We start from the raw sequence: 144179 nt of genomic DNA on the forward strand, positions 1-144179 counted from the left end.
GTGCCCTTGGGCAAGTCATAATCATTCTGAAACTCAGTTTTCACATCTTTTACACCGAATAATATTTGTACTAATTTTGTCACGAGTTGCTCTAAATAAAGTGCTTCATGAACCCTAAAGTACTATAGAAATGTGAGCTTAACGTATTATGAGTTTACCAAATATTTATTTAAGTCAGTCAACTAGCATTTATTAAGGGCTTATGTACCAAGGACACATGGCGATACCAAAAAGGCAAAACCGGATTCTGTAAGAAACTTACATTCTAATGGGAGAGCCAACATGCAAACAACTATGTACAGACAAGATACCTACAGATAAAATACAAGGTTATGGTCGTTCTTGGGATAATATTAGTTTTGAGTTGTAAGGAAAACACATCTACAAAAGTGGTCAGCAAATGCTGATATTTTCGCTTTTTAGACAAGGTTTTGCTGGCTCTGCATACAACTGAAGAAACAATTTGAATTGATTAAATTGGTGTGATTTATTTTTATGGTAAAACCCATCAAAACATATACACTTTAAAGTCGGGGAGCTTGTTTATACAGTAAGTTAGGATCTTCCGAAGAGGAGAGGAGTTTAATCAACTCCGTCCAGCCATTCCCCGCGCAGTTTGGGGAACTACCTCTCCTCCTCCTATTTTGTGATTTGTTGCAAAGAAAAGCAGCGTCCCAAGACCCGATTTCAGACAAGGAGGTCTAAACTAGGAGGGATTCCAGATTTCCCCCCTAAGAAGCGTCTCTGTCAAGCATTCCTCCACCGAGCTTCAGCGTTGCTCTTGGACAAACGTCTACTGCTGCTTTGGGGGCCACTGCGCGACCGTGCTTTCCTTCCAAGGTAGGCTGACTCTAAGACTCGGTCCTCTTCCACTCCACCCCCCAGGTCCAGCTTGGTATGCGTCCTTGAACAGGTCCACCGAGACCTGCTGTCGGGACGCATCTCCTAGGCTTCGCTGTTTACTTTCGGGCAGCAAATCCACTTTCACCTCTTCCCTCCTCCCCACCCTTCCCCTTCTCTCTGTTCAGCAGATGCTTTTGGAGTTTGGAGAAACTCCCGTCGCGTGCCTCCCGCCCCGGTGCTTTTTCCCGCCCTGCGCCCCGGAGTAGCGAGCCTAGAGCACAACTTCTAACGCGGGGTTGGGGAGAATCTGGAGAAGAGTAATCCGTTGTCATCCACGCAGCAGTGGAAGCCGGCTCCAGGGATGCTCCAGCCTACTGGAGCAGAGGGTTGCGCTGGGGTGGAAGGGGCGGGCTGGTTTCGGCCTCTCGCATTTCCTGTGACAGAGGCAGCTCCGGCCTCCCCACGGCTCTAAGCGGGCGGCCCGACCATTTCCTGAATCGCTGGCGCGTAGGGAGGGCAGTAGCAGGACTGTACCATTATGACAAGGTGTATGTGGGGGAGCGCTGGAGGAGGAGGAAGGCTCGGGCTATTCTCGAGGACGACGAGATCACGAAGCCTGCCCTTTCCCCACCTAGGGCTGTCTTGGGAGTGGGGGGACGGGGGTTCGTATGGAAAGAGGGTGAGAGAGGGCGCTTGGCAGGGCGGCACTTCCGTGCCGTGAGCACGCCCCCAACACGGTCCCCCTCTCGCTGTCTCCCGGTGGTTCCACCCAAGAGGCAGGCTTCTCTCCCCCAGTTTTCTGTTCACCCCGGAGCGCCCGGGACTTGCTGGATCTTGGGGACGGCTGCGAGAAGCCGATATGTCGGTGGCGTTCGCAGCCCCGAGGCAGCGGGGCAAGGGAGAGATCACTCCCGCGGCGATTCAGAAGGTAAAGCAGCACTTCGGGGAGACGGGTCGGGGGGGGCCTGACTGGGAAGTGGCTGTGTGTTTGTGCGCGCGCGCGGGGACAAGCGCAGCCACGGTCACAAGCGCAGCCACGGGCTCTGGCCTAGTGGGTGCTGGGGGACGGGAGGCAACACTGCTTCCTCCGACGGACTTTTCCCCGCGTTCTCGCTCACTTTCCCACACGCACAAAAGCCCGGTGAAGCGCCGCCTGATTTCTCTGGGGATGGGGCGGCGGCTGGTTTGTGAGGGAGCCGCTGGGAGGGGGGAGGCGGCGGGCACGCGCTCCCCTGGCTGCCAGAGGATAACTCGAGGAGGAGGGGTAGGATGTGTGGCGGTGGGTTGGACGCGGGCAAGTCTCTCGGGAGTTCGTGGCCCTCCCGCCCCCCACATGTCGCTTCTGGAGTTACTTTTGTGACGCCCCGCCCCCTTCCCGTCGCGCAGGCTCCGTGCGGCGCGGGCGCGCGGGTGGGGGCGGGGAGCGGCGGCGCGCAGTGCGCTTCCCCTTAGCGCTCCCCCTAGGCGCTTCCCCGCCCTGGGGTCCTGGAGCTCGGCAGGAATGAGGGGAGTGGAGGCATCTGTGGGAGCTGTGAGGAGGGGGATCCCCTGGGGTGCTCGAGGCGGCTTTCTTTTCTCGCCACCATCCTTCCTCCTCTCCACTGCCCTCTGACCTTTGCCTGAGGTGGGATTCCGTGCGGCCGGAGGCGCCGAGGCCCCCCCTCGTATTGTCCTTCACTGGCCTCTGACGGCGAGCAGCGGCGGCGTGAACTGCACTTCTGGAACTTTTAAAAACTTCATTCCTACGTGATTTTTGTTGCTTGTCAAACGGTTTTTTTCTTCTGTTTAAGTTGAAGAAAAGGGAACTGGAGACATCCCTAAGTCCCAGTGCCACGGCAGGATTGACCACCTATAAATATTGTTGACATGATACTAACTGCCTTTAAAAAAAACAACACGACAAACCCCCATCAAATTAGTGTTCCCCTATGGGTTTAAAGGTTTGCCTAGGTGTTTGTTTTTTGAACTTAATGCCTAGGCTGTGCTTCGATGATGTAATTTTTGTATTTTATAACACGTTAGGGAGATTTCCAGCCTTGAAGACTTAAGTATAAAGAATGTAAGCATTTGGAATGGGAGAACCCAGATGTGAATTCTGGCTGGGCGACTTATTTATGACTTTTGTCAGGTCACTTCATCTATTGAAACTTTAGGTTCCTCATCTGTTTAAAAAAAAACAAAACAAAAACTCAACTGGGTTTCTAAATTGCCTTCTAGAGCTAAATGTTATGAACCTAAAAATAATGATCAGTCACATTTTTATATAGGTTTAAAATTTTTCAGAGACCTTTATATGCATTATATTTTGGTTCTCACAAAAATCCTATTAGCGTAGATCCTGTTATTGTTATTTTTATCAATAGGTGAGTAAACTGAGGCTTAGAGAGGTTAAGATAAGGGTCACAGAACCAGTAAATGTTAGATGTAGTATGAATCCAGCTTTTTCTTTTTGTGGGTCCAGTACTCTTAATTCCTCCTCCAATCCCTCCTCTTGTTCCTCTGTCTTTTCCTCCTCCTTCTGCCCCTCAAGATTCTTAAGACTTTGAGTCAGTCAGAATATTTATTAAACACCTACTATGAGGTGAGCCAGACCCTGAGTTAAATATATAGATACAGAGAAAGGTAAAAAGATAGTCCTTGTTCTTAAGGAGCTCACATCTAATGGGGGAGGCAACATGCAAACAATTATGTACAAGCTACATACAGCATAAATTGGAAATAATCAACAGAGGGAAGGAGCTAGAATTAAGGAGGATCAGGGAAAGCTTTCTGTGAAAAGTGGGATTTTATCTGAAAACTGAAAATTTTAGAAAGCTGATCTAGTCCAACCATCCTCACCTCATTTTGAAAAACATGTTCATAAACTTAAAGCTGGAACTAACATTAGTACTCACTTAGTACAACCTTTTAAATAAATAAACTGGGACCCTGAAAGGTGAATTGCCTTAATTGTATTCTTTGTTGTTGTTCAGTAGTGTCTGACTCTATGACCCTATTTGAGGTTTTCTTGGCAAAGATTAAAGTGGTTTGCCATTTCCTTCTCTAGCTCATTTTACAGATGAGGAAACTGAGGCAGATAAGGTTAAGAGACTTGCTCCAGGTCACACAGCTAGTAAGTGAGGCCAGATTTAAACTCAGGAAGATGAGTCTTCCTGACTCCAGGCTGGGTACTCTATCCACTGTTTAACCCAACTGCCCAGTGGTTACACTGGTAGAAAATGGCAGAGCTGAGAGGGAACCAAGGCTGTGGGAGGTGAGTGGTTTGCCCAAGGTCATGCAGGTTTTGTATTATGTAAAATGGGGTCAGAATGTTGATAAAATCTAAAGAAAAGTAACCTGTTCCTTGAGAGGTGGTGGTAGACTGTTTCTACTGACTATAGAATTTAAGCAGGTGGGTTTAAACTCCTTGTGAAACATTTATGGTACAAATAATAAAGATAAGAAGTAGCTATACATTTATCTGGCTTTGGTGGCAGAAAAACTAAGTTGGATTCAAGGCCTGCCTCTTAAAAATAATAACTGTATGACTCTGAGAAAGTCACTTAACCTTTCAGTTTCCTTAGGCAACTAAGACTATAAATTATAGATCTATATCAGGTCAGACTTCCCTCCCATACTTAATTAAATATAAACAATCAAGATTGTTAGAATATGGAGTGGATCAGCAAGGTGTTCTCAGTCTCCATCTTTGGAGTCTTTAAAAATAGCAGAGAGTACCATCTTCCAGAGAATATATAGTATGGCTCTTTTTAAAGGCAAGTATTAGATTATTCCTTGTGGTTTTTAAAAATCTTAATACAAATTATTTAGCCTGCATTAAGCAGCCTTAATAGTTAAAACTTAGTAGAGCTAAATGTTAAACCATTGCCACCATCTTAACCACCTTCCCTCAGACCATGCCATGATGGAGTTAACCCAGGTAACCCAGGATCCTGAACCCAAGAGCTCCATTAATAGTAGTGTCCTCCAGAACATCAACCTAACTCCCACAGTCATCATTGAAGGGAACATTACATGTGGAAAAGAGGCCTGCTTTCCTCATCAATAACACCACCAACCACTGACCAACTACCATGGTTGGACAGGTTAACCCAGACTCCTAGGGGATGGCAGTGTCCCTCAGTCTAATCCAGTAAACATTTATTAAATGCATACTATGTGCCAGGCACTGTTAAGCACTGGGGATTAAAAAAAAAAAAGAGCAGTCCCTGCCCTCAAGAAGTTTAAAATCTAATGGGTCTGGGGGGAGACAGCATGCAAAAGGAGGTAGGAAAGTGGGGGTGGAGGAAGAGACTAGGGGGTACCTGGTGCTGGGACAGCTTATTCTGTGGAGTTGAAACTAGGCAGAGCCAAAGATGCAGGTCATGAATCAAGAAGTCTTGTTTCTGTATTCTATAAAGGAATGTATTGGGAGAAATTTGGTACTATACCCTCCTGTCAGAAGGGAGAGGAGGCTAAGGGGGAAGTGGTGTTTGTCATGGCAAGAAGTTAGCATGGTGATAAGTGATGAGCTTAACCTGGGTGGGACATCTTGTTCTGTGGAGTGGAGGCCAGGCAGAGTAGCAGATGCAGAGTGGAATGAGCTCAGTACCAGTCCTGCTTCCAGCCTTGCCCCCATAGCCATCATTGTGGGGAGTAATTCTGTGACGAAGTAGGACATCTTTGACATCACCACTGCCACCACCACCACTGATAACCAGCGGCCATCTTTGGGGGAAATTAGGCAGCTAGGTGGTAAAGTCAATAAAGCAGTGAACCGGGAATCAGGAAGACCTGAGTTTAAATTGAACTTTAGATCTTAGCTGTGTGACCCTGGGCAAGCCATTAACCTCTGCCTCAGTTTCTTCTTCTGTAAAGATTGGGATAATAATAACATCTACTTCTTAGGGTTGTTAGGAGGATCAGATGAAATAATATTTGTAAAGCCCTTTGTAAACCTTAAAAACATTATATAAATGATAGCTGTTATTAATGGTTTTGCTTCAGGCCCAGTTTCCTTCACCATCTTCCAGGGAAGTGGCTACTGTGTGGCAATTGGGCTAGCCATCCTTGTCACCTAGCACCTATCCTCTACAGGGACACCTAGTTGAAGCAGCAAGGCATACTGAAGGATGGACCATTGGCAGTATGTGCTGGGCAAATCCAACTACTTATACCACTGATCACCTATACTACCACTTCTCCTCAGACTTTGATGGAGATTGCCTAGGACCCTGAATTTAAGAGCCCTAGAATTAGCAGTGTTCCTAGATCACCAGCCTAATCCCCCAGCTCATGTTATTGTTCAGTTGTATCTGACTTTTTGGGACCTCATTTGAGGTTTTCTTAGCAAAGATATTAGAGTGATTTGCCATTTCCTTCTCCAGCTCATTTTACAGATGAAGAGATGAGGCAAACAGGGTTAAGTGACTTGCCCAAGGTTGGTCACACAGCTAGTGTCTGAGGCCAGATTTGAACTCATGAAGATGAGTCTTCCTGACTCCAGGCTCAGTGTTCTGTCCACAGAGCCAGGTATCATTGAGGGGAGGAATAATCCCTGAGGAGAAGGCACTGACCTTCATTGCCACTACCAACACCAATCACTCATCAGTGAATACTGTTGGACAGGTAAGCCTAAGAGTGCATGGTTCCATTCCAGGCCCAGGATCAGTCATCCTGGGAATTGACTCCTGTGGAGATGAGATCCGGCAATTGCTTCTATAGGTGCTGAAGCAAACTTCTCAACAATCACAGCTACTGAAGATCCAGAAAAGAGAGTTCTCAACCCCACTGGCCTTGGTTTCTGTCAAGCAGTTCAATATCAGGAAAAAAAATCAGTGGAAACAAGATTAAAGAAACAGTGCCATCTACTTTGCTACTGCACCTTTAATAGCCATTGGGCTTTTCCATTGGACTTGAAGCTGAAACTTCCTGTATGTCTTGTTTCCACCATTAGAATATGATCTCCGATTTTATATTTATATCCCCAGTTCATTGTACAAAGTAGTCACTTAGATGTTTATTCTTTCATTTCTTAAGACCTACCCAAATTTTAGAGTGTGATAAGTGTATGGAAAAGTCTTAAGAGAATTCAAAGAAGATAGATGATAAGATAAGATGATCAGGATAGGCTTACCTGGAAGATAGTTGGACGTTGATAAATAGGGTAGGATTCCACATTTAGAGTTTGTTGGAATATAAGTAGTAGTTTGTGTGCTGTGGAGAGGTGGGATGAGATTGTTGGGAAAATTTGTTAGGGATTTAGTGATTGAAGAAGAATAGTATGAGCTAAGGCTAGAAAGCCTTAAGTGACATCCATATTGTAGAGAACTTCAAATGCCAGGCTAGGGAATTTGGACTTTATTTAGTAAGCAGTGGGGAACTTGAATTTTTTTTTTATCAGTGTAGTGTTTGAATCTGAATTGTCCACCAAGATTAATATGTCCTTGATACGTAGGATGAAGAGCCCGGAAACAGGGAAATAGGCTTTTGGGGAAAATGCTAATGATTCTATTTCAAATACTCCCTGGCAATCCATCTGTGATTTAGTAGGTAAATCTTAGAAAGTTGCTGAGTGACTTGCTAAGGTCACGTTAGTAACCCAGGACTTCCAGGCTCCAAGTCCTCATTTATTCACCTTGCCTGACTTCATCTATATGTTTATTATACTTACTATCATTTACTATAATAGTGGAAATTTATATATTTTCTTTTAACAAGTAAGAACATAAATATGAATAAAATGTCACAGTTAAGGACTTTTTTTAGATAATGTTCCTCAAGTGCTTTAATGAATAGTATCTTTTGAGTCTCATAAGACCCCTGTGAGGTGGGTGCTGACTCTCGATGAAGAAAGTAAGGATAGGAGACAGGGCCATCTATGGTCACATAGCTAGTTAATGTCAGAAGTAGGGTTCCATTCCAAGTTTTCCTTATTCCCATGCCTAGCATTCTATTTACATTGGCAAGTTGCCTATCTAATATTAATGTTGATGCGCTTATTAAAAAATTGAAGAATGCTTTTTAATATCCTTGTCACTTCCCACTGATTGTCCCACAATAATATATCACCAGTAACTAAATCATTAAGTTTAATATGACTTCTTATATTTAAAAGTAAATTATGTTACTTTTTAAATTTTTTAAAACCAGGAATGCTTTGGATGGTAGTAACTTGTATGATATGAGGTAGTATTGATTTTTAATGTATTTTGTTTTCAGCTGTTTTTATTATGTTTATCGTTTTATTGTATCAAGTCTATAATTCATTCTGAGCAGTCCAGAATTAACTTTTACTGAAAGATGTGTTTAAATTTAAAAGAAAGGAACCTTCAATCTTTCCTTCTACACTTCAGACAATAACTTAGATCTAATAGAGGAGACAGTGATAACTTGAACTTACCTTAACCACTTCTTTCCCAAACAAAAAAAGACTGTACAAAGGAAAAAATCCCCAGTTCACTAAATAGAAGATGATAATATCATGTGTTTTTAGAAACCTTTGATAGCAAGGCAGTGAGGTGTAGTGGAAAAGGCTGTGGGGCTTTGAGTCAGGAAGGTTTTTCATTCATTTCCTGCCTTTGACACTTGCTGTCTTAGGGACTCCATGACCAAGTCTAATATTCAACTTCTCTGACTTTTCTCATCTGGAAAACAGGGATAATAATACCTGTAGTATCTACTTCACAGGATTGTTTTGTGGCTGTTTTTGGTCTGGACCTGTTATTGAAATGGTGCAGGGAACTCCCAGTGAGCAAACTCCCTCTGTCAATGGACATCTGCGACTGTTCCCTGCACCTTTACACACTTAGAGAGTTGAGTCAGTGAGAGGTTAAACTGACTGGCCCAGGTAGACACAAAGCTTGAATGTATGGTTTTGTGACTCCCATCATCTGTCCACTAGTGGTACTTCATTGCCTCTTATCAGGGTTGTTATCTTTACAGAATTTAAAAAAGTGCTCACCTAAAAAGTGTCAGCCATTATTATTGTTATTAAGTGATGTGGTGAGATACAGGAAATAGAGAGCGAGACTTGAGTTAGGAAGTCCTGGGTTTAAGTCTAGCTGCTTAGGTACTATGATTCTGGGCAAATCCACTTTCGCTTCTCAGTGTTCTGGGTAACTTATTAAAACTGTAAGGTACCTACCTATCTGTACGGGTACAGGAAGTTCCTCACCAGGAAGAGCTTTCTAAACCTATGAAATCAGAAGTCAATTATTGTTTGCATTAAAAAATCCATTTTCGTAGAGGTTTTGTATAAACATTTCCATTTCAAAACTCAAATAGTTGAGTACATAATTTTATGTAAAAAGAGACATAAGTAATTTAATTTTTTTGAAAAAGCTAAATAAACTAAAAAGTAGTGAAATGTCAGAGTAAGAGCAATTAAGAATTTTAAGTTGTTGCTGGTTATGCCTTTACATATCTATATGATGCTTTTATGATAATATGCAATAATTGCTTCAGAGTTTTTATTATGGGTTCTTCAAAGTCAGAGTCATTTTGAAAAATAGCACTTATTAATATTGTAGGCTTTTGAGCTTATGATACTTTTATCTGATGTTCAAGTTTATGACCAACTTTTTCAAATTTTATTTCAGATGTTGGATGAAAATAACCATCTTATTCAGTGTATAATGGATTATCAGAATAAAGGAAAGACTACAGAATGCTCTCAGTAAGATTGATCTGAAACTTTTTTTTTTGGTATTGATTTTTCATTTTTACAAAAAGTGAAATGTGTTGTTTAAGGAAGTTAAATATTTTTTTTAAGATTCTCACTCTTCTATACAGATAAATGATGTAAGCATATATCATTCAAAGAAAAATTAGATCTTTCTGTATTGGGAAATTGTTATACTCTGAACTATTGCTGAAGAAACATGAGTAATTTGTAATGAAATAACTATATACTTGATTACAGTATATTTATGTAGACCAGATGTCTAGATGTCTTTAAGGTGACTTAAATATCTTCTCCAAGTTCCTGTAATAACTTATAATTTCTGTAGTGGAAGAATAAGTAGAATTGAAATGTTTAAAGGGAATATAGAACACTTGTTCCCCCAATGTGTCAGCATAGATAAATGCTTCAGAAAGAACTTGCTGGTATGCCATAACAAGCAAGGCTTTCTCAACACATCTGGCCTCTGCCCTTCATTAACCTCTTCTCATTTTTCTAATTTTTCCTGTATTTTCTTTTGCCTTTTTATTATAATAAGTAAGATTTATTTTTTTTTACGAAGGCATTTGGCCTGTTCTGACAGCAATGTGGATCCAGTAGAAAAAGTATTGAATTTGAAGTCAGAGGAAATGGGTTTGAATCGTAGCTCTTCTTGCCTTTGTGACCTTGGGCAAAACACTCCTCCTTTTGAGGCCTCCTTCCTCACCTGTAAAAGGATAAGGTTAGAATAGGTGATCTCTTAAGGTCCTTTCCAGTTCTAAATTTATGATCCAGTAATTCCAGTGCTCACCAATTTGATTATTGGGTAGGATACCTTCAACCAATAAGCTATACAAGTATGTTTTAACCAGTTTAGGAATTTATATGTCATAGAGTGACTAAACTGGGAAAACATTGACCCAGAAAAGTTATGAAGTATGGTTGTTACTTCTAATCAGTCTTCAAAACAGGCTTTAGATAAAGGGATTTGTATTTCTGAAGGGACAGTATCGTAGAGTAGATAGATGGCTCAGAAAATAGGTAGGAAAGAATCATAGTTCTGAAACTAACTTTTCTTGTTTCACGTGATAAAGTGACCTTACTCTCTACCAAGACTAACCTTTTTACCTGTTCAGGTAATCCCATTCCAGTCCCTTCTCTTGCAACAGATTACCTCCTTTGACATCCCCTACTCTTTCACTTATTTTCAGTCTCTCCCTCCCTGCTGGCTCAAAAAATATGCCCTTTTTCCCCCATCCTGAAAAAACCCTCACTTGACCCTTCCATCTCTGCTAACTATCATGCTGTATCTCTTCTGCCCTTTGTAACTAAACTCAAAAAGACAGTCTACAATAGGTACCTCTACTTTCTCTTCTACTCTTTTTTTAACCCCTTATAATCTGGCTTCCAACTTTATCATTCTATCGAAATAGCTCTTTCCAAAGTTATCAGTGATCTTTTAGTTGCCAAATCCAGTGCTTTTCTTAGTCCTCATTCTCCTTGACCTCTCTGCAGCTTTTGATATTGTTGATCATTCTCTTCTCCTTGATAACTTTTTTCTCTAGGTTTTCAGCATAACCCCCTCTTTCCTGGTTTTCCTTCTACTTATTTGTCTGCTCTTTTTCACTTTCCCTTGCTGGATCCTCCTCCAGATCATGCCTTCTAACTGTAGGTGTCTCTCAGGGTTCTGTCCTGGACCCTCTTCACTACTTCACTTGATGATTTCTGTCAGCTCCTATGGATTTTATTACTGTCTTTATGTTGATGACACTCAAATATACCTTTCCTGCCCCAGTCTCTCTGCTGACCTCCAATTTCACATCTGTAGCTGCCTCTCAGACCTCTTTGAATTGGATGGATGTCCAGTAGACATTTTAAACTTGCTATGTCAAAACAGAATTGAATATTTTTCCTTCAAATCCTACCATGTGCTACCTTCCCTGTTACTGTAAAGGGCAACACCTTCCTTCTAATCCTTCAGGGTTGCAACCTAGGAATTATCTTGGACTCCTCGCTATCTCTAACTCCCCATATCCAAGTTGTTGCTAAGGCCCCTACAACATTTCTGCATCCCCTTTTCTCATCCTGATACCACTCCAACTCTAGCACAGGCTTCCATCACCATGCATCTTGATTATTTCAATAGCTTGCTGGTGGATCTTCCTGCTTCAAGTCTCTCTCCACTCCAGTCCATTCTCCATTCAGCCACTAAAGTGATTCCTAAGGCACAAGTCTGATCATGTCACTCACCCTACTCAGTAAACTCCAGTGACTTTGTGTTGCCTCTAGATCAAATACAAAATGCTCTACTTGGCATTCAAAGCCCTTCTTAACCTAGTACCCTCCTACCTTTCAAGTTTTCTTACACTGTACTCCCTGACATGTACTCTTCAGTCCAGTATCATTGGCATTTTGGCTATTCCATCAAGAAGACACTCCATCTCTTGACTCTGGGTATTTTCTCTAGCTGTCTCCCATGATTGGAATGCTCTTCTTCCTTTGCTCTGACTACTCACCTACTTGGTTTCCTTTAAGTCCCAACTAAAATCTCACCTACTACAGGAAGCCTTCCCAAGCCCTCTTAATTCTAGTGCTTTCTCTCTATTAATTATCTCGTATTTATCCCATATATAGCTTGCTTAATAGACATTTGTTTGCATGTTGTTTCTCCCATTATATTGTAAGTTCCTTGAGGGCAAGGACTGTCTTTTGCCTCTTTTTGTATCCCCAGTGCTTAGCACAGTGCCTGGAACACAGTAGGTGCTTAAAATTTGTTTATTGTTGACTGACTGATTGACATGTTGCCTTTCTAGTGTTAATGGGAGAGGAAAAAGGAATATGAAGAGAAGGAAAAAAAATCATGAAAATCATGAGCAAACTGTTAAGTCTGTATGAATTCCCCTAATGTACTGCACAGTCCAAATCTTTGCTGATGTATAAAATATAGATTATATATAGACTGTATATAAAATATGCAGTTTGAGGCTCTCCTATTTGAAAATAACATTGAACTAGGAGTTAGTTTCTTGTCCTAGTTCTGCCACATTACTTTTATGGTCTTGGCCAAGTCACTTTTCATTGGGCCTCAGATTTCTTAATCTTTAAAATGAATAGGTTGGGCTTGGTAATCTCTGAGGTCCCTTCCAGGTCAAATATAATGTGATTCTGTGAGCTTTGTGACTCAGGAAAAATCCTAATGGAAGACTTCTTCTGTATAAAAGGTTGTTATGACATATATGGCTTTCATAGTACAGAAACTGATACTGGAAATTGTTACCTCACACTTCTAATATCTTTTCCCCCAGTACTTAATGTATCTGATATTTGATTGCAGATAACATAAAGTCTTCACTTGTTTACCAGAACTCTGTTAATTACTGCAGAAACTTAAAGATAATGACTTTTAAGCAATTGGCCATGTGCTGACATGTGTTTACTACTTTGAAGAATTTCCTCTGCTCTGCTGCATCTCTGCCACATGTACCTGAGAAGGCAGTATTACTACCATGATAAATATATTTGGTTTTCCAAATCTGTTTACATGCTGCAGTTTCCAGACTTAGTTTTTGAAAACTATGGATTTTGGAAACCACAGTATATTTTTTCCATAGGGGTGTTGTGAAATTCAAAATATTCTCAATTCAAAATTTATTTTAATGTAGGAGATTTGAAAAAAAATAAATAGAAAAGTTGTCAAAAACACATCCACATTGCTTTATAAAATCAAAGGCATACTTTCCCACAGCTCGTAGATGTAGGTGTATTCTTAAAAAGAAAGCAGCACATTAATTCATTTTCAGGTTGATTTTGTAGCTACATGAGAAAACTGAGCGATAATTATTTATCCAAGACAGTCAAAGTTTTAGATTTTTATGAGAGCTATTTCTGGTACAATAGGTTAATAATTGTATTATTTAAACAAGAAGCTTATGTGTTCTCTTTTTTCCCTTCAATAGATGCATATAATAATTTTAACAGAGTAGGTATATGTATTTTAAATATACTTAAATTGATCTGTGATTTCATCATTCAGGAGTTCTCTCTAATTATGAAGGTTTTCTCCTGTCTCCCCACGCCATCTGTCTATTATGCTTGCTTTCCCAACAGTTCTTGGTAGGGAGTGGGGAGTACCCAATGTGTTGAAAGTATTTCTTGACTTAACTTGACATTGCAAGGATACTCATGGATTACTCTGGCATTTCTTCTTTCCATATCCTCAACCAGTCTTCCTGCCACATAATTCCTTGATGATGTCTTTTGCTTCTGTTGTTCTTCCTGGTTGTATGTTGCAGCCTGCTCCATGCACTCACCATGCAACTTTTCATTGGCCCTCTGTATAATACTTTTCTTTAGTTATATAGCAGAAGTGTCAAACTTGTTGTCTGGGTGCCTAGAGAACCAGATTAAAATGTAATTGGGAAATGTTTAACAAAATAAATAAAAATACAGTAAAACATAGATGATATTAATTTGTGGTTTTCTAAGTCATTATGCTCCCAGCAGGGATCCATTTTTACTTGAGTTTGACATCAGAGCCTCTGAAGAACTACAAATGAGTATCATACACAGGGCAGTGAAAGGCCCACTTTTGGAAGTTAACTGTAACTGTAAAATTTTTTAAAAACAAAAAATTAAATAGATTATCAGTTAGTGCAACATGAGAAACTTAAAATATTGGTTAATGGACTTTTAACTCATTCTTCACCTTCCTATTAGATCATAGACTGGGAAAGAATCATGAGTCTTCCTGATTTTTCAATTCTCAGATGATTCTTTGATTTAGAATTAATTCCTTCACATTCATATAGTATTCTAATACAATTAGAAGTGGTATTGTTACTTAATTAGTGACTTAATATTCCAGAAAAATCTCAATAGCACATATTTTGGTTTAAAAATTTTTAGTAATTATTTTTTATACCACCTTCATTTCTCAATATGTACATATATGTTTGTATGTATATACATATATACATACCTACAGACACATACACATGTATACCCCAATGTGCAATCCATCTCTCATAACAAAGAATAAAAAAAGGGAAAAACAGCCAGCAAAAGTGAGTAGCACATTATCTGAATCAGATGATATGGGCACTGTTCCACACCCATATTCCTCTACTTCTGTAAAGGAATTTTCTCATTTCTTCTCCTGAGTCAAACTGTCATTTTAATTTCAGTATTAAGTTTTGTTTTTTTGTTCTTTTTCTTTTATTATTGTTGTAATCATTCCATATTTTGTTTTGTTTTTCTAGTTCTGCTTCAGTCTTTATTAGTTAATGCATCTTAGAAGTCTTCATATTCATAATTTCTTTTAATGCAGTAATATTGTATTACATTCATGTGTCACTTAAAACAATTTTTTTTCCTCTAGTACATATGTAGTTACTTTTTTTTTAAAAGCAGGGGAATGTCATGGCTAGACCTGTGCCTTGGGAAAATTAATTTTGGCATTTGTATAAAGGATAGATTAAAGAGGAGGAAGAATAGGAAGGAACTTGAGGCCAGTAGGAAGCTATTAACAATAGTCCAGGGGAGAGGTAATAAGGGCCTATGCTGCTTCACAAAGGTTGAGAATTATTCCTCTATGTTGGCCAAGCAAATTTATCACTGTTTATGACCACTTTTGAAGTACTGTTCTGACTTCACTGTTGTAGTAATGGCAAACATTGTGTTTACCTAGTGTATAGGATATGCAAAGCTAAATTAGAAAAGTAAATTAATAAAAAATTGATGGATTAGACACCAGGAGTTACTGATATCTGTATATAATTCTACAAATACTGAGAGGTAGGAAAATGAAAACCTGGAGGACTTTAATATCAGCATTAAAAATGGTATGGCAAATTTTGAGAAAAGAAAGACAAAACAGGAAATTCCATGCCATTTCCATTCCTGTCACAAAAAATTGCTAAAATAAAAATGTTTACTGTGGTATAATGAAAAATTTCTTATATATATGGGCAGTGGCACTTAGTAATGACGCTTGACTATTTTAAAAACGAAATTAATTGCTCTCATTATATTAAGAGAGTCGTGATGTAATGGAAAGAGCACTGGCCCTGGCCTCAGACAACCTGAGTTCATATCCTGCTTCAGATGATTACTTGCTGTGTGACCATCAGCAACATCAGTAGGCATCATCCACAAAATGAGTGAATTAGACTAGCTTGTCTCTGGTTTCTTCAAGCTCTGGACCTATGCACCTATAAATATATATTTTTTCTCATCTTTGTCCCTATAACAATATTTAAAAATCCAGTAACAATTGTATTACATAGTGTATATGCAGAGAGGAATACAAGGTTACAAACTAGTTGTGTTATAACTTTTTATCTAATAACTAGTACTGAAGAGAAGAAAATATACCCTTTTTCCTTAGGAGGGAGGAAGAGACATGAATGTCATGCAAGTCACAACTGAAGGGAACAAGATGTGACAGAATTTAGCATAACTCCTCCACTCCTGTTTTTGGAAAGCTTTTTTTTTTTTAGCACAGCCTTTATATTGGGAAGCATAGTTAATTCGAATAAAAATATTTTTTTGAATTACTATTAGATTATTTAAACTTTTTTTTCAATAGTTCTTACATTTGCTTAGTAACTTATTTCTTGACTTAACTTGAAGTATACTAAATGTAAGATGGGCTATTCCTGGATTCACTTTTATACTTTTGTGAGGAATGAATCAAATGTATCAAGTTAATGACATAAGTGAAATTGTAGGGGGAGTGCTTAATCAGTAAACTAAATTAGTGAGCTTTAAAATTTTTTTTAACACCTTGTAGCATGCATAAGCTCTATCTTTCTGTGTTGTTACTATATAATAGTGCATTTATTGATATGAGACTAAACTAACAGATGGTGATTCCAATTTATTTTGTCTGCTAAGTCCCAATGAATTTGCTGATTACAAAGGGCCTAGATCATTGGCAATTTCTTCATTTGTGAGAAGAATTATGCAGTTTTATTCTGCTTTCTTGCATTCTAGTAAAATCTTGGGTTTATATTTGGGTTTCAGATTTCTTTGCGATCTGAAAATGATTCAGTGAAGTAAAACTTTCACTCCAATTCTCTTTTATTGATTTCTGTGGAAATCAGTTGTTACAGTGAAGTATGCATAGGTAAAATATATTTTTCATACTTATTTTGCATAAAAGTTTGAAAAATTGTTTTGGGATTCCATTGCTTTTTTGATATTTGAATTATAACCTTCATATATAATTCCTGACTTGATTATTTCAGCTTTTAATTTTAGTATTTGGTTTATTTTATTTTTTAATAGGTATCAACAGATGTTACATACAAATTTGGTTTATCTTGCTACGATAGCAGACTCCAATCAAAATATGCAGTCTCTTTTACCAGCAGTAAGTACCTCTACTGTGCTTTAACTTAGGTAGTATTCACAAATGGTTTTGTCTTCCTTTTGAAATAGTAAATTATAAGGGAATCAGCATGTTAAATGTATCTGCCTTTTCATCTGAAGTGGAAATCTTATTTTTTGTTAGTGGCTAGATTTAGGGAGTAATCAGGTAATCCACTTGAGTACTTTCCTTTTCCTTATTTCCCAACTCCCTTTGTTCTCCAGATAGCATTTCTTTAACTGGGAAACTAAATCCTGAATTTAGCATATCTTTTAGTTGAAAGATGACTTTGAATATTTAAAAATGGAACATTTTTTATTGTTCCATTTCTATAGAAATCTACTTGATAGATAGATTGACCCAAAGGGGGTAAAAGGAGAGTTGATACGATAGCACTTTAATTAAACTCTAAGCAGGGGAGATGTAAAACTTGGAAGCAATGATTGTTTTTGCTACCTTTGCAGACTCACTGGAGTCTGGTGAGGCTAAGTCAATCTAAGCCTGGTTTTTAAAGGCTTTTTTTTTTAATGCTTTGCAGAATGCTGTTCTAATATTTTATAAACCTGCTATATACTAGATTACATAGTATTTTTCTTCCTCAATAGGAACCTCATTCATCTCAGTTACATGTTACAGTGGATAGCAAATCACTTAACCTCTGTCAGCCTCAGTTTTCTCATCTGTAAAATGGGTACAATAATAGCACCATTGAGATAACATGTAAAATGCTTTGCAAACCTTAAAGTGCTTTATAAATGAGATAATGATAATGGTGCTATTGGGCTAGAATAGTTATAAAAATATTTGCAGTTCATATTTCAATGGACCTCTTATTTTATCACTGTTGGGTACTCTTTCTAATGGTACAGATTAGATACATCCATTCTTATCCTGTGAGACTCTTTTCCGTGTCCTCCATTGGGAGTTGGTAAGGGGAAGAATCTATCCTGAGGGACCTTTCAGGTCTCTTTACATTTCCTGTTTATCAGTGCAGCATGTGGACTATCTATCTGCTACTTATTTCTTGTTATTATTTTATTACTGACCAACTGCTCTTTTATGGTGGTGGCTGCTAAATTGTATATCATCCTGACTGTGGTTCTTTGGCATTTAAATTCCTTCTTTCTGACTGCTTACAGTATTTTTTCTTTGGCCTGGAAGCTCTGGATTTTGGCTGTAATGTTCCTAGGAGTTTTCATTTTAGGATGCCTTCCAGGAGGTGTCTGATAAGATTCTTTCTCTTTCCACTTTGCCTTCTAGTTCTAAAAGATCTAAGCAATTTTCTTTTAAGGTTTCTTGAAATATGTGAAGGCTCTTTTGTGGTCATGGTGTTCAGATGATCTAGTCATTCTTCAACTTTTTTCCTCTTCCATCTACTTACAGGTTAGTTGTTTTTGCTATGATATGCGTTAGTTTTTTTTCCAGTCTTTTGACTTTGTTTTAATGTTTTTTGTTGCCTTACGGAGTCATTGGCTTCTGTTAGGTCCATTCTTATTTTTAGGGAGTTTGTTGCTTAGGCTAGGGCTTGTACTTCTTATGGCAAGCTGTTAATTCCCTTTCTAATTTTTTTCTTCCATAACTCTCATTTTTCTTTTTCAATTTTTTCTTCAAATGCTTTTATTTCATTTATAATAAACATTAAAAAAAATTTTTTTTTAAATCTTGCTTCATCTCTTTCAGGAATTGTAATTAAGTTTCTAATAAATCTGTTTTCCTTTGAGGTTTTGCTTATAGATGTTTTGGAGTCATTTTTTTTTCTTCTGGGTTTGCGTTTTACACATCCATGTCATCCTAATATCTTTTTATGGTGGGATTCTTTGGCGTTTACTTATTCTTCTAACCTCCTTCCTGACTTTAGACTTCATGTTAAGGCTATGCTCTGCATACTTCTGGAGGGAAGACCTGGTATAGTTAGTTCTGTTGCTGCTTTCTTGGGATGTTGAGTATTGTATTATTCCAACCCTTCAGGGGTAGCTCAAATTGGGGACCTGCAAGCTTTCAGAACCCCCAAAGTAGTCTAATCCTGGGACAGGCCTGATTATTGCCCTTCCCTTATCTGACCTGTGCAAGTTCCTGACCTGGGTTTGGGTCTGAGTAAGAGTAGGTGCTGCTGGACTTACACGCTCTCCCGAGCTAGAGTAGCTGGTTCAGGGTAGCAGCACTATAGGCTCCCTACTGCTCTGCGATTCCTGCCCTGGTTATTCCTCTGCAGGCTTCAGCTTGTGTTAGAAATTGAGACTCTTTTTGGCCCCTGGGGTCTGAGCCATAATGCTGCTGCACACTTCAGAACTTGCTCCTTTCTAGGTACGCTGCCCAGGGTCTTTGAGAGCGCCTTACCTCCAACTCTATCCTCCTCGGGTCTGTGACCTGGAAATAGGTAATGGGTGACAAAGCGACCAGTTGGCATTTATTAGTAAACCCTGCTTGATGTTACAGTGCCCTGCAGTTCTCTTCCATAACATTCATTTCTATTATAATGTAATTTTAAAATTCTTTAAAAATTCTTACATTATTTCTTCTAGGAATTCTAATTGTTCTTGTGGGTAAGCTATTTTGGGTTTATTCTCTTCTTCTGGTTTTGTGTCTTGGTCATTTCTGGCTTTATAACAGTCCTTTATCTTTTGTTTACTCATTTTTCCCGTGTTGAGGCATCTGTCCTGAGGGTCCTTCTTCAGTTGCTTTCCCCCTTTCTTGGGGTCAGACTGAATTACGATGACTTACAATCATCACAGTTTCCCCCTCCTTGAGTTGGAGCTCCTTTCCTTGGGATGGGGAAGAGAGAGAGAGAAAGGAGGTGAGGTCTTTTCTATAATTTTTTATCCCAGGCTGTCCCTCCGCTGGTTGGGGTTTTTATTTCCCTTTCTCTTGTCTTTTTTCTTTTTTAGTGCCCCTTTCACCTCCCCCATTTTTTCCCTCTTTGCTTTGAGGCTTTTAACATTTTTTTTTCTTCCTTGGCAGATATTTTTCACTTTGATCTCTCTGGATTTCTTACTGCTGAGGCTTTTTTTTTGGGAGCTTCCCTTCCCTCAGGCTTTCACTTTCATCTTCAACCCTCAGGGGATTTCTTTGCCCTGACTTTTTTTCTTGCTTTCACTTATACTTTCACTTTTGCTCCTCAGGGGATCTGACTCTTAATTGCCATTGGCCCTAGGGGTTGTGTCTAGATCACTTGTTTAGAGTTTTATGATTTATTGGTATGGGGATGTTGAGTATAGTTTACTTCTCCTGCTGAGGAGATGGCTACATCTTAATGCCTATTCATTTCCAGCCCTAATTGTTGAGAAATTTTTCTGGGCAGCTAGGTGGTACAGTGGATAGCTTGCCAGGCCTGAAATCAGGAAGATTCATCTTCCTGAGTTCAAATGTGGCCTCAGACTCTTTGATAGCTGTGTGACCCTGGGCAAGTCACTTAACCTTATTTGTCTCAGTTTCCTCATCTATAAAAATGAGCTGGAGAAGGAAATGGCAAATTACTTCAGTATCTTTGCCAAGAAAACCCCAAATGGGGTCACAGAGAGTTGGACATGACTGAAGCAATTCAACAACAATATTTTATAATACTGTATGTTATATGACATGACTGAACAGCAAATTTGCCTTTTTGCAGCTGCCTCAGTTTCCTCAGTTGTAAAAAGGGGATAATAATAGCACCTACCTTGCAGGGTTGTTGTGAGGATCAAATGATATTGTAAAGGCACTTGGCACAGTGTCAGGCGCATCGTAGGCACTATACAAATGTCTGTTCCCCTTTAAGCTAGTAGTTGGCAAAGTTTGTACTTGCACCTGGATCTTTGGATTCAAATTAAATACCCAGTCCACGCTGCTATCCTGCCTTCCCAGAAGAAACAGTTGTATTGGAGCTGAACTGGGAAGACAAGTTAATTTGGGGAATAGGAGAACAGTTGAATTTGTAAGGTACATAGACAACTTCTTGTTGTATGCTTTAGGGAGAATACAGTGATTGATGATGACAAATGATAACTCTGGGTCTTGATCAAGAGTTACAATTGTGTTTTTAGCATAACTTCATTAAAACATTCTAAAAATTATTTGTTAAAGAAAATCCCTTCAATTTATTTGTTTCATTTTAGCTATATTGATTGTAAAAGTTAATGATTAACATTTTAATTAAACTTCTTATTTTCTTTATGTTTTTAATTACATAAAAAAACTAAACTTGCCCATATGGAATAGTGTAGAATGCTAAGAACTAAGCAAAAATAAGCCTCTTGTTGCTAAAATAGATATCACAAATACCAGGCACTGGAAATTCATGTACTCTAAGGAGAGACTCTTAAGGTTCATAACATTGAATTTATTTTATTTTATACAAAATTCTAATAAATTTCTGGATTCTTAGTGAACAGATTTGAGGTCATAAATCAGAAGAGGGGGAAAGGACTGTACAATGAGAATAATCATCTGTATTTATAGAGTGGTTTCAGATTAATTCATTTTACGTTCGTTACTTCACTTGTTCCTTACAGCAACACTGTGAGGTAGGTGTTAATACCAGTCCCATTTTACAAAGGAGAAAGATGATTTAGACAGGTTAAGTAGTTTCTCAGGGTCATACAGCTTGTACATGTCTGAGGCAAGATTCAAACTCTAGTCTTCATAATTCTGGAGTTCAGCACTCCATTGATTATGCTGTGTTATCTCTTCAAGTAATAGCAAAATAAGAGAGAAAAATAAGACTTTAAAAATACAATGGTCTGGGCTCACAGAATTAAGAAGCAAACTTCTTTAATAAGCCTTACTAGGCACTATATTATAAACTCTTAAGTCCATCAGAATTCCATGATTGATCTAGATAGTAACAGTTTTAGTAAAATATGAAATAAAATAATTGTTATTCCAAATGATGTGACCCATAGTTAAGATAAATTTTTTTGAATAATACTTTATTTTATTCCAATTACATGTAAAAACAATTTTTAACATTCATTTTTAAAAATTTTGAGTTCCAAAATCTTTCCCTCCCTGAATGGTGAGCAGTTTGCTATAGATTATACGTGTACAATCTTGCAAAACAGATTTCCATATTAGTTATGTTGTGAAAGAAAACATAGATAAAAAACCCAAAACAGTGAAAAATAGTATGCTTTGATCTGCGTTCAGACTCCGTCAGTTCTTTCTGTGGAGGTGGATAGCATTTTTCGTCTTGAGTCCTTTGAAATTGCTTTGGATCATTGTGTTGCTGAGAATAGCTAAGTCTTTCACAGTTGATCATCATAACTATATTGCTGTTACTGTGTTATGATGTTCTCCTGGTTCTTCTCACTTCACTCTGTATCAGTTCATATAAGTCTTTCCAGGTTTTTCTGAAATCATCCTGCTTGTCATTTGTTATAGCACAATAGTGTTCCATTACAGTCATACCACAGCTTGTTCAGCCATTCCCCAATTGATGGACTTCCCCTTAATTTCCAATTCTTTGCCCACCACAAAAAGAGCTACTATAAATATTTTTGTACAAATAGGTCTTCCCCCTCTCTCCTTTTCTTGATATCTTTGGGATACAGACCTAGTAGTGGTATTGCTGGATCAAAGGGATCACAGTTCCAAATTGCTCTCCAGAATGTTTGAATTAGTTCAGAACTATGCTAGTGTGCGTTAGTGTCCTCCCAAACATTTATTATTTTCCTTTTCTGTCATATTAGCCAATCTGATAAGTGTGAAGTGGTGCCTCAGAGTTGTTTTAATCTACATTTCTCTGATCAATAGTGATTTAGAGCATTTTTCCATATGACTATAGATACCTTTGATTTCTTTGTCTGAAAACTGCCTGTTCATATCCATTGAGCACTTAGCAGTTGGGGAATGACTTGTATTCTTATAAATTTGTCTCAGTTCTCTATATTTGGGAAATAAAGTCTTTATCAGAGACACATCAAGATAAGTTTTAATTACACCATATAGTTTGTTACAGAAGAAAACAAAGTATGTCATAAAATTTAGAAACATTTTCATTTCTACATAGTTAAAATAGTGATTTTGTTGCTTAATGTGAAGAGAGAAATGTTTGCTAGCCCAAAAACTGGGCTTTCCACAATGATTTAATCCTTTATGATTCCAGGTAGACAAGGTTTTTATTCTGTGATATTTTAATGGATATGTGATCTGATTCCAACCCATCAATTAATTTTTATTTAGTTTTGATATGTCTTACGTGATACCATCCTCCACACAGGATCTGTTTAATACACTAAAGGTCTTCCTTTAGGCTTTTTAACACTTGTGGGGACCAGTGTAGCCCTCAGGATTTCTCTCTTCCACTTGTTTTTACTATGTTGCCAGCTTATTTCTTTTTATCTATCTGTCTGGCATGATCTCTCACCCATCATTTCTTCTACTAGACTTACCATTATCATAGAAGGCTGCAGCTGAAGTCTTACATATGTCTCTGTAGTGCCTTTATACCCATGATTTTCATTCTTTGGGATTATGTTTCCTGATTTGTAGCCATAACGATAATATTTGCATCTTATTTGATACTTAAGATAATTCTGTGACAGAGACTTCCAACAGTATAATTACTTTTTTATAAATGAGGAAATTAAGGCTTAGCAAGTTTTAAGTGTCTTTTCTATGCTCAGAGAGCCAGTGTCAGAGGTAGGGTTTGACTCCCAATTCCTGACTTCCAAGTTCAACATGCTTTCTTTCATGCTTTGGTTTTTCTCGTAGTCTTCATAAAGTTCACTAGAACAGTGTTGTTATTTAAAGACATAGTTTTTTCAAAATGTACATCATATGGTTCTGGCTCATTTTCTATTTGTAGTGCTTATCAAAGATAGTCTTAAGTCATAGGACTGCTTATTCTGCAAATGTCATCATTAGATGATACACATTTTCCATAAATTCCAATGGATATTTACTCTCTTAACATTTTCCCTGCTTATTCTTATACCTGTTCTTGTGTTGGAATGAAAGCTTTTTGCAAGTAGGGATTATTTTATTCATTATATTTGTATTCCCATTGCTTAAATGCTTCACTGCTTTTTGTTCTCTTACTGTTTTTGTACTTTGTTACAAGGAATGGTTTACTGGAAAGGGTGAGGATATATTAAAAAATGAAGATAACATAAAAACAAAAGATATTGACAAGATTTTTAAAATGAAAGAAAATCTTAAAAAAATACTCACAATTGGTACTGCTAGCAGAAACAGTCTGGAACATTAGCCACTACCAACTACATTACATACCTAGTTTTTTCATTTCTATAAAATATTTAGAAGAACCATCTATGCACATCAAAATTTAGGGTATCCTTGATGAAAATATGAGAAGGAAACAGGTTTTTATATACAGTTTTCTATAGCATACCTCTTCATCATAAATCAGAATCAGGTGTAGAGAATATAAAGACTGATTTATAAAGAACTTGATCTAGTAAAGCAAAACACCTTAAAAGCTGTCCTCCAACAAGGTGTTTCTCATTTAAATGATAAACCTATAAAAATTTTCTTGAATAGATAGAATTGAATTAATAGATACAATTATAGAATTAACTTGATTGATCCTTTGATTATCCCTATCACATGTGGGATAGGCATTGTGTTCTCCATTATTTTAGAGGATATTGCCTTGAAAAGTGCAAATGAAAACAGGATTAGCCATGATTGTTATGGTCCTGCAGATGTTCTTGGGTGCAGGTGACACTATACTGATTCTGTCCAGTCCTAGAATACTATGAGAATTTTTCAAGAAGGTCATGGCTGCTCAAAAATGATATCCCAATAGTACACATGAAAAAACAGATATGTGACATGGTAGTGGCTGAACAATCAGTAAGCATTTATTAAGTGCCTGCTATGTGCCAAATGTTGTAGATCTTAGGGATATAAATACAATGAAGGAAGCATAATTTCTACTCACGAGGAGCCTTCATTCTAACGGGAGAGACAGCAAAGATAGATATAAGGATGTGCAGGTTAAATATAATGAGAATCAATACAAATAAATATATAGTAGCTAAATACAGTGTAGTTTGAGGAGGACACTAGAGATTGAGGGGATCAGGAAAGGAAAGGCTTCGTGAAGTAAGTAGTATTTGAGTAGTATCTTAAAGGCAAAGAAGGATTCTGTGAGGTAGAGTTGAGAAGGGAGTTCATTACAGGCATGGGGAACAGCCAATGCAAATGCATAGAGATGGGAAATAGAGTGTTGTATATGTATGTGGATTGAGGGAGGGAGAGTAATGTCCGATGATATTAGAATTGTTGGGAAGAGCTTTAAAAACTAAATAGAGGAGTTTAAATTTGATTCTAAAGCAGAGATTCTTAACCTTTTTTTGTGTCATGGGCATTGACCCCTTTTGGCAGTCTGTTGAAGTCTTTGGAGTCCTCAGAATAATGTTTTTAAATGCAAATAAAATTCTTAGGGTCACAAAGGAAACCAATTATACTGAAATAGTTAGCAAAATATGAAAAAAATTCATGGACTCCATAAAATCTGTCCATAAACTCTTTAGGAGTCTGTTGACTACAGGTTAAGAGTCCCTATTCTAAAAACAAGAGTAAACCACTAGAGTTTTATTAAATAGGGGAAGTCACATGGTTAGATTTGCGCTTAAGAAAAATCACTTTGGTCACAGTGTTTAGGATGCACAGGGATGTGGAGAGACTTGAGGCAGGAAGAACAATTTACAATAATCTAAGTGAGAAGTGATTAGGGCCAAAACTAAGGTGGTCTCTGTGTGAATTGAGAAGAAATTGGATACAAGCGATGGAGAGATGAATATGGCAAGATTTGGCTGCTGATTGTGTAAAGGAGAATAAGGAGTTGAGGATAATACTGAGATCATGAAATTGGGAGAGTAGAAGGATTGGTGATGCTTTCAACAAAAGTAGGGAAGTTTGGGAGATGAGTTTGTTTTGGGGAAAAGTTTACAAGTTCTGTTTTGACAGATGACTCTATAGATCTGGGAGAAATTGGCAGAAAAAGAGAAGAAAGTAAGAGAATACATAGGACAGAGGAACACTGACAAGGGGATGTGATCTGCACGATGAACCAGCATAGGAAACTGAGACAAAGCAGTTAGGAGTAGAAGCAGGAAGGAGTAGTATCACAATTCCAGAGAGGGGAGAATATTGAGGAGGTAGTCAGAAGTGTCAAATGCAGTAGATAGGTTGAGAAGAATTAGGACTGAGAAAAGACCATCAAATTTGGTAAAATAGTGACACATCTAGCATAGGACTGCTTCTGTGTGTCTAGTATCATGTGAAAGTAGCATCAAATCTACAGATATATGTATTCATGGTAGCACACAGTAACAAATACCTTTATGGAGTAGTGTGTGGTGATTACTAAGACTGTATAGGGAATTAATCTAGATATATGTGTCCAAGAGCCATTCCGCAATAGATAAGTGATCAAAGCATATGATGATATATAGATAGAGCAAATACAAATACAAACAAGGGTGACTGTCCCTACTCTCAGGGAACTTACATTTTAGTGGGGGAAGACAGCCTATAAAGGGGAGCCATAAAGTAGGGGGGTGACATGGCATGGAGATGGCTGGAAAGTATAGTGTGCAGAGTTGGTTACCTCTCAGACCTTCTAGGGGTAGAGTCCAAGGTTGGAGGAGATGGGCATTAATGGATGGAGAGGAGGCAGCATTGTGTATAGATGGAACAGTTTCTAAAATAAGAGTTACAAACTTTAAACCGTATGAAACATTGCTCCAAATCACCCAAATAAGAAAAATGCAAATCAGAATAACTCTTGAGATTTCACCACATCCAGCAAAAACTGGCCAAGATGACAAAAGGTGAAAATAATCAATGTTGGAAGGGCTGGAGGAAGATAGATACATTAACATACTCTTGGTAGAACTCTGAATTAGTCTAGCCATTCTGAAAAGCAATTTGGAATCATATTAAAATATCCAAAATGTCAGCTGCCATCACAGAGATTTATTATTTTTGGACCCCTGGGAGGGCAGAGACATACAGGTGTCTTAGAAACCAAAATGTACATAGCAGCTCATTTTGTGGTAGCTGAGAACTGGAAACAAAGGTCCCCATCAATTGTGGAATGACTAAACAAATCATAGCATATGAAAGTAATAGAATATTAATTACTGTGCCCTAACAAATGAATATGAGAATTTAGAAAAGCAGAAGATGACTTTTATGAATAACGTAGGCAGAACCAGAAAAAACAGTATACACAGTGACTACAGAAAGGAAAAACTTTAAAAGAAAGAAGAATAGAATGAAACTGAATGCTGTATAATTATAATAATCAAATTTAGCCCAGGAAAATAGATGAGAACTGCCTCGGTTGGTTATGGGTGTGGAATTGCATATGTTGTGACTTACTAGTCAACATTAGTTAATGTATGCTAATTGCTGGGGTTACAGAGACAAAAGTGAAATAGTCCTTGCTATCAGAGATTGTATATTCTTTTGAGGGAAACAATAAATCATGCATTCTTTAAAGGGAAGATTTACTAGGTAGTAGGGAAAGGTTATTTTTGGAAATGAATGTGATGAAAAAACAGAAAGCTTCAATTAAAAAAAATCAAAAAACAGCAGAACAAGTTATGTATTCTCAGTGATGTAATTCAAGATGATCATGCACAAAATAGGAAATATAAAGCACAACTTATGTCACTGATCACTTGTCAGTGTTAAGCACAAAATGTGATGTTAATAGAATTTTTACATGTTTTACTTACAATGGAGATTGTTATAAGTTTGAGGAAGACAAGATATTGAAATAATAGCTCTCATTTCTGTAGCTCTTTAAGGTTTATGAAGTGTTTTCCTCATAGTACCCAGGGAGGTTGGAAGTATAAATATTATTCCCTTTTTGCAGATCAGAGATTGAGGCCAAGAGAGGTGAAGTGATTTGCCCGCAACCACACAGAGAATAATGAGTGTTGTTGCTGAGATTGAAACCCATATTTCCTAAATCCAAATCCAATACATGGTCTTTCCATTATACCATGATGTTGGGTGAGATATTACTTAATTGTGGGAAAGTTGATGTTATTCTGATCCATCTTATTTTAATACCATTTTTTTGGGAAATACTGCTTCTTTTGAAAACGTGTTGTTTCAAAAGAAGAAAACCTTGCGTTACAAGGAGTATTTTTGCAATATATTTAATTTCTAAAAAAATTATTTATGCTTTTTTTATACCACAGTTACTATAACTCTTTTAACCCCCATTAAAATTTCCCCTGTGTCAAGGAAAAGAAGGTAAATAAAACCAGCCAACAAAGCAATTGCATCTGACAGACTGCAACATTAAGTTCTAGTAGTTTCTCCTTTTTCTCCTCCCCAAGGGAAATTGAGTAGGTTTCATCATTTCTTCTCTGGGACCAAGATCAGCTATGATTAATCCAAGTTCCGCTGCCTTTCAGCGTTGTATTCATTTACCTTGTGTCTGTTATTCTCCTGGTCACAGTTATATCACTTCCAGCATGGATACCTCCTTGTATTGTTCTTCCCTTCAGTTGTATCCACCTGTTTGTGACTCCATGGACCATAGCTTGCCTAGGCCCTTCTAACATCCAGTATCTCCTGAGGTCTTTCCAAGCTCATGTTTGTTGGACATATTGGACACCTTCTGACCTGAGGCTCATCTTCCGATGTCATATATTTAGCATTTTAATACTATCTGTGGGCTTTTTGTGGCAAAGATGCTGGAGTGGTTTGTCATTTCCTTCTCCAGTGGATCACCTTTGGTAAGGACTTTCCACTATGCTTGTCCATCTTGGGTAACCCTCTGTGGCGCAGTTCATGTTTTGTTGAGTAGATTTCATTAATATACTAGGTCTGATTGGACAGCTTTTCCTATAATTTCTTTAGTACCCTTTCTCTCTTCAGAAGGACATACAGGATTGTGATGTGAGTGTACTGTCCTTGAATATGAGAAGCCTGTTTTAAAAATCTTTGCAGATCTTTTCCATTTTTGTTATGTTTGTTGTTCTTTGATTTTTATACTTAAGTGCCCTTGGGATGATTTTGCTTAGTTGACTCTGGCCAAGCTTTTTCAAATTGCTTTTTTACCCTCCATTTCTAATTTGTTTAATGAGATGTTAATTGATTGTGATCTTTCATCTACTTAGGTGTTATAGATTACTGTGTATTCTTAACTAGTGTTGCCATTGGCTACTGTCACAGCATTATGCAAGCAACTCAAGTCTTTGCACACTGAAGTCCTTTTTAATATTCTTTTGGTCTCCTTATTATATCAATTGATTTACGTAACTTAAGTTTATTTTTGAAATTATTGGTAATTGGTGTTATCTCCTTTTTCTATTATCCATTTTCCATTATCAATTACTTTTTGTTTCAATGGAACATCACATCTTTTTCTGTTTATTATCTTGCAGCTAACTTAATACTAATTTTGGTCTTTGCTCAGAGTCATAGATAGTCTGGCTGTATGTGCACAGGTGATACAGGAATGACTCTGTATCAGCAACGAATCTTTTACTGTATGTTAAGATATAATTAGTTTCATTTTTTAATAATGTTATTTGGTCCTTGCCATGTCCGTTGCTTACTGATTTCTTTTATTGAAGAAGGTATTCATAATGTAGAAGTGTGGGGCATTTGTGTAGTTTATAATTCTTTAGCCTCGCATTCCTTAATCTTTTTTTTTCTTTTTTAGGCAATTGGGGTTAAGTGACTTGCCCAGGGTCACACAGCTAGTAAGTGTCAAGTGTTTGGTCTGAGGCTGAATTTGAACTCTGGTCCTTTTGACTTCAGGGCTGGTGTGCTATCCACTGCGCCACCTAGCTGCCCCTCGCATTCCTTATTTTTGACCTAGATTTTACAATATATTTTTTCTATATATTCACTTACTCCCACTTTTGCACTGAAGTAACTAAATATCAAGGTATTTGTTAACTTAAATTGGAGGGACTTACTGATTTCTCTGTAGCATTTTCTACCTCTTCGTCCTCTACAGTTAATCTTGGCTGCAGTTAATGAGCTGCAGTTATTTTCATAGTGTTCTTTGCAGATACTTAAAATGAGCATTGCATTATGAGATCCAAATAATGTATGGAATATTTTTTTTAACTTTGGAGTGTGTGATAAAACTACCAATTTTTTTAAACTTTTTAATCTTTGGCTTATTCCAAAGAATACTATGAACCATCCTTCCATTTAACTGCAGTTTTCTTCTTCTGGTTTCACGTATAGTGAGAAGTTCAAGATTGGTCAGATTCACTTTCTTTCAAAATAATTTTTTAAAAACTGTAAACTTAGACATCTGATAAGTGAGCATTTCCATATAAAAAGTAGAACAGAAAAAGATTGTATGTGAAACTGCAAATGTGTTTTGCACAGCTTGCTTTTTGCCTTTTAAGCATAGAATAAATTCAACATCAAGCTTTTGATGCTGTTTTGCTTATCTATATTTCCTTCTAGCTTTCCTTCTCTATTATGCAGTTTCAAAATTAAATTTCTTCTGAACTCACATGAGTATTTCCCATATATGTAGAATAGAAAAAGATGGAAATTGCAAATCTTTATTATATATATTTATCTATCTATATATCTTGCTTTTCTTTTTAAATATAATAAATTAAGTATGTAACTTTTGAAGCTGCCCTGCCTGTAAAAGATTCTTTCTAGCCTTCCTTCTGTTATGTACATTGAGATTTGCTTCAATGATTTTTTTTTGATACTGTATCCTTATACTTCCCTCTCCTTCCTACCCACTCTGTAACTGAAAAAAAGAGAGAAAAATGAAACAGTTATGAACAGATATGCACAGTGAAGCAAAATAAATTCCTGCATTACCTGCATCTGAACAGTTTATTCTGCATGTTCTGTTGTTCACCTTTCTGTCAAGAGGTAGAAGCATGCTTCATTATTTGTTGTCTGGAAATGTAACTGGTTATTTACATTGAGCAGTCTTTTTCTGTACGTTGTTTTGTATATTGTTCTTCCTTTTTGCTTATTTCACTCTGCATCAGTTCATACAAATCTTTCCAGATTTTTTTCTTTGAAATTGTCCCTTTTGTTATGGCATAATCATGTTCTATTATATTCATATATCACAACTTCTTCAGCCATACCCTAATTAATGAACACCTCCTTACTTTCCAGTTCTTTGTCATAACAAAAAGAGCTTCTATAAATATTCTTGTATGTATGGCTTCACTTCCTCCCTGATCTTTTTTTGCACCATAGATCTACTAGTGATATCTCTGGGCTCAAGGGTATGTACAGTAAAGTGACTTTTTGAGTATAGTTCACAATTGCTTTCCAAAAAAGTTGCACCAGTTCACAGCTCCATATTAGTGTTTCTGTTTTCTCTCTGTCCTTTTAACAATTGTGATTTTCCTTTTTGGTCTTCTTGCCAATCTGTTTAATGTCAGACCTTCAAAGTTATTTTAATTTTCATTTCCCTAAATATTAGTGATTTGGAACATTTTTTTAATATGATTGGTCATATCTTAGATTTCCTTTTTTTTTTTTGGCAAACTGCCTGTTCATATTCTCTGACCATTTAACTTCAGGGGAATGGATCTCATTCTTATAAATTTGAATCCGTTCTTTATATGTAGTATCTTGGAAATGAGCCCTTTATCACAGAAACTTGTTGCAAAGATTTTTTCCCCCCAGTTGATTATTTCTCTTCTAATTTTAACTACATTGGTTTTGATTGTTCAAAAACTTTTAAATTTCATGGAATCAAAATTGTCTTTAACTCTTCTATTCCTTATTTGGTTAGTCTTCTCTTGGTTAATTCTCTTCTATTTGCAAAATATATTACCTTCCTTTGCTGCTCCTGTTTGTCTGTGATGACTTTTTATTTCTAAGTCTTGTATCCATTTGGAGCTTGACTTAGTATATAGTGTGAGATGTTAGTCTAACCCTAATTTCTTTTCAATTTTCTCAGCAGTTTTCCTCAAATAATGAGTACTCACTACAGGTTTTGTTGTTGTTGTTGCTTATGGTGTGAAGTCATTTCATTTATGTTAGACCCTTCATGACTCCATTTGGAGTTTTCCTGGCAAAGACACTGAAGTGGTTTGCCTTGTCTTTCTCTAGCTCATTTTACAGATGAGGAAACTGAGGCAGACAGTGTTAAGTGACTTGCGTAAGGTCACACCGTTAAGTAAGTGTCTGAGGCCACATTTGAACTCAGGTCTACCTGACTCTATCTCTAGCACTCTATTTACTGTGTCACCTAGCCTCCTAGACTTATCTAAGTAGTTGAGGTCTTTGGGTTTATTATGTATTGCATACCTGTTCTGTTTCACTGATTGACTTTTCTAGTTTTTGACTAGTACCAAATAGTTTTGATGACTGTTGCTTTGTAGTATTGTTGAAAATATGGTGCTGGTAGACCCTCTTCCTTTCCACCTTTTTTTCTCGTTATTTCCCTGAGATTCGTGACCTTTTGTTTTTTTCAGCTGAATTTTTTTATTTTTTCTAGTTCTAAAAGAAATTTAAATAGTTTTGTTGACGTGACACTGAATAAATGAATAAATTGATATTTCCATTTTAAATTCTCCTGGCATATCCCAAAGATGAGCAGTTGATATCTTCCTAACTATTTTTGTCTGTCTTGATTTCTGTAAAGAGCATTTTATAGTTGTATTCATATAATTTCTATGTGTGCCTTGGTGGATAGACTCTCAAATGTTTTATATATTCTATAGAATGGAATTTATCTTTCTGGGTTTTGTTGGTAACATTTAGAAGCATTGATTATGTGGGTTTATTTTATCTTTTGTTTGCTGAGGTTATTGTTTCAGTTAAATTTTAGTTGGTTCTCTAGGATTCTCTATTTAGAATATCATATCATCTGCAGAAAGTGATAATTTTGTTTCTTGTTATGATTTACTTTCTCTTATAGGATACCCACTTATTGAATATTGGGCAAGGATCTCACATTTTAAGGATTACTAACAGCCAAGTCAGAGGTTTTTTTTCTTTTTCTTTTTTTTCCCTTTTTGGCTAGGCATTTGGGGTTAGGTGACTCTTGTCTAGGGTCATATAGCTAGTAAGTGTTGTGTGTTTTTGTGTCTGAGACTGGATTTGAACTTGGGTCCTCTTGACTCCAAGGCCAGAGCTCTATCCACTATGGCTTGAAAACTTACTTTTAGCATCTTCTGCCCCCTTTTCTGCCATTTCTACCACTCAGTGCAGAAGAGAGATGGGCCCACATAGGCCTGTCATCAAAAAAAAAAAAAGACCACAGCCTGAAGTTTAGGGTATAAATGAGATAAAAGCTTTATTCATACGTCATAAGCCATGACAAGAACTCTGATCCTTGGTTTCCTTTGTAAACTCTTAATTGCGCTCTTAATACATGTCATTTCTTACCAGTATCTGTAGAATAAAATGAGTTAAAAAAGGCAAGTACAGTTAATCCAGATTACAAGTTTTTCACGGTTGGTCTTGGAAGAAACATAGGGTATTTCCTTTCTTTCAAAGAAAGAAAATAATGTACTTCTAATTATTTGTTGGCCTTGGGGGCGTGAAGAGGGCAATTTTATTTTTTTCTTTGTTTATCCTTGCAGAAGAACTGGGGTGAAAGTAATATCCAAATATAGAGAAATGGGCAAGTGCTTTTTACACCAACAGAAACTAGTTTAAAGATGGAGTCACTCATGTTTAGAGAGTGCAACTACTGAGGACCTCCACTCCACCCTCCAGGAGTGAGGAACATTTTCCTTCCTTTGTTTCAAAGGTTGTCATGACAAAAGACTTCATCACCAACTGGTCAGTCTGCTGGTTATGTGCCTCCTCATATTTTGCTGTTTAGAAAGCAGATACCATCTGTTCCTAAGACTGAAAATATTTGAGTGTTTCCAGCTTTGTAGATTCTGGATAGCCTTCAAGAACCAGACTAACTTCCATGACATAATGAAGTATCAAAAGTAGGACTTTGTGTCACTTTAAACCTACAGCACCAAGTAATTCCAGGCAATCCCTTATCCAGTGCTGACCAGGCCCATTTCTACCTTGCTCTTAATATCAGACATGTTTAGGATGCTGTGGACATGGCTGCATAGATAATAGGTGTTAAATGTTTATTGAATGAATGAACTATTATGATATATGAGAAAATATGAGAAAACAAGGAAATGTGAAAATTGTGAAAACTTAAATTAAATTGTATTAAATGTTATAGTTTATAAAACTTGAATTATTTTAAATTTTAAAAATCTGTATTTTATGCTTTTGTTTCAAGTTCAGGGTTAGAAGATTCCTTTAATGACATTTTCAGTTTTATTCTAGAAGAACATAAACCTAGTATGAAATAAGGATTTTCCTGTTCTTATATCTTACATTGTTTTTGGGTCCCTGAAGTGCAATTTTCTGTGATGCCGTACTTCTGGCTCTGTTAGATGCCCTCCAAAGCCCTCAGCTGGCAATTTTTACATCCCTATGGACAGTCTTCAGTATAAATGAGAAAGTATTCATCCCTTGAGTGTGTGACATCACTAGTAGAGCAAATGTTAAGGTGTCTTACTGAACAGGAAGTTTAATATTTCAGAATTACCCTTTAGGGACTCGGAGAGAAGTTAAAATGTATGTGTATGTGTGTATGTGTGTATGTGTATATGTATATGTATGTATATATACACACATACACATAGCGAGAGAGTGAATTTGAAGGTGGTTGAAGATTGGTGGTTTGTGTAATATACAGAGGGGATTTGTTTAATTTTGTTAATAAACATGGGGAAGAATACTTATTTTTACAGAAAATGTCTCAACTTTGTCCTAGGATTAGGGAATTTTTAAAAGAATTATATTGACAACATTTAAAATATATTTTACATTTTTTAAATAGGGGCATAGGGAATAGGCATGTGATTTTATTGGTATGGGAAACTCTAGTCCAAGTCAGCATCTTATCTACAACTTAGAGCTTGAGTTGGCTAGGGCACCAGAAGTTAAGTGACTTGCCCAGGATTATGCAGCCATTATATGTCAGAGAGGGGTTGTCACAGGCTGTCTGTATACAGTCTAAGCCATGCTGCATCTCTAGTTTTTTTGTATTGGTGGAAGCCAATAATAACAAACATTTATATTGTTCTTACTATGTGCCAGGCACTGTGCTAACCATGTTACAGTGATTATCCCATTTGATCTTCACAATAGTCCTGGGACGTAGGTGCTGTAATTATCCCCATTTTACAGACTAGGAAACTGTCTTTGAGGCAGACACAAGTTAGTGACTTGCTCAGGATTGCACAACTAATAAGTGTCTGAAGTTAAATTTGAACTCATCTTCCTGACTCCAAGGCCCAGTGCTTCATCCACTTTGCCACCTACAATGAAGAGTAATTTCCTATGCCTTACTTGATTTGAGCACTGAATTTTAAAGTTCTTAACTACTATTACTAGTGTGGTAGTAAATTTCTTGTTTAATTAGACTTTCAATTACAGTGATTTCTTTTGTTATCATTTGATCCCAATAAGTTAAAAAGATTTTGTAAAAGGTTATGGTTCTAAATCAGAGAAAGGGGTAGGAGGGATCAGTTTTTCTATTGAGGGCTTCTTATTTATTTAAAAAAAATCTTATTCATCTTAGGGCTACTTAAAAGTGAAAAACAGCTTAATTTGGTTATTTTTGTTACTACGTAAATGAAATATAGAGGAGACAAAGAATGCAGGCAGCAATAATGACAGACATTTAGCGCTTTAAGACTTAAAGAACATTTTATACATATCTTCATCTTCAAAACCACCTTGTGATATTTGCTACTGGTATTATTGTTCTTTTACAAATGAGGAAACAGAAGCTCAAAGTTTTTTTTTTATTTTGATTTCTTAAATTGGAGAACAAATATACAAGTTGGGATGAATTTGTGGTAAATTGTGCAATAAGCAGATTTTTAAAAAGTGGTTAGATAAAGTTTAAAAAAACAACAATAGAAGAACATTTTCTGGTGGAGGGGACACAGTACAAAAAAAATAGCATATGACTATTTGGATAGTACACTCGTTCTGTAATAGTGCAACTTTAAGTACATATTTTTGACTATCCATGAACCACAAAAAATTATAACTCCAGTCTTCAGTAACATGCTGATAACTCCTGTAGGAGAGTTTTTTAAAAAAAGGCTTAAGTCAGATTTCCCCTCACTTGACCAGTTCCCTCCAAGTTTAGATGTTCAGAAGAACTTAGGTGTATCCAGAGTAACAAGTTGTTACTTAATCAGTTTTCAAAATTAAAATTTCAGGAAAATGGCAGTAAGATAAAGTAAAGAAAAACATGGAGTAATACAGTCCTAATTACTTACATGCATATCCTTTTAATGATGGGGGAAGGGGATGCTTTTATAGTAAATTAAAGGAAAAAAGGGCAGATCATTTTGTGTAAGAAATTTAACAACTTTTGTAGAATATCTTCATTTTGCTCTTACCGTTTTAATAAACTCTTTGCAGTTTACTTAACTATCAATATCAATATCTCCTTCCCTGATTATTTCCTCAAAAAATACAGGGGAGGGTTTTTGGGGAGTGGTTAGTTCAGTTTTGGACGTGTTGAATTTAAGAAGTCTACAAAGACACCTAGTTCAAGAAGTCCAATAGGCGGTTGGAGATGTGAGATTGGAGGTAACAAGAAAGGCAGGAACTGGATAAATAGATAGGAGAATCATCTGAGATGATAATTGAATGCATAGGGATTGATGAGAATCCATCCAGGGACAAGGAGAGGAGAACCAGGAGACAGCAGTCTCATGAAAACCTAGATGGAAGAGAGTATCAAGAAGAGTGTGTCAAATGATGCAGAGAGGTCTAGAAGAATGAGGGATTGAGAAAAGGCTATTAGAATTGGTAATCAAGAGATTATTTGTAACTCTGGAAAAATCTGTTTTAATTGAATGATGAAATTGGAAGCCATATGTGCAGTGAGTGAGAGGAAAGGAAGTGGATTCACTTCCCTAAGATTTAGCCACAGAGGAGAGGAGGAATATAGGACAACAGCTAATGACTATGGATGGATGAGTTGAGGTTTTTTAAGGATGGGAGAGATGTGGGAATGTTTGTATGTGGTAGGGAACGTGTGGTAGGCAATAGGCATGGAGAGATTGAAAATTAGTGAGAGCGGAAGTAAAAGAACGGCAGACTACTAGGCAGGATGGAATAGGTTCATTTGTTCATATGGAAAGTTTTGCCTTGATAAGGAAAAGAGACCACCTTTTTATATGAGACAGGAATGAAGGAAGAGAGATGAGGAGAGGTTTCTGAATGGCGTGAGATGAGGAAGGGATAAGAGAGACTTCTTATTTATATGCCTCAAAACGTGAGGCAGGTTTCTTTGCAGAGAAGGGAAGCCATGGGAAGTTTGAGGAAGGATGAAAAGTTTGGAAAAGCCACTGTGGAGAGTGTGATAGTGACTTAATTAGGGAAGAGTGAAAGGATTGCCTTGCCTCAGTGAGGGCCAATTTGAAATTACGTTGCATAAATTTGTAGTAGACCCAGTCAGCATGGTTTCATGATTTTTTTCCAGCTTTGAGAAAGCAAAGACCATTTTGGACTGTGAGGAATTGGGAAGAGTTCATGGAAGAGGTGAATTTAGGTGCAGCCATAAAAGGGGAATAGCATAGTTCTGAGAGACAAAAATGAAGAGATAAAGACCTGTGTATTGAGGGTTAGTTTAAATGTCAAACCGTTGTCACACCCTGCTGATTAAACAGTGTTATCACTGCCTTGCAAGATACTAATTATATGATTGCCTACTGTTAACTGCTCTTGAACTGTATTTTATTCTTAAATCTTCAGAGGGTCCCTCAGAATGGGGTAGTCTAGTCAAATAATCCCAACTGAGGCAAAATTAATCTTGGGACTTTGGAGTTGCTGATCAGACTTGTGTTATTTCTCTTGTGGCTGAATGAAAGAAAAGCAAAGAATTAAATCTAAACCTGGGCCTCAGGCTTCACACCCTTATGTAGTGTCAATATTGTGCTTGGTACAGTTGCTCACCAATGGGTGCCCCTATATACTTTTTAAAATGGTGATAATTATAATTTTAAGACAGTTAAGACCTCAGGTAAAAAAAATACACACACACACACACACACACACACACACACACACACACACATATACATACACACACATGCATATATATAAAGAGCATACCTGTAAATTCATCTCTGATAAAATATACATTGAGTAATTTTGATGTTTATGTGATTCAGTTTAAATGAAAACCAGTATAGTATGTATTTTTGAAATCTAAGCAATGCTCTGCAAAATTAAGAGGATTACTAACTTTCTGTATTTTTATTTTTCTCTTAGGACATTTTATTTCATTTCAGTAGTTTTTCCTTTGAAGAACTTAATGTTTCTCTAGTTAGGAGTTTTGAAAGCATGTTGGTTATGTACATAATGGGATTTTACTAGTGCAGAGTTTATTTTTCTGTAGTTTATAATAGCTAAGTAGCTGTCTTATAGCACTTTTTTTTAATAAGGTGCGGGGCTTAGGTTAGCTCACTGTATTCTCACAACAGTGAGAGGTGTACGTATTATTATTATTATTCCCTTTTTATTGATGATCAAGAGATTAAGTGATTTGCCCAAAGTTACACAGCTAAGTATCTTTCTTACTACAAGTTCAGTTCCCTTTCAAACTAGCTATTGTTAAAATGTGAGCAAAATTCATGTAAAATATTTGGAGGAGGATTAAATGATCATACTTAAACTCCATGGAGAAAGAGTTTTGAAGGTCGGTTGTTAATTTCCCAGCTCTGCCCTTTTTCCCAGTGTAGTATTGGTATGTGAACGTTCTTTGAGATGCTTTTGTTGCAATAGCTAGGGAAATTAAAAATATGAAACCTCAAGTTTTCCTACTTTGTCTTATACCTGGGCAGTAAAGGGTTAAGGTGAGAAGACCTTAGAAACAGAGACCTTGATATATAGGGTCATACGATTTAGACTTAGTCTAGTTCTGTTATGGAAACTGAGACCTAGAGTGATGTGAAAAGATTTTCCCAAGGTAACACAGCTAGTAAATAAATAGAATAAGAATTTGCATCCCTAGCCTTTTGCTCCAAATTTTGTGATCTTTCATTGTATAATACACCATTATGTGACAGAGTAACCTCCAGAATTTCACGTTATAGAGTTTATGAAGGAAAGAACAAATTTTAGATGCATCGTTAAACTTGTACATAGTAAATTTAAAAAATGTTGCTGATGCTTTTGTTCTTGTCCTTAAGTGTAATCCCTGAAATAGGTACTACCTCTAGAAGAAGTGATACAAGTGATGCTTTTAGCTCAGTACCTTGCAGATAACAGATGTGCAATAAATGTTGCTGATTTGTGATACGTTTCTGTAGTGAAGCCATTATAAGAATCCTCATATTCTAAGAAAATGAGTCTGTGAGCCTCTAATTTTTAGTGTAAATCAGTGAAAAATAATGGTTATTAGCATGAATTATATTTTGTGGAAGAAGTTAGAGGAATTTTGTTTCAAATTTTGAAGAATACAGGTATTTGTAATACTAAGATTCTTTAATGTGTTATTTTGGTGCCTCCTTGTGGAGATTTATATTATTGATAATAATACAAATGAATCATAGAAATCCAGGATTATATTGCTTTGAAAATAATGCTTTGCAAAAAGGTGACTTATTAAAACTATTCTTAGGTACTCTAGAAGGTCAAGATTTAGTTTTATACCTAATTACTTGTTAGGCTAGTCTAGATTAGCTAATATGGCAGAATTATTTTTGTGGTCCATAATCATCATAATCACATTAATAACTTTATAAACCTCATATTTATGAATGTATATTAGACAATTTGCCTCTAGTTAATTTTATATATTGTTTCATCTAAAATATTTTAAGTAAGTACAGTAAAATAGGCAAAATGTGTTTGTTATTTTCCATTCCTTTTTGGTTTTGTGGTTATGATATATGAAAGCAACAGTATCTTTATTCCTCAGTTCTGCTGTTAATAACAGTATTTGGTTTAGGTAAGATTTGCTGTAATCCTCCACACATTGTTAGCAATTATAAGGGCTTTTAGGTTGGTAATAATGGAGAGCTTAATGAATATAGTGTAGATTATGTTAGGGAAATTTGAAAATAATGGTTTTGTCATCAGCACAAGAGGATGAAAGTTAAACTTTTTACATTTTTCTCAGGAATAGAGAAATCCCTTATATCTTCAATTTTAGAATCTCACTCCTTTTCCATCTTCCTGTCTTATTCTCATAGGATCATAGATTTAGAGCTGGAAAGGACCTCAGAGGTCATTGAGTCAATTTTACAGATGAGGAAACTGAGGTCTAGAGGGGAAAATGACTTGCCGAAGGTCACACAGGTAGTAGGTAGCAGAGCTGGGATTCAAACCGAGGTCCTCTAACTTTCAAATACAGTGCTCTGTGCCATGTGTTTCTGATTTAGTTCCATTGTCTTTACTTTTTCTTCATATACCATCCTACTCTACTTGATAGCCTTCTGTGAGTTGCAGAGCCCAGACATAAAGATGTCAATTTTGAGCCATTATGTGAGGGAAGAATCGCCAAGATAAAACATGAGGGGCAGCAGATAGCAGTGAATTCAAAATTGTCCCAAGAGCCATGCTTGAGGGGGTAGAGAGAAGAGTACTACTTCCAGTTAAATTGATGGATAAGAGAATAGTGAGGAATTCTGCTTTTGCATTTTATGTTTTTGTGTGATAGCAAGATGGTAAGGTGTAGTGTATGACTTATAGCTGATGGTGGAACATTAATTGGAGAAAAGTGAATTAGATGGAGAAATTTGGGAAGCCCATCGCAATGTTAACAAATAAAACTTTTGATAGTAATTGAGATTTTCTTAGTAAGGAATCTAAATTTTGAGAAAAGAAGGTAGCTCAAATAGCTATGATGGGAGGATATGCACAAAGGAACTAAAGGTTAGGAATTGGAAGCAGCAGAAACAGATAACATTTTAGACATTTGGAAACAAAAAGGAGGAAAGAAAGCAGACTTTAAGGGGAAGGTGGGAAAAGGCAGCAGAGGTTAGGATCAGGACTTCAGGGTTAGTATTCTGGAATATAAGAGTTCATGGTGATAGGACATAAGGAAATAAGTAAATAATAGTGATTAAAAGTAGGGAATGTACTAGTACTTAGTACTTATTCTGATGGTTTCAGTTTTTTCAAAAAATGAAACAAGATATTAATTATTAAGGAAGATACAAATTTTGGGGTAAGGACTTTAAAGTTTAATGGAAAGTTTGACAATATCAAGATTTTGAGAGCATGTTAGGAAGCAAGAGTCATACATAGCAAGGCATAGTCAGTAAGGATTCAATGTTATGAATTTTGTTGGAGTGGAATAGGGGCAATGTCTAGTTTTTCTGCAAAGGCATTCAATTTGTGTATGTACAAAAGCAAAGATGATCCTAGAGGTTACTGAGGACTGGAAATGATTGTAGAGGTATGATGATTCCCTATGTGCTTCTGCCAGTCTAAAGAGTGAATTGGAGAAAAAAGTGCTCATTAGATTTCTTTTCTGAAATATCTTCAAGATTGAAGCCAGGTGTTGCCGATCACCTTTTCTGTTTGTTCTTTTTCTTTATGTCCCTTTTAGAACTCTCAAGGTTAGTCAGTTATTTTCCTCACAATTTCATTAGGAAAGTTGCCAAAGGCATCCTTTCGAGGCAGCTGTCTCTGGAACCTTGGAGGCTATCAGTAATGTGTTTCTAGTCCATGAGGTATTCAAGAAAAAGTATTGGGTTAAGCTAGGTCCTTGGTGCTTAAAGGAAAAAAAATTCCCTTTTACTGCATACCCATATATCCTTTGTAATAGTAAAATGCATCATCAACATTTTAAGGCTCTTCATATTTTAGTTTTTTTGTCATTCTTTGTTGAAATAAGTCTATTATTGGCTATGGATGTAATGTGTAGGTATTAATGACAGAAAGGAGGATCAACCCTTAAATTTATTTTATTTTAACTAGTTTTACATCTTAGAAATAACAGATGTTTGGAGGTTTTGCATAGATAAGGAAAAGTCTTTTGTTATGGAACTTTTAAATATTTGGCCATTTTCATTATTGCTTTAAATTTAACAAGCAGAACAAGCGTTAATTGTGGTCTTCTTTTGGTTATAAGATGCTCTTATGCTGTGTGCACGTTAATTTATCCATTATGTAAAGTCGATGGAAATGTTAAATGTGTTATGTCACTGAAGTGAATATTGTGATGTGTTAAATTATTAGAAATATGAAATTCATTTATCCTTTTCATCATAACTCACTTAATGATATAGGCAACTGTTATAACATATGTACATATAATGTATTAGACTAACTGCTTCTCTTGTTTCCCTAAACTGTCTTCTTTCAGCCACCCACACAGAATATGCCTATGGGTCCAGGAGGGATGAATCAGAGTGGCCCTCCCCCACCTCCACGTTCTCACAACATGTCTTCAGATGGAATGGTAGGTGGGGGTCCTCCTGCACCACACATGCAGAACCAGATGAACGGCCAGATGCCTGGTAAGTTTTTCTCTTCTAAGACATTAACACCAGAGTTGCTTAGCAACTGAAACGACATGGGGGCTCAAGGGATACTAGATTGTTGATGACAAAACTGCTTTGAATGCCCCCGAGTACAAGCTCTCTTAGAGTTTGTTAGCTACAGAGCTACGTGACCTGTATTCAGTGTTTATCAGGCTGCCCTTGGGCTTTGATGTAGCTGACACACAGCATTCCTCTGATGAACAGAACCAGCTAAATTTAGTCTGTCTGAAACCAGGCAATATAGCTTGCTTTAAAAGCTTTTTGGAAAAAAAAAGTATTGGCCCATGGTTTATCTGTAAATGATGAATAGATCTTATAAAAGTATGCATTTTGTAATGGCTTGCTTTAAGTTTATGTGAAAAATAGCACCATGGTGGAAGAAATATAGAAAAAAGAAATAAAATGGTCTAAATTTGCCACTAACTTTTCATATTCTTAATTGATGTTATTAGCAATCTTTGAGTTTAAATTTTCATTGAGAGATCATGCTTTCACGTTAAGGTGTGAATCTCAGTGCTGATCTTTATTAAAGAATGACATTAAAAAGAATACTTGAAAAGTAAAATGTCAAACAACATTGAAAAATAAGATGAGAAAAGATGTTTATATAATGAGCCAGGGCTTCCCAGTGTCTTTATTCCTTTGTTGTAAGTGCAACCCCTTTGGAAGTTTTCTTAACTCTCAGGACATTGGATGCATTTGCTTACTGTTCAATTGCTTTGAGATATATTTTTAAGATTAGTGATCTTTAAGCCTTTTAGTTTTTGAGTGTCATTCTCTTCTGTGGCTAATTAGGTCAGTGGGTCCCAATAGTAGAGGAGAAAGTGAAATCAGGAGGGATCAAATTATATTCTACCCAATGTTCTTTAACTAACCTAAGCCAAATTTTGATTAAAAATGGCATTTAGAGTCAGGACAGCTTGATAAACTGGCATGTGGCAGTTAAGAGGCGTATTGCTTTGGCAGCTAAATTCTAGCTTGCCTGCCCATTCAAATGGTCTTGAGGTTATTTTGTCCAGCTTCTGCATGTAGTTGATGAAGATACCAAGACCCAGGTAGTTGACTAGCTCAAGGTGACACAACAAATATAGTTGGAATGAGAAGCCAGTTTACCTCACTCTTTTTTTTTTTTTGTGAGGCGATCAGTGCTAAGTGACTTGTCCAGGATCACACAGCTAGTAAGTGTTAAGTGTCTGAGGCTGGATTTGAACTCTGGTCCTCCTGACTCCAAGGCTGGAGCTCTATCCACTGTGCCACCTAGCTGCCCTTATCTCACTCTTGGTCTAGTGCTTTTTCCACTGCATAGTGCCATTTTCCGTACTTGTTTTTAGATGGTAAGCAGTACAAATGAATCTGCCTCCTTATCTTTCTTTGAAGCTTATCATCAACCAAAAAATTGAAATACACTACCTTGTATTGTGGCATTTTTGTCTAGATTTTGGTTCAGGATTTTGATATAAGCTCTGCTACCTCCTGAAACTAGGCATGTGGGTATGGGCCTTGGGAATTATAATCCTTTTTTCTCCTCTCCTTATGCCAAAGCTACTGTTGACATGGTCTTTGATGAAATCTGTTGTTAGGCCATTTGGAATAGTTAAGGAAGTTAGAGTCTGTGCAGCAGTTGCTAACATCCACTGAGTAGTACTGAGATGGCATTAAAGGGGGAAAAATTAAGAAGAAGGAACTTTTCAGACACATCAAGCTTATGGTCAACTTAGATAAGAGTGAATCTAGTGTAATAGTTAACCTGCTTTTTGACTCTGCCTACTAAAAGGTAGAAAGTTGTCTTTTAGGAATAAACTTTACATTAAGTCCACATTCCTAATTTCCAATTTGAGCTTCTGTTTTAAAATTTTATTTCGTAGTACTATATAATGAAAAGTTCTGAAGATCTTTTTGGAGGGACCATCTATTTACTGGAGCTGTTCATTTTTTTTTTTCAAAGGGCCAAACCATATGCCTATGCAGGGACCTGGACCCAATCAACTCAATATGACAAACAGTTCCATGAACATGCCTTCAAGCAATCATGGTTCCATGGGAGGTTACAACCATTCGGTGCCATCCTCACAAAGTATGCCAGTACAGAATCAGATGACAATGAGTCAGGGACAGCCTATGGGAAACTATGGCCCTAGACCAAATATGAACATGCAACCAAACCAAGGTAAGCAAACTTTGTTGTTATTTTGTTTAAGTCAAAAAGAGTTACTGCTTAATTCTTTTAAAACTTTAAATTTCATTTTATTCTTCCAACTAATACGTAAATGATTGAAATAAGTGGCAACAGTGCTATTATATGCAAGAACACAGTTGAATTTGAGGTCAACTTGTAGAATTCTTTTATTTTATCCTTTGAAATTATACTTGTTTTCTTTTTTATATCATTTACTTTTTGCTTGTAGGTAGTTAGTTGATAGTTCACCCTGGACCCTTTAATTTTTAATTAATTATTTTTGAAAACTAGAAAACAGTACATTTTAGTTACTTCCCAGGTGATTATAGAGTAGAAATTGAGATAATTATTTTCTTAAAAAAGTTTTTGATTTTTCATTATTTTGGCAGTTGGAACCATTTACAAATGCCTTTTTTATCAGAGAGTTTTTAAAAAAAAATCATTGTTGGTTGGCATCTGTGATTCACTGGAATGTTTTCTGGTGCTGTCTTTCTATGTTATAGTAATAAAAATAATTTGCCTTTTATTTCAGATATGTAGTACAGATGCTATATTCTTGAATCTTTTTGGAGGAGCTAGTGTGATGTGATTAAAATTAATTATCAACTTCAGGGAATGAAGTTACCTTATTTCTTTTTAAGTATTCATGTGAATAATTTCTGTAAACCAGCAAGTGGCGCTCTGTCCTGCTAATTGTCTTCTTCCACATTTGGCATATTGCCATTCTGAAAATGCTTTCATTAAAAAAAAAGGATGGAAGATAAGAAAATAATGTACTGTTCAATTTATTTTTTTCATATTTAATGTTTTCAAACTTTTATTTTTTAAAAATGAATTACTAAAATGTACTAACATTTAAGAAATTTGTAAGTTAATTTAACATTACAGTCTAATGAATTAGTGTCATCATTAAATTATTAGTGAGAATGATACAATATTTTTTATAAAAAATGCTAAAAAGAAAGAAAGATCACTCAGAATGTAGCTTTACAAAACTGGCACTTATTCCACATTTTTTTCAAATTTATGTAGTCCCCATGATGGAATGTTTTCTTTTTCTTATTAGGTCATTTAAAGGTTCAAAGCAACAGCAAGATCCAGTCAGTGCTAGATCAGAAGGGAGTTGAGCCAGCTCAGATGTTTCTACACACAGTTTGATTACCTGCAGTGAGAACAAGAAAATTGATAATGATTCTGACAACAACTACAGTAATGATGGCACACTTCTTAGAAAACCTATAGTTAAGAAAAGGTAGGGTGTGTGCACACAAGTGGTTGTTGTAGCATGGTTTGATATGACTCATCACAAGGTCTTATAAACAAAAAATAATGCATGTAGCAATGTGCATGTAGAAAACACTCAATACTTTTTGAAGAAAGAAGTTGAGGCTTTATAGCCACTTGTTTCTTATACTTAGAGACCAGTGATTGCTCTTTTCACTGCCATATATCATGTTTATGTATTTTTTTCCTTCAGCTATAGCATTTAAATCATTTACTACCTTATGCTCTCAACTTCAGAAATCCTCATTAGAAAATATATGCTGTGCAGTAAAATGGCAACATGTAGGTCTGGTTAAGATGGTAAAATGTTTTTGAAATGAAGATAGCACATCATTGAGGAAATTTTGACTAAAATATAGCAGTGCTTTATGTCCTGGAATTCTGTGGCAAGACAACTGGTCCTCTTATCATCTGTCCATTCAGCAGTCATTTTGTTCTGTTATACCCACATTCTAGATATTTCAGATAAGCTAAATAGCCAAAAAATAACTTAGAGAATTCATTTGTAGAATGCAGATAGATATTTACTTTCTGTAGTCACAAAAGTGCTTTCTATGAACGTGATAATTTGAGTCAATGAGTACTGCAGGATAGGAAGAACAAATTGTTTACTTTGATAGAAGTTACCTGTGTTTGGAATTTTCTGTGCTGGCTTTTGTGTTAGAAGAGCTCTTCAAATTTTGGCTTTGCTACTTGCAGGTGCAGTAACCTTGAGAAGTCACTAAACCTTTGTGTCTCATGAGGTTCCTTATCTTTAAAATGAGAGAGGTGGATAAGATGTTCTTTAAGGTTCATTCCAGCTTGAAGTCCATGTAGTTAGTTGTCCACTTTCACAATAAGGTATCAACTAAAGGAGTTTCTTATACTGAAACAAAGTAAAACTTTAACCATATTAAAATTTAACTGTTAGAAAAACTGTGGTTATAATATAGAAACAAGAAATGACAGAATCCATTGTAAACATTACCCTGTCTTAATGGAAAGGCAAAAAATCCTAAACTATTACAAAAAAATTACTAATTTTTTTTAGCTTTTCCTAATTTTTTTAATACAGAATTTAGACCTGGAAAGATCCTTAGAGATCATCTGTCCTAACCTCAACAGTTTACAAATGAGGAAACTAAGGCCCAGATAAGTCATGGGCTTTGTCTGTCTTCATACTGGAATTATGGTAGAACTCAGAGCAGAACCAGAAACCATAGAGCCTCTATTTTATATAGTTCAGAAACAGAATGTTGACACTCACTTTTTCTGATAGCTCCATGTTCCCATGTGCTTATCACTGTATCAGTGGAAAAACAAGGAAAAGAAATGATTAGCATATTTAAGTTAGTATTATTGAAAGGGCTAGGATTTATTAATTGAAGGAAAGAATTTTCCCCATACTATTAAATAATGACAAATGAATAATAATGAACTAGAGAGTTTATAAAAAACTTTAAAAATAGCTTTTAATCATGTTTTATACACAGATTGCTGTACAGTTCATTTTAATCTAGTCAAAAGCATAAAACCCAGACCATAAGAGTTACAGACTTTCCCCTCCGTAAAAGTTTCACAAGTTTGTTTAGGTCCAATTAGTGACATTGTAAAAGAACATTGTATAAAACAATCTAAGTCAAATTTTGTTGGCAATGGCTTGTTCAGTGTTAGGATATTCCACCTCCAAATATAAGGTAGAAATCCTGAGTGATTTATTCACATAAACGAGTTCTGGTTTTGTAGATGAATGCAAAAAAGGATGTTGAAATGACCTACTAGTAATGCTCTATTGTAAATGTAGTATGTGTTATATAAACATCCTATAGATTATGCTAAAAATACCCGATTATTTAATAGTAGCATGGGTTGGATTCTCCCTAAGCCCATAATAAATACCAGTGAGATCAAATATGCAAAGTCAAATGTGAAACTGAATTTAAAACATTAATAAACTGAATATATATATTGCACTAGATCAATGAACACTTAGATTTTTTCCATACAGTTTGATTTCATTTCCCAGCACTTAAAAAATTAATCAGCTGTGAACTTATAAGTAGTTTCATAGAGTTTCTCAAACAATTCCATGATCATTGGTCCTGGGATACATAGAGGATCTGGGCTGCCATATGCATGGCTGCTGACTGGGTGGCTGACTGCTTTTTGTTAGAATTAGAGTCTTTGCTGGCAATGAACTTCATCTGGGTCACATCCTGAGTTCCTGGCTCCTTGTACTGGAGAAACATACCTGTGGCTCCAGTGTTGCCTCTTCCAGGAGCAGAACTTTCAGTTATTATCTCAACATTTAAAATTTGAGCAATTTCAATTTCAAAATGGCTTTCTCTATTCAGAAGCAGGTGCTTCTCATTATTAGATAGGTGACAAGCTATCAATTCAGATTTTTTTTGATGTTCCTAGTGTTAAACATAAAGGAGCTCCATTCATGAGCACTTTGAGTTGCTTGTCATAAAATTTCATTTTTTTCTGAGACATAAGCACACACTCTGTCCACTGTTGTAGGTGGTCCAAGAATCACATCTGAGGTGAAGTACTTTCTTGCTGCAGTATTTATTATAGTACTTCGCAGTGGATGAAGTCAAACTTGATGTCATACTTGGACACCATCTTGGATACTCCTTGTCTGGGACCCCCTGCTGTTCCTCAAGGCAAAAGGGGGTGCCAAAACTCCAGTGCTCAGGGACCATGTACAGGCTGCTGGGCAAGTGCACCAGCTCCTTGCCATCTCGGCAAAGGGTCATTTGGCCTTGGGCTACCCCATCTCACAATTTTCCAACCTTTGCTACTGTCTCATCCCACCATAGTGAACAGTTTCAGCTGCCCGATTGACATGCTCCTAAAAATCTTTTTAAATTGATAGAAATGAATCTTCAACCTTAAGTAATCTGTGGACTTAGGTGGGAAAAGAATTAATCTTTGTTTCAGTCATTATTTTGCTATCCTATATGTTTTGTTTTGTGCAGTTACAAACATGTATCTGAGCAGGGGTCCCTAGGCTTCATCGGGCTGCCTGAAGGGCACATGGCACAAACAAGGTGAAGAGCTCTGATTTCTGGAACCCTCTCATTTTACTCATAAGGAAACCAAGACTCAAAAAGGTTAAGTAACCTGTCCAAGATCTCGTAGGTCGCTAAAGAGTGAAAAGGACATTCTTGAAGTAGTGATGTAGTGAAAAGAGCTTTGGATGGAGAGGTGGAAGACCTGGGTCCAGTGATGTACTCTTAAGACTTAACTGGCCATGTGATCATGAGCAAGTTGCTTAATTTCTTGAGCCTAATAATGCTTACACCAGCTACCTGACAGGGTTATTGTGAGGACAGCAATTTTAAATGTGATAAGATGAAATTCTTTCTAGTAAAGGAAAAAAAAATAGTATTTGGAGATGAAAATTATTTAAGAAAAAATCATCATAGGAAATTATCTTAATAGATCCTGTTACCAGGCCACGAATTACACTTTGTATTTACACATTTGCATTTGTTTCATCATTAGCTGATATTGGTTGAGCTTTCAGTGGTCTTGACATGGCATGTCATGCTTCACTGAAATTGTTGCCTTACCATGGAAGCTTTTGGTTTGAGTTTTAGGAGATTTTGTTAAGAATAAAACAGATTAGAATCACAGCAACCTAAATTTCTAGGAGGAGACTACTTAAGGGATAAGAAACATTTCTTTTTAGACAGTTTTGAACTTCTAACAGAGTGTTGCTTTTTAAACATGGAAATTAGCCCCACATAGCTAATTATATTACATTTTGTTATGGAATTATTTGCATTTGTGATTAGATTTTTGTACGTTGATTATCACTTGGATCACTACGAGGCTGAGTCTGAATTCAAAACAATTGATCTACTTGGTTAGATGGGAAAGGTTATTAGGAAAGGAAAAGTGATACTAGAGGACACACTAGAAAGTCGGAGACTTAAAAACAAAACACATCTTTTTATGGAATAATAGTATATTGACCAGAAGATACCTTAGCTTTGATGAAACTGTAAAGTGAAATGAGAGAAAGGAGATTCTCAGGAGATGATGGTAGGAACTGTACCAGATGGCAATAATGGGTTTTCCTTTTCCCAGAACAGAGAAAAATTTCTGATTTTTTTTTTTCAAATTTCAAGTAGGCGGTGATATTACTAGTAGGACTCCCTTGTGTTTTGCTTTTGTTTTTTGTTTGTTGTTGTTATTGTTTTTGAAAGTAAAAAATCTAGTTGCTTTTAGTTTCTTACACAAATTGAAAAGAAAACAAAACAAACAAGGTTTTCAAGTGTGGCTGGAAATTTCCTATAGTTATACATCTTCCAAAAGATAGGATGTTCAGTGTGGTCAGGAAAATGTTTGGAGAGCCCTTTTAAAAATGGAAGTATTGATGACTGAAAGACCTTTATAATATTTGTTTTAAAATGTATTGATATTATTAGTTGCAGAGGTACTTTACTAAACACAAATGAACTTAATAGGATGATATATGTAAGGAATTCATACATCCTAAGATATACGGGCTGAGCAGGTCTTTAAGATAATATAGTCTAATATCCTTATTTTACAGATGAGAAAATTGAGGATAGCTTTCCCAAACCAATTAATAAGTAGTAGAGCCAGAATTTAAGCCCGGGTCCTCAAATTTCAAAGCCTCTTTCCTGCTATATACCAAATAGCATTTATTTCCTGTGCCATTCTCATTATTTTCATTAACTAAGTCAAATTTCCTCTAAGGAAATTCTTCTGCCTACTATCCCTTCCCTTCCCCTTTCCCCCTACTATCAATTACAAATATTATTATTGTACATATATTAAACGTATATATTATTTAGTGGTTTTATGCCACTATACATGTATGTGGTCCTGAGCAGATGGATAGTTGCCTAGAAGTATTTATGATTGCTCTAAATGTGGCTAATTATTACTATTACAATTCAATCTTATTTGGATTTTCTCATTTTAAGGAGTAAGAACTTTCAGTCTTGCTACTTCTCTGCACATCTCTTTTCCCTTCCCCCAACCATTACTTCACTTCATGTTTTACTGAGGTCAAGGCCAGTAGCATTAACTTCTTTCCTTTCTACCTCAGTGATGTATATTTTTGTTTTTTTCACTTCTTTGATTCCTAACTCCTTTCTCTTGGATCTTTAACATTTCCCTTTCCCATCTCCTGTCTTCTTCAGACGTATACTAGTTTCTCCTCTCTTTAAAAAAAATCTTTACTTGAATTGTTTACTATTTTGTTTCTTTCCTTTCTTGGACAAACTTTTAGAGTAGGTGTTCTGTGCTTGTATTTTCATTTCCTTGCTCATCCATTTAATCCTCTGAATTTGAGTTTTGCTTCTGCTTCTCTGCTGAAACAGCTTTGCCAAATAGGGTGCCAGATACGTAGTGACTGTTTCTTGGTCCTAATATTCTCTGTGACATTTAAAACACTTGACTGAGACTTTATTGAAAATCTTTCCTTATTTAATTTCTCTGACATTTCCTAGTTGTTTCTCTTTCCTTTTATTTCTAACTGCTTTTTGTTTTTCCCCTGGTTTTTCTTCTTTCTTAGTTTGATCATTCCTTAATGTTCTGTCCTCTGATCACTAAGCTGTAACACTTTCTCTCTCCTCCCATACCCTTTCCTCTCCTACCACTCTTACCCTGTTTCCCTTCTCTCTCATCTCCTTATCCCCCTGTATTCCCTTTTCCCTCCCTCTTCCCTTCCCTCTCCTCCCCTTCCCCCCCAAAAGACTGTTTAATTCTGTGCCTTCAGTTAGCTCTCACCTCAGTGTTAGTTACTTTTACTTGAGCTTTACCCCACCTTTTCTTTTTTCAAAAACTACATTTTTATTGATATACTTTTCCATCACCTACATTTCCCATTGTATTCTTCCCCCAACTCCTCCAAAAGAGCCTAAAGAATAAACCTGGGGAAAATTTTCCATTTTGGAAAATAATTTGGAACTGTCCAAGAAGAGTGGTTAAACTTTTTATACCCATTGACATGGGACATAGACCCAAAAGGATGTCAAGGAAATGTGTCATAAATAATAAAAAATTGCTAGCAGTACTCTTACGGTATCAAAAGAACCTATGATACAGTAGTGACCTCATTGATTGAGGAATGGCTAAATAAATTGTCTTAAGAATATAGTGAAATATTATTGTACCTTAAGAAATGAGAAATTCAGGAGACAGAGTCAAGATGACAGAGTAAAGGCAGGGACTCTCCTGAGCTCTCCCCCAAACACCTCAAATACTTTTAAATAATGACTCTAAATAAATTCTAGAGTGGCAGAATCCACAAAAAGGCAGAGTGAAACAGTTTTCCATGGCAACTTAGAAAGTTGTCGGGAAAGATCTGTTATACCAGGGTGAGAGAGGAGCCTAGTCCAGTGCAGGCAGTGCTAGAGTAGACTGGGCCTCAGCAAACCAGGAGCAGGCCTCAGGGCAACTGAATAAGGGCAGCAGTGGTGGTTTTTAGACCTCTCAGCCTACAGACAGTAAGGGTATTGGACCACGGGTCAAAAGGAGATTTACCGAGGTCCCTTTGCTAGCACCAGGGGCAGGACTCTGTTGCATTACATGGATCTGGGTTACAGTCCTAGGTCTTAGTCACAGTGCAAGGAGATGCGCTAGCACAAGTAGCTTGTGGTTGCAGAGATCAGGGACCCTGGTCACAGTTCCAGGATTGAAAAGAGTGCTTGTGGTTACTCATGAACCAGTGTATAGTACAGGAGAGCCGTAAACACACCTCTCCTTAGATTGTACCACCTTGGAAGAGTCAGAACCTTAGAGGTCCCCAGAATTACCTCTGAAAACAGCTACAAAAAACCTGAAGCTTGGGACAGTGCCCCCTTCACTTGGGAAGCAGAGATCCACTTTAGCATGGAGTTAAAAGTCAAGAAATACGCTAGAAAATGAGCCAACAATAGAAGAAAATTCTGACCATAGAAAGTTCTGTGGTGACAAGGAAGATCAAAACACTCAGAACAAGACAACAGAGTCAAAATTCCTGCATCCAAAGCCTTGAAGTAAAATATGAATTGGTCATTCAGGCCATGGAAGAGCTCAAAAAGGATTATTAAAATCAAGTAAGAGAGGTAGAGGAAAAATTGGGAAGAGAAATGAGAGTGATACCAGAAAATCCTGAAAAAAGAGGCACAGAAAAATACTGAAGAAAATAACACCTTAAAAAACAGAATAGGGCAAATGATAAAAGAGGCACAAAAATCCAATAAAGTGAAGAATACCTTGAAAAACAGAACTGGCCAAATGGAAAAAGATTTACAAAAATTCACTAAAGGGAAGACCTCCTTAAAAAGTAGAATCTGCCAAATGAAAGAGGAGGTACAAGAGCTCACTGAAGAAAATAATGCTTTAAAAGTTAGAATTGGACAAGTGAAAGCTAATGACTTTATGAAACGTCAAGAAGCAAACAAAATTAAAAGAATGAAAAAAATAGAAGAAAATGTGAAATACCTCATTGGAAAAACAGCTGACTTGAAAAATAGATCCAGGAGAATTATTTAGAATTTAATTTATAAAATTTATAAAAATAATTTATAATTTAAGAATTATTGGACTACCTGAAAATCATGATCAAAAAAGAGCCTAGACATCATCTTTCAAGAAAATATCAAGCAAAACTGCTCTGATATTCTAGAACCAGAGGGTAAATGGCAATTGAAAGAATCTACTGATCACCTCCTGAAAGAGATCCCCAAATGAGAACTTCCAGGAGTACTATATCCAAATCCCCGACCTCCCAAATCAAGAGGAAAACACTTTGAACAGGCAAAAAGAACCAATTTAAATATCATGGAGCCACAGTCAGGATAACACAAGATTTAGCAGCTTCTACATTAAAGGATCAGAGGGCTTGGAATGTCATATTCTGGGGGGAAAAGAGCTAGGATTACAATTAAGAATCACCTACCCAGCAAAACCGAGTATAATTCTTTAGGTGAAAAAAATGGATACTCAATGAAATAGTGGACTTTTAAAGCATTCCTGATGAAAAGACTAGAGCTGAATAGAAAATTTGACTTTCAAATGTAAGATGCAAAAGAAGCATAAAAAGGTAAACAGGAAGAGAAATAATAAGGGATTTGATAAGGTCAAACAGTTTATATTCCTACATGGGAAAATGACATTTATAACTCCGGAAAACTTTCTCATTATTAGGGCAGTTAGAAGGAGTATACATAGGTAGAAAGCAGAGGTGTGAGTTGAATGTGAATGAGTATCTAAAAAAAAATAAAATTGAGGGATAAGAAAGAAAAATGCACTGGGAGAAGGGGAAGGGAAGAGGTAGAATGGGATAAATTATCTAACATAAAACAGGCCTGAAAGGATTTTACAGAGGAGGAGAAAATGGGGGAAAAGGAGAGGGGAGTATATGAACCTTACTGTCATGGGAATTGGCTCAAAGAGGGAATAATATATACACTCAGGTGTAGAAATTTGTCTTACCATACAGGAAAGTAGGAAGGGAAGAGGCTGCAGTGGGGCAGGAGAGAGGAGGAGCTGATAGAAGGGAGGGCAGTTTAGGGGATGTAAAAATCAGAAGAAAAGCATTTTTGAGAATGGACAGGGTAAAAGGAGAGAGAGAGAATAGGATAAATGGGAAAATTGGATGAAGGGAAATACATAATTGGTAATCATTACCATGAAAAAAAAATTTCCAGGGAGTTTCTCGGATAAAGACTTCATTTCTCAAACATAGAAAACTGAGTCAAATTTATGGAAATAAGAGCCACTCCTCAATTGATAAATGAATAGGCAGTTTTCAGACAAAGCAATCAAAGCTGTTTATAGTCATATAAAAAATGTTCTAAATCATTAAATTAAAACAACTCTGAACTATTACCTCCCACCTGTCAGATTGACTTATGTGACAGAAAAGGAAAATGACAAGTGTTGGAGGGGATATGGGAAAGTTAAAACACAAATGTACTACTGGTGAAGTTCTATATGATTCAGCCATTCTGAAGAGCAATTTGGAACTATGCCCAGTAGGTCTGTATCCTGAAGAGATAAAAAACAAAAAAGAAAAGGACCTGTGTACAAAAATATTTATAGTATCCTTTTGTGGTGGTAAAGAATTGGAAATTAAGGGGATGTTCATCAGTTGGGGAATGGCTGAACAAGTTATTGTATATGATTGTGATGGAATACTATTGTGCTTTAACAAATGATGAGAAGGATGCTCTCAAAAAAACCTGGGAAGACTTACATGAAGTGATGCAAAGTAAAATGAGCAGAACCAGGAGAACCTTGTATACAGAGTAACAGCAATATTGTGTGATGATCTACTATAAATAACAACTGTTCTCAGCAGTACAACGATCTAAGACCAATTCTGTAGGATCTGTGATGAAAAGTGTTGTCCATCTTTAGAGAAAGATCCTGTATGCACATCAAAGATACTTTTTCTTTACTTTCTTTTTTTCTTTTCCTTTTTTGGTCTGTGTTTTCTTTGACAGAATGACTTACATGGAAATGTGTTTTGCATGACTATAGATGTATAATCTATGTCAAATTGCTTGCCTTCTCAATGGCAGAGGAAGTAAGAGGGAGGTAGAGAATTTGGAACTCAAAATCTGAAAAAAGAAAAAAGAATGTTAAAATGGCTTTTACATGTAACTGGGAAAAAATAAAATATTAAATAAAATAATAAAAAAGAAATGAGGAATTCAGAGAAACATGGGAAAGCCTGTAGTTATTGATGCAGAGAGAGATAATTTCCAGAACTAGGAGAACAATTGACACAGTTACTCCACTAAATTATATAAATGAGAACAATATTAACAGGAATTGAATTCTGAGTAATTGTAATGATAGTTTTCATCCCAGAGAACATATGATGAAAAATGCCTCTTTCTTCTAAGGAGAGACACAGGAGTTTTTGGAGATCAGAGTGTTATATATACACTACTACTTGCATTGAGAATACTCCTTGTTTGTGCTTGACTGTTTTCTTTTTTTACAGAGTAGGAGTGGGTAGAGGTAGATAAGAAGCAGGCTGTTCCTGGAAGTGATTATGATAAAACAAAAGGCATTAGTAAAAGTTATTTTTAAGAATAAGCAACATTGTTGAATTCCTTAAACTTAGCTATTTTTCTTTGTCCTTGATTATTAACATGGGATTTTGAAGTTTCTACTGTAAACATTGTATACATACTGTACTTCTTTGCACTATGAGTTTATGATTAATATGGATATTCCTCTGATAATGCATAATGTAACTATTCCATACCCGGGATATTTTTGATCATGTCCTCTTATGGGTTTAGCACCAAGGGCCTACTCAGCTTACTGGAGTCTTTACTACCTTTTTCTTACTGTTAAATTTATATACCATGGCACTACCAGGATAGTCCATTGCTTTACCTCTCACTTTTATTAGGTGACTTGCTTACCTTTTTTTTTGGTCATTTCTCTGTTAAAATCAATTATGTGTAATTTCTTGTTTGTGATAATTGCTCTATATCCTTGTATTGTCCTTTGAGTAATCTTTAACTTCAGGTTTTCTGAGACTGTAGTACTCTAGTGTTTGGTAACTCAAAACTGTTATGGTTATCATCAGAAAAATATCATTGTTAAAAATATGGTTCTTTGTTTTAGGGAAAAGCTTGGTATCAACTGATACTAAGACAAGAATAATTGATACAAAGACAAAAAAAGTGAAATTACAATTTTAAATGAATTTTACATTCTTTTTTGTGGGAAGGGGAGGTGAGATGTGCATATATAAGTATTGCAGAATTACTCTGTATAACAAATATAAGGCTATTAGGGAGGGAAGATACTAGTGGCTGAGGACATCAGGAGATGCTCTGTATCGATGGTGGTAATTGGACTGCATCTTTTAAAAAAATACAAATTGGGGATTCTACATAATAATCTGTATTTAACTGTACAAATGTTTATAATATAATGAATTCTACATGTTACTTTAAAAATGTAAATGCTCTTAACTTGTCTGGGCCACCTCCTGAACTTCTTTTCTCTTCTGTGCATTTTAAAAAATGTTTCCTTTATTGGTATCACTATGTTAACTTTTACCTTCCCCTCTCCATCCTCTGCCATTAACCAGAGAGATAGAAAGGGGAAAAACAAACATGCCTAGTTTAAAATAACACAAAGCAAAACAACATAGTCAAGGAAACTGAATCTACACAGTGGTTATGTCTAAAATTTGTTGTTGTTATTTAGGTATTTTAGTCATGTCCAACTCTTTAAGACCCCATTTGGGGTTTTCTTGGCAAAGACGTTAGAGTGGTTTGTCATTTCCTTTTCTAGCTCATTTTACAGATGAGGAAACTGAAGGTCATATGACTAGTAACTGTTTGAGGCCAGATTTCAATTTAGGTCTTCCTGACTTCAGAACTGTCACTATCCACTGGGCTGTCTAGCTGCCCCTACAACATTGTTTTTGTATAGATTGTTCTACTTTTGCTCACATTTTATTGTCAGTTCATACTATACAGGATGCTGTGAAATATATCTTTATTATGGTGCAATAATATTGCATTACATTCATTTACTACAACTTCTTTAGCCATCTCCTATTGTCTAAAAAGCAATCTAAGATGCCTCTTTAGATTCCTCCCCTCCCCCGCTTTAACCTCCCCTTCAGGAAGTTTGTTTTGATTTTGTCTTTTCCCTTCCCAGTATTATATTGCATTCTAACCCTGTCCCTCTACTCCCAGCTCCAGTTGTTTTCATGGTCATTGTGATGTATTTCTGCACCAGTATGTTGTAGTAAATTTGCATGCATTCAACTCTTCTTTGGCTGTTTGAGATAGAATGAGGTTCATCTGATGCTCCCTCTTTTTACCTCTTCCTCTGTGTTTGTACACTATGCTCATATACCCAACTAACAAGTTCATCCTCTTTCTTCCCCCTTTATATTAGTGTATTACTTTTGCCCACTTCATATCTCTCTGAACAGAACTAATCCACCCACAGGACTCATGTTTTTCTTATTTAACTCTCCTGGTACCCCTTGAGGAGCTAAAGATTTTGAGGAGAAATTTATTTTTCTCTTCTGTTAGACTCTCTCCCCAGTTGATGGGTATCCCCCTCAGTGTCCAATTCTTTGCTACCACAAAAAAAGCTGCTGTAAATATTTTTGTATATGTGGGTCCTTTTCTCTTTTTTATGATTTCTTTGAGATACAAACCTACATCAAAGGACATGCACAGTTTTATAGCCCTCTATGATTTTTCTTAGAGGGTTTCTTTCAAGAGATAAATCAGGCAGATTCTTTTTATCTTTGCTTTTCCCATTGCTCTAATAGATCTGGGTAGTTTTCTTTTAAAATTTCTTAAATTATAGTTTTTTGGCTTTTTTTAAAATCATGCTTTTCAAGGAGCAAAATGATTCTCAAATGTTCTCTCCCTGATCTGTTTTTCAGATAAGATTTTTTTAATATGAGATCTTTTGATTTTGTTCTAATATTTCTTGCTGCTTCATGAAGTCATTGATTTCTGTTTGTTCTATTCTGAGGTGTCTACTTTTTGGTTTAGGTTTGCCACTTTGTATTCCATGCTGTTCTCTTCAACAGCTTTTATTTCATTATTTATCTTTTGCTTTATTTCTTGTAGGTGTTCATGTAGTCCTTGTTGTAAAGTACATTTTTTTTTGAGGCTCTGCTTGCAGTTTTTATGGATTTACTCTTTTTTTTTGGAAATCTCTAGATATAATTTTTGATACTAGTTTGTGTCTCTATTGGTTTATTCAGCTCTTCCTCTTTAGGTCCTGAATTGAGATGTATCCCTTGTGTAGTAGGGTGGGATGGTCAGTCCTGTTGCATTGCCTGGGTTCATGCACTGACATCTATTGCTTGGGGTTAGGCCCCTAGGTTTCTGAAGTTCAGAGCGCTGGATCTTCAGGATCTTCTGGATCTTCTCTGGTATTCTGCCTATCAGGGACTGCAGAGCCATTGGGACTAGGGTTGAGCACTTCAGCCCTGTTCTGGTCACAGTCCATTGCTGATCCTCAGTACTTCCAATGTCTCTACCTGTGACTTTCTGATCATCTTGTGACAGGGGAACCCTTTAATAGTTACAGGCAATATGTATTGTGTCTCTAGTCATGCTGCAATACTACCCCAGGCTGGCGCTGACTTTTTGTGCCATTTTGATATGAAAGAATTTATTTCATATAGTTTCTCATTCTATTTCTTGATTATTATTAGATCTGTTGTAGACTTCAGGGTTTGTTAGAGTATGTATGTGAGAGCTAGGCAGTTAGCCTCCTGTTCAGGAATTTTATCTTGGCAGGAATCTACCAAATAAACACATTTAACCCAATTGTGCATTGTTAAGTTAATCTAGCCTTGTAATACCCAGAGTCTCTTTAGTAAAGTAATCAGCCTAAGCAAGTCCACATAGTTATATCAGTGAAGAATGCATATTATGAAATCCTTTTTTTTTTTTCAGAGGGTAGTCTATTAGTATGGTCCACCCATACATTTTCCTCGTATAGATGCTGCCAGTGGAGGATGAACTTAATCTTGGGTTGAATAGAAGTAGAAGACTGGACAAGATTGCATTTTGGAAATTGTGTAGAACTTTCAGAAATCTTAAACTGCTCCCTACCTCAAAAGCCCATGTTTTTAACCTATCTGTGGTCATACTGTCATGGTTGCAAGTCATTGAATGATACCATGACCTGAAGAAAATCACAGTTGCAGGTAATACAAAGAGAAGACTGATGGGTGGGTCTAAGTAGACTGTCACCCATTGCCAGTTATACCTGATTCTCAAGAAATGGTGTAGAAATGTCACTGAGGTTAGATATAATTAGGAAAGGAACTAGGCTGTTCATGTGGTCAGAGTAAGGCATAACAGAATGAAAGCCTGAATATTTCACTGAAGTGTCTATGAATTATATTAAAAAAAACCCCAGCAAACCAAAAAACTGTTGAGTGTGTTGGATAGATATATTTTGTGCGGATTTGTGGAAGAACATTGGTAAGAATCACCTAAGTTGAAAAGATGTAGGTATGTTGCAATCTCTACCGAGAGGGGGGAAGACCACCGGTATCAATAAGTGTTTTGATTAAACTGCTGTGTTTCTTAAACTGTGGGTCACAACCCCATATGAGGTGGCAAAAAATCTGGCAACAGTAAAAGGTTTCTGAACATGCAGTGACCAAAAATTAATTAAAAATCAAACATAATGAATCTGAGGTGTTTCTGGCAACGCTTGTCCATGTTGCATTGAACAGCTTCGCTGTAGCTTTGGTTCTGAATGCAAAACATGAACACTTTGCACTGCTCATGCTCTCAGCCCATACAATGCCAGTGACTGCGAAAACGAGAAAAGGGGTCAGTGGAAAAAGTTTAAGAAACCCTAGATTAAAGTATAGTAAAATAACTATAAGCTTAAATTCAAGTACCCCAATGAAACATTTCCAAACGATTATTGCCATTTGTATCCCCCTTGACTTTAATTGTAGATTTCCTGTAATGCAGCGTGAGAATTTTTAACCAGGGGTAGCTTTCTTCTTTCTACTTCTGAGCTATGTATCAGTGTACCTTCCAGTAACTTCACCCTTCAAACAAGGGGTGGGGTTGGAGACATATTGTGATTAATTTAAAATGTGACTTTTTATACTTACATGTTTATTTGGTTTGTGTGGGCTTAAAAAAGATCTTATATTCAGTTTTATTTTTACGTGTTCCTGAGAAAATTATAGAAAAGTTCAGGGTATAATTAACATAGTGTTATATTCACAGAGAATCAAATAAGGGATAGGAGCTTTACTTGGGATAGATGGTACAGTGATACTTGACAACAGAGAGAAAACACAGCTGCTCATTTCATGTCTGATTTTGTCTGTGTTTCACTGAAAAGCAGAAGGACCTTTTGGAAATGATAGAACAAAAATGACCTACTGAAAGATAATACCCAAGAAAAGTAGGGAGATAATAAGAGATATGTAGCTGCTTTTGATGAATGCGAGTCACCTAGGCCAGTTGTATGAAATCCTCAGGTCCTAAAATAATTGGCAGCTGTTATTAGTTGGTGATATTTGGAAGATCGTGGAAATGCAGTGAGCTAACACAAGATTGGAGAAGGAGAAATGTCCCAATTTTTAAAAAAGAGAAAAGAACAGACTCTGCAGGCTAAAGGTTGATGAGCTTGACTTTGATTCCCCAGAAAATTCTAGAATAGATCATTAAAGAGATAGTTGGTCAACATCTAGACATGGAAATGGTGTGATAAAAGCCACCATGGCTTCATCTTATTTTCTTTTTTGATAGGATGATTAAGTTAATATTTAAAGAAAATGTGGTTATAGTTCAACTAGATTTTAGCAGAGCTTTTGATAATATATCTCTCTTGTGATACTAGTCTTATGGAGAAGAAGGTTGAGATATGGATTGATGATAATTCAACCAGGTGTATTCAGACCTGGTTAAATGGCTATAATCTGTATCAGTGTGAGAGAAGATCTCCTATGGTGTCTTATGGGGATTTATGCTTGACCCTATATGCTTTACCATTTTTATCAATGATTTAGGTAAAGGAGAAGATGGTATGTTCATCACATTTGGAAATAATATAAAGCTGGAAGGATAACTAACATACTAAATAACAAGATCCAAAAGGATTTTGACAGGCCATAATATTGGGTTGAATCTAATTAGATGAAATTCAGTCTAGATAAATGTAAAGTTTTATACTTGGATACAGTAAATCAAATTCTCAAATACAAGATGGAGGAGGCTTCATCATGAAAAAGATCTGGGGGTTTTAGTGGATTGCAGTCTTAGTATGAGTCAGCAGTATGATGTAGAAGCCAAAAATAATATGATCTTTAAGAGGAGCATGACTTCTAGGAATAGAAAGGCAGAGCTCATACTGTACTGTATTCTCATTACACCTCACCTGGAATATTGTGTTCAATGGTTTAGTAAGTACGTTGATAAGCTGGGGAGTATTTAAAGGAGGGTGTTGTTGTTTGCTTCATTTTTAAAGAAGACCAGTGATATCATTGGTGAATTGGATTAAAGTAAGGCAGAATTTCACAAAATCATCAGCCTCATTTTCTTCCTGAGTCATTGAAGTCCAATGGTAGGACAAAAGTCAACGTGATTGGCAATGGTCCAGGATGCAGTGGATGACCTTGAGGTCTTTGATATCTGATCAAGCTCTGAGTGCACCACAGCACTTCAGCTGCCTTCATGGCTGTTGGAACAAATTGTTCTTATCCGCCTGTTCTGCCAGGGAAAGTCTTCATATGCTTGGAGTAAACACCCTCCTAAGTCATCAGCAGGTTTGAGGCCTGTCAGTTACCCTTACCCTGGTTTAGCCTCTCTGCCAGGATGGTTTACTAGGTAACCAAGATGATGAAGGGCCTTGAGTAAATATAATATGAAGATAGATTGAAGGAACTAGAGATGTTTAACCTGGAGAAGAGAAGAGTCAGGAGGGATATTAAAACTATCTTCAAGTATTTGAAAGTCTGTCATGTAGAGGGAAGGGAACAGAAGTATTTCTTTGGCCCTAGAGGTAAAACTAGGATTGGTGGAAGTTGCAGAGACAAGTTTAATATTGATATCAGGAAAGACTTGCTAGGAAGCAGAGCTGTCCAGATGTTGAATCGTCTGCCTTAAGATGGTAGGTTGTCCCTTCTTGAATGTCTTCAAATAGAGGCTAGTTAATTATTTGTTGAGTGGGTGATGGTAGGGACTTAGAATAGTGCTTGGAACATACTAGATGCCTAATAAATTTTTTTAAATTGAATTTAATCTCTAGGATGAAAAGATTGAATTTGATTATTTTTAAGGTCCCTTCCATCTTTAAAGTTCTATCATTTTAAAGTCCACACAAACCAATAGAACTTTGCCGTAATTTGTCCTTTGGTATAACAGATTTGTTGGATTGTTGATAGATTTGTTATTGTTGCTCTTGTTTTTGGTCTGGAGCTGTGATTTTGTTGGATATGAAGAACTCCTGGTGTGGAAAGTTCTTCGACCAATTTGTCAGCAACTCTTATGTAAGTTATAGTTTTAGAAAGTTTTTTGTCACTAAGGAGTTAAATAACTTACTTATCATCTTGAAAGTAATGGGTATCAGAGGTAGCACTCGAAGTTTTCTCATTTCTTTCCTAGCTTTTTGTCCCACCTCAACACAGAGCTTCTCATGTAGATTTTATGTAGAGTATTTATATTCTTATGTGGAGTATTTGTTTTTGTTAAAATATTTGAAAAGGTGGGTTTATCCTAAATCTGTCTTATAGTTTTTGAAGATCACACTAATAATTTTTCAGATATATTAAAACTTAAATCTTAAGCTTAAAGAATAATTTTCATTTACTTTCCCACTTTAATTTCCCTTGAAAAATTGCTGAAAAATATAGCAGTATAAATTTTGCAAAAGGTTTTAAATTCATCATTTCATTTGTGCTTTTAAACAACTCTATGAGGTAGATATTTCAGTTACTATTGTTCCCATTTTATAGATTAAAAAAGTTGTTAGGTGCTACAGTGTATAAAACACTGGACCTAGAGTCAGGAAGACCTGAGTTCAAATCCAACCTCAGACATTAACTAGCTCTGTGACCCTAGACAAGTCATTAAACTCTGCCTCAGTTTCCTCAACTATAAAATGAGGACAATAATCACACCTACCTGTCAGTTATTATGAAGCTATATAATGGGATAATATTTGCAAAGCACTTTGCAAACCTTAAAAGCTATATAAATGCTAACTATGATGAAGAAAAAACTGACTCTCAGAGATGTTAAGTAACTTGATTATGGTCATATAGTTTATGAATATTTGAAGTGGGTTTTAGTACAACTCTTTTAAGTCCAATATTCCCTTTTTTTTTTAAAGGAAATAGTATTTTATTTTTTCCAATTACACATAAAGATAATTTTCAGCATTCTTTTTATAAGAGCTTGAGTTCCAAATTTTTCTCCCTCCTTTCCCTTCCCTAAGACAGCAAGCAATGTGATATAGGTTATACAAATGCAATCGTGTTAAACGTATGTCCACATGAGTCATATGAAAGAAGAAACAAAACAAAAGGGAAAAACCACTAAAAGCAAAAACCAAAAAAAAAAAAAGAAAATAGTATGCTTTGATCTGCATTCAGACTTCATAGTTCTTTCTCTGGATGTGGATAGCATTATCTGTCATGAGTCTTTTGGCATTGTCTTGGTATTGTATTGTATTGCTGAGAAGAGCTAAGTCTATCAGAGTTGGTCATTGCACAGTGTTGCTGTTACTTTGTGCAATGTTCTCCTGATTCTGCTCCAAGTCCAACATTCTTGCCACTATGCCATATTATATATCTCTTGCCAATTCATGCATTCACCTTTTGTGGGAGGAGCACTATCCTGTGCAAGTTAGGCTGGCTTCTCCTTAAAAGATAGTGAGGCCATCATCAAGACTCAGTTGGTTTGGGGATTAAAGACTCAAGTTTTGACATCACTTCCTTGTTACTTGTCGTGAGGAGCTCTGATACTTGGCTGGACACCTTGGGCAAGAGAGTTTGCCTAATTGAAATCACTGGATATGTCCTCAATGCCTATCCCTGTCCGATATTATTCTTCTACCTTGGCTAAAGAAATCTCCTCTTGTTGATTGCTGTATGAGTTAAGACTGTCTCAGTTTGTTTCAGTATCTAACACATATCTAATTGAAATAAAATAAATTTCAATAATTTGAAATTATTTCAGAATTTCACATTGATAATGATATAGAAAAGTATATCACAGAGTAGTGAGGCATAAAACAACATGAATATGGGACACGTTGGTAAGATATGACCCGCATATATAATACTTGTCCGTGTACTACTCATTCACGTAAACATATACTCAATATTTGAATAATTAATTTGGTGGGTGCATCTTTCATGTTCTTGTATGAACCGTGAGTGTCTTGACATTAAAAAATGTTTGATGTGTAAAGGTCACGAACAGTAGCTTTTGAGTATAATACAACTGCATAGGGTTTTAAATTGTTTAGGAATTAGCTATAATAGATTTTCTTTGCAGTCTTATTTCATTTTGTTCTATGATGCTTGCATTTTATTTTTACTTAATATGAGTAGCTTTAAGAGTTGCAGATTTTTTTTCTAATGGTGTCCCAAAGGATAGCACTTATACATTGCTGCTGCAACATGCTTCTTCATTACCATACAAAAAATACCATAGTATATGTATTTGTGTGTGTATGTATATATATACACATATATACATACACACACACATATACACACACTAAAATAATCAAAATTGAACAGTTATAATTTTAGTTCTTTTTAAAAAAATATTGATGAGGATTCAAGGAAAGAGATCAAAAGTCTCTTGCTTCAGGAGTGTTGTCCTCCATTCTCTCTGCAGTTCCTGGCTTAATCCTGAAAGATGTTCAGGGAAGAACCAGAAGGAAAGAGAGCAGAAAGAAAGAAAAGAAGGGTAGTAATTGAGCTCATTGGGATTGGAACTGCTTACAGTCCCAAAAGATAAAGGATAAGTGGCAGAGACTTTTTCGCCAAGGGACTTAGTCTAGAATTACTTTTCTCCTTTAGAACAAAGCCTAGATTATATTTTTCCTTCCTTCTTAATATTTGTCCTATGTGTCATTTTTATTTTGCTTCTATTTTATTTTTATTTTTGAACACTTTGTAGTTTTAAAAATTAATTTTGTAGTTACCTATTTTTAAAAGGGGAATTTTTTAGGCATTGTTTATGCTAGTTTTGGGGAAGGCAGTACAAGGCAATGATACTTTTGCTCATTTAAGGAAATGCATTGTATAATTACTTAGTATTGTGGCCTATTGAAATCCAAAATCAGTGTCTAGTAATTTTGCTTCTTACATGAGTCATCCATTCACTTGAAGTTTTTGTTTTTTTGTTTCTAAACTTTAAACTTTTGATGTGTACAGAATCTTGTTTTTTATGCCACAAACACTGTTAAATTAACCTCTCTCCTGTAAGTACCACTCCCTTATAAAAACGATGGATAATGCCTCATTTGTTCCTCCCCTCCTTTTTTTGTGTGCGTGTGCCTTTTTGATGTATGAGTAGTAATATATCCTAGAATTGTTTTAATTTGCATTTCTCTTATTAATGGTTTTGGAACTTTTTTCATATAGTTAATAGTTTGCATTTCTTTTTATGGGGTTCATTTATTCAGAAATTATGGATGAAGGGTATTAGAAGGAAACCAAATAGTCTTTCTTTTAAAAGAGATTCTACAATAATAGCATTTATATAGCACTTTAAGGCTTGCAAAGCATTCTACAAATATTATCTCATTTTATCATCACAAAAACCATGGGAAATAGGTGCTATTATTATCCTCATTTTACAGTTTAGGAATTTGAGGCAGACATAAGTTAAATGATTTGCCTGAGATGTTACACAGCTAGTAAGTATCTGAGGCTGGATTTGAAGTCAGGTCTTTCTGACTCTAGCTCATTGCATTATCCATTGTACCACTTAGCTGCTTATAATGGACATGTTTACTCTTCTTCAGTTGACTGAAAGATGTAGAGAATGTGAAATCCCATTTGCTTTGTTAAAAGCATTTGATTAGGTACAGCAGACTGCCACCTTAAAGGCTTGGCTCTCTACCAACATGTTTCCTGTTTGTATATCAAAATAATTTAAGATTCCTTGAAAGATATAACAGCAGAAATAATCCCTTTCAGTGATCCTTTAGTCGTATACATCAGGTGAGGCATAAAACAGGAAAATGTATGAACACCACAGATATTCATCAGTTTGTTGAAGGAAATCCATCGAAGAGTTGAAGTTAAGGAAGTATTCCCTATGTATGGTGAGGTTCTTTAAATGCTCCTGTTTGTGAATGAAACAGTGTTAGTGACATCATGACCTGGAATACTGCAGAGCTTCCTACAAGAGACCTATAACAGTTTGAAAGTATTTGCTTACCTGACCATCCATACAAATAAAGACGCAAGTGGATGAAAAGTATCTATTATCCATTCAGATGCATTCCATAATCTGGATCTGTAGCACTTGTCCTCAGAATGTATATCTGGGTCAGACAGTATAGACAGTAAGTTGAACCTAGAATTGAATAGGAGGATGATAGTGGGCTAGACTACCTTTAGGAAATTGCAAAACTCCAGGTTTCTCCCAGAACAGAGGTCCATATTTTTAGTGACATTCTCCCACTGTTGCTGTATACCTGCAAAACTTGGAATACCACATTTGTTTTTATTTCTGAATTGAAATAAATAATACAAGAATGGGAGAGTCCCATGGTTGATGTTGATCTGGCTATAACTTAAAATCAGTGAAGAACTTGAGAGAAAAAAAGGAGTCCTTAGGGAAATGTGTGCTACAAAGAGCAGATATGGTGCTTATGTAGTAGTAATGGAGAGAGGGGTGACAGGGCTTCACTGGTATCCTAATGATGTCAGTGAAATTAAAAACAAACAAACAAACAGAAACCAAACAACCCTTCTAGCATGTTGAGTGGGATTCTCTGTGTGGAACTTGATTGGAGGGTGTGGACAAGAATCACATACGTTGGGCAGTGATGGATGAGCACCCATATCTATCTATCTATCTATCTATCTATCTATCTATCTATCTATCTATCTATCTATCTATCTATCTATAGATAGATATATATCTCCCCATGTAGAAGAGGAAGCCTATCTCGTGAATTCTCCCCCCAGTCATTCTTACAAACGAGATTTTTTTTCCTTCACTTAAAAATGTGATCTTTTAGTTTTAAATCACTTATTCATTTGAAACTAAATGTGTTAAGTGGCATAATATACTGGTCTACATCTGTATTGCACCAAACTCCCTTGTAATATTCTCAGTAATTTTTGTTGAAAAGGAAATTGTAGCTCATCTAGTTTGCTCTTTTCCAGAGAGGTAGCTTGACAGAGTAGAAACCAGGAAGGTTAGTGTTCAAGGCTTGTTTCTGACACGTGATGACTTTGTGACTGTGAGCAAGTCACTGGACCTCTCGATGCTCTGGGCAATTCTCTAAGACTATAAGTTATTGACGAGATGTCTACCTGCATTGGTAAAGTCAGTTTCCTCACCTGTATACTTATGAAATCCTAGGTTTAGTCCCTATCTCCTTACTGTGGATTTATTTTTCTGTCTTTTAACCAGGACTGTTAAAATTTTTGATAATTACTGCTTTATAATTTGAAATCTGGTACTCCTGTGTCCCCTTCATTCCTTTTTTCTTCATTATTTGCCTTGAAAATCTTGTCCTTTAGTAACACCAACTGAATTTGTTATTATTTTGTCTTATTATATAAAGTAACCCCTTTTTAGTTTGCTTGGTGTGTAGTTTGGTTAAAAAAAGATCCATAAATTAGGTAGAGCCCTGTCTTAAATTTAGATAGCATAATCCTATCATTATTTTTGTTATTTTAGCATGCCCCAAACATGAACAAAGAATATTATATCTATGTGTGTACATATATATACACATACACAGTCATACACACACATCTGTGTATGTGTTAAATGTCAAATAAATTTTATATTCTTTTGTAAAATGTTCTCTTGTATTTAAATCCTGGGGGTATGTGTGTGTGTGTGTGTGTGTGTGTGTGTGTCCATCTGTCTGCCTGCATATGTCTGTGTGTATCTTGACAGATTAAGTCTAATGTCTTATGGTTTCTGTAGTTTAAAAAAGTATGCATTTATTAATGAAACAATGCAGTGCATAAAAACCAAATGGGATTAGTCTCGTCATTAATAAGTTTCTTCTAGTCTTCACTTTGTCAAACAGCTTTCAAAATGGGAGCGTAATGACATTTTCTTCATTAGGTGGCACTAAAAAATATTTGTTTGAACTTGTTATGGAATGTATATGCAGCTAAAGAACTTGCTTTTCTTCATGAGCATGGTTTTGTCCTTACCCAGCATCTCAGACTGTGAATTACCCTATGAGATCTTATTGACATTTTTCATATGAATCCATTGTGACAATTTTGCTACTGTTTCTGGAAAGGGACCTCTTAATCCTGAAAGTCTTGTAAGAAACATAGTCATTTGAAACATGAGCCCCACAATTGTGGATAATTGTAGTTATTTTGATTGGAATTCCTTTTTCTTTTTTCTTTCCTTTTTTTTTTTTGGTGGTTTTTCTTAGTTATGGAAATGCTATTGATTTCTGTGGATTTAATTTTTATTGTTACTTTATTGAAGCAATTAATATTTTTATTGGTTTCTTTGCTGATTTTTATAGGATTTATTGGTATAAACCATGATACTCTTTGCAAAAAAGAAATAATTTTGCATCCTTTTTGCTGATGTTTAACTTAATTTCTTTCTAATTTTATTGCTATAGCTAACATTCTGGAATTATGTGAGATAATATTTGGGAAAAGATGCATTCTAGTTTTGCTTGTGACAGTGTTTCTACACAATACTAGCTCTTGGTTTTAGAGATATACTTTTGACATCTTTAAAGAATGATATCACCTTGCCTATCCTCTTCTGTTTTATTAACATAAATGAGTAATGTATCTTGTTGAAGACTTTTCCATCCTTTGATAAAATTATGTGGTTTTTGTTATCTGTTTTATATATATATATATATATGTATATATATATATATATAATTTATAGTGAGAGACAGCATGATATATTAGCTAGAGAATGGACTTGAGAGTTAGGGAGACTTGAGTTTAAGTTAAGTTTAACTTTGACACATATGGCCATGTACAGAGCCCTGTACATCTTTCTAAGATTATAAGTTGCAGAATAATTATGTTTATATTTGTAAAACAGGTTTCCCAATTGTAAATTCTCTGTAGAAGTTAGGTCACAGATCCAGTAAGTTGGTTATTTATTATGAATGAATTTTAGATATATTGATATCTTCTCTCTTAAAATTTCTTGTCATTGTTTATCAGTGATATTGCCTTATAGTTCTCTTTTTTTGCTTTGTCCTTCCTTTTTTGAACATCAGGATCCTTTTTGTCTCACAAGAGATTTCTATAATTTTTTTCATTCCTTAAATGAATTCAAAGGTTTGTTTCTATGGCTGTTGCTTGCTGATCTAAGTTAGTAATTAGAATATTATAAAAATAACTAATAGAATTTTTAAGAGAAAAGGGAAAGGAAAGTAGGAAAGAGAATAGAAAAGGAAGAGCATTTAGAGGAGAGAGGGATATTTTGATATCGATTATACATATGAAGTCATGCAAAACATTTCCTTATTAACCATGTTGCAAAAGAAAACAAAACAAAATGAAACAATAAAAATAAAGTGGAAAAAAGTATGCTTCACTCAGTGTTCACAGTTTATCAGTTCTCTTTCTGCAAGTGGATAGCATTTTTCATTATAGGTCCTTTGGAATTGTCTTGGATCATTGTCTTGATCAGAGTAGCTAAGTCTTTTACAGTTGATCATCCTTACACAGTATTGCTGTTACCGTGTGCAGTATTCTCGTGGTTCTGTTCACTTCTCTTTGCAAGAGTTCATTTAAGTCTTACCAGGTTTTTCTGAAACCATTCTGCTTGTCATTTCTTATAGCTCAGTAGTATTCCATCACAATCATATACTACTTGTTCAGCCGTTCACCAGTTGAAAAGCATCCCCTCAATTTCTAATTCTTTGCCACCACAAAAAGAGCTGCTATAAATAATTTTGTACAAATAGGTCTTTTCTCCTTTTCTTTCATCTTTTTGGGATAAAGGCCTAGTGGTGGTATTTGACAATATGCCCTTAAAGGGTATGCACGGTTTTATAAGCCCTCTGGGTGTAGTTCCAAATTGTTCTCCAGAATGGTTGAATCAGTTCACAACTCTACCAGCAGTGAATTAGTGTCCCTGTTTTTCCATATCCCCTCCAGCATTGTCATTTTTCTTCTCTGTTGGATTGTCTTGTTAGCCAATCTGATAGGTGTAAGGTGGTATCTCAGAGTTGTTTTAATTTGCATTTCTCTAATCAGCAGTGATTAGAGCATTTTTTCATGTGACTCGATGGTTTTAATTTTTTTCTGAAAAGTGCCTTTTCATACCCTTTGACCATTTATCTACTAGGGAATGGCTCTTATTTTTATAAATTTGGCTTAGCACCCTATTATATTTGAGAAATGAGATCTTAATCAAAGAAACTTGCTCTAAAGTTTTTCCTCAATGCAAAAGCTTTTAAATTTTATGTGATCAAAATTATCTACTTTACTTCCTGTAACCCTCTCAGTCTCTTGTTTGATCATAAACTCTTCCCTTATCCATACATCTGACAGGTACATTTTCTCATATTCTCCAATTTACTTGTAATATTACCCTTGATGTCTAAATCATCGATCAGTTTTGACTTTATCTTGGTATTCATTGTGACATGTTGGTCTGTGCCTAGTTTTTGCCAAACTCCTTTGCAGTTTTCAAGCAATTTTTGTCAGACGTTAGTTCTTACTCCCAAAGCTTGGATCTTTGGGTTTATGAAACACTAGATTATTGTGGTCATTTACTACTGTGTATTGTGTACCTAATCTATTCCTCTAATCTACCATGTTTTCTTAGCTAGTATCAGATTGTTTGGTGATTATTGCTTTGTAATATAGTTTGAAATCTGGAACTGCTAGGCCACCTTCCTTAACCTTTTTTTCCATTGATTCCCTTGATATTCTTGACCTTTTGTTTTTCTAGGTGAATTTTGTTACTATTTTTTCTAGCTCTATAAAATAATTCTTTGATAGTTTAACATAGCTTTGAATAAGTAAATTAACTTAGATAGACTTTTCCTTTTTATTGTATTAGCTTGGCCTACCCATGAGTTATTACTATTTCTGCAATTATCTAGATCTGTCTTTATCTCTGTGAAAAGTATTTTGTAATGGTGTTCATATAATCCCTGGGTTTGTCTTGGCAGATGGACTCCCCAAGTATTTTATATTGTCTGCAGTTGTTTTAAATGGAATTTATCTTTTGGTGCTGGTTTTTATTGATAATATATAGAAATGCTAGTAATTTATATGGGTTTATTTTATATCCTGCAATTTGCTGAAGTTGTTAATTGTTTCAACTAGTTTTTAGTTAATTCTTTAGATTTCTCCAAGTATACCATCATAGCATCTGCTAAGAGTGATAGTTTTGTTTCTTCATTGTCTATTTCGTCAATTGCATATTTCTTCAGTTTTTTTCTTGTCTTATTGCTATACCTAGCAATTCTATTCTTTAAAGTAATTGATTAATTTGTTTTTAGTTTTTAACATTTACTTCCCTGAGATTTGGAGTTTTAAATTTTCTCCCCCTTCTTCTCCTCCTCTCTTCCCAAGATGGCATGCAGTCTGATATAGGTTCTACTTATACATTCATATTAAACATTTTCACATTAGTCATGATATAAAGAGGAATTAGAACTAATGGGAAGAACTATGAGAAAGAAGAAACAAAACAAAAACAAAAGAAAAAGAGAACAAATAGTATACTTACATCTGCATTCAGACTCCATAGTTCTTTCTTTGGATGTGGATAGCATTTTGCATTGTGAAACTTTTGGAGTGGTCTTAGATCCTTGCGTTGCTGAGGAGAGCTAAGTCTGTCAAAGTCAGTCATTGCACAGTGTGGCACAATGTGTACTGTGTACAATGTTCTCCTGGCTCTGCTTATTTCACTCAGCATCAGTTTATATAAGTCTTCCTAAGTTTTTCTGAAGTCTGCTTGCTATCCTTTCTTAAAGCACAATACTATTCCATTACATTCACATACTGCAACTTGTTCAGCCATTCCCCAATTGAGGGGCATCCCCTCAATTTCCAGTTCTTTGACACCCCAAAAAGAACTGCTATAAATATTTTTGTACATGTGAGTCCTTTTCCCATTTGTATGAACTCTTTGGGATATAGCCCTAGAAATGCTATTGCTGGGTCAAAGGGTATGCACATTTTGATAGCCCTTTGGGTATAGCTCCAAATTGCTCTCCAAAATGGTTGTATCATTTCACAACTCCACCAACAATGCATTAGTGTTCCAATTTCCCCACATCTTCTCCAACATTTATCATTTTCCTGTTTTGTCATGTTAGCCAATCTGATAGGTGTGATATAGTACCTCAGAGTCATTTTGATTTGCATTTCTCTAATCAGTGGTGATTTAGAACATTTTTTCATATGACTATAGATAACTTTAATTTCTTTCTTTGAAAACTGCCTGTTCATATCCTTTGACCAGTTATCATTTGGGGGATGACTTGTGTTCTTATAAATTCTCTGTATGTTTTAGAAATGTGGCCTTCATCAGAGACACTAGCTTTCTGCTTCCTTTCTCATCTTGGTTACATTGGCTTTGTGCAAAACCTTTTGAATTTAATGTAATCAAAATCATCCATTTTGCGTTTCATAATGTTCTCTACCTTGTTTGATCATAAATTCTTCCCTTCTCCATAGATCTGACAGGCAAACTATTCCTTGCTCTCTTCCTTTGCTTATGGCTATAAGCTTTAGTATCTAAATCATTTTGACTTTATCTTGGTATAGAGTGTAAGATGTTGGTCTGTGCCTACTTTCTGCCATCCTATTTTCCAGTTTTCCAAGCAGTTTTTGTTAAATAGTGAGTTCTTATTCCAGAAGCTGGTCTTTGGATTTATCAGATAGTAGATTGCTATAGCCATTGACTGTTGTGTCTTGCATACTTAGCCTATTCCATTGATCCACCACTCTGTTTCTTAGCCAGTACCAAGTAGTTTTGATGATTGCTGTTTTGTAATAGAATTGCTAGTGCTGTAGTATAGCTAGCAGTTCTAGTACAATATTGAATAATAGTGGTGATAATGGATATCTTTGTTTCCCTTGTGATCTTATTGGGAAGGCTTCAGGTTTATCCCCATTATAGATAATGCTTGCTCTTGGTTTTAGATAGATACTACTTACCATTTTAGGAAAGATTCCATTGATTCCTATGCCTTCTTGTGTTTTTAATAGGAATGAGAGTTATATTTTGTTAAAAACTGTTTTTTTTTGGTGTTGATATAATTGTATGATTTTTGTTGTTTTTGTTATTTATATAGTCAATCATGCTGATAGTTTCCCTAGAATTGAACTAGCTCTGCATTCATGGTACAAATCCCACCTGGTCATATTGTATGATCTTTGTGATGTAGTGCTGTAATGTCCTTGCTAGTATTTTATTTAAAATTTTTGCTTAAATATTCATTAAGGAAATTGGTCTATTGTTTTCTTTCTCTGTTTTTGCTCTCCCTGGTGTAGGTATAGAAACCATATTAATCATAAGAGAAATTTGGTTGAAGATTCTTTCTTTACCTATTTTTTCAGATAGCTAACACAGTATTGGTATTTATTGTTCCCTAAGTGTTTGGTAGAATTAATTTGCAAATCTTTCTGGACCTGGGTATTTTCCTTAGGGAGCTCATTGATGACTTGTTCAATTTCTTTTTCTAAGACACAGTTATTTAAGTATTCTGTTTCCTCTTCTGTCAACCTGGGAAATTTATATTTTTATAAATGTTCATCCATTTCACTTAGATTTTCAGTTTCACTGACATGTAATTGGGCATAATAAGTCCTAATACTTGTTTTAATTTCATCTTTATTGGTGGTGTATTCACTCTTTTCATTTTTGATACTGATAACTTGGTTTTCTTTTTTTAAATCAAATTAACCAATGGTTTATATGTCTTACTGTTTTTTCCACCACAAAATCAACTCCTAGTTTTATTGCCATGGTTTTCTTTCAGTTCTATTAATCTCTCCCTTGCTTTTCAGGATTTCTATTTTGGTCTTTAATTGGGGATTTTTAATTTATTCTTTTTCTAGATTTTTTAAATTGGCTGCCCAATTCATTGATCTGCTCTTTCTTTTTTTTTTTTATTGATGTATGTATTTAGAGATGTAAATTTCCCCCTATATGCTCCTTTGGCTGTATCCCACAAATTTTGGAATGTTGTCTCATTGTTGTCATTCTCTTTAATGAAATTGATTATTTCTCTGATTTGTTGTTTGACTCACACATTCTTTAGGATTAGAAATTTTGTTTCCAGTTACCTTTTAATCTATGCTTCATGGCTCTTTATTAAGTGTAATTTTAATTGCATTATGGACTGGAAAGAGTGCATTAAACATTTCTACTTTTCTGCATTTGCTTGTGAGGTTTTTATGCCCTACCTAATAACATGGTTAGTTTTTGTAAAGGTGTCATGTACAGCTAAGAAAAAAGTATACTCCTTTCTAATCCCATGCAGTTTTCTCCAGAAGTTTATCATCTCCAACTTTTCTAGGAGTCTGTTAATTTCCTTGACTTTTTTATTATATTATTTTATGATTAATCTAGGTCTGAAAGAGGAAAATTGATTTCCCTCACTAGTATAGTTTTGCTGTCCATTTCCTCCTATAACTACTTTAATCTTTCCTTTAAGAATTTGGATGCTATACCATTTGGTGTATATATGTTTAGTATTGATACTACTTCATTGTCTATGTTTCCTTTAAGCAAGACGTAATTTCCCTGCTTATCTCTTTAAATTAGGTCTGTTTTTGCTTTTGCTTGAAATTATGGTTGCTATCCCTGTCTTTTTCATTTCAGCTTAAGCTCCAGCCCCTTATTTTAACTGTTTTCTTTGTTTCAAGTGTTTCTCTTGTGAACAACATACTCTTGGATTCTAGTTTCTTATCCATTCTGTTATCTGCTTTCATGTTATGGGTGAGTTCATCCCATTCATATTCACGATTATGAGTACTAACTGTGCTTTTCCCTCTACCCTTTTTTCCTTCTGTTTATCTTTCTTTCTCTTTTTTTATCCTGTTCCTCCTTTCAAATATGTTTTGCTTCTGACCACTGCCTTCTTTTATCTGCCCCTCCCTCTTCATCTTATTTCTTTCCTCATTTCCCTTTTGGGTCAGTAGATTTCTATTACCAATTGAGTGTCTGTCTGTCTGCCTCTTTCTCTCCTCCCCCCCCCGCCTCCCCCGAACCAGTTTAGAGGTGAGTGAGGTTCAAGTGTTCCACGCAGGCCCCCATTCTCCCCCCCCCCCATTTTCCCCTCCACTGTAATGCTTTTCCTTGCATACTTCTTTTATATGAGATAGTTTTACCCATTCTTCCTTTCCTTTCCTTTTCTCCTTAGGCATCCCTTTCTGGCCTAGTCTTTTTTTTTTTTTGCTTTCATATCCCAGCTTAACCCACTTGCACATCCTCTTTCTATGTAGAATCCTTCTAACTGCCCTAATAATGATAAAGTTCTTAGAATATACACGTATCATTTTCCCACATAGAATTGTCTACAGTTTAACATTATTGAGTTCCTTATGATTTTTTAGGGTTCCGTGGTGCTTTCTTTTGTGTATAGCTCAATTACTAGTGATGCATAAAATTTATACTTCAGATTTTATAAGGTTTAAATTAAGTGATACAGAAGAGAAAAATAGAGCTAAGATTGTAATTGGGAACAGTTGCCAAATTTTGAGATTTTTTACAAAATTTTTACATTTTTACATTTTTACAAAAATGATTACTTGTATTTCTGTTTTGTAAGATTAAAATCTTATGTGTGATTGGTATATATATTTTTCAGGTCCAATGATGCATCAGCAGCCTCCTTCACAACAGTATAATATGCCACAGGGAGTGGTCAGCATTATCAAGGACAACAGCCCCCGATGGGAATGATGGGTCAAGTTAATCAAGGGAATCATATGATGGGTCAAAGGCAGATTCCACCTTACAGGCCACCTCAGCAGGGTAATATAGATTTTCTTTTTATTATTTTAAATAGTGAGAACTGTGAGGGTTTAAATTGTTTTCATTTTTAATTAATTTTTAAACTTAAAACATAGTAAGGCAAAGTTGAGGTTTTTGTCTCTGGCATTTTTTTCTTCCCTAAAATGTAATGAAAGAGTCATTAAGTGGACTTGAATTTTGTGGTATACATTTCCTCGTTTATTTGTTCTTATTTAAAGAAAAAAGGAACAGCATTAAAAGCTTTCATCACAAACACATTAATGTACAGCAAAGAATTCCAAAAATCTATTTTATTGAAAAATTCTTCAAACACCAGAAGAAAATAAATCAATTATATGTTCGACCTTTTTGTAATTATTTTTTGTTGTCTTTTACCTGTTCTTTTTCTTGCCACAAGATTCTGTAGTGTTGATATTGTACGTGTGTTCTTTGGATTAACATTAGCATGTAAAAAGAGCCAAGTAGAAAAGCTACAAATTGTGTTATATGTGTTTGTGTATATCCATAAAATAACAGAACAATTAAAATGTCTGAAATGGGTTGGGGAGTCTACATTTGAGAAATATATCTCAAGATCAGATTAGAAAGAAAGCCTTTGATAACAGAGAGAACAAATTATTTACGTCTTGACTGGTTGTGGTTTTTCAGGCCCACCACAGCAGTACTCAGGCCAGGAAGACTATTATGGGGACCAATACAGTCATGGTGGACAAGGTCCTCCAGAAGGCATGAACCAGCAATATTACCCTGATGGTAATCTCTCCTAATGTTAACTTTCCCATTTTCTATAACTGCCCAATATTAATGTAGATAGCTATTAAAAACCATTTTAATGGGGTGAAAAAGTTAGCAATCTGTTTCAGTAACAGATAGCTTTTTAAAATAGAAAAGTCAGAAATGTTTATAATAATTTAAGACACCAAGGATAATTTATTGCAGCTGACTTAAATTAGGTTTTGTGTAATATGTACTTCCACATTTGTGCCATTGAGCTTCATGTTTTATCGCTAGAATCTCAACAGATAAAAAGGGATCCTTTACTATATTCTCAGTTGTTGATTTCAACCAAAGTAATTTTGTTGTATGGATTTGTTGTATTCCATTGTATGTGCACATAGAGAAAACAGTTTTTGAATAAGTTATTTACAAGTTGTATCATTTTAGTAAATTTTGTCTATTGATCAGGAACTGTGTTGTATTATAAGATATTATAGTTGCCCTCTGACAAATTCTGCATTTTTAATTTACTGATTCATAGAAATTCATGGCACAGTTATATTTTGAAGAAGAAAGAGGTGAAAATCAGAATTTAGTTATGATTTAGATTTATAATGAGGAAGGTAGGTTGTGAGACAATTGTTAATACAGGTGTGCCCCGCTTTAAGAAAACCCAGTGAGTATCACAACCCAAATGTTTAAGATAGATAAATTCAGAAATAATTATTCATGTCAAAAAGATTCTTTACTTTATAATAGGATTTACTAGAGGGTACCTTTGAATAGTAAGCTCCTTTTTATTATATTTAAGTTGAATTATATTTGACTTAAGAGATTTAGGAGGAAAGAAACTTAAAACTAAAATATTTGGGAGCTTCTAAGAATTGAAAGTAAAGCATTACTGAAAGTGTAATGTAAGTAAATGGGAACATTTGTTTCAATGTATTAAAATTTATTGGGAACATAGCCTATTGTGTAAAGCAAGGTACACCGGTAATTAATAATTTTCTAGTGATAATAGTATTTTGGCACTAACTATGTAGGTAAAGTGAAGTGCACAGTTGGAAAAGTTATCATATGAATTATGTAATATCTTATGCTAGACATTTAGTGAATATTTATTGTTATTAGTGTTAATAATTATCCCTATAGTGATAATGGTTAATTTGATGATTGGATAATTCATGTTAGAAAAATCCCATTTTTCCATTATGGTATGTTTTTTTACTTCAAGTAGCTAATTGACTCATCTTTTTATTTTCATGTGTGGATATAAATACAGCCTTAACATTTAATGGAAAAGTTTTATATTGTAGTATATTTTAGGTCTTTCAAAGAAATATAAAGTCTGCTTTATTAAATTATATGTATTAGGATCCCTACTTAATTATAGTTAAGCCAAAATAATAGTTTTAATCATATATTTTTAAATTATTTTTAAATAAATGAAGTGATAGAGTTGAGCACTACAAAAAGCTTTTGCATAGACCCAGTTTATTATTTAAATAGTACATTAATAAAATCCATTTTTCTTTTATAGCATACTTTCTTAAATCTGGGAATTATATTGCTCAATATTTGCCATGTCTGCTTATAAAAGATAAAGGTTAATCATATAAATGTCAAACCTTAAAAATTACTAAAGATAACTTATTTATTGTTCTTCATTAAGGTTTGTTGGTTAAAAGTGTATATTTGCATAGATGTGCTTTTATATACGTGTCTGACATTTACAAGGATCATTTATTCTTTAAAGTTAAATAATTATGTTAAGCAGCATTGGGCATATTCTATTATTTCTGAATATTTATGCAAATAACAGCATAGGTATTTCTAAGATAGTTGTTTAGAACTTTGGAACACACAGAGCAGAGAAGTGAATATAATACTTATAACTCCCTGCCCTTGCCTTATTTAGTTATTCTTCCAGAATTTTATCACTTATTTAACTTTATCTCCACATTACTTGTTAAAAACAGTTGTGAATTCAGGAATATTTTTTGGTACTAGTTTCCTGTAATCTTGCAGGAGAAAAAAATTGTGTCTTAAAACAACATACAGGTTGGTTATACTTTGAGTTATTAAGGTAGAGGTAACTTTGAATCTCTGTAAAAACGACAGTAATTTTCTAATGGTTGTATGTGAAAAATACTTTGAAAAATAATTGAATAATTTTAGAAAAGGCATGTATTTTCAATTCCTAATGCTTTAAATGGGAAAATATAATGTAAAAATTTTGTCTCAGTTTCTTTCAGGGGAAAAAAAAACCCTATGAAGCTCTGTTATATTTTGTATTGTCTTTAGCATATGCTGTGGAATTGGAGATCAGCAGAACAGGTGTTTGACAAAATATGATAATTGCTTCCTTTGTTCATTCTAATTTAATTCAGGTTATTTACATGTGAAAGGCCTAAATGATTTCATTCTTTTTTTTTAATGGAAGATAAAGTTTTTTTTCTCCCAATGAGGATTATCAGAAGGTTAAGACTGTCCCTTTCTGTGGTGTTGCTAAAACTATTGCTTTTTACTTTAAAAAAAAAAATCTGCACGTTGACTCAATATGAAATTGAGTCATATTGGTAAATATTTGGCTAATGCAATTGAAAATTTTTTTATGTATTTCCAGTTAAATTTTTTTCATTTTATCTGAAAGTTTAAATATTTTTAGGGTTTTCACTCATTGGCCATTAACGTTTCTTCCTGTCTCTTGTCGAATCGATGTAGGTCATAATGATTACGGTTATCAGCAACCGTCGTATCCTGAACAAGGCTACGATAGGCCTTATGAGGATTCCTCACAACATTACTACGAAGGAGGTATCTATATACCTTCACACACATACGCACATATATCTCCTCCCTCAGGAATGAAATTTCTTGCACAAGGCAACCTATATCCAAACCACAACTCTTGTAGAGTACTAGTTGCTGGCTATCTTGAAAGTTATGGAGTCCCCCAAAGAGTCAAAATAATTTTCTTGCAAACACCTAAAATGTGTAACCATAATTTGCCATTCTCTAACAACAGTAAAATGACTAAAAGATCTTTAGAATTTTTTTTTTTTACTCAATGGAAAATTTCTATCTAAACACGAATCCATCAGTTGGTTGTTTTTTTTTTCTGTGTGTGTTTACATATATATATATATATATATACACACACACACACATATATACATACATAATTTCATATATAAATATAGTGCCTTTAGGAAACAGCTTGCTGATCTTGTGTAGCTAGTGTGTGCTCTTGTAGCTGTCTTTAATTTTGTCTTTTTTATTTTATTTAGCATAGTCATGATCTTATGACTGTGATGTTCCAGTAAATGTAATGCTCGTATGGCAGAGATGCTGAAAATGCTGCAGTTCAACCTTGCAAAATTGGCTTTAACTGCAGTTTGTTTGGCCGAATCCTTCTGTTTGGTTTGAGTTTTCTTTGTTTTGTTAACTTTTAAAAATCAAGATTGCATTTCATTTTTGTTCTTGTGTTGTTGGCTGTGCATCTTAGAAGGAAAAATAAATTAATTAAACAAACCTCTCAATGGCTCTTTTTTTCCCTCTTCCAATCATCCTGCAGGGAATTCACAGTATGGTCAGCAGCAGGATGCATATCAAGGACCACCTCCACAACAGGGTTATCCACCACAACAGCAGCAGTATCCAGGTCAGCAGCCTTACCCAGGACAACAGCAGGGTTATGGTACGTACATAGCTTTTTGTGAATTTTTTTTGGGGGGAGGTTTGGTGAAGGTCAGACAGGGAATAGAAATGAATTATTGAAGAATAAATAGATTTCTTTCCCCGTTTTTCAGCCTGGAAATGTAAAATTCTGATAAATTTGTTAGAATTCATCTTTGTTAGGAAATAGAAGAAAAAACTCTGAGGATACTGTCAGTCTCTTGACTCACCAGGTTCTGTCATATACTTAATAGTGTGAAATGAAGTAGGTAGTTATTTTTTTTGCCATGAATCACCCTTTGATAAAAATATATTTATTTGAGTAAGCTATTAATTATTGCTCTTATAGACAGTGGAATATTTATTAAGATTAGCTACTGTTTAAAGCATGGGGGATACAAATACAAGCAATATAATCCTTGTCCTCAAGAATCTTATATGCTTTTTTTAAATGGAGCACTTTAAATTTTTAAAAATACATTTTTATGGATCTTTGCTTTTACATCATTTGAATTTCCCTCTGGCATTTTTCCCTTCCATAAATCCCAGAGAGCCATTTCATATGACAAGTAATATATTTTTTAAAAAGACAAAAGAAAGAAAAACATGATTAGCAAAACTGAGTAATACATTGAAAACATCTGAAAATACACAACATTCCACTCATAGACCTCCTAATGGAGGAAAACAACCCATAAAAGGTGGCTGGGAAAGGGTATGGGTTAGAATGTTTGTGGCACCGTAGCATGGAGGTGGCTGGGAAGTAGTATAAAGGCCTGGTTCCAGGCAGGATAAAGTGTCCCAGAGGCTGAGTTCAAACTTCTGGTAGCAGGGATAATCCATGAGCAGGAGGGGAAGAGTTGTAAATTGTAAGAAATGGCTTAGTTTCTGAAAGAAGGAATAAGAACCCTCAAAATACCAGAATAACCAGAGTAATTCCTTTGCTGAGAATATTGATGCTGTCCAATAGGAGGAAACTTTCTCAAATCTTCCAGTGCTTAAAATTTTTGGCATTACCACTTGTTCTCTCCTTTCTTCCAGTCTGAGGAAGAGACAGTCCTACTTTTTCATATGACTGATGAATCCTCCTGCTTTTGTCCCTTATCACATCTTTTACTATCTCCTCTAGGACCTTACTCCAGCAATTTATTTCCTCACTTCCTAAGCCTTAAAAAACCTTTTCTTGACCTTTTTCAGCCAACTTCCCATTTCTGTCCTTCCTGTTTAGTGCTAGGCATCTGATAACTCTACTTTAGCACCACATAAATCTATCCTTAGCCACTTGAAATCTTGCTTCTCTCTCTCCCTGTTCTTGTGACCCACTTATCAAATCCAGTGATCAAGCCAGTAGAGGACAATTGGCTTCCTTCCACCCCTATTCTCATAACCCCTCTGTTTCCCGTAAGCTCACTCCTGCTTTGGTTTTGATTCGATTCATCAAGCTTTTATAAAGTACCTGTTGTGTGCCAGGTACTATGCTAGGCACTGAGGACACAAAACCAAAAATGTCCCTCTGTGTCTTGGCTCCCAGCTTCTCTCTGGTTCTGCTTACTCTTATCCCTTGTTCCTTACTCTGGTTGTCCTCCAGGCCTGGAGTGCTTTCCCTCTTCCCTTCCCTTAAGTCCCAACTAAAATCTTACTTTCTACCAGAAGCCTTTCTCAACCCCTCTTAATTCAACATCTTCCCTTTGTTAAATATTTTGTATTTATCCTATATAGTGCTTGTTTTGTGTGTGTAGATAAAATATATGTATGTACATATATACATATATGTGTGTATATCTATACACACACACATATACACTCACACATATACGTGTGTGTGTGTGTGTGTGTGTGTGTGTGTGTGTGTTATGTGTATTTGCATGTTTTCTTCCCCATTAGATTGTGAGCTTCTTAAGGGCAGGGACTGTCTTTTGCCTCCTTTTGTATCCCCAGCACTTAGCACAGTACCTGGCACATAGTAGGCACATTATATGCTACAAGTTGATCATTTAGTCTCTAGTTAAACATTTCCTGTGATAGGTAGCTGAATTATTTGGGAGTCCTGTTCTATTAGACAGCTCTGCTAGTTGTTAGAAAATGTGTTCTTATATTTTACCAGGTTCTATTTTTTGTAATATATGCCTATTGGTAGAATAATATAAGCTCCTTGAGGCCAAAGACTATTTTCATTTTTGTCTGCATTCCCAGTGCTTAGCACAGTACTTTGAACATAGTAGGTACTTAATAAATGTGTTGAATTGAACCAGTGGTGATTCTGCCTTGGAACTTTGGGTGGGGTGGGGGGAAGTAATCTCTGTTTTAAAGGGCAAGCCTTCAAATATTTGAAGATACTTAATGCTTCATGACCCTTCTTTCAGTTTTCTAAGGAAGGAATCTATACATACTTCTTGGTAGCCTATCGTACCAATTTGTTGTCCAAGATAGCAGTTTATTGTTCACAAACCATGAATGAGACTTTTTTTTAAATGGAAAAAGGAAGAGATTTGGGGAAATAAAATGGAACTAGTTATCGCTCATAGAAATAGTTTTCTTTCAGTATTCTGGCCTTAAATCACAATATTTACTTCTTAAGGAAGAAGAGAAAAAAGTACTAGGGCATCTATTACAGAATTTGTAGTAAAGTGTAGATAACCTATCTTCTTATTCTTACCTCTTGATCATGACATATCAGACATTGATTTCAAATTCTGTCATCCCATACTCTCTTACATATGTGTAATGCAGATCACTGAGTACTGTGTAGAGAGTGGCATGAATTATACCAGCCTCAGGGTATTTTCAGAGTATTACTGTAGCGACCCTACACACTCTAAAGTTAGGGTCCTAGAGACAGTGCAACTTACAAACTCTGACATGGTGTTTTGCCTCCGTACATCATAATCAGACTTTATTTATTTTAAAACCTTAAAAAATTTCATTTAAAATTTTTTTCTTGTCTGAATCCTCTGTTTTTGTTGGTGTAGGGAACATTTGGGAAGAAGCTACCTCTACTAATGTAGAACTGCAGTGTATAGTCGTAGAAAGTTGTTAGGGACAACTGAAAAATATTCCTTCTCCATTTCTTGCTAAAACCTTAGACATTTTTTCATGTTGTATCATATTTTGCCCATATGGAACTTACTCTTATACTTCTTTCAAAGGATGGTACACCCTTTAGCTTACTATTTCTCTTCCACTTGAGTATTTCTGAGGAAACAATATTTTGTTACTATTTAGTTTTGTTCTCTAGATTTAATGATAGAATATATATATGGCTTTTAGGTTTTCAAAGTACTTTACGTATGTTGCCTCCTTTGATCCTAACAACAATCCTATGAGGTAGATGCTATTATCATTGCCATTTTACAGATGACAAAACCAAGGCACAGATAGGTAAAACTTTTACACACACACACACACACACACACACACACTCTCTCTCTCTCTCTCTCTCTCTCTCTCTTAGTTTTTTAGTTTCAGTGCTATCAAATGAAAATACTGCAATATGTAAAACTTCATTAATTGAAAGCCCTGTTAACATTTTAAAAAAGCAAATGCATTGATTTATAATAAAAATAATTAATGACCATGAAGTATGATAAAGTAAAATAGAATTAAATATTATTTATATTAAGTAGTTGCAGTGTAAACACCAGGAAAACCTGAGGGAGAGTTCCTATTTTGTCTTTCCCCCCAGGCCTTAACAGCCAAGTATTCTTCTAATGGAAAAAAATATTAGAATTTTAATTATTAGACCGATGGAATTTATTTAAGGTTAGGATTACTTGAGAAAATTATTTTCTTCCCATTTTAATCCTAAGATGCAGATTTATTATTGCCTGCTGATATTTCCCTCTGAGATCTGTTTTCTTAAAGCAGGTTTTGAATGGCTAGCATTTTTGTATTAGTCTGTTGTAGAAAATATTCAGGTGTCAAAGCTTTGTAGCTTAAGCTTTACAAAGAATTCTTTATGGTAGGTGGCAGTTTTTGTGGAGCTAACATTTCTGTCTGGAAAAGTACATTTAGACTTGGGCAGAAAAAAGTACATCAATCCCTTACAATCTTTTTCACGCCAAAATATTCTTTTTCATGGTCAAATAAGGCATTTAAAATAGTGATACCCAACAGTACTCTGAAGGCACATCTGGATCTAATACATACAGCTTACTACTCTTTGAGAACTTTTTTTTTTGTTAGAATGTCATATTGCAAAATATTCTACAGGGTATGGCTCTTTCAGTTAATATTTTGCAGTTGTGCCTCTAAAATCATATAACTGTAAGTTCTACCATTTTATATGTTCAGAGAGTATTTCAGCTTTGTAAACTGGTAATGGTATGTTTCCTCTTCCATCTCCTACTTCTTGCTTATTACGTCTTTTAATAAAGTGCTACTTCCTACAATGTATGACCGTCATTATGGTTCTTAATTACTTTATAGCCATCTATTTCTGCTATCCATTTTGTTAAGGCAGTCATAAAAGTTTGGGATGTGAGATACTAGTTGCACTGGAGCAGGATATTTTAGGTTATTGAAATTGTATGAGTAATATTACTATTTTGTAGTTAATCTGCTTCCTGTTAACAAAACTGGAGGAATATTTTGAAGTCCTGTAAAAAATAAGCTAGAAAAACCAACAATTTAAAAAACTGTCTATGTTTGCTGAAATAAAATAGATAGCTTTTGAAATTTCATTGACTGAATTATATTACTTGGCAAAGTGTTCCTTCAGAGGTAAATAATACCAAAAGAAAGCTTTATGATAATCTTGTGCAAGTCATTTCACCTCTGTTTACCTCAGTTTCCTCATCTATTAAATGGGGATAATAGCAGTGCCTCCTTCTCAGGGTTATTGTGAGGATCAAATGAAATAATTATTTTAAAGTGCTTAGTACGATGCCTGGCACATAGTAAACATTATATACATGTTAGATTCTGTTCTTGTCGTCCTTATCATCATCATCATCGTCATCATCGTCGTCGTCATCATCATCACAGATTCAAAATTGGTAAACTTTATTTAAAAATGTAAATGCAGCCCCTTTTTTATGTTATCACTTTAGGAGTAAGACAAGATGCCAAAGAACCATAACTAGTTTAGAAACACACGTGTCCTGTATAGTGTTGTTTGGGCCCAAGTGAGTTAGAAACCAATTGATTCCTGCATTTGTGCTCTTGTAGTCATCTCTTCCAACCTCTTTATTTTACAGATGAGGCAGGAGAAGCTAGGTAACTTGTCTAAGATCATGTGGGAAATGAGCAGCAACCAGGATTCTGACCCAAGCCTCTGAGCCCAAATCTGATGTTCTTTTCACTGTGCTGTGCCACCTCTCTATTACTATATGAACCTTTTAGTTCTAAAGGACTTTTATGATTACATATATTTTATGTTTTGGGATATGAATCCGTATTTTTTCTTAATAATCTTACAGGTCCGTCACAGAGTGGTCCAGGGCCTCAGTATCCCAACTACCCACAGGGACAAGGTCAGCAGTATGGGGGGTACAGACCGACACAGCCTGGACCACCACAGCCACCCCAGCAGAGGCCTTATGGATATGACCAGGTAAAGTTACTATGATTATATTTCAGTTCTTTGTTTTGTTTTCCTTTTTATTAATACTGGCTTTTAGTTTTGAGGGCTCCATTTTCTCTCTAATGTTCTTATTAATATGTTATTAAGAAAAATCTATTACGTAAGAGCCTCATTGTAACATATATATTCTTTCTAGTCACCATAGCCTGTCAGTTCTTCCTTTATGATATCTGTTGCATCTATTTGCCTACATTTCCAGTGCTATTACCCTAATTTAGAAGGTTGTCACCTTGCACCAAAATTTTTAAAAAGCTTCCTCCAATGGCTCCCTCTTTCAGGACATCTAACACATTGCCATAAAATTAATCTACCTAAAACACTATTTTCTTCGTTTTGCTTTCCTGGAGAGTAATATGAAGTGGCTTTCCATTTGCCTGTAACCAGAGTTATCTGCCTTTTTTTTTTTTTTGAGAAATGTCATTTTCTGGGAGGGGAGGTATTGACAGGACACAGTATTATTTATAAATTGTTACTCTGCTGACATAGCCTGTTTCCCTCTTCCAAACTGATTTGTAGTGGGGAAAGGTAGTGTGGCCAACAATTTCCCGCATGTACCATCTGCCTATTGGAAATGCTTATATGTCATTGGAATGGAGGCCATGTTGATAGCTACTAGTTCTCAGTTTACCTGATTGATATTAATGAGCACTGTCAACTAGTTGGAAAGCTTTAGCCTGCAGGATAATAGACCAAATTGCTCAGTATGATATGTAAGCCCTCCATCATCATCTGGCTTTATTTTAACTCTAATTCTGTTGTCCATCTCTTCCCTGTAACTGTCTACCACAAGTCATATGCAATAATAGCAACAATAATAATAAACATTATCTAGCTCTTTAGGGCTTAAAAAGCACTTTTTATATGTTATCTAATTTTACGTACAGTTATTCAGTTCTTCTTTCTAGTACCTACCACTCCCCTGAACCCTTCACACTCTATTCTTATCCTTTGCCCTTTCTATATAGAATGAATGCTATCTTATCTTCTCTAAGTTTATCTGAAATACTCATTTTTCGAGGCTTAGCTCAAATTCCACCTCTTCCATGTAGCCTTTCTAAATAATTGCAGATTATATTAATTAATCTCATCCTTTTTTGAACTTGAGTAGTTATATACTGTCTTGCATTATTATCTAATTGTTTTATATGTATAAATCTTACCTTCTCAGCAAGGTAGTGTACCCTTTAGAGATGATCAGTCGATCATATCTTTCCCCCGTAGTACTTACTATAATTTAAACCACATAGTTGGTCCATACTTTTAAACTGATTTTAATAGACTTGTATTTAATTAGTATATCCTATTCAGAATTATACCTTCTTTGCAAGGTTCAGTTACTGACATTTTTCATTCCTTCTCCCACTTGTGAACACTAATAGAGCCAAGGAGAGCATGAATAATCGAAACAGGCAGAAAGAATAGCTTTTTAACTGGTAGTTAACTATTTTACCCCAATCTGCCAAAGTTTTCTAAGTAGACAGCTTGATTGGTTTGAATTTTATCTTTCTATTTCCCTTCTTGTACTTTGTAGATGGTACTGATAAGAAGTAAGATGAACTCAAGTTATGTAGGAAGAAAAGAAGCAAGAAGCTAGATAATCTATCTAATGAGCTCCTTTATTCAGTGGAAAGAGCATTGGATTTCAATTCAGAGGACCTGAGTTCAAGTTATAGCTCTGCCACTTTCTATCTGTGTGATTTTTTTTTTTATTAAGTCACCATCTTTGGCCTTAGTTTAAATGAGGAGTTGATGATTTCTGTTGGCTCTTCTAGCTCAAAATTCATGCTGCTTCTATGAAAACTATTGATCTTGAGTGAGTAGTATCTGTAGCAGTTGGATCTGGTGGGTATTCTCTCCTAAGAAACAGATTGCTACCATCCATACTTCATCTTGTGGACCCTTTTCCTTGTTCTCCGATTAAATCTTACACAGGAGGGCCACCAAGCATTGTGGACTGCTTTTCTTTAGTCACCAGTTATATAGTATGGAGCAAATACCTGTCAGAGAGCATCTATAATCAGTTCATCTAATTCTCCAGTCATTCATCTTTCTATTATCGCTTATATTGCTTCTTAACTCCAAATCTTTGTAGTAATATAATGCCTCAGACTTCAAATTCAATCTGTTTTAATACCAACACCTTTCTTTATTACACTGACTCTACATGTAAGTCTAAAATTAATTAGTTCTGGGAAAAAGTGACCTGAAATGAAACTATTGCAGAGGGCAGAAGATTGGTGCCAGAGAAGCTGAATTCAGAATGTAAAAACCTTGCATTGGTCTTTACAGAGGCGTGAGACTTGTTAGAGGACTAGAGTAGATTTAAATGAATGGTGCTTGGATGGGGCATTAAACTAGATGCACTAGAGGAATACCTTCAGCTCCTACGTAGTTGTGATTTTAAGTTAGGCAGAATGGAAGTGCATGGGAGTTGGTTGGCTGAAGGGTAAAAACAAAGAATTTTGCTTCATCCTGTAAAAGAGGTAGAAAAATTATTTTTTTCCAAGGTACCTTAATCTTTTTTAGATTTTTTTGTTCAGATGTTTAAGATCTAGCTAATAAGGACAATTCTTAGATGAATTCAGTTTAATTCAAAAAGCATTTCCTGAATGCCTGCTGTGTACAAGGCACTGAGCTAGACATTAAGGATACAAAGACAAAAATATCAAATATGTGCTCCTGGCCTTACATTTTCCTAGGAGGAGATACAGTGGTTCTATAGATCAGTAAATAGAAGATAATTTGAAGAGATAAAAAACTAACAACTAAGGTTATTTAGGAAAGATTTTGCAATGGCACCTTCAAAAGGCCATTGTTGCCACTCCTCAAAATATATCTTATTCAGAGTTGGAGAAGGTACAATAATCCAACTACCAAGGTAGGAGTTGAAAAGTGGAAAAGTTCTGATCCCTGGTACAACTTGTAGAAAGAAGTTATTTGATTATAACTCAGTCTGGGGTTTCTGGTGCCAATATTCTTTTGCCTTTTCTTTATACTCAGTCATTCAGTAAACATTTATTAAGCATCTACTATGTGCCAAGACACTTTGCTAAGTGCTGGGCACTATGGGACAACCAGTGTGTTTTTGTATTTGCGGATACTGGGCTACAGGTTTAAAAATCCTTAAGGTATTTTTGAGGGGATGGGGGGTAGGGGAGGGTTAAGTGGAGATAAATTCTTTTCTCTGGTGTTGGAAAAGCTGATAGATGACCAACTAACTCAGAATGTATGCTTCTGGATGACAGGAACTGTTGTCATTTTTGTGTTTGCATTACTAGTACTGAGCACAGTGCCTGGCGCAAAGTAAGCCCTTGATAGATACTTACTGATTTGAATTGACTTGATGCCTCTTTGTACACTAGACTGTTGCTGACAAAGACAGTCCTTTTATTAATGAATAAAGTGTTTTTACATCTTAGTGTGATTTTTAACAACCCAAGTGAAAAACAAAGATTCTAAATGGAACACCTAAACTTTCCTGTTCTCTTGGAATTGGCTCAGGGAATTGATAATAAGAATTAGCTAAAGAAAATTATACTGATTGGAATGCCCACTGTTAACGAGGGGCTTGATTATAAATTATAGTAAAAATTTGGCATTTATCACATAGTAAGTTTATGCTACAAGGTACAACATACCTATGATTAAAATAATTTACCACCATTTTATGTATGAGGAAACAGGCTTGAAGTTTAAATGACTTATCTCACATGGAGGTGAAAAGAGTTGGAGCTGGAACCACTAAGCTATCTGACTCCTTATACCTCACCCTATTTTTCAGTATATTAAGGATGTCATCAGAGCAGCTTTTGGTAGCATGGCTAGATAGCGATATTCATCCAGATTCCTTTAAGAGTGAATGTATCTCTTTTTGTAGGAATGTTGATGTTTTCAGGTTAATAATATTCCATTTCTTTGTTCATTTTTTTTTGTTTGTTCTGTTTTGTTCTTAGGCAGTTGGGGTTAAGTGACTTGCCCAAGGCCACACAGCTAGTAAGTGTCAAGTGTTTGGTCTGAGGCCGGCTTTGAACTCAGGTCCTCTTGACTTCAGGGCCAGTGCTGTATCCACTGCGCCACCTAGCTGCCCCAATAATATTCCATTTCTTAAAATACAAAAGTATTTCAGTTCTACAGTACATTTTTTTTGACCTTTAATGATTATATGCTTCAGATTACTCTACCCATAGGAAGAAGAATCTGATGGGTTTCAATGATTAAAAAAAAATTTCTTATGTTTTTCAGTATAGAGTTGGAAGGAGCCTCAGAGGTCATCTAATTTAACTCCTTCCTTTTTTGGATGAGAAAACTGAGGCTTAGGGAAATTAAATGACTTACCCACACAGGTAATAATCATCAGAGGCAGGATTTGAACCTAGGTTTCTCTTGACTCCAGCACCAGCTTCTTCTAGTTTACCATATTATCTCCCTTATTTATTTAGTGATTATTGGTATAGTACTATAGTAGAATTTAGGGTGTGAAGGTACAAATAAGGCATAGACCCTGCTCTTTAGGAGCTTATAGTAAGAGACAGAGAGAGACAGAAAGAGAAGGAAGGAAGGAAGGGGGGGGGTTGGAGAGAGTGAGGTGTGTATAGAGACCTGTAATTCATGGAAAGAAGTGATAAGGACTGAGGGGAAAGGTCAAGATTTGCCTGAGAATGACTTAAGGAGGAAATGATCATTTGTACCTTAGGGAGTAATGGAAGGCAGAAAGTGACATTTGAATTGTGCCCTGAAGAAAGGGAAGGACTTCACACAATAGATGTGGGATGAAGAGGATAGAGTTCATTCTAGTCATGGGGGAAGTTTTGAGCATAGATATGGAGTCAGGGAAAAAAGAGCTAGACCCAGGGATCAGGAAGCAGAAATGTTGAAAAAGTGAAGAGGAACTAGTAAGGGAAATTTGGAAATGTAGCTTGAAGAATATTTTGGAGGGCATTGATGCCAAGATCATAATATTAGTAATAGATATAGATATAACAACCAGGTGGTGCCGTGTGTAGAATGTCGGGCCTGGACCTGAGTTCAAATCCAGCCTCAGACACTTGTGTGACCTTGGGCAAGTAACCCTATTTGCCTCAGTTTCCTCATCTGTAAAATGAACTGGAGAAGGAAATGACAAATTACTCCAGTATCTTTGCCAAGAAAATCCTAAATAGGGTCATAAAGAATTGGACGTGACTGAAATGACTCAGTTGGTCGTGGCAGAACCAAAGAAACAGGGGCCCATTTAACCATAGGTAAGGATCTCTGTGGGTCACATATTGACTTAGAAAATTACGTGTTTCTACATTTCTTTTTTAAATAATATATCAACACATTAAAATCATATAGGAACTACATTTTAATCTGGTCCAGGCTGCAGCCTGCACTCAGGAGTTTTGTTGGCCCCCTGTATTCTGTGTTTGACATCTCTTCTCTGAATGTTTTTTGAATAGAGGAGCAACACCACCAGAATAGTGGGTTTAGAAGATTATTCAAGTAGTAGTATGCATTGGGGTTGGGAAATCTAATTAGTAGGCTTTTAAAATAGTCCAAACAAGAAGAGATGAAGACCAAAAGTAGTGTGGTTACAATGAAAATGGAAAGGAGTGAATAAATGTGGATGTAGAATTGACAAGATTTGGCATCTCATTTACTTCTTGGAAAAAGGGAAAATTCAAAACTTTGAACAAGGATTTGAATTTGATTAACTTGAAGATGTTGATTTGGCAGTGGTTTGTGGGAAGGCCTACTCCTTCCCTCTCATCTTCTTTCTCCCTCTTCCACTTTCAGTTAATCAATAAACGCATAAACATTTAGTAAGCACCTGCTGTGTGCCAGGCACTGTGCTCAGTGCTTTCCCTTGATTATAGGAATTTTCTTTCCTGTCTTCTTCAACCTTCCTCTTTCTTCACTTTTCCTTCTCTCCCCTGCCCTTGTGCCTCACTTCTTTGATGAGGGGGAAGAAGAGTCTACCCCCTGGGTCACAGTAGCCACATGCAAGAATCTCAACATTCTCCTCTTCCTGGATTGCACTCCTTTGTACCTTTGTGTCATTTATTCTTTGTTGTATATACCATCAAAACAGGATAGCCAGTCTGTGTATCTGCTGCTGGGCCAGGCAGACCTGTTTCCTCTCATGTCCTTCCTTCAGCTTGTCTGCTTTTTCCTGAGGCTATCCTGGTAGTCTACCCTAGCTTAGAATCCTCGCTCTAAGCCAGGGATCCACACTGACTTGCTTTGATTGTGTTCTCTTTCAGTCCCCTATGGTCCTTCATTCCTTAACTTTTATGACCTAAAACTTTCGGAACTTCTGGGATAACTTCCCATGCTAGTTATTAAGACCCTTTTATCATCTAACTCATTATCTTCTTGATCCCCCTGTCAGGAATCAGCATGCAGAGTAATTTAAAAAAACATTATTATTCACAGTTATTGTTTACTGGTTTCTTTAAAAATTCTTCCTAGTCAACTTAACCTGTGGATTTGTGTTTTATAATAGGTCTATGTTCCTTCCTGTTCTAAAAATTTATTTTCATTAGGAGCATACAAAATGCCACCTGCATTGTGTATTATATATATTCTATTTGTTGGACCAATAGTCTGGTAACTGAACTGTAAATTACAATGTTTCTGGGGGGAAATTATTCCAAATTCCAAGCACCCAAATTAAGAACAAACTTTTGGAATACAGTTTATCCTAAGTTGAGAATTGCATATATTAATGTTATTTAATTGCATATTTTATTATTATTATGTATATATTGTATATATGTTATGCATGTTCATAGAGTGATAAGTATCAGATGAAAATAGTTAAAAGCTGTATTTGAACATTAAACTCTTTTATAGATGACTTAGATTAACCTAGAAAAATTAAATAGTTCTAAAATTTAGTCTTTTCTTTTTTCTCATTTTCTTGTTCCCTAACTTGTACTCCTACCTAGGGAATGAGTTGTGAAAGAGTTTAAAAATGTTGGCATTGAAAGAGTGGCAAGTCTTTTTTGGTTAACTTTGAAAGACTTTTCATTGTTTTTAGATATTTTCCTTAAAAAAAAATCCTAAACTTCTTACTTTATGACTCATATACATATACTATCATGGCTGGAGATAAGCCTATTACCTATGCATTTCCAGTGGTTTAGCAAAGAAAATAAACTTTAGCATCTAGTCCTGAATATGTAAGAAATTTTTATCTGAGTAAAACAGATTTAGAACTTAAATTTTCATAAATATGTTTTAATGTGATGCATAGTAAAATAATGTTTACTTATTGCAACATGATTTCCATTTTATCTTTTAAAACCAATAAGGTAGAAGGTAATCACTACTGTAATATTTTCTGTATCCTTCTAGAAATTGGAAATCTTTTAGGATTATTGTAATACAACAGTTTTTAGACTAAGTAGTATTAGGAGGTGACTCACTATATATTCTGCACATCACAGTGTAGATTAAAAATACAGCTTCACAATTATTTGGTTGGCTTAGTTGACAATTTCTTGTATATTCACAATTCTCAAAATAATTTTCAGTCAAATAGACTTTCAAACGAAATTCCAAGGTGATTCTGCCCCTTCAAGATAAAAAAATCTTGATTCTTTGAGGTTCAGTTTTTAATTTTTAGTAGGATAAATCTTTTAAAAATGAGCTGTCACTTTTCCTTCTTTGTTCCAACAGAGGAAATGGTCAAACCTATTATCTAATTATGTTTAAAATTTTATTTTTTAGGGTCAATATGGAAATTACCAGCAGTGAAAAAAAGCACTTACATTCCAGTAGCCAGTATCTATTAGCAGCCATATTGTCACCTCAGCACTGTGGACACCTCCCTGTGAAGAAAATATTTCATTCCATCTAGTTTTTGGAAAAATCTTGTGGATAAATGACTGTTTTTCATTAATCAGTCTTTATGGGCTAGTTGTAAAAAGGCTATAGTATCAAAAAAAAAAGCTTCTGATTTCACATCTCTACTCTAGATGGCAACATTGGACAGAAAATACAACAGCCAATTTGCAATGATTTTAGAACTGTGTTTCAAATGGCCTGTTACAGACTGAAAGGTGTGAACAGCTTTGTATGTTTATGAAGGTTAAGGGAATTTAATACTTTTCCACAGATTCTTTTGTAAGGGGAAGAGGGAAATGCACACTTTTTACAGCAGCAATATTTTGTATATTATGTTTATTTCATATGCAAGGCAGTATACTATGCTATGGGCAGGATCAGAAACCCTCTCTTAATGTGGATCCGAGCATGGTAAATGCTTGATTGGGTTGGTCTCAAAATGGTGTAACATAAAGATAAAGGTGAGGGAGAAGACAAAGCACGCCATATGTCCACTGTTCAGATCTTGTGTAGGAAATTTGACTCCCTGTTATCTGTAAGATAATCAAGGACAATGTGATGCTGTTTTGAGTAAAAAGAATACATTTTATAAAAGCTACCTTGTTTTGTGGAGAGAAATCTTTTTGTAAAGATCATTTATAATACAGTTTAAAATGTGAGGCAATAACAGAGCTACTTTGGGTTGGATCTGAGAAATCTTTGGTAATAGCTTCGTGTAAATGAAATGTTAATCCCTTCCTAAGAGCAATAACAAAACAAACAAATAGACCAAAAGTATTAATTTTACCTGCTTTGAAATAAGCAGGAGGATACAGTAAATGTTATCAAGGAGAGTTTGATTTAGTAATTTTTTTTAAACATTAGATGGGTAATTGGTTTGTAATTTAGCATAGGAGACTTTACCCTTCTCTCACTTTCTTAATTGAGAGTAATATCTTTAGAAAGGGGTCATTTTTGTGTTTGTCCCATTTTCATATTGGTTAATATGAGACCAAGTAATGTTTAGGAAAACATTTAATGGTAAAATATGTATATCAGGTTTTGTTGTGAAATGCATTAAAGCCTACAAATGTTGCATGTGAGATAGCAGCAGCACCTTGTTCAATAGCATGGTACCTAATAGTTGAGAACTCCCTATCCCTAATAATTTCAGCTAAATTCAAGGATAATACCAATTTGTGTAGGAATCCATGCATTCATGAGTTTTCAACAACAATTTTGCATTTATAATTTGAAAACACAATTAGCCTAAAGGTAAAACACCATTTTTATCAGTTGCCTATGCCTTGGAAGGGGATGATCTTTATTACTGAATTTGTCTTTTCCACTTCTACTGAGAACTCAGTGTATGTGATGCCATAGCATTTGAATGAAATAAAACATACAGTGTACTCAAATGGAGGAATTTAAATTCATTTGTTTTAAAAGGAAATTTTTTTTTCTTTTATTAAGTTGGTCAGTAAGAAATGCACATCAAGGTTTGAACAGATAAAGCATGAACAGCATTATTGTGATTGAAGTGCTTGTAGGTTCTGTGCCAATTTTCCACCACTGTGTACTTCGTTGCTATTTAAAACTGTATCAACTCTAACAGAAGAATAAATTATTTGTGATTTTAATTTTCTCATTTGTTTCTTTAAATTAGCTCTCTCTCACTCTGTTGTCTCGTCTAGAGACTTTGCTGTGGGTTTTTTATGTAAGTTGGTCCAGTAAAAGCAAAACTGTATTTGTATTCTAGGACTTTATCAAAATTCTCTTGCCATGCCCAAGTTAATTAGAATTAACTGTTCAGTAATCAGCATGTTGTGTAGGCTGTTTGTTACAAAATTCTTTCTCAGAAAATGAAGTCCATGAGGCTATAATCAAGATGACTGAATTAGATAAATGAGTCGAGGAGACAAAAATGTACTGAACCCAACCTGGTGTAGATATGTTATCTCATTTGAAGTAAGCTCAACTGACATTAAGAAATAATTTGTCTTGCCAACCCATCTTCTGTTGTCTTATTCTCCTTTTAATGGAAACTAAAATTGCAATTTTAATAAGCAGAATTTCCTCTAGGACTTCCTTCCTGGAGACTAGTGCATTTGCAAGGTTTAATTGTTTTATAACGGTCCTATTTCGTAAAAGTTTTTAATTGGTGGTGACAAAAATTACCGTATTCCTTTGATACCTTGTTAGAAGAATAACTTAAGCTATAGTTTCCTACCAAATTTGGTACTCTTGTCTAGATTATATATTTTGAAAATGATGTTTTTTTATTTTTTAAAAATTTATAACAGGAAAAAATTTCTGTCCTATAAAGATATAAAAGCAAAATAAATAGTATAGGCAAAACCATATTATAAAAACAAAAAATGAATATAGATCAACAATTTGAAAATTCAGTACTAGATTCTTTGAGAATTAAATTGTTTCTTATTTTATCATGTGGGTTTATGGAAGCAGATTGAAGTCACTGAATCTTTTGTCAAACAAACTCTGCTATTGCCCATGTAGATCTGCTACTTGAAGAAATGGGGAACTTTTGGAAATAAGCATGCATCGTGGAGTGATATAATGGAAAACGGTAGACAAGGAATCAGGAGACCTATCACACATTTCTTTTACTGAAGAAAATAGTGTTCACACTTCTTCATCTGTAAAATGAGAGGGTGGGAGCTATTAAGCTTCCTGGTTTCAGAATGTGAGTTTTTTTCTTCTCTTATTGCTATTGCTAGGATTTCTAATACAGTATTGAATAATATTGGTGACAATGGGCATAACAATCAATATGAAGTTATTTGTTTTTATGTTAATTCTTGAAATTCATTTAGTTCATGATGCTTGAAAATCTACTTGGGTGGGGCAGCTAGGTCGTGCAGTGCATACAGCACTGGCCCTGAAGCCAGGAGGACCTGAGTTCAAATGTGGCATCAGACCAAACACTTGACACTAGCTGTGTGACCCTGGGCAAGTCACTTAATCCCAATTGCCTAAAAAAAAATACAATAAAATCTACTTGGGTCCATTTTAAACAATAACAATTGAAATGATTGGATGGGAGAGAAAATTGTGATTACTGTGATTGATGGTGTCTTTTTTCTTAAGATTAAGGAATGCTTACAAGATTTGAAAATTTTTTTTTTCAAATTGAAAACAGTTGGAATTTTTCCTTGGAGAGTTTATTGAAGAATGTTTGTTGTTAAACTCAGGGAGATTATTTTGTGTTCTGCTAATTAAGAATGCAGTTATCTCTAAAGCTGACTGAATGGTTATACTATATTAATTTATTAATAATAATAGCTAGCATTTACATAGTGCTTTAATGCAAACCTCTTTACGTGTTATCTGTTTACAACAACTTTATGAGGTAGATGCTATTATTAATGCCCATATTACAGATAAAGAACAGAATCAGAGTTAAGTGACTTGCCTACAGTCACGCAGCAGGTAGTAAGTTATCTGGGGCAGGATCTGAACACAGATCTTACACCAAGAATGCATCCACTTTACCGCTTTCTGATTTGCCAAGAAGACCTATGAAATGGGAGTAGGTGGATGGGGGTAGGGGAAAGGGTGTTTTTTTTTACCTGTGAACCTCTTTCACACTGTGGTGAAACCTATGAGGGCCCCCTTCTTAGAATAATGTTCTTAAATGCATAAAATGAAATACATGGGATTACAAAGTAAACCAATTATATCAAAATACAGTTGTCAAAATAGTTTAAAAAACAAGTTTATGGATGCCAAATTAAAAACTCCTGACCCACAGCATGGTGTAGAGGAATAGAAGCCAAATAGATCTAGATTCTCTTTCTGTCCTGGACATTGACTTTTCCAGGCCTTAATTTCTTCATTTTTCAAATGAGGGCATTAGATTATGTATAATCTTCTCTATTTTAAAAATGGATTTTTATTAATTTTTTTATTGATTATTTTTACATGGCTTAAGTTTTTTTTACCTCCTCTCCCTCAGAGCCAATCACTTGTAACAAAGAACTTTAAAAAAAAAAAGAGGAAGAAGAGGAAAAACTAGCAAAAATAAGTCAGCACATTGAAAAAATCTGGTATATGTCACATGTAATGTTTCATACCCATGGGCCCCGCCTTTGCAAAGGAGAAAAGAGTAGGGTAGAAGGGTGGGTTATATTTTCATACCTTTTATTTGAGGCCAAGCTTGTTCTGTACAATTCAACATTCGGTTTTAAATGTTTTGTAGCTCCACCTTTGCATTGCTATAGTCATGTATATTGTTATCTTGATTTCACTTAATTCACTTTGTATGAGTTTATGTAAATCTTTTTCGTGCTTTTCTGTATTTGTCATATTTGTTATTTCTTACAGTATAATATTATTTCATTACATTTATATATTATAGTTTGTTTAGCTATGCTACAAAAGATGGACATGTGTTTTGTTTCCAGTTTTGGCTTCCGCAAAAGTGTTTGTTGGACCTTTTAATCAGTTACTTCATTGTATATGCTTAGTAGTGGAAACTCAGGGTCAGAAGGGGTGGACATTTTAGTTATTTTCTTGGCATAATTCCAAAATGTTTTCCAGAATGTTGTACCAATTTATAATTCCACCAGTAATGTGCCTATAACTTTACAGCTTCTTCAGCATTGACTGTTCCCATCTTTTGCCATCTTGCCAGTTTTCTGGATGTAAGGTGAAACCTTAGGGTTGTTTGAACTGCATTTCTCTTATTATTAGTGATTTGGTACATTCAGATGATTGTTAATAGTTTGTAGTTCTTTTGAGAACTGTTTGTAAATATCCTTTGACTGGTAAGCTGTTGGGAAATGGATTTTGGTTTTATATATGTCTTCTAAGAGTGTGTGTGTGTGTGTTTGTGTATGTACATAAAAAATTCTGATAGAAGTTCGATATCCTATATATGGATAAATATATATATGTATGTGATGCATGTAATGTATTACATATATACACATATACGTGCATATTACATATATGGGATATTGAACCACTCAGAATTATCAAATATGTATGTGTATATACAAACACTCTGTGTGTGTGTGTGTGTGTGTGTGTGTGTGTGTGTGTGTAGGAAATGAAAACATTATCAGGATTAATTTATATAAAAATTTTTTTCAACTGGGAATTGTTAATCCAATTTGTTGATTGACTGAAATTAGAAGGAGAATTCAGAGGCAAGTACTCTATGGAAAGATCTTGCCTTCAAATTTTCTTTAGAGGTTAATTTATTTACTACTGTGAATTCTAAACAAAGTTACTATTTTCTAATTGCGTCGTTTTCCTATCTTTTCTTACCTTACGTCTCTTAACCATTCCTGCTTTTTGTGTTTACACAGTAGTTGTGTATTACTGTTTTCAAGATACCTTTCCATAGTACTGCAGTTTGATGCTGTTTTTCCTTTGTTTATACTGACAAGATTTGAAAACAGCAATTAACTTCTCCCTTTGTTGCTGCTGCCACAATAGTTGTTGAATCTTAAAACATGGAAATTGATTTGTCATTTGCAGTAAAGAACCCTGGATTGTGGAAAATAAAGTTCATTACAGTTGTCCTCACCTAAATATGTTGTAGTCTAGAATGCCTGTTTTCAGGAGGCTGCAAAGTGGTCAGCAAACCTAGACCACTCTCTATGCACGATAATGGCAAACACTGATCTGTTTTAAAACACAACTGTGTGTATGTGTTTTGTTTGTATGGGAGCTCCAGTGCTAGCCAGGTGAAGAATGAAATAGAAGAGGATCATAGAATTGGCACCTTAGAATTCATCTAGTCTAGCCTAGACCCTGGGGAAATAAGGTGACTTGTCCAAGGTCACAGATTTAGGGTCATGAACTGAGGCCCAAAGAGTTAGCAAAGAGTTTAAACCTTAGCTTCTTGATTTCTCAGTCCAGGGGTTCTTGTTATTTAAATCACAGCTGTCTAAAATATTGCATATGAAACTACCTTTAAAAACAAAAATCTTTAAAGGAGGAGAAAGGAATATGCTACAGTTGAAAGATTTGGAATAAGGGGACCTGAGTCTAATCCTGTCTCTCAGTACATACGTGAGTTTGAACATGTGAGTTAATCTATCTGGGCCTCAGTTTTCTTATTTGCAAAGTGATGGCATTGGACTAGATAGCATTTAAGGTCCCTTCCAGTTAATCTATGATCCTGTGATCAAATAAGAGACTAATAATTACAGTGTCCTTGAAAGGAGTATGTTAGTTGTGACCTAAGATTGAAGAGTACTAACATTAGTCGGGTTTCTTTATGTTCATACTTCCATATTGGAGAGAGTCTTTACCTGTGACGTATGAGCAGATGAAGAGAATCTTACTGTGAGCTTGTATGGTGAGCAGGTATGGTCAGCAGCACCACAATACTGAAAGATGCTTTGAGATAGTAGCTATCCCTTTTCATGAACCATTTTATCCAGTAGGGACAAATTTAGTAACTTCACAGGACTCCTGAGGTCAATTGGAGCAAAATACTGTGTACAGTTTTCAAGCGTGTATCTTTTCTTCCCCTGTGAATACAGCTACTCCAGGGAAACATTTCTGTTACTGCTTGGTAGCTTAAGAGCAGAGAAGTGTGTGTTGTGACTTTCCCCTCCTCAGTACTAATATCCTTCTATCCATAGAAATCCTATTTCCTGTTCATTAATTTCAGTATTCCACTCTTCCCCAAGATCTTGCTTCACAGCAAGCTTTCATACTTCAAGCTCTACATGTTAGTGCTCAGTCCTCATTCCCACATAAACACAACCATTTTGAAAACATGAACTGATATTAATTACCCCCTTGGCACCAAAAGTCAGGATTTCCTGATGCGGCACACTAATGTAAAATGCATTAGTGGGAATGCTGGCTCCAAGGGGTTATACTCTCTAAATAAACACAGGAATGTTTTTCTTTATTCACGATTCTCAGGCTATTCTGAAAGACTTTAGCTCTCCACACCTCCAAAAAAGTATCTTAAGTTTTAATAAGTTATATATGCTTTTTTCTTGAGGAATTGAATTTCAAGCAGGACAATCAATGGTATTTAACCCTTTAGTAGAATATTGAAATCAACATGTTTTCTGATGATGCTATGGCTTTGAGCTACCATTCATGTCTTTGGAATAATAAATGAGCCTTGCAAAGTGATAATTTTATATGTTTATTTTGTTAATATGAATTTATATTTCATTTTTAAACTTTATGAAGTTTCCTTTGAGGATAAAAACTGAATGAGAAGTCTAATCATTTGCTTTAAGGCTGGTGATTAGGTTTTTTTTTTGTCAGTAATTTGGATATGCAAAAAAAAATTTTCAAAATATATAAGCATTATACAAAGATCCATATGGCAATTGACCAAGGTGTTTATTGATGAACTTACCTCCTTCTTAACTGAGATCAAAGCTGTCTGATGAAAGCTGCTTTAACTTTCTGCTTCTACACCTTAAAATTATATTTTCTCTAACCTTTCTCTCTTAAAAGGAACAGGTGGCTTCTCTGTGATGAGGCAGGCTTCTGGATTGTTCCTCTTGCTTTGTTCAAGACCTTTCATCAATTATTCGTTCTCTTTGTCTCTGTCCCATCATTTGATCTTTCTCTTTACTAACTCCTGACTTGCTACTTAGAAATATGCTCAGGTCTGCATAATCCTAAGAGGACAAAGTCTCCACCCATTTCCCCCCCAAACTTGAAAAAATGTCTTTGTCACCAGACATTGCTCAAATCCTTGAAATGTAGCCCCCACCCGTAACCATTGTATTGGGTTTTTATGATGCTGCTTCTTAGTTCTCCTGCCTGTCAATGACCGTTCCTTCTCAGTCTACTGAATCATCAACCACATTCCACCCTGTTTGTGGATATTACCCTGGTCCCTTTTTGCTATGTCTATGCTCTCTTCCTTGGCGACCTCACCAGCTCCCGTGAGTTTAATTATTATGTCTCTGAAGATGACTCTTAAGATCCATTTATCCAACCTGTCTATTTCCTGAGCTCTAGTCCCATATGAGCCAAATAACATACTTATTAAGGATCTGTTAAATGCCAATGTGCCAAATACCTATTGAACGCTTCAAAATTGGTGTTCTGTAGGCACCACAAAGTCAACATTTTTCATCATTGCCCCTCATATCCATCCTTCTGAACTTTCCAATTTCTGTTGACGGTGCTGCCATCTTTCTAGTCATCCAGGTTCAAAACCTTGGAATCATCCCCTTCCTCACTCTTCCAAATAAGTTCCCATATGTTAATTATATTGCTGTATTTCTAGCATCTGTCCTTTCTTTCCACTCAAGAGTCACCACCCTGCTTCAGGCCCTCAACTCCTCTGGTCTGTTTGAATAGCCTCCTCTTTGATCTCTTTGCCTCCAGTCTCCTCTCCAAACCATCTTCCACACAGTTGCTCGAAGGGTATTCCTATGCACAAGTCTGTAATCATCTCACTCTTCCAGCTCAGTGGAGTCTAGTAGCTTTGTATTAGACAGCTAGGTGGCATAGTGGATAAAGTGCTGGACCTGGAACCAGAAAAACCCAAGTTCAAATCCAGTCTCAGACACTGTGTGACCCTGGGCAAGTCATTTAACTTTTGCCTTCGTTTCCTCAACTGTAAAATGAGGTTAATAGAATTTCCTTCCCAGGGTTGTTAGGATCCAATGAGATTTTATTTGTAAAGCACGTAGTGTAGTGCCTGGTGCATGGTGGATGCCTAATAAATGTTTGTTCTCTCTTTCCCCCTTCCCTATTGCTTCTAGAATCAAATGTAAAGTACTCTGAAACTTAATGCCCTTTATAACCTGGATTCAACTCATATTTCCAGGTGTATTTTACATTACTATACTCTCCTTCATGCACTCTTCCATCTGGCAAAACTGGACTTATTGCTACTCTTCACAGCATTAAATCTTCTTGTTTCCATGTCTTTGCCAGGCTGACCATTATGCCTGGAATGCATATACCCTTATCACTTCTACTTTGTAGGATCCTCGTTTCCTTCAAAGTTCAAGTCATGTTACTTAAATGAATCCTTCTCTGATTTTCCCATTTCCTAGCTGCCAGTCTCCTCAATTACATTGTCTTTATTTTGGATGTTTTTTATATGTTGTTTTCCTCAATAAAAATGTGAGCTCCCAGAGGGCAGGGACAGTTTCAGATTTGTCTTGAAATAGCCAAAGTCTAGCATTTTATCTGGCTGACACAGAATATGCCTATTAATAAATATTTGTTGATTACTTTGACCTGATCTCGAAAAAACTGGCTATCATTAAAGTTCTATTATGAACCATTGTACTAGCACTTAATAATTGAGGAATAATTTTATCTGAGTGCTGATATAAGATATTAACTCACTTTTATATAAAAATAGCTGACCTCTATATAGTGTTTTATACAGCTCACAAGTCTTACATAATTATCTTGTTTGAGCTTCACAACAGCCCTGTCAAAGACAGTGAAGTCATTGTTTCCCCGACTTCATAGATGAAGAACATAAGATGAGTAAGAGTTTTATAGCTAATATTGAAAGAACTAAGCTTCTGGTTTAGGTCTTTTGACTCCAATGCTAGTGTACTTTGCGCTGTAGCATGGTGCTTTACCAGTTCACAGAATTGAAAATTTAAAAGGGACCTCATAGGTCCCAAATTCCTACAGCATTCTTTACAAGCAGTTATTTAGATTTTGCTCGAAGATCTCTCGTAATGGGGAATTGACTATCTACTGAGGTAGCTCATTATGCTTTTGGACAGCTTGTTTAGGAAATGTTTTAATTCTTTTGAGTGAAAATGTACCTATCATGCTACTTTTAATCATTGCATCTGTTCTTTCCTTTTTGGCCAGGTGGAATAGGTCAAGTTCTCTTCTGCATGACAGTTCTTCAGATACTTGCAGTAACTTGACAGTTGTTGGCCAGCCTTTATAGAGCTGATGGCAAGTTATTGCCGTATCTTTTGTACATAGTAATGTTATTTACACGTTTATTTTTTGAGATAGTATGGTCCTATAATGCCTTTTAGTCATAATTCTGTGTCTTCTGAAAAGTTTTGACCACAGGCATCTGCAGTTTATCTAGTGCAATATTTCTGTTCAGGGTTAGATGATTGGGAGGGAAGAGGTAAGAGTGGGAAGGACTCTGGCAGAAAATGTTCTCAGATTTCAAAAACTCAAGGATAGGGACCATGTCTTTTCCGTCTTTTGTGTCCTCAATAGCATCTAACATAATGCCTTACAAATATTTGTCCATCTATAAATTTTCACCAAAAGAATGGTTTAAAAAAAAATCTCATAGGTTCTGATTTAGTTTTATAGTTGGCTTGATATAAGTGCTTAATAAATGCTTGTTGGTTGATTGCTCTGTGCTGATTTTGCATAAAGTTCAGTGCCTCTGGCCAATTATATTTTTGTATCTGTAGGACCATGTCAACAGTGTAAAGTTGATACCAAAAGAGTGTTTCAGGAAGACTATATTTGGATGAAAGGGCCTTTCAGAAGAAAAAACAAACACCAACTTTCATAACTGATGTAAGCCAGGCCTCACTTTCGGCCATTCTAATGGTTTGAGTTTGAGATTAGAATGAAATGAGTCACTTGTGTCATCTTGACAGTTAACAAAAAGATGCGTACTTAGCCTAGCATGGAAAGGATATGCAGCTAGGATACAGCATTAATTTAGTGGGGTATAGTTCCCCTGTTTCTATATTGGCCATTTTGGTATCAGCTCAGAAACCTTAGAGGGAAGTTCTGACTTCTTCTAGGGTCTTCTAGCTTTTGTACTTAGACCACCAGAAGCAGCTTCAGTGGTTCAAGCCTTAATTGCCTGAACCAATTAAGTATCAGGGATGTTTGATACTGTTTAGGGAAAACCCGCTGGCCTGCTTAGGGTAAAGCGTTATGCTATTGCTCCAACCTCAGCAATTGTATTCAAGTTTCTTTTTAAGACTCAGGCATGCCAGGATGGAGGTTGAATGGACATTGGAACTAATACCCAACTTTGCTTAGCACTACCTTGGATGAGAAATGATCTTGGGCAGTATGTCACAATATTAGGAACTTTCTTTCAGTTGTTATTTGTACAACAATTCAAAGGGACTATTTGAGTCCTTGAGTTCTGTCCAGGAAAATCTAAGAAGCTCCAGACTATTAAGTTAGTGTAGAGATCCTGGTATTTCTTCTCTATCAATGACTTTTTGAAGTCTTGAAGTCACACTAAAATTGATGGAGATTGATTTTAGTAAGCTTGTGGAGTGGTGATTTCATATAATTCTTAAAATATTACTTGTGGGCCTAGCAGTACCAAGTGTCAAACTACACCAGAAAGCAGTTATCACTAAGATTTTTGGTATTAAAAATAGAAAAGCCATTCAGTCAAACAGATCATGTGTATGTAGTGCTTGATAAACCCCAAGGACCCCAGCTATTTATTTATTTATTTGGCAGTTGGGGTTAAATGACTTGCCCAGGGTCACACAGCTAGTAAGTGTCAAGTGTTTTGTCTGAGGCCGGATTTGAACTCAGGTACTCCTGACTCCAGGGCCAGTACTATATCCACTGTGCCACCTAGCTGCCCCTGACCGCAACTATTTAACAAGAACTGCTGGGAAAATTGAAAAGCACTCTGTCAGAAATTAAAAGTTAGGCCTACATCTCACATCATATTCCACAGTAAAGGTTTATATCCTAAATTAAAGGAGCAAGGATGCAACCGTGGGTAGGAGAGGAGTTCTTGATCAAAAAAGCTATAGAGAAAATCACAGGATCAATTTTGGGCAATTTTGATTACATATAATTGAAAAACTTTTCAATTAAAATCCATGCAGGAAGCAGAGGGGAGGCAGTTTAGGGAAAAGATCTTTGCAGGAAATTTCTCTAACAAAAGTCTTATATCAGGATATACAGAAAAATGAGAACAACAGACAAATTTAAGCTTTCATCAAGCATAAGAAAAAAATATTTCAGGTCAATAATAATAATAGAAATATAAATTAAAACAATTTTCGAGGTTCAATTTCTCCTTTCAGATTGGCAAAGGTGACAAAAATGGAAAGTAACAGTTGTTAAAGGGGCTGTAGAAGGATATGCACACTAAAGCACTATTGGTGGAACTGGGAATTAATTCAAAATAATTTGGCACTATGCCCCCAAAGTCATTAAACCCTTTGACCCAGTGATACCACTACGAAGCCACACTCCACAGAGCTCAAAGAAAAATGGAAAGAACTCATATGTATAAAAGTGTAGCAGTACTTTCTGTTGTAGCAAAGAACTGGAAGCTAAGGAAATGTCCATCAACGGGGGAATGGTTGAACAAATCATGGCCTATGAATATAATGGAAGATTATTTCACTATGAGAAATGACAAGGCATGGATTCAGAAAAACCTAAGAAGACCTGTGTGAACGTATGCAAAGTAAATTGAGCAGAGGAAAACAATTTACATAATTATTATAGTTATATAAGTATACAGTTACTTTGACTAGAATATTATAAGGAACAACTATGAGAAACAAGACTTGATCAATGCCATGACCAGCTATGCTTCTATAAGACTAATGAAACAAGGTATCCACATCCTAACATAGAAGGAATGGATCAGATCTGTAGAATGAAGCATTTCTATTTGTATGTGGCCAATGTATGGATATGTTTTCATTGAATATGCTTATTTGTTATGGAATATGTTTGTATGTTTTGTAATTGGGGAAGGGTGTTTGATGAAAGGAAGCTAGTGCTAGTGCCTCAAAAAAAAAATAAAAAGGAGCATCATTGAAGCATTTTTAAAAAGTACACAGAGGAGAACAAGGAAATTCAGAGGGAGACACAGACAAGCATGATAGCTTTGAATCAACCGTCAGGTTTATTATGTACTTAATAACTACATAATAGATATCTACTTTGTGATTTCATATATAATCCTCTATTTCTGTTCTTGTAGGTGGGAATATTCATGTTTGTTGGTGTTTGGGAAGTCCAGAATAACAACCATGAAAATTACTAAAGCACAACAAAGAAGATTTTACTTGCAGCTCCAAACTAATCATACCTATTTTTTTTTTCCTTTGGTGAGGTAATCAAAGTTAAGTAACTTGCTCAGGGTCACACAGCTAGTAAGTGTCAAGTGCCTGAGGCCAGATTTGAACTCAGGTTCTCTTGACTCCAAGGCCAGAGATCTATCCACTGCACCACCTGGCTGTCCTTAATAATACCTATTTTTTTTTTAGGATTTTTTTTTCTTTTTAGGCAATTGGGGTTAAGTGACTTGCTCAGGGTCACACAGCTAGTAAGTGTCAAGTGTTTGGTCTGAGGCTGGATTTGAACTCAGGTACTCCTGACTTCAGGGCCGGTGCTCTATCCACTGTGCCACCTAGCTGCCCCAATAATACCAATTAACCTAGTGATTTAATTGCTAGGACTTTATTCCAAGAATCATTTTTTAAAATGCTGTATCTGAAAAAAAAATGTTCATAGCTTCCCTGTAATGGAAAATTGGAAACAACCTTAATGTTTGAATACTGAGGACTAGTTGAAAAATTGTGGTTTTAATATAACAATAGCTCCCATCTATAGATCTCTTTAAAGTCTGCACGTGTCAGCTCATTTGATTTTCTCAACACCTGTATTTTATAACTGAAGCTGAGAAAGGTTAAATAGACTTGCTGAGGGTCACACAACCAGTAAGTGTCTGAGGTAGGAATTGAACTCAGGTATTCCTGACTTCAAGTTTAGCCCTCTATCTACTACTTCCATAAATATTACAAATATGAAGCAAAGAAATATAAAAATACTTATATGAAGAGACAGCAAAATCTTGAAAACCAGACTGCATAGTCACTGAAAATAAGAAAGAGATGAGAAAAACAAAGCTACAGATACCAGATTTTAGATGGACCCAGAAAAGGATTCAAAACAAAGATTGGTCTGTACTTATTTGTCATTTTTAAAATTAATTTTTCCCCTTTGTCCATAGATTTAGAATTGGAAGGGTCCTTAGAATCCATTTAGTTTAATTCCCTCATTTTACGATTGGGGAAAGTGAGGCCCAGTTATTTGCTTAAGAACGTTATGGGACTTCAGATGTGGGATTTAAACCCAGGTCCTTGAATTCCAGAGAGTTATTCCTCTATACCATAGTGCTCTCTCTATTTGGTTCTATCTTCTTAAATCTTTGTTAGGGGTTTCATGTAAGATTTTACCTCTTATTTTCTATGCTTATTTGATTATTTTCACTGATGATTAAGATTACAATAAAACACAACTTTGACATTTTTTAAAAAACTTACATTCCACTATGCTAAGTTTCTTGGGGGAGAGACTATATTTAGTCATCTTTGTGCATTGAGGCAACCTATATGAAGGATTTTGCAATTATGAAGTAGCATAAAGAGGCACAGGTTGGTATATAGGAGGAAGAAGACCAGATTTGGGTTTATTTCTAACAATGACACTGGCTATGTGACTATAGGTAGGGTGTTTAACCTTTGGAGCTTCAGTTTCCTCATCTATAAAATGGGAATAATCATGTTTGTACTGCTTACTTCACAGGATTGTTGTAGAGAAAGTTCTGAGTAATCATTACTATCCTATAAATGTTAATTATTATTACTACTACTACAATCCCTCACAGATAGATAAATGCTTACTATATACTAGGCACTTACTATATTACCAGGCTTCAAGTGCTGAGAGTACTGAGGCAAGCAAGTGAGATGATACCTGCCTTCAAGGAGCCTGTATTTTAGTGGAGGAAGCACACACTTCAAGGGGAGCTAGGAGGAGGAGTTTCCCATAGTGGTTGCATGGTATGCAATGGTAAAATGAGGGCATTAAGCTAGACGGCTTCTAAGGTCTCGACCAATTCTATATTGACTTGATTCAGACAATATTAGGTGAAAGTTCCACTATCAGAGCCAGGAGACCCAGGCTTAGAGTCCAAGGTTCTGGTTGGGGTTGAAGGAAGTTGAAGATACTAGCTGGAAGATAGGGAGCAAAGTGTGCACCTATCATGGGGGCCTTGAAGTTCTAATAAATGTTGAATGAATGAATATGAAGGATCCCACGGAAGTAGCCAGTTTTCGCAATGTTCAGTGTAGGGAGCTCTGACGTTACTTCATATGTATTCTTAAGCTTTCATTAAATTCAGTTTGAGACACTGAAAAAACTGCATTTTCCTCATCAGCAAATAGTCTTGAATTGTTACTTTTTCTTTTTGTTACATACTTTTGACCTTTTTATTGCTTTACATTTTGTAAAGTTTTTTACTCATTAGCTCAGCACAGTAATGCTGTTAGGTACAACAGGTATTGGCAGCTAGGTGTGGTGGCAGGGGATAGAGTGCCAGGCCTGGAGTCAGGAAGACCTGAGTTCACGTGTGGCCTCAGACACTTAACTAGCTGTGTGACCCTAAGCAAGTCACTTACCTTATTTGCCTCAGTTTCCCATCTGTAAAATGAGTTGGAGAAGGAAATGGCAAACCACTCCAGTATCTTTGCCAAGAAAACCCCAAATGGGATTATGAAGGATTGGACATGACTGAACAACAAGAATAGGTATTATTAACCCCACTTTACAAAGGAGGACACTGAGACTCAGGTTAAGTAACTTGACAGTAGTGACATACCTGCTAGGTATGTGAGGAAGAATTAAAAGCTATGTTTCTTCTGACTCCCAGTCTAGCACTTTTTCCCTTTCTGCCATGCCCCACTTCCTTTCATATTTCCAGTGAAGTGCAGAGATAATTTCTAAGCCAAGTCATTCTAACAGATATTCTGTCGAAAGGCTTGTTGTATTGAGCCTCCTGATCTCTTTTCCTCTGAAACATTTTCCCCCAAGCATTTTTGATACATAACTTTAAAACAAAATACAGTTTCTTCTTGAAATACTTGGTGGTCTGTTAAGTTTTTTACATTGACTTTTGATTTTAGCATCCACACTTCTAATGTCTTTTACCTTTATCCAATTTGTTCTTTAGTGTGTACAAGAATTTCATAGCCAAATCACTGACCTAACAAAAACCTGACCTCAGCTCTCTGATACATTGGAGGAAATAAGATGGCAATCTTGGTCTTGTTCTTCTTGAATTCCCACTTACTCATAAGCAAAGTCAGCCTGCCCCTTTAAATTCTATGCCAGGGTCCACCATCAGGGGAAAAGGATACTGAAGCTCTTAAAATGTCTCCTCTTGCATGCAGTTTTCAGAATTCTCTCTATGTCATGCAGGTCTGAAAGGTTAAAAATAACTGTGCCTCCAGAGATTTCTCCTTGGGCTGTATTCTTCCTTGGGATCCTATAAGCTTTTTCCACCCAAACTGGGTCATCATCCTTGCCTAATTTTAAAATCTCCAGGATCCAATGCTCTACAAAAATCAATGAGATCTTTCCCACTAGATAATCCCAGCAGCTACGCATTATATTCTCTGGCCTGATTCTGCGTGAGTTTGATTTTATGTACTCTATTGTAATAATTTATTAACTTGATAAAATCTGCTGACTCCTCCTGGAAAATATTCTGTTTTTAGTTTATATTTCCTTCAGCTTTCTTTCAGCAGCCTTTATTATTATGGGTATTTACATGAGAATAGGGTCTTTGTTTTTTTAGAGTTCATCTGTGCCTGCTGTTTATTGTCCTCCCGAAGTCATAGCCCTCTGTTTGTGACATACTTAGCACTTATATAGTGCCTTTCATCTTCAGATCACTAGACAAACTCTGAATAATTAATCTGTACATCCTTTTTGTGAGCCAGTTAGGTAAAAAGAATAAGCCCCATTTTACAGGCAGAGTAACTGAGAAAATCAGAGTTAATAGGTATTAATATTATTAGTTCAAGGGTGCCATGGTCAGAATCAGTAGCTCCTACTTCTTTGATAAGTGAATCTCCTTTCATGTATCTTAATGGGTTACTACTAAGCAGTGGGAATGGGGACTGTTTACAGAGTTCTTGTAATAGAAGAATGCAGTTTCTGTGTAAAGAGTGGTAAGTTTCCAAAATAATCCCTTTTTCCTCTTCCCTTTCCCCAGTAGTGGGAGTTGCTGGTTAATTGGTGCAGAAAAACTAGAAAATGCCATTATGCTGAAATTGTCTTGCAAAGACTTAGACCCAAGATTTGGTTCTGATCTATAATTAATTTTTGACCATTTTCACACATACAATTAGATCAACCATTTACAGGTCAACAGCTGAGCAACTTGCTGGAGAAGTGGATCCCATTCACAGCCATTCCATCCTTTTCAATGACTGGAATAACTAGACAGGTTCTGATTTTTTTCATCATTAGGCCTGGATAGCATAAAGGATTTGGTTACTGGTTTTTTGCTTAGGGATCAATTGCTATGATGGTTGAAAATAATCCAGCAGTTCCTAACAGTAAATTTTTTACAGTAAATCCAATTGTGCCCCCTAAAGGCACAGCCATAGTATACTTGGAGATCAATTTGTCCATCAATCAACAAATATTTTTAAGTGCCTACTATGAACAAAGCTTTGTGTTACGTGTAAGACCTCAGTCTCTGTTCTAATTTAGCTTACAAGTATTTGGGATATAAATTAGTAGAATCTGGAGTTCAAGGCACTAATTGCATTCTGGACCTGATTTAATTTCCTGATGATTTCTTAAATGGCTGTCAAGCTTGGAAGGACAATCAGGAACATTTAATAGAACCATAGATACTGTAGATGGAAAAAACCCATGAAAGAAGGTTAGTACCTTCTCTGATTTAGATTCTATTAACATTCCCCTGGCCCTTTCTGCTTTCAACAGCATCAGGAGCTGAAGCAGCCTTGACAGTCTGGAGATGGGTTTTTTGACATGGTCACATTATAGTCCCTAAAGGGGCCGGGGCTTGGATGGATTGTTGGGTCTCACAATAAGCCTGATGGAAGAAAAGATGAAATGAAACAAAACTGGAAATGGTCCTATTATTGAGAGCTTACCTCAAACAAATCCAGGATCTTGGTTCTTCTGAATGCTCCAGCTTTTGCCACTGTAGTCTGATAGAGTCTTCCAAACTGTAAATTCCAAGTTTTAGAAAGGTCAGACTGGTCTTAGGAAGAGATCAGGGCTAGTGAATGGGGGCTCTGGTTGAGTGTCATCTGTAAAAGGAAAAAAAAATAGATGATGGGATACAAATACAGTGAGAGGATGTCATCTCATATCTACCCAAGAATTAATTCTGCTGCTTTTCACTTACCTTTAGGAGTCTGGAAATAATATGCCTATTGGCTATTTGTGTTAGAACAGATGTGAAAACAATCTGGCTGAATGTACTTGGCCTCTTTTGGCTAATGTGAAATTTAAAAATATTTTCCTGAAATACAGAAATCATTAAGAAAAAGTCCAATCCTCTAAATTACACTAGTAGTAGGCCAAAATATTGTCAGTTATGAATACCGTATTTACTCATATTTCCCCTCATGTATTTTTTAGTCCTTCCCTAGTCAGTCAGATAATTTAATAAGAGATTTCTTTCTTTTACATGATCTCTGATTTTCAGACTCCCTTTCCCCTACCTGGAATGACTACTGTGGTTGCAACAGCAGTTAAGACTTTTTCCAAATGTTTGGTGAGAGTAGTTGAGACATAAAGAAAACTTCACTTCCTCTTACCAACTATTAAGCTCACTCTTAGAGGTCAAATCATGCTGTGAATTCAGTATCTTGTGTTCCCTGTTATACCCATCAGTGGTGGCAGGTAGAGTCTACTGTCATTTTAATGTTAAACACTAGCTTAAAATAAGAAAAGGAATAAGGTATTAAAGTCAAGATTTTGATGTTGTTTCGTTGTGTCCTACTCTCGACCCCATTTGGGGTTTTCTTGGCAAAGATGCTGGAGTGGTTTGCCATTTCCCTCTCCAGCTAATTTTATAGATGAGGAAACTAAGGCAAACAGGATTAAGTGACTTACCCAGGGTCACACAGCTGCTAAGTGTTTGAGGCCAGATTTGAACTCAGGATGATGAGTCTTCCTGATTCCAAGCCTAGTGCTCTATTTACTGTGCCACCTAGCTACCCAGAGTCAAGATACTACTCCTTAATGGGAGTCTACCAACTTTTATATCTTGTGCTACTCAGGCAAAATATTCCTTGAATGAATGCAGAAAGTAAGGAGCGAAAATACAATTTCACATGAGGCAGATGGGTGGCCCAGTGAATAGAGGTCTAGAACTCTAGTTAGGAAGACCTAAGTTCAAGTCCCGTCTCAGAAGCTTGTTAGTTTTTTTTGGCCCTGGACTAGTCACTTAAGCCTATGTCTGCCTCAGTTTCCTCTGCTGTAAAATGAGGATGATAATAATAGCACCTTCCTTTCAGGGTTATTGTGAGGATCAAATGTAGTAATATTTTTTAAAGTATCTGGCATACAGTAGGCCCTTAAAAATGCTTATTCTGTTGTCCTGCTCCCATCTGATCTTACCGATCGTGTCTCTCCCCAGTTCTGTCCTTTTCTTTCTCTTGTTTTTCTAGGTCTCTTTGTTTCTTCATCTCTGTCTATCTGCTTCTCTCTCTCAAGAGAATAAAGAGCTGTCGACCTAAGAAAGTATCCGCTTCAAGATTTGGAATGAACTCTTCAAATTTGCAGTGGATACAACATTAAAGTTACATCTGAAATGGCGTCCTGAAGCTTTCCCATTTTGGAACGTTTGTGGACCAAAAGATAGGTTCATCTCTGCTTTTCCAGCAACAAGTACAATACAGCGTTCACTTCCAGTTCTTATTAGAAAATGATAAAGCCCAGATGTGGGAAAGCTAACATTTGGATTTTCGGTATTGCAGAGGTTCTGTTTCAAAGGAATAAAGTCCTTCCAGTGGAATAGAGTGCACTCTATCCATACTTCCCCTTCTGTTTCCTGTAATGCAGCTTTTTGTATAGGTTCTTAATTCGTTCTGAATAGAGTAAGGCTCTTATTAAATAAAACGCCAAATTAATGAGACAGTCACATATTGTGCCTTTGGCGTTACCATATTAAATAAATTATGTTCAGTGAGCATTTATTAAGCACCTATTATGTGAAAGACCCTGGGAATTTTTTTGGAGAGGGGAGTGGTTCAGATGATTTCATCAGTGGAGGAAATTCCTCCATACATATCAGCAATTCAATTGTAATTTACAGTTATAGAGAGTTGTGGGAGGGCATAGAGATTAAATGACTTACTCATGGTCACCTGGTAACTATGAGCCAAAAGCAGGACTGGAACCCAGGTCTTCTGACTCCAAGGCCATGAAGTTTGTCAGCTGTGCCAGGCTGCCTGGGTACCCAGAAAGCTAAAAGACAAAAACCCCCAAACCCAAAAACCTGCCTTGAAAGAAATGACATTTGGGAAAAAGCATTGAATTTGATTTTAAATTTGGATTCTGATGTTTACTAGTATGACCTTGGGCAAATTAGTTAACTTGCCTGACTCTGTTTCCCTATTTGTAAAATGAAGGGATTATATTAGATGGCCTCTGGAGTCCCTATTATCTGTTGGTCTACAATCCAATAAGTAATGCATTTAATTTACAATTTCACAGATAATCTTTTTTATCCTTTTTTGTAATAAAAATAATAGCCACAATAGCATTATATAGCACTTTAAGGTTTGTAAAGCATATTTTATTTTATGAGTATCTCATTTTAGCCATTGTATATGGAAATAATCATGTTTGTTGTTTTAAAAGTTCATAATAATAAAAAGATCCTAAAGCATTATATGTAAATATAATTAAACAGAAGACAATTTGATATTGGAGAAAACATTCTATTCATTTTACCGTTCTGCCTCTAACAGGTCAGGGGGTTGTGCAGTCTGGGGAACAGCAAGGGGGGCAATTTGGCTGGAACAGAGAGCAGGTGAAGGTCACATAGCTAGTAAATGTCAAGTATCTGAGACCGAATTTGAACTTGGGTCTTCCTGCCTCCAGGGCCAGTGTTCTGTCCACTGTGCCATCTAGCTGCTTCTAAAACCTTTCTTGAGGTACATAGTGAAATTGTCTATAATTTACCTCTGCTATTCTGTGAAATAATTGAATATTATTGCCCTGATTGTTATAATAAAAAGTCCTCCCCACCCCTCCCCACCCCTTTCCTGCAGCTAATGCTCATAAAACAGAGGCGGTGTTTGCTAGAGTTCTTGGATGCCCCTTTGTATCTGGAAGATGACCTTGGGTTCTTGAAAACTAAGTTCTGCCATGTTCTGTCAAGCTGGGAGGAAGGTTTCCAGGATAGACTCAGCAATAGACTGCATGTCAGGTATCCAAGGACCAGCTGTGCTAAGTTTGGAGGGGCTCCTCATCAGAAAGTTGGCCACCAGGTAATGAACTGTTTTGGTCCCAGCTTCTTCCAAAGACCGTCTACTAAGATTTGGTGGGGCTGTCATCTGTATTGTTGGTATGAGGATATACTAATGTACAGTAGAAGCAATTTGAATTGATCACTGGCTTTGCCTTTCTCTAAGACTTTTATTCACTCTCATTTCTTCACTCTTTTGACATCTGAGGCTTCTTTCCGAACAATATTTTGATCAACATCATATGATCATAGTTCTAGGATTGGAAGGTACCTTCAAGACAATCACAACTCCCTAGTTTTATTGATAAATCAATCCATAAACATTTATCAAGCACCTACTGTGCACCAGGCACTGTATTAAATGCTGGGGATACAAAAAGAAGCAGAAGACAAGACTCCCTATTCAAGGAACTTATAATCTAATGAATGACCCTGGGAGTTATTAATAATTTTCTTAAAGTCACACAGTGGACAGAGTGTCAAATTGAATTCAGGTCCTCAGACTCTGCTTGTTAAGGATAGATATGACATTTCTAAGAAGTTTCACATTCTTCAGAGCCATGATTGGGGGGTACAACGTGTTCAGGACAACTAGCACCTCTGGTGTGAGGTCCTGCTGAGCCCTTTTCAGGACTGCTCATCTTTTGGTGTCCACCTGGCGCTCAGCTCTCACCTGTGGCTCCAAGAAGCTATCGCATATGCGGTAGATAGGCTAAACCAGGTTGAGGGTAATCAACAGGCCTCTAAGTGGCCGGTGAGTTAGGGATACATGTGCTCCAAGCATGTGAAGACTTCCCCTGGCACAATGGGCAAATGAGAACAATTTGTGCGAATAGCCATGAAAGCTGCTGAAGCAGGTGCTGTGGAGCGCTTAGAGGTTGGTCAAACACGGAGGACAAACAAGGTCATCCACTGCATCCTTGGACCTAGCTGTTGTCTTGACTTTTGTCCTGCCTGGACTTCGATGACTCAGCAAGAGAGAGTGAGGCTGAGGACTTGCTCTGCCTTGCTTAAATTTAATTCACACATGAGTCAAGACATCACTCTGTGATGTCACCAGTCCTCTTCCAAAGGAAGGACAAATAACAAAACCTTTATTTAACATTTGGAAATCCCTCTAGGTGCCTGTAAGACAAATAAATAGCTCTAGGGGATCCTCGTAGTTTCCACAAAGAAATTCCATTGCACTAAATTCTCTTCTATTTATTCATCTCAGAACATTGAACCTTTTCCAAATGTCTGGACTATGATAGTTAATATTTACATTTATCCAAGTTATTTTCAGCAAAGTAATTTGCAGGTATCATAGATAAGCTTATGATAGCACAATGAAAAACAATACAGCAAGTGAGTATGCAAAGAGATCTTAAAAATCAGCTAGGCCAATCTCACTTTATATATAAAAAAGGGGAGAGCTTCAGTGACTTGCTATGACCACGTAACCTGCTCGTATGCAGCTCCTGGGCTGACTGTGGACAAACAGCAGGTGGAGACCTGGATGATGTTCAGAGAGAAGGGGTGCTTCACACTATATGCGCAAGTATGTGTTTATGCCTATTTTCTCCCTAATAATAATAATAATAATAATAATAATACACAGCATTGACATAACACTTAAAAGTTTGCAAAATGCTCTACAAATATCATTGAGGTAGATGCTATTATCCCCATTTTACAGTTGAGGAAACTGAGGCAGACAGAGGTTAAGTGACTTGACCAGGATCACACAACTGGTAGGTGGGGCTGTAGTTGAACTCGGTCTTTCTGACTCCATATGCAACACCTCATCTACTGCACTGGTACTCTAATCATGAAGGAAAACATGAAAGAAAAATTCAGTTTGCTTTGAAAAATTTGAAATAATTCACTTGAAATTATTCCAGCTGCTGAGGAAGAAAAGAAAAAGCTGTTATGTTATAGCTCAGATTAGTTATCAACCTACAATACAATAAATGAATGAATGAATGAATAAGTAAATAAAATGAATCTGACTTCACATGAACGAACGACTCATGATACATTGTCATGTTATTGGACTCAAATTGAAGACTCATTTGCTTCTGCTTGTTGTCCAGAAGAATTGGTCATGGGGGAAGGTGTCAGGGAAACTTTTCGTAGCAAGGTCAATGTAAGGAAAATGAATGTGTGTCTGAACTTGTAAGGAAAAAAATCCATTCTTTCTGAATCACATTTGTTTTTAACCTCAAGGTTCAAACATACAATTCCACCCCAGTTCTTCCCCTACTCCCACCCCCCAGCCCCAGCAGGTGTAAAACTTGAAAAGTTTTCTGGTTTACATCTTTTAGTACTGGTTGGGGGCGGGGGGGAAGTCCTATCAGAGTACCTTGTCTGACCTGGACACGCACTGAGAGGGAATGGCCTCGGAGATGTTGGCTCCCGGCAGGCAGAGAGGATGAGCCTGGGGCACTTAGCTAATCACTAATCCCTCTCTTGGCGTGACATATGCTGCGACCACTGGCAAATGTGGCTGCAGCCACACCAAATGAATATATATCAAGGAGACATAGAAAGGACATGCCTTGCTAGCTTCCATTTCCAGCAGGGAGGCATCCCAGCAGTGCACAGAGCTCCCATCCTGGAGAAACACACCTGGGGATCCTGGGCACCAGCTGTGTCGTGTTTCTGCAAGAAAGATCCTAACTGATTCTTCCTCTGGCTTCCCTTGCACTTTATCATTTGGTGTCAGCCGCATCACAAATGGCTTGGTCAATACTAGCAATGATTACATTCCCTCTCCAGTTGAAATATATGGGCTGCAGACAGCCCCTGTGAGAGGGGGAATGTTGAGACACTCTCCCAGTACAAATGGCCATACTGCCTCCCTTTCCTTCCTTTCACCACAGCTGGACGTTGCCGTCCCACGTCTACTAAAACTGCTTCTGCCTGTGGATTGTAGGTATGCATAGAGATAGGCCAGGTTCATAGGCCCATAGGCTTTCTAGGCTATAGATTTAGAGCTGGAGGCCATCTCATTCCTTATTTTGAGAAAACTGAGGCTTATTGACTTACCCTGGGTCTTACAGCTGGCTAGTAAGTGTCAGAGGCAGGATTCAAACCCAGACTTTCCCAACTCCCAAGTCTAATAATCAATCAAGTATTTACTAAACACTTTCTATGTGCCAGACACAGTTCTAGGCACTGGGGATTCAAGTACAAAGAATGAAGCAAATCCTACTGAGGTGAGCTCACATGCTATTGAGAGAGACAATAAGTACGTGTAAAATATATGTGGCATAAATATAAAGTTGATCAATGCATATATACACCAAGTATCTGTAGGTAAATACTAGACAGTTTGGGGCATCAGGAAAGGTTTCGTGTAGAAGACAGTGGCTGAGCTGCGTCTTAAAGAAAAAGACATATTCTGTGAGGAGATAATCAGAAGACATGTAGGACCTACTGGGTTATGTCATATTACCAGACTATGACTGGCATGCCAGAAGAGTCATAAAATATATTATCCAGGAAATATATGATAGGAAGAGGAGGTGTCAGTTACCTACATCATTTTAAACAAGGAAAGCCTCCAGCACATTGGGTGGGTCTCAGGATAGATTCATGGGAGGTTAAAGGTCAGAGTCTATCAGGATGAAATGGAGGTGCAGATGGATGCCAATTTGTACCACTGGAGGTACCACAAGGATGAGATTTCAAAAAAAAGTATGGATATCTGGTTTTGTAATCACCTTCATTTTTGAATATAATCTCTTCCCCCCCACCCCTTTCTCAGTTAGTCATTCCCCTTAACAAAGAATAAAAAAGGAAGAGGAAAGAAAAAAACACTTTGACAAAAGTAATCAACATCAATGGAATCTGATAGCATATGCAATTTTCTTTATACCCATAGTCTCCTGCCTCTGAAAAGAAGGGAAGAAGTTGCATTTTCTCCTCTCTTCTTAAAGGATGTTTGGTCATTATAATTACGTAGAGATCAGTTATATCCATTTACATTGTTGTCATTGGGTACATTTTTTTCCTGGTTCTGCTTTTTCACTCTATATCAGTTTTTCCATGCTTGAAAATTTCCATTTCTAGACACAGATGCCACTGAAAGCTTCCTTGGGCAACAAATTTTCTGACTTTCTGATTAATAGCAACCTCGAGTTATAAAGGTTTGCAGGAGTTGGACAGTTGAATGATAATAGTAATAGCTAATGTTTATATAAGGTTTACTATTTATCAGGCATTGTGATGAGTGCCTAACAATTATTACTTTATTTGATTCTCACAATATGCCTGGGAGGTAAGTGCATTATTATTCCTATTTTACAGATGAGGAAACTGAGGCAAACAGAGGTTAAATGACTTGCCCAAGGTTATGCAACTAATAAGTGTCTGAGTCTGTTTTTGAACTCAGGTCTTCCTCACTCCGTGTCTGGTGCTTTATCCATTGTACTGTGCTGTATCTCTAGGTACCTTAGGGTTATCTCCAATGACCATTGTCCTGTTTGATTCCAGAAAAACAGCAAGGTTTCCAGGTATTTTGTAATGTTTCTGATTGCCCAGCTTAAATATTTTATTACAGACCCTTTTACTTGGGCCAACAGGGTATCAGGTTCTCCCAACCATACCTTCATCTTCTCAGAGTAGAAGTCTCCTTTTGACTTTGTAAAGTCAAAGATGTTTCTGCCATTAATACATGAAACTTTCCATTTTTCCTCCAATTTCTCCCCCACTAACATGACTTTACTTTCCTTCTTTTCTCCCCAAAATGTAACTAATGTTTTTACCAAAAAAGTGAAACATTTTACACCTTTCTCCTTAAAAATTCATAGCTAAACCTAGGGATCTATCTTCTGTGCTTGTGTGGCTGGATCAGATTCTCTTTCTTCCACTTTCTGTTCTCTGCCCTCACTCTAAGAAGGAAAAAAACACGATGCAGAGTATATACCTATACTTGCTCTGGTTATTAGCAGTAATGTTGCTTGGACACAGTCTAGATCTAATATCAGTATCTGGCCTGGGTCTGACAAACAAATTACAGACTGACTATGAAACAATGGGCTTGATTACCAGCAAGACAGAAGCTAGTTAGAACCTCCAAATCAACTTTTTAACCTAAAGCATGACCAGCATTGGCCCTAGTTACCTCAGAAGTCCATAAGATCTCACAAGAATCATGATTTTGGGACAGCAACAACAATGAATCATGTGGGTTCTAGAGGTGGTTCAGTTAGCTAGGACAAAGTACTTTATGGGAAGGAGGCAGAAGAAATAGAAAATTTCTTTTGTCTCTGGCATCTGTGAATTTTCTTTATCATCCTATGGAGCAAAGGATACTAGTGTAATACCCCTCCCTAGGCTAGTCTCCCAACTTGTACTCACACTTGCAGGTTAGGTCCGTAGAGAGTGGCTTGCGTTGTAGAATTAATCTCATGGGTGGCCTTTCCTACTACTGTAGCTCACAAGCCCCCACTGATGAGCTTTCCATTAACAATCAGCCAGTAGATTTAAACAGGTTTTTTTTTTGCTTGTTTGTGTTTTAGTAAAGACATTTACTAAGATGGTATGTTAAGAAGAGTTGATATAAAACATTACTCCCTAAAATCTGGGGCTCATTCTCTCATAAATATACATAATGTCCATGGGAAGCATAGGGCTGAAATTTAGAGGGACAAGTATAGGATCCATATGTGCTTTATAGCATGAAAATCCTTTCTGTCTTTACACAACACATTTTGTAGTGACTTCCCTGACATACCCATGGGAGGGATCAAAATGTCATAGGTCACAGTAATTTAGTATCATGGATCTAAAACTGGAAGGGATCTGAACCAACCTAACCAAGAGGTAGCACAGTGCCTGCTGAATTGCCAGTAATAAATGGTCCAGAGACTTTTATGGCATGTTCTATAATAGCCATTCTAGAGAAAATGAGGGAGAAAAGTATTTACAGTTGTATTTTTCCAGAGAGCCACACCTCTCTCCTTCATTGTTCTGTTTGTACTCATGGGCAAGGTGACCTGTCACTCTTTTTACATTTCTCTTCCTTACTGTCTCTCCTAATGGTTCTGTGCTAACGCTCCCTATCAGCCTTGTATTCCTCATCAGCAGGCAGGCCTAGTTGTGATTACTCATGCTTCCTGAGTGCCAGCCAGGTTTTCAGTGCCTCCCCAGGATAGCTCCTTAAGTAGAGGACTTTGTACAATATATAAGTACATTAGATTCTACTTAGCACCAGAGGGCACAACCAGCCCCTAATCTGCCTGAGTCACTGCCCGTACCCTGCAGCTCCATGACCCTTCCCCACAAATTCCAGTGAGTGATTGCCCTGATTCAGAATATCTAGGGTGGGCATAATTTTGCTGATAACATCCATGCTGCAGAGACCTCTTAGTTATTCTTTCCTGTAGTGAAATGAAGGCCATTTCTCTCTGTTGATAGCCTGAAGCCTTGTAGACATAAGACTTCCTGAAGGTGAGGGTGGGACTATAGAGTTCATGCTTTCTTTCACCTCAGAGGACGACCAGATAGTGGCCTTCTTGAACCCATGTGACATTGCTGGGATAAAACCAGGCAGGGATATCAGCATCTTCTCTTCATTTTGTTCACTACCATGTATTATGAGTTGGTGACCCATTTGGCAGAAGTACACCACTATCCACCTCTCCTCAGGTGAAACATGAAGCCCACGTTTAAGGGGATAAGGGTGAACAGAGTGCCAATGAATTTTAAAAGTAGAATCTACACTCAGACTTTACAAGCTGCTTTCCGCTAAGTTTCAATCAGTTTATTTCATCCCTGCTCAGTTCCAATTTCTATATAATGGACTGCTTATATTTGCTTAATCTGGATCTCATTTCATTCCCTCCCCACAAACCCTCCCCACCCCACCACTACCACATTTGTGTTTGCTCAAATAAGGCCTCATGGAGAAGTACAAATAAAGAAAATTTGAAATTTTAACAAACTCCCAAAGTGTTTGTGAATTAAAATCGTGCCAGAGCTATTTATAAAATGTGCGTCTGTATCCAAAAGTATTTACCATTTACTCCATGGATTGTCAAATCTGGTACAGGCCAAACATAGTTGGTAGCTCCATGAGACCACGCCACATGCTTTCAAAATCTTTTTCCCAGTTACATTGCTAAGAAAAAGCCTCCCTCACTGTGTGCTCATAAATCTGGCATAAATGGTTCTCCCTCAATCAGGAGACTTTAAGGGTCTTTCAGAAAAGAAGTCATTTTCTGCTTGTATCTCTGTGCTACCTGCTGGCAAGCACATAAATATTAGTGTGAAGGCAGAAATTTCAGAAGAATATTCAATTTCCAGCCAGGCAGTGAAACTGGTGTAGGGTAGGGAGTCAGGAACTGTGAATTCTGAGGGTTCCCATGACTGGGATAGGAAGGTTGGGAAGAAAAATGAATAAATTAACACAAGGCACTTTGAAATACAAAGTGATATCTAAAGGTCAGATAATTCCAATTATTTAGTGATGCTCAAGCCCCACAGACTCAGAAAGCAGAAAAAAAAATGCAAGGTAAAGTGGCATCGTTGGGACCAGCCAGCCTGTGGAGGGATTTCGGTGTCCTCACTCCCCATGTTCTGGTGACCCATTCAGATGGCAGAAGCACCATGCCATCCATCTGTACCTCTTTGAAACCAGAATCCCACATTCAAGCATCCCTTTTAAATGGTAGATACAAGAGCCAACTCTTGCTGCTATCACAAGGTCTCACAAGGCTTTTAATCATCAAGAACTGATAGCTACTGTTCTCAGTTTGGATGAGTACCAATTAGAGAGATGGGACAACCTGAGGAATGGAGAAGAGAAAGCAGTGGGGAACTGGCTTTGTTGTTTTGGGGAGGGGGTTGCCAAAAATAAAAAATTACCTAGGGCACCAGTGCCCTTCAGGCCAACCCTGAGGGGAGGCTAATGAGATGGCAGGAGAGATCTGCAAAGGATAGGGTAGAGAGAGCCATAAAGATGTTATTTATTAATAGAGTTTCTTTTTATAGATGGTAATTGAAAAATCTTAATTTTTTTAAAAAAAAGGGTTTTACTGAATCAGGCAGCTTCTCTCTAAATATTATAATTCTGTTTACATTTTCTCTTAGCCTGTCTCCCTGAGAGAGGCTGCATGAAGCTCTAGTTGAGCTTTGTTGGGAAGGGTTTGGCAACAGAAGACTTAACTCAATGCAAAAGAGAAGAGCCTACTGGGAATTTTTAGAAAAATTGAGTGATCTGCCTTTCCAAGTTAAAAAAAAATAGCCTCTATTATAACCCTCCCTAAATTTGAAAAAGTTCCTTAAAATTCACAGAAGTCTTACAGTAAGGTGGGTTTCAAAGTAAAATCTGCCCTGCTCTAGTAAATCTCACTCCATTCAGATGATGGTATACAGATCAGGGTTCAGTCTAAACCCTCATTTTCTACCTGCACTCTGCTTGGTCTTTTGCCCATGTTTGGGATCCTCCCATCCGGAATTACAGAGGCTTAAGAGTATAAGGGACCTCAGAGGCCTTGGCATATACTTGACCAAAAATCTCTTCTACCAAATCCTTGACAAATGACCATCTAGTTTCACTTGAAGAGCTCCATTGATGGGGAATCTGCTACTTTCCAAGTTAGGGCTTTCCACTAATAGTCAGGAAGGTTTTCTTCACGCTGAGCCAAAATCTGCTTATATAATTTCTAACCATTGCTCCACATTCTGTCTTCTGGGGCCAGACAGAACAAAGCTAATGCTTCCTTCCTGTGTTAGCCCTTCAAAGGTTAGAAGACAGCCGTTGTGTTCCCTTTAAATTTTCTTTTTCTATAAGCTCAACATTCCTGGTTCCCTCAAGTGATTTTTGTGTGGCACATACTCAAGGCCCTCCACCCTTCTGGCCATCCTCATATAATGTAGATAGATAAAATCAGAGGCATTCTTTAATAAAAACAGGTATAAATCAGGGTTGTCTACTTTCACCATTATTATTCAGTGTAGAAATAGAAATGACAACCATAGTACTAAGGAGAAGAAAATAAGTATACAGCACCTAGAATGTGCTAGGTACTGTGCTAAGTACTTTTACAAATATTATCTCATTTTGATCCTCACAACAACCCTTACAAGTAGGTGTTATTATTATCCTCATCTTACCGTTGAGGAAACTGAGACAAATAGAAATTTGTTGACTTGTCCAGGGTCACGCAACTAGTAAATGTCTTAGGCCACGTTTGAATAAGGTTTTTCCTGATTCCAGTCCCAGTGTTCTGTCCACTGAGCCACTTAGCTGTCCCAATAAAAAAGAAAATGAAAGGAAAAGCACTGACAATGAAGCTATTGAAATAGTATTGCGGTACTATTTTTAGGGCAGCTAGGTGCACGTGGATAGAGTTCCAGCCCTAGAGTCAGAAAGACTCATCTTCCTGGGTTGAAATCTGTCTTCAGACACTTACTAGCTGTGTGACCCTGGACAAATCACTTCACCCTGTTTGCCTCAGTTTCCTCATCTGCAAAATGAGCTGGAGAAGGAAATGGCAAACCACTCCAGTATCTTTGCCAAGAAAACCCTAAATGGGGTCATGAAGAGTTGGACTTGATTGAAATGACAATAACAACAGCAGTATTTGTAGATGACATGAGTGAATATCTAGAAAACCCAAGACAATCAGGAACAACAAAATAAATGACTTGAGTGAAATAGCCAAGTTCAACCTCTGCACCTTCGGAAACATCCAACACCCAGATTATCCATTCGGGGTTGAGGTTTTGTTACTGACCAGCAGACCAGAAGTGAAAGAGAGAACCAATAACAGACCAAGGAGCAAAAGAGGAAAATACAGGAGTTTTTCTAGTATTGTTTTTAGAGCTGTCTTCTACTGTCCCAAAGCGCTGACAACACAGCACGGAACTGCTTGGAAAACTTGATTAGGTCCCACAGTGCTGGAGTAGATGGAGTTTCAAGAGGCTGGGAAATTGTAACCACTGGAAATAGCATAAGAAATGGTTCACGTGAGGGGAGGGAAAAAAAATTAGACCGAAGTAACTAAGAAATATATGAACTAAAATCATGTTTGATTTGCTGTTGAGATTTCTCCCTCTTTTGATGCTCAAGAGAGTGCCTCCATGGGGACTTGAAAAGCCTCCATACCCTCTTCTGAATTGATAGCTTCCCTGGGGCTGAGAGAAATAGTTCAGAAGTGGGACGAGCCACAGAGATCCTTTAATTAGAGGAGAGGCCCTAACGTTAAGGCTGAGAGCGGACAGGCCTGAAAGAAATAAGGAAAAAAAGATCCTCTGGCTGCAGGAGCTTGTTCTTAATTCTTGTAACATACCCTTAAGAGTACAATTTAAAGCTAAATGGGGTCAACAGTCAGAGGTCGCTTCAGCTGGTAACATCCCCCAAGAAGAAGTACCTCCGGAGATCCTGGATGAAAATTAGGGAGTTGAAAAACTTAGCTTTGTAGAAATTTCTTCTGGATTTGAGCTGGTTGGTGCAATGTTTACTCAAATGATTTATGGACTTGAGATTATGGAAGTCATAGCAACACAGAAATTGCCAAGTGAAAATAAAACCAAGCCCTGTGTGCTCGTATTGAACATAATCAAGGAGGCAGCTGACAAACAAGCCTCCTTTTCTTTTTCTTTTTCTTTCTTTTTTTCTTTGGTCTATTGAGGCTGTCGAAAGTACAAAGCAGATCTGAGCCTTTTGAAAATCTTCGAAGAGTGTTTGACACTCCAATAACGGGACTGATTAATTTGACTTTGCCAAATAATTCAATCATTTTGTACTTTTCTGTACATAGTAGAACGGACCCCGTGGAGTTTAGTTCTTCTTTTTGAAGATCATTCACGGGTACGTGACCTTGGGGACAGATATGATTTGCAGCTTGTTTTGGTGTCAGGCAGAAAGGGAAATTCTATTCCTCCCTTTTCGGTTTTGGGGGTGGGGTGGGGAGGACAACATTGGCTATTGAGGACATGGTGAAGAAGGGAGGAGGAAGACTTCGTGGTTGGCCACATAAATAAAGGGCAATGTCACTCTGTAAAGGTTGCCTTTTGTAGAAAAGCGACCAGATCAAAACCGATCAAAGCCAGACAAATGAAGAAGGAAAGCAAAGTCATGTTTGTAGGAAAGAAACTGGAAGAAGAATGGAAAACTTCATCTGCTTGGGCTGCCAAATTGCAGCAGATTGTGAGATCAGGGGAGACATATGTCAGGATTGGGGAGAAAAGCAATTCATCCTAACAGCAATTCAGGTGCAGAAAGATCAGTCTAAGAGACTAAATTGAAAATGTACAACATCAATATGTTGTCAACAATTTGGGAGAGAGCTGAGTGAAGGCAGCTCTTCTGAAGAGAGGAGGGGAGACTCGAGGCCCTTCATACGTGGTGGTGTTTGTGAAGAATACTTGGTTGTTGCCAAAATGTTGTGAGACTTTGGGGGGATTAACAGCATGTTGGCTTGACTGACAGGTGGGGATATAGATAAATAAAGCCACAGTGTCATTCTAAGGGGAAGAGTTTTTTGCTGGTCAGTCTTAATGTTTTCTTAACATCTCTTTGAAAGAGGAACTTGTCATGGTAGATGGTCCTATACTGAAGCATTCATTATGATTGGAAAATTTTGATGGCTTTAAATGTTAAAATGCTGGATGGATTGGATTGGATGGTGGCTGTTTCCGTCACTCTAGATAACTGGTATTGTCTTCAGGCTACTGGTAGTTTATATTTTTGGTTGTTTGGGCTAGACTGTTCTCCTCCAGATGGTGTTACAATGGGAGAAGTGACATTACCTTCATCTAATTCTCACTGCAATAGAATAGTAGAATTCTTTTCTTTCTTTCCTTCTTTTTTCTTTCCTTTTCTTTTTTCAAAACCACTACTGAATCTATGGAATCCAGCCAAATCCCTGGAAACAATCCAGACCTACACATTTCTCGTGCCCATTACAACTAAAACAGTAGTAGCAAAGCTGAAATAGCTCTATTTACAAAAAACATTCTATCACACCCCCTCTTTCCCCCAACAATTTTAAATTATGAACTAACACATCAAAACAATATTAGGGACACGTTTCATTCACTTATGTATTCTGAGAGTGGGGAATAGAGAGAACACCTTTTATGCTGAGTTCTGTTTGAAGGGAGCTGACTTCATACATTGAATAGAGATCTCAGCCCATAATCTTGGGTTCCTCAGCACACAGCACCAGTTTAGCTTCTAATTTACTCTCTGGTGACTTAATAGTATTGCTTAATTATAACAGTTGCAAGCTCCATCGTCTAAAATATATCACAGGCAGCCAAACATCTGCAGGGTTTTGTAGTAGGGAGGGTGCCAAATGAAATGCTCATTTTTTGTATTATTTTGCTTTTATTAGTTTTTAATACATATATGTAATAAACAAGATGAACAAGACAGTACTTAAATAGGTACCGGTGGTAATCAAACGTAAGATATTAAGTTGCAAAGATGCCCATTCTACGGAAAAGAATATGCTCCTCCTGAGATCTGGTTTGCAACATGGGACATTTTAAAATAACATTAACTTTTCAGTGACAAAATAGCAGGAGAAAGACTTTTCAACATGGCAAGTACACACCACTAGTATCAAAGGCCCCACAGAAGTGCCTTGAATGGGCTGAGAAGAATTTGGTTCCTCATCAAGGATGAGATATAACTGCTGAGCAATTAAAGGGCTCGAGGGCTGTACCTTTCTCACTAGGTTATAAGCATTTGGAACACCATCAAGAAACAGTCAAATGAAAAATAAAAAGATCTTGGCATTGGTGTGTTCTTAGCTCATACCTAAGAAGCTAATAGCTAAGTAGGCTCTTTGATACAGCTATTTCTTTTTGTATGAAAACAAAAATGCGTATCTACATATATGTACACGTGTGTGAGAGGTAAGTCATCTGATTTCTCAATTCCCTAGGCAATTCTGTCGTACTAGAAGTTGTAGAACTGGTGTTTGGTGCTGCATTGGTACAGGGAATTTGCTATACCAATGAAATCACAGGTGCAGCCCAAATAAGTATACATATATGTGTATATGTATATTTATGTGCATACCTCCATTCCCAGAGATGAAATTTCTATTTAATTTGGCAATATAAATAAAGGAAGTCTTATTTTTTTATGTGCTCAAAAGTTTCTGGAAAAAAAATTCCTTTTTTTTTTTGTGCTGAAACTTTCCGTCTTTCCCATCAGACTAAAGATGGGTTAATTTTCTTTTAAAACTAATTTTGATTACTTTTGTATTGTCACAGGAAAAATATATACACATATATATCTGTGTATATGTTCCCACCATTTTTTAAAAAAAGGAAGGTTGATTTTTATTCTTGGCACCTTAAAAACAGGTTAAAAAACAAAACTTAAAACTTCAAAGGTGACATCTTCTAAACTGTATCAATTTGAAAAGAAAAAAAGGAAAAGTACAAAATATAAAAAAAATAGCCAATTAAAAAAATCACTTCTGAGTATACTCAGTAGGGATCTGGTAAAAATTAAGCAGAGGCTAATGAAGCTCCAAGCCCCCACATAATAGCACAGAGGGAGGAAGAACTGGATATTGCCTGCTATGAGGCAAACTGCTTAAGGAAGATTGTGAAAGTCTCACTGAAACCAACTTAGCAAAATCCTCCCTCCCTAGCCACCTTTATGAAGATCGTGTCTAATCAGACAATATTGCTCTTGCTGAGGGGTTGTAAGGTATGACTCTGGTGTTTCCTTCACTTAGTCACCTCCCGGAGCCGTCAAGTGAGCCAAGTGGATGGAGGTTATTAAATATTCTGAGACCTTCATCCAGGTGGATGCTGATGATTCCACACCTGATTATATATATATTCACATATATGTTTTTAACCTGTGTGACCCTGGGAAAGTCACTTATTTACCTGGGCCTTAGTTCCTTATCTTTAAAAGGAGGGAGGGGAAGATGACCTCTGAGGTCTCTTTTAGCTCTAGAGCAATGATTATTTCGTAAAGAGGGTAGATTAGAAGCCTTTTCTTCTTTTCTCATAGATGACTCCTGCTTTTTTTTCTTTGTAGCAAGGGTAGCAGAACTAATTCCCTATAAACTCCTTATATTTTAGGGTATTGTTTACAGATAGCCTCACGCTGCCTCCCTGGACCCCAGAACACCCTCTTCATTACTCCATTAATCTTGTCCCCCTTGGACGTGGACTCCCAACCCTTTCCTTCTTCCTTTGTCCCTAACAAAACTTAACCAGCCTGTGTTCCATTCTCACAGGGCCTTGCTAAGTGACCGAAGTGCTAATCTGGAATGGATTAATTCTCTTTGGAAGGTGTGAATAGTTGCTTGCTCAAAGTGATATATTCCCCTCCCAAATCAGCTTCTGACTTTCCAGACTTCGCCATCTTGCCTAAGCTGCCATCTCATCCTGGAACATCCCTTTGCCAGGTTGACCCCCTTCTTTCATTGGTGAGTTCCTCCCAGGGCCTCCATTCGGGGGAGGGGCAGATTTTAACAGTTGCTATACAGCTGCCAACAACCCTCTTCAGTTTTCAGCTCTCTTTTATGTGTTATCTTCCCTCATTAGAATGTAAGTTACTTAAGGGGAAATCCTTCCCTTTAAGTAACTTACTTTTAAAAAAATAAGAGACTGTAACTATTATTATTATTTTTTTGCTTGATTTGTGTAACATGGTACCTGGCACATAGGACACACTTAATAATTGCTTGTTGCCTTGCCTTACCAAGATTCTTCAAGGAACATTTGCATTTTGAAGGGTGATTCTGGAGATACAAATCTATATTCCAAAGGAAAAAATCTCTAGCTGTGGGAATTTGAGGCAGTATTACTGGCTGGGGTAAGATGTTTTTGGGGCAATGGGACCTCCAGACATAAGCAGATGTTTCATCTTTATCTCTGTATCTCCTGGCACACTGTAGACACTTAATAGTTGCTTGTTGATTGACTGACGGGATAAATGACTACCTATTCTGCCTACATCAAGGCCAATCATATGTAGGAGTCAGTGAAGCCTATGTTTCGTGGAGCAAGTTATACTGAAAATGAGAACAGATATGTTTATCCTTAAGTAGACTTATTTAATTTCCTATGGAGTCATTGAATAGGGCCATCAATCATAAAATGTTTAACTGATGTGTCTACCACTGTGCTAGAAGCAACTGAGGAATTACTATTACTGTACTCCAGCTAGCTCCTTCTCATTGTGCCTCTGATTTCTCTTATTTCCCTCGAAGAATTACGGAGGGAGTGTGGGGAAGAAGGCAGCAGAATGCAGGAGAGAAAGCACTGAACTGCAGGAGCCCTGGCCTCGGACACAAACTAGCTTAACAATAACAATAATAATAATAACAACAACAACAACAACAAAAATAATAATGAGCATTATTATTATTAGCATATATTGGTTTTATCAGTTTTATTATTGTCATTATGTTAATAAAAATAGCAATAACAATAACAAAAATAATAACAATATTGCTTCTCAGAGCAATAGTTCCTTTATAAGTCTTTGCACTTTACATAGCATTTTCCCCATTGCATTGTGAATAAGGTTGGTATTGTGAGTGTTATCATCCCCATTTGTAGTCCAGGAAATTGAGGCTCCAGAGAGGGAATATTTCTTATTCAGGGTCACACAGTTAGTAGGCACTCTAGCAACTGTCAGAATTTAAATCCAGGTCTTTTGACTCCAAATAAAGTATTCTTTCTACTATGCCATGCTGCCCGTCCAAAGAATGACCTTCAGCAAGTCATTTGCTTCTTTGGGTTTCAGTTTCCTCATTTGTAGATTAAAGGGGTTAGACTAGTTAATTCTTAAGATCCTTTTCTTGATCTTAAACTCTGTACACCAAGGGCTACATAAATAATGCTAGCGGATTTGGATAGAAGGGGAGGGATTTGAATGTATAAAAATGCCTTGAGGTCAGCCTTCCCCCTTTGTCTCCATCTTCTTACAAAAGATGAAAGAGAAATAGAAAGAATCATGTATATAGTTTCCCTTAAAAAAAAATAGAATGGAGAATTATGCAAATGTAAGTAAGGAGAGAAGAAAACATGAAGGACCATTGCTACCATTAAAAAAGTGGTGTTAAAGAAGGACCAGTTAAAAGGTGGGTGTCATGAGCTGGGCTGTTTAGATTGTTGAAGGGCCATCAGGGATGTGGGGAAACTTCTTCACAGACTAATCTTCAGTTTGTAGGCTCAAAGCTTTGATTTTTTCAGTCCATTCAGAGGACTCCAAATTCACAGGTCTGGTGGATAAACTTTACTGCTATTGCATGCATTGACCATCTGCAGGGTACTCTCTCTTTAGGTAAAACCATTCAAGAGAACAAATTGTAATATAATCAGAAGAATTCTGGATGAGTAGAGAATCAGAGCAATTGGATGTTTGCATGGAAAGTTTCCATAAAGCCAGAGTAGCTTAAAGAATCATCTCTCTTCCCAGTAGAGACTTCTGTATAAAGAACTGGGATCCGCTGAGAGAATAAGAGCATCCCTACCTGGCTTATCCAGATAAGGAGAGGGACTGGATCCACTGGAATAGGGAACTCCTGTGTGAGGAAATCCTCTTTACTGATGTAAGTGGGTACCTTATCTGCAGCGTATAGTCTTAGAAATTTGTCTAAAGCTACAATTCCCAAACTACACACCTGAGGGGCACTTAAGCAAACTCACAGGGGTCCTGGATATTTAAAGTAATTTAATTAATTGATAAATAGTTAAAATGATTTTTAAAGATTTAAATATTTCTGAGGGAAGACAATGCTACTCAAGATCTGTCTGATGTCTTGTGAACTACTGGCTTGAGGTAGTTTCAATCACACTATATTCTTTATGATGATGTTCTTAAAGGCATGAGATATGGTTTTGTTTACCTGTACTTTCAGCCATACCAGTAATTTCTTAAAATTTCTCTTTTGTGATTTTATGTATTTGTGATGCTGGGTTTTCAGTAGTTGTGGTTAAAAAACAAAACAAAACCCAACAACAACCAAACCAGGCACTGAATGAAAATCAAAGTGGAATGAGACATGGGGGTGGTGGTGTCCAAGGTTTGAAAGGTTGTACTGTACCCAGTAGGTACACACGTCTCATCAGTAAGTAATTGTGGTTATTTAAGTTGTTAGGGCTGGCAGGAAAGAAATGGCCATGGTAAAATCAAATAAACAATAGCATTGTTGCTGTTCTTAAAGTGTTGGGAATCATCAGCTTAATCAATGGCAAATGCCTATTTATATTGATCAAGGTAGGTTAAGAAAAGAATATTGGAAATCACAACTTTGGTTGCTTATTAAGTTCTTTTGGCTTAAAATTTTCCAGGCAAGTCCCAAATAATTTTTTAAAAAGTTTAAGCTAGGTCACTTTAGCCGTTTTTGAGTTATGTGAGGGTGAAAAAAATACACTCTTTCCTCTCTAAAAAAAGTACTCTGACCTTTTTGTGCTTATATAACTCAAATAACCGAAGCCATAAACTTCAAACTGAATGTGAGTAGAGCCCTCATTGAGAAAGGAAAATGATGCCAAATTAGAAGAAAAATGGTTTAATATATTTTTTAAAATATGAAGATTAAAAATTACAAGTCAGTTTCCAGTCAATGGAATATCCCCTGAACTTTTAAAGCTTCTTCAGGCAAGGCATAAATGAAGGTCTTTGAATCTAGTTTCTGACTTTTTTTTTTGTTTTCTCCTGATACTTTTTTTTCAAGAAAAAAATGAAATGCAAATATGTATGCTAATGTAATAGTCAGAGTAGAAAATGAAGCAGGCAAAAGGCTTGAAATCCTATTTAGATTTCTAAATAGGATTCCTAACGTGGCCCCATTATTCATATTATGTATATTGAGTACCTCTCCTTTCTTTATTTCAGTGCTTGATGCCGGGATTTGGAGGAGAACATCTTACCCTTTTGGTCTAGAATGGGATAACCAGGGACAATTTTTGGGGAGGTCATGTTATGAAAACTTCTAACTATTTTGGAGTTTTAAAGTACACAGAACATTTGAGAAGACCTGGCTCTTTTCTTAGTTGAACCAAAGACTTCTGGTGGCACTGGGATGCGAGAACATCTCTGAACCTCAGATTCTTCATCTATAAAATGGAGATAATTATTTTGATATACAGTAGCATCTGGTCCTTCTAAGTGAGTCATCTCACTCAACAGTCAATCAATTAAGCAAGAAAGTAAACATTTACTAAGTAGATACTACGTACTTGGCATCGTTCCTGTGTGTAGTTATAAAACCAAAGATGAAATAGTTCCAGTCCCTCAAGGAACATACATTCTATGGGGAGGTAGACAGCATGTACAAGATGAATATGCATAAGAATATACAAAATAAACACAAGGCAATTTAAGTGAGAGGCGCTAGCAGCTAGGAGAGCAATCAGGTAAAGCCCCATATAGAAGCTGGTACTTGAGCCAGGAAGCTAGGAATTCTAATATTAGAAAATACATTTGGAGAAGAGTACCAGAAGTCTTAAAGGTTACTATGTGCTGCTTGCTAAAGCATTAGTCCAATGTCTCAAATGTTATCACAAAGCCAGTGAAAGTTCTGCTCTAAACATACCTAATGTAACTCAGGTCTCAAGCCTCGTATTTACATAAGACTCTCCTTACAGGTGGGGAGAAAAAGGACTCAATTTGTGTTCCTGGGTAAGGGATGGAATTGGTACGAGACTTTTGTAAAGGGGAGACATTCTTTTTTGTTCCTTGAAGACAGTACATTAGAAGTTCCAGACTTTCTTCAGGGAGAGAATTCTGGGAGAGAGAGAAAATATTTTGGAAGGCAGGCATTTAGGGGAAAGACAGCTTCTTAATATGTCATTGATGTGCAGATTGCCTTCTCAGAGACTTTGGGAAATTTCCCTTTGGGTGAGATTGAGTCCTTTCTCTCACTTGGTTGAGCAGAGATGTTTTGTTCCTAGTGGGAGAGTTCATTCACTTTGTGTATTGTTTGATACATTCTGATCTGTATAATTTCCTCCAATTTCTGTTTGCTATCTGCTTGGATAAATGAGTTTACTTGCTATTTGTTATTTGTGATGGTCTTTTGTGTAACAAGTATTTGGTGGGAAGTGGTCAAGTTTTCAAATATGTTTGGAATATTCTTCTTTAAGAGATAACAACTAGGAAAGAAATTTGAGTCTAAAGTAAAAAAAAAATAATATCCCTAGATTAATGAAATTTTTTGGAGGGGAGTAGATATAACTTTAGTTCAGTACTCCTTCTCTGAGAAGAATAGAGCACTCAACCTCATGGCACCTTCTCCTCCTTCCCTCCAGGCAGGAATCGTTTTCTCTCTTGGAGAAGAGTGGCCAAGAATTCTGAGATACCTATCAAAGCCTCCCTATGAGAAGCATTTAGACAACTCATGGGAACTACATGGGGTATGCGCACCTTACACTAACTTAGATTGTAATAAATGATATTATATATTGCTCTTAACACTTTGTTCCTCCTGCTTTTTCCACTTTTTAGGTATATTCTGAATTATTCCACATTTAGAGACAGTGTGGTATAGTAGCTAACATGATGAAATTGATCTCAGGAAGACATAGGTTCACAAGCTGTCTGTGCTCCTTACTAGCTATGTGAACATGAGGAACTCATTTAATCCCTCAGCCTTGGCTTTCTCATTTGTCAAATTAGGGATAATTATACTACCTCAGAGATGTGAGGTTCAAATGAGATTATGCAAGTAAAGCAATTGGCAAACTGTGAAGAACTATATACAATAAATTATTGCTGTTTAGAATGTTGGGAAACCAATAGATACCTGACCATGTGTAGTTAGATGTTTCTAGATATTTCCTGCTAGAAACAGAAAGTGAATGGACAACTTTCGTACAGAGATTCATTGGAAGTTAGTCTGGTGCGGCTTCTCTCCCTTAATGTGTTACTTTTTGGGTCTCTTACAAATATTTTTAGGAGAAAAGCCCTATGGAATTGCATCAAATAAAAACTTCACCCCATAGATCTTAAAAAGCATGGATTATTTGCCACAGGAAATTTGGCAGCATTATTGTTGCTATAGAAACCAATAACTACTAAATTTCCTGACTCATATATGTTTAATTTTTCAGTCCTAATATAATACAGTAGAGGCATTTTCAGAAGTACTTCCAACCATCTATGTCTGGATTCCTAAATGAAACTATTGTTTTCTATTTAAGAATTTTAACAACAGCATTGTATTCGGTGCATGTCAAAGGATAGCTCACATTGTGCTTTAAAATTTGTAAGCAACTTCCATACATCTTCTCATTTCATCCTCACAATGAACCAGTGAAATAGGTATTATTATTATTATTATTATTATCCTCATTTTACAGATAAGGAAATTGAGGCTAAGAGAGGTAAAGTAACTTACCTAGAGTCACACAGCTAGTAAATGAGGGAGGATTTGAATTTAAGTCTTCCTGACTACCATTCCAGTGCTTTTTTCCATGGTTCTATATATGCTGTAGGGTAACTAGGTGGTACAGTGGATAGAGCATTGGGTCTAAAGTCAGGAGGACGAGAATTCAAATCCAGCCTCAGACATTTATTAGCTGTTATGACCCTGGGCAAATCACTTAACCTCAGTTTCCTCAGCTGTAAAATGTGGACCCTGAAGTAGGAAATGGCAAACCATTATAGTATCTTTGCCAAGAAAACTCTATAAAATGGGGTTGTGAAGAGTTGAATATGACTAATATGACTTAAGAATAACAACATATATGCTATGCTCTGGAGGTACAAAGATTAAAAAAGTCAATCCTAACCTTCAAGTAGTTTGCATTTGAATGGGGGGATATGTAACGCAAGGTAGGCCATTGTGATAGAAGCCAAGGACAATATGCTGTAAGAAAATTCAAGAAATCATGTTCATGGAATCAAGGAAGATTCCATGGAGACTGTGGCACCTGCGGCAGATCTTGAAGGAAGGTACAGGTTTGAAATGGTGAAAATGAGAAGAGAATACATTTTAATCATGGTGGACGGATTGTGTGAGTTCATGGAAGTGAGAAAGGGCAGGATGAGATAAGGAAGCAACCAGCATTTCAGTTTGGCTGGGTTAAGGGGAATATTGTGAAATAAAACTGGAAAGGTATGGATCCAGATTGTGGGAAGTCTTAAATTCCTAACTCAGAAGTTTGCATTTAACTCTGTAGGAAATGAATAAATGTTGAAAGTTTTTGAGGAGAGGAGTGATGTGGTCAGATCTATGCATTAGAAGATTATTTCAACAACTGTATGCTACTGTGAAGAGAGAAGAGAATGGAGTTAGAGACTAGAGAGTTGGATGGTGGTGACCTCAACAGAAGTAGGGTAATTGAGAGTGGGTAAGATGATGAGCTCAGTTTGGAATCCATTGAGTTTGAGATGCTGGTGTGAAGTCCATGTGAAGAGAAATATCTAGAAAACGGCTGGGAATGTAGAGAGACTAGAATTAGAGGTTGCCTTATTGATGTCACAAGGCTTCTGATCTTTATTTCCTTAGTGCCCAGACTTACTGTGGTTACATATGACCTCCCAAGCACAATGTTTTAGAGAATCTTTTCCAAATCAAGTTTTGATTCTTGGGACTCTTTCCAAAGTGGTTGGGAGATCAAAATGCTCTCTCCTTTGCCTCAATAAATACAATCAAAGAAGATGAATCTATTTGGGAATCACATCTCTCCTTAAAGAGTAGATTTTTAGTACTGAGCTGGGAAGGGGGCTGTTTGAATTACACAAATACCATTATTGTTAGGATAAGATATGAGGTTAAAACTCTTTCTCACTGAGATAAAAATTTACCCCCTAGGATATAATAAGTTGATTCTTTCTTCAATGTGTTTTTTAAAAAGGCAAAAAGAAATTACAATAAATAAATAAGCATAAATAGCTTGTGACATTCAGGCCCCAAATGGCCTTTTACTTTGGCAAAAACTGTCAACTAGATAAAAGGATCCCTTTTGTGCTGGCACCTCTACTACTGGTCTTGCTGCCTCCACTACAATCAATTCCTTCTCTCCAAAGATTTTCTCAGGAGCAGGAAACAGATAGTGTTAGAAATATTGAACAACTACCTTGTGAAAGCAATTGTAGTCTTCTTCTCCATAAAAAATGTGACTCAACACTTAAAATGCTGTCCTAGTGCTTTTCAAAAACAGCATTATATATACACAATTTTCTTGTAGCTTTATCCTTATTTTGGAATGAGTAAGTTATTAGAATTGTTTTAATTAGGATAAAACACTGTAGTGTTTTCCCCCGGAAAATGCAATGCACAGAAAACTTTGTTCTACTACTCCTTGTTACTGACCGCTGCTGGTGTCTGAATTCTTTTCTTGGTGACTTTCACTTTTACCGGATTTGAAAAAGATGGAGGTTTCCTGTGCCACTTATTTGTATCTCTTCACTCAATGTCATCTGAAATTTTCTTGCCGAATCAACTTTTAAAACACTCAGCTTTCATTTCATCAACCTCACCTCCACTGGTGATCTGTCAGGCCCAGGGACTGAGATTTTTCATTGCCCCAACACACACTTCAGAGATGTTTCAAAATTCACACTTCAAAATTAAAATATACATTTCCTATTCAGCAACTGAGCCATGAAACAGATTCATGTGGGACAAGGAAGTGGTAGGATAGCACAGGAAAAAAACCCTACAACACAGAAGCAAGTGATTCCTGGGGATTTAACTTTCTTCAAACATGTTTCTCAGAGCTTGGGTAAAACTCATTTTTGTGCTCTTGGTATTATTTCTTTGTTCTACTCTGTCACTTCCTCATCCCATGTGGTCCTGTTTCATGCCTCAGTCACCAACTAAGAAAATGTAGATTTTTGGTTCAATTTTTACCTTTAAAGTATACCTTTGAAGCAAATATTAGTGCCAAAAATGTTTGCATTGTGGGTGTCAGCTAGAAGCAGGATTGACCTATAAGAGCATCTCACACTCAGAATAATGGTTGTGGGAAGATTATATTATCTAGAGAAATGTTTTTACTCCCCTCATCCTTGAACTATAGAATATGTAACTAGGACCTTCTTAAGGCTGCTATATAGTCATAGGATCATTTAATCTCAGAGTTGGAAGGAAGCATAGACTTCTTACTTGAAGCACAAGTCCCTTCTATAATATCTCCAGAAGGTGGTCATTTAGCCCTGTTTACATCTCCTTATTTCCTTTTCCTACCTTGGCTTCTATGGCTGCATTTTCATAGTTCTCCCTGACTTCTTCTCTGCTTCCTTTACTCTTTGTTGCTTTTCATTGTCTGCTAGCTGCTTAAATTTGGGTGTCCTTTTCCAAGTTTCTGTCCTTGATCTTCATATCGTTCTATAAACATTCTCTCTCTCTCCCTCTCTCTCTTTCTCCTTCCCCCTCGACTTTCATCTACTTCCATGACTTCCAGCATGGTTTCATCAAGAGCAGGTTATGCTACTTTAACCTCATTTCCTTTTTTGACAGGATTTCTAGACTGGTGGATCAAGGAAATAATAATAGTTAATAATGATAATAATAATAATAGCAGCTAATATTTACATAGCACTTATTATGTGCCAGGCATTGTGCCAAGCACTTTACAAATATTATCTACCCCTGGATTATTTCAGTAGTCTGCTTGTCTTAAGTCTCTCCCCACTACAATCCATCCTCCATTCAGCCACTAAAATGATTTTCATAAAACATAGCCTGATCATGCCACCTCACTGCTCTATTCAATAAACTCCAGTGACTTCCTCTAGCCTCCAGATCAAAAATAAAATGCTCTGTTTGGCATCCCAAACCCTTCATAACCTAACTGCCTCCTACCTTTCCAGTCTTTTTATACCTTACTCTCTGACGTGCACTCTTTAGTCCGGTGACACTAACCCTTTGGCCGTCCCCTATGCCTGGAATGCTTTCCCTCCTCCATCTGACTACTGATCTTTGACTTCCTTTAGGTCCCAACTATAATGCCACTTCTACAGGAAGCCTCCCCCAATTTCTCTTGATTTCAACACTTTTTCTATGTTAATTATTTCCTATTTATCCTCCACATGGCTTGCTTTGCATATATCATTTGCATAGTGTCTTACTCATCAGATTATGAGGATGATTATGAGATTCTTCTTATTATTAGATTATCTGAGATGACGAGGTCCTAGAGGATGGATTGTTATTTGGTTTTTTTTGCCTTTTTTATATCCCCAGTGCTTAGCACAGTGCCTGGCACACAGTAGGGACTTAATAAATGTTTATTGATGATAATGATTCTAGGGTAGAGGATAGTGTAGTATTAAATTGGTTCACTAAGAATTTGGTATGGGAGGGTGATGGCTTGAGAAAGAACTGAGTGGTAGAGAGATTAGAGGTCATGGTGAAGATGAAGAACAGGGTTAGTGTTCATTAGGAATAGGGAATAATGGGAATGCATAAACCTGGCATATCTATATTTCAGAAAGGTATCTGACAACATCTCTCATGAGATCTTTGTGGAAAAAATGAAATCGTATGGATTGGTATGGATATGGATGGTCTTCCTGATCATCTACTGGTGCTTTCAGTTCCCTGGCATGTAGTTCATCTTTGTATGGGTACTTGAAATCAATGAGGTTCTTCTCTTACTATTTCCTCACTTATCTTGGTTTTCAACTCCCTGTTGGCCATTTTTGTTCTAACCTCAGTGCAAAGATTACTCTCTGTGACAGAGAAAACAGTGTCATCAGTGGTCCTTTGAAGGTGCTGGAGAAGGAAGGAAGCATTTACTGAGTGCCTACTATACCAGGCTCTCTGCTATACACTTTACAGATATTACTCATTTGATCCTTACAACACAGTCCCATGAGGTCAGTGCTACTAGGATCCCCATTTTACTTATGGAGATCACTTTATTTACAATCAGGACTTTAATAACTTTTTAATAACTATAAGGACTTTGTCCTTAATGTTTCATTTAGCACAACAAGTGAAAGTAACCACTCTTGGAATTCTCATCAACGTGTTTTTGAGCACCTTATGGAAAGTGTCCCAGAAAGCATGAAGGTTCCTGATTAAGAAGGGGCAAAGAGCCCAGAGCGGCGCTACCTGGTCATCTTTGGCCACATGTATAGACAATATCCTGCTTATCAACAACGTGCTAGACAAAGTCAATGAATTGATTATCAGTGGTTAGGTGGGTTTCACTGTCCTTAGAGTGCTCAAAAACATGTTGATTGTTACTTGTCTGTTTGATGCAGAGAAAGCCAAAGTCATAAAAGACCCAATGAATGGCCAAGGCTGAGAATTGTCAGAACACCCTTCCTGTGGATTTCATCATGATGAACAAATTTGATGAGAATTCCAAGAGTGGTCAAGCCATCTGGGCCTCCAGCACACCTGCTGGATAGATGGATTTGGACAACAAGAGCGATGGGAAGTGTACTTCAATCATGCGTTGGGCCATGCAGATTGTGTGGGATGGGTCTGTGGGGGTGTTTGGGTGGGAAAAGTTTACTCAGGGCATCAAAGAACTAGTGAGATGCCCCCATTGATGTCACACAGAAAGGGGTTACTTCACTTGTGCTAAATGAGTCCTGAGCACGAGGTGTGGGACTTAACCTCTTCCTACTTCTGTTTACTTAACTATGGGGGACCATAAAAAATAACCCCAATAAGTAAAGTGAGGATCTTAGTAGCACTGACCTCATGGGATTGCTGTGAGGATCAAATGAGTAATATTTGTAAAGTGCACAGCAGAGAGCCTGGTACACTGCAGGCACTTAGTAAATGCTTCCTTCCTTAATTTGGCATTAGGCAAAATTTCTTTCTCAAGACTGAGCTGGAAATTTTGAAGTGGCTCAGTCTACTGTGGACCCTGGACTTACCTCCTGTCGTATACTACCCAAATTTGTTTAATGTGTCTTAACTGTCATTGAGGTCTGTAAGTAGTTTATAGTTTTCTTTGAGTAAGAAAAAAAATTTGAAGAAAGTTAAAGTTGCCATTGGCCATGTTTTCTTTTGAAGTAGGTCGTTCTGCTTAGCTTTGTCAGTATTTTAAGAGCTGTTTTTGTCATTACCCACAGTATGGAAACAAGATGAAAGACCAATTTTTGGTGGAGGGGGAGGAAGTAAGGAAAGGTTGATGAACTGTTAAATAAATGTGTTAAACTGTCAGCCCCAAAATAAAAATACAACAACAACAATAGGGTCCTCTATTTAACTGTAATAGTACTTCAGGGAATTAATTGTATCTTTATTTCCTTATGGAAATACCAGTGACTAGTAATGCTTTTAATGAAATGCTTATTTTTATAACTCTTCTGTGAAGCCTTCCCAGATTAACCCCACTTATTGCCAACCCCTCAACCCTTATGAATAGGCCTCTACATTACTACCACTACGATTAGTTAAGTATGTTGTAGAACATAGAAACTTAAAGCCAGAAGGAACCTCAGAGCCCATCTAGTTATTTGTCTTTGTTTTGTGTGCTCCTGTTTATGGGTGCATGTGTCCCAGGAGGTAGGATAATTGAACTTGGAGTCAGAATACCTGCTTCAAGTCTAGATTAGTCATTTTGTACAAGAAGATTTGAATTAAAAAAAAAAGAAAGTGAAAAATAGCATGCTTTAGTCTATATTCAGATCTCTGTTATTCTTTTTTTTTTTTTCAAGGCAATTGGGGTAAGTGACTTGCCCAGAGTCACACAGCTAATACGTGTCAAGTGTCTGAGGCCAGATTTGAACTCAGGTCCTCCTGACTCCAGGGCCAGTGCTCTATCCACTGTACCACTTAGCTGCCCCTCTCTGTTATTCTTGAAGGCAGTGTGGCATAATGGATAGAGCTCTCAACCTGGAGACGGGAAAACTGGGTTTGAATATTGTCTCAGCCATTTATTAACTTTGGGATAAAGGGTGAGTCTCAGAGCTTTAGTTTCCCTGTTGTCTTTGTGATTTCAGTGCCTGGCACATAGTAGGTACTTGATAAATGCTTGGATTAATTGATCTGTTAAAATTGGGATAATAATACTTGCATACTTTACTTCACAGTGTTATTATGGAAAATGCTCTTTGCAAAGCTTAAGGCACTATGTAAATGTGAGTTATTATTATTCATTTATTAAGATGAAGAAAATGGAGGAAGAAGAAGCCCAGAAAAGTGAGAGATTAGGTGGCATAGCAGGGGCTTGAAGCAGGTCTTCTGACTCCAAATTCATTTATGAAGTGTGTACCATGTGCAAGGCACTCTGTTTGGTGCTGGAGATGTGTAGGTAACCTCTACGTCCCCACTCCAAATCCTTGTGACAAGGGAGCTTATATTCATCATTATTATGGTCAATTATTTGCCCAATCATCACTGGGCAAAATCTGGAGAGAAAGGGGGAGGATCCAAAAGATATGGTGAAGAAAGAATTAGTGTAATTTTGTGATGACCTGAATGGTGAGGTAATGCAGAGAGGAAAGCAAGCAATGATGCTAAAACTGTAAGGTGAGGGGGACTGGGAGAATTGTTGTTGTTTGTCCTTCATACTCAAAGAGGACCAATGACATCACTGTATTGGGGTCAAGGTACAGTGTGTTCAGCTGCGGCCGATCAGTCCAATACGAGCGTGGAAGGCTCTGCCAGAGTTCAGGCACATGGAGATGTTACTGGATTTGGGTATCATCTCATATTTCCTTTGTGCTACTGCAATTCTGCTTTGCTTATAGAGCACAGTGACTTTTTTGTTGTGGGCACACCATACTGGGCGGTCCTGTGCCATTGTCTCCCATGCCTCACATACTAAAGTTCTTCAGAGAGACCTTGAGAATGTCCTTGCTTCTAACCTCCGTGTGAATGCTTGCTTTGTACAAATTAATAGAATAATAATAATCAATAATAAATACTTATATGAGAATAGTAGGATTCTTGGTGCAATAATGGCTAATGTTTATATAATAGTTTAAGGTACTTTACACATACACATATGTGTGTATGTATATATATATATATTTATAAAATCTCTCATTTGATACTTATAATAATTCTGTGAGATAGGTGCTATTATCACTCCCATTTTATAGTTAAGGAAACTGAGGCAGACAGATTAAGTGACTTGTCTCAGTTCACAGAGCTGGTAAAGCAAGATTGAAACTCAGGTCCTCCATCTATAGTCTAAATCACTATTGATTAGAGAAATGCAAATCAAAACAACTCTGAGATTTCACATCACACCTATCCGATTGGCCAACATGACAAAACAGGAAAATGATAAATGTTGGAGAAGATGTGGGAAAATTGGAACACTAATGCATTGTTAGTGGAGTTGTGAAATGATCCAACCATTTTGGAGAACAATTTGGAACTATGCCCAAAGGGCTATAAAAATGTGCATACCCTTTGACTACAATAGTACTTCTAGGGCTATATCCCAAAGAGACCATACGAATGGGAAAAGGACCCACATGTACAAAAATATTCATAGCAGCTCTTTTTGTGGTGGCAAAGAATTGGAAACTGAGGGGATGCCCATCAATTGGGGAATGGCTGAGCAAGTTATGGTATATGAATGTAATGGAATACTATTGTGCTCTAAGAAATGATGAACAGGCTGACTTCAGAAAAACCTGGAAAGACTTGTATGGTCTGATGCTGAGTGAAGTGAGCAGAACCAAGAGAACATTGTACACAATAACAGCCATGCAGTGTGATGACTATTATTGATAAACTTAACCCTTTCCAGCAATACAAGGATCTAAGACATCTCCAGAGCCTCGTGATGGAAAATGCTATCCACATCCAAAGAAAGAACTATGGAAATTGAATTGCTATTTTTTTCTATTCTGTTGAGTTTTGTTTCCTCTT

The 144179-nt window shown here is 36.5% G+C and overlaps 1 protein-coding gene and 1 pseudogene across 1 annotated transcript; one reads left to right on the plus strand and one right to left on the minus strand.

Annotated features, from left to right (window-relative positions):
- Nucleotides 1–1603: 1603 nt before the first annotated feature.
- Nucleotides 1604–95866, plus strand: SS18 (SS18 subunit of BAF chromatin remodeling complex). The gene is given in 12 exon segments (XM_020968694.2): nucleotides 1604–1771; nucleotides 9423–9499; nucleotides 16772–16856; nucleotides 42148–42301; nucleotides 44271–44492; nucleotides 76275–76325; nucleotides 76328–76441; nucleotides 77090–77194; nucleotides 79883–79975; nucleotides 80736–80858; nucleotides 86254–86387; nucleotides 94131–95866. Coding segments are annotated over 12 exon segments (1254 nt in total). The 5' UTR covers nucleotides 1604–1702; the 3' UTR covers nucleotides 94158–95866.
- LOC144456981 (zinc finger FYVE domain-containing protein 21 pseudogene) lies at nucleotides 47858–48526 on the minus strand (annotated as a pseudogene).
- Nucleotides 95867–144179: the final 48313 nt, after the last annotated feature.

This window comes from Phascolarctos cinereus, unplaced genomic scaffold, assembly GCF_003287225.1.
Source record: "Phascolarctos cinereus isolate Bilbo 61053 unplaced genomic scaffold, phaCin_HiC Scaffold_4;HRSCAF=312, whole genome shotgun sequence".
In the NCBI taxonomy this organism is placed as follows: Eukaryota; Metazoa; Chordata; class Mammalia; order Diprotodontia; family Phascolarctidae; genus Phascolarctos; species Phascolarctos cinereus.